The sequence below is a fragment of the Lissotriton helveticus genome, chromosome 2_1, assembly GCF_964261635.1.
Source record: "Lissotriton helveticus chromosome 2_1, aLisHel1.1, whole genome shotgun sequence".
NCBI classification, from domain to species: Eukaryota; Metazoa; Chordata; class Amphibia; order Caudata; family Salamandridae; genus Lissotriton; species Lissotriton helveticus.
In genome coordinates, this window is record NC_136059.1 from 2,109,385,784 (window position 1) to 2,109,529,962 (window position 144,179).

Here is a 144,179-nt window from a genome sequence, read left to right on the forward strand (position 1 = left end):
GTGCCTCCTCCTCGCCATGGCCGCTCTCCTTCCTCCTCCTTACTGTCCTTCTTCACTGATAAACCCTACGTTGTACTGTTAAAGATTGCAGGGATCTGTTACTTGGCAGCCATTTTAGTTAGCTATGTGCTCGCCATGTGCTGTTTCCCTCTTCCAGAGCCTTGCACATGCTCATACAGGCCTAGCTATTAGAATGCACCTGCTCTTATGTTATAACTCTCAGGCTATTATTGCTGATGTAAGGAGAAATAACTCCCCTTCCACTTTGTTGAGCAAGCAAAACTTGTATGCCCATATTAGTCATTTTGCATGCTGGTACATGCCAGGACCTCCCTTTAGTTTTATGCTGACTATGTAAACCTATACATACATAAGGCCCCTGTTTTCTGTACTCCTTAGAATGCCTCCTACATTTCCTGAGGGTACTGTGTGACGTAGTCTCCCTCATCCGAGGTTAATAAATAAGATGTCTTTTATATGACAGCTTCTGTGCCATTCTCTTCTTTGTTGTTTAAAGAACCAGGAGTATCAGTGAGACCCCTGAGAATGTTTCTCTTTTTTACAGTACGTTTTGCCCATGCGCACGCGCAAGACGTTCAACGTAGGGGTTATCTAAGAAGAAGGACGGCGAGGACAAGGAACGAGAGTGGCCATGGCGAGGAGGAGGCAGCCACGGCAGGTAAGTGCCTTTTTAATCACTTTATAATTACTTTGGAAGGGGGAGGGCGCGAAGTGGAGCGAAGTTACAAGGGGTTGTTTTCCAACTCCGTGGAATTTTGCGTAGAGGCACTCCGCCTGCTCTGCCCAGGGTTAGTCATAAGTCAGTATTTGTTTATGTGTCCACTCAGCTATGGCTATTTTCTAGCCATTTGCCGACAATATTTGACCAGACCTGGGTGTAGTTTGCAGAGTTTTGCTAGGGGGAACACCGGGAAGCTACCAAAAACTCTGCAAAGTTACGCATGTGGCGGAATGCAGTGCTAACTGCAGTTTGTGATGGTATTTCTGCAGCTCGGGTAGAAATTCTACTATAGCTGAAGCTTGCAATCGCGAACTTACTGTTTGCGATCGAGAACTTACCGTTCGCGATCACGAGCGGGAAAAATACTCTGTTGCACATTGCGAAGTGGAGTTTGCTGCACTCCGCGAGCTCTGTGGAGTGCAGAGTGCAGAAAACTCCACAAACTCCGCGAACGGAGAGAAGTTCACTGCCCAGGCCTATATTTGGCATGAATCTATGTGCTTCTCTACAGCAGGAACCTACCTCCCACACTGGCGAGACGCTAAGCTTGAGTTTTTATGTTTTATAGAGGAACCAGTGATGCGCTACAGCTTCTTTGTTGTGTAAAGAACCAGGTGTTTCAGTGAGACCCCAGAGAATGTTTCTGTTTTCTACAGTTCGTCTCTGTTGCACATTGTGAAGTGGAGTTTGCTGCACTCCGCGAGCTCTGTGGAGTGCAGAGTGCAGAAAACTCCTCATACTCCGCGAACGGAGAGAAGTTCACTCCCCAGGCCGATATTTGGCATGAATCTATGTGCTTATCTACAGCAGGAACCTACCTCCCACACTGGCGAGACGCTAAGCTTGAGTTATTATGTTTTACAGAGGAACCAGTGATGCGCTACGGCTTTTGATTGTCAAACACTTTTTTTGCACGACTACAATGGATATTATCACATGCATAGAGCTAATGAACTGACCTGAGTGTATTTATGTGTCTACAAATAGATATGATTTATTTTCCTAACAGGAATCACATTTGATTATCGCTCCATTTAATTGGACTCACGGAGAAGGTTGGTGCACTGCAAAGCCCAGAAAGCTTTGTAAAGGGACACGCCCACTGTGGCAGGTGTTGGAAATCTTAAATCAAAGTGCGCAATAAAAACTGCTCCCAAATCCTTTCTGAACATTGCCTCTGAAGAAACGATGAGATTCCTGAAACGCGTCAGGCAGATTATAAACTATTTGAAGACTGCATTTGTGAGTTGTCTGCTGGCAATGAAATGGATTAAAATACGAGTGCCTATTGACTTTATGTGGCTTCACTACTTTTTGGGGCTAACCTGCTTTGTTGGAATTTATAACGGATGTGACCCAGCCGTGAAGAGTTGCCCACCGCTTGGAAGCGGGTCCTTGCAGGCTCCACCTATTTGCTTGCAACTATGGAATAAAGGAGTACAGCGCCAGTGCAGGATGGTGCTGTCTCGTGGCTCGTTTTCATTGCTGGTAAACAGGGCAGGCAGCACCCTGTGTAGTGCTTTTCCACTTGGAATTTTATTTTGTTCAAACCTGAAGGGATTGGAAGCTGCCCCACGGGGGTAAGAAGGTTGGTGCACTGCAAAGCCCAGAAAGCTTTGCAACGGGACACACCCACTGTGGCAGGTGTTGGAAATCTTAAATCAAAGTGCGCAATAACAACTGCTCCCAAATACTTTCAGAACATTGCCTCTGAAGAAAGGATGAGATTCCTGAAACGCGTCAGGCAGATTATAAACTATTTGAAGACTGCATTTGTAAGTTGTCTGCTGGCAATAAAAAGGATTAAAATACGAGTGCCTATTGACTTTATGTGGCTTCACTTCTTTTTGGGGCTAACCTGCTCTGTTGGAATATATATATATATATATATATATATATATATATACTAACTATATATGCGAATTTCAATGGTTTTGTGTGAGTAAAATAAGGTTTTGTAAATGCTAATTCCTAACTATATATGGTCTATAACCTATGGTTTTTTCAGTGAATATATATATATATATATTGTTGCACTAACTATATATCACGCACCCGCAATCCACTGCTGATCATGTCACATATTACATCATTCATGACATGGTCAGTGACATCACTGATGACATCACTGATGACATCTCAAATGACATCACTGATGACATCACTGATGACATCTCAAATGACATCACTGATGACATCACTGATGACATCTCAAATGACATCACTGATGACATCACTGATGACATCTCATTTGACATTACTGATCACATCACTGATGACATCTCATTTGACATTACTGATCACATCACTGTTGACATCATTCATGTGATAATACGATGAACCTCTTCAGACTCTAATATAACCTTAGATACACTCAGTGTAAACAGACACTCACAGACTGTCACTCATCCATGGAGTTACTCACACACCTAGTCAGTCATGCAAAGAATCAATCACACCTCCATTTCCTCAACTATACAGTTATACACACTTTACTTATTCAAACATATACTAACATATATTTACTCTCTTATACAATCCCTGATACAAGTTCACAATGATCCATACAGCCACTCACACATTCACTGGCTCTTATGCACAGTTATTTATATATGTCAACTCTCACATGTACTGTGTTTTACATATGTACTTACTTTGACATGTAGCACTGAGATATCCCTTCACTCACCAATACACTCATGCACACAGTCAACCGCCCATACAGCTGTTTCCACATGCACTTTTGAACCCATACATCTAGTGAATCAACTGCTCACACATCTATGCACAGAGTCATACACCTCCCAGCCACCCACACACTCACTCAGTCTCCCATAAAAATACTTGGGCAACCAATCAATAACCCATATAGTTACTCATATAGCTACTGATCAACACATGCAGCAGTTTACAGAACAACAGACATAATGATGCACAAATTAAGACAGTTTAGTCACTAACCCATGCACTCAGCGAGACACATTTAATCACTCACTCATACAGTCAGTCATGCACCTACTAAATCCTTCATCCAGACACTTATACATCCACTCATTCTTCAATATGTAAGACATATTTTAACTTTACAGAAACATACAGTCACTGGATGTTGTCATCAGTGATGTCATCAGTGATGTCATTTGAGATGTCATCAGTGATGTCATCAGTGATGTCACTGACCATGTCATGAATGATGTAATATGTGACATGATAAGCAGTGGATTGCGGGTGCGCGATATATAGTTATTGCAACTAACTATATATGCGAATTTCAATGGTTTTGTGTGAGTAAAATAAGGTTTTGTAAATGCTAATTCCTAACTATATATGGTCTATAACCTATGGTTTTTTCAGTGAATTTCAATGGTTTTTTAATAGCAAATATCAAAAACTGTAAAATTTATTCTTCTTTTAAAAGAAAAATATATTTTATATGTATTTAATATAATTTTTTTATGTATATACATTTTTTGAGGGAACGAATTTATCAACTATCATGCTGAATAAGAGTGTGGGGAAAAAAACCAAAGAGGAGGACTAAGAGGAAAGAACAATCAGTTCAAAAATACAATTGCTTTAAAGCATGAAGTACTTTTCCACACATTTACATTTAAATAACCCATATTAGAACATACAAAATATCTACAGAGGAGACGGTGTACATTGAATTTTAGACTCTTCATTGGTACCAGAAAAAACAATGAGAGATGCTAGGTCAGTGATGTTGTCTGTCAGCTGTGTTGGACCAAGAAACGTGAGTCCACCAAACCACTAATGAAATATTGCTGGGTTGAAGAAAATTCCCATCAGCCCACCCTTATGGTGGAATATCGTCATGTGGGATAAATCTCATAGATCCAGATCTCACCCTACGCACCTGGTGATTGTGCGGAGAAGGATTATGATAGTATTTATCGCAACCACAGCAATTTTCAGATAGTGCAGATGGAGTGCAGTGCTAGTGAAAAACAAAGTGAGAAGGTGTAACAATAAAATTGACTCAAAGGACAAAAAATATATTTATTAGGTATTATCCTAGGGTCAAAAATTAAAACAACGCCTGATAGTTTCAAATAATAACTATCTGTTGGCGCGGTGCAGTGGGGTCAACATGTTTCAGCTCTATTGGATAAAGTATCCAAGCATTCTTCAGGACCAGATGGTTCTAGCAACTGCAAAAAGTGTGGAAATGTGAATAACAGAAATACTAATAGTCATACACATAGATAATGGATTACTCCTACCAGAAATATGGAATTCAAATTCTAATCTGGCGGATATCCCATCATTCTATTCTTCCTGAAAAGAGAAGGTTGTGCAAACCAGTAGGTAAAAATAGTGTATGGAGACATCACAATAAAAAGGACACAACACAGCAACACAGACAAGGCAAAGAGAAAATCTCTCTGAGCCGATCAGAAGACCAAAAAGTCCTCCTGATGTTAAACAATACAAACTTTGTAGTTCAATTTAGTAAGATAGAACTTACCCATCATTTTATGGGAAGTATCCTCACGTCACCCGGCACCCGCTCGGGAAAAAGGGAGGCCCCGCTCTGTTAGAATGGAAAATGAAGAAACCCGCCTCAGAGCCAATCTTTAGAGGTGTGATGATATATTAATCCAACATTCCCAATAGATTTCTAAATACCCAGTTTTCAAGAAAGAGAGACTCACCCTAAACATAGAATTGGCTGTAAGAAAAGGTATAGACCAGTCTTAATGACAAGAAACCATTCAATTCTCGCCAGTTTAACCAGAGAGAGAGTGTGGTTACTAATATATACTCTGTATCATGATTTAGTACAAGTTGGAAAATAGCTGAGAGCAGCTAGCTGAAAAACGAAATCTTGTAAGTCTAAACCTGACAAACAGAGTAACAGACACGAAAAATGGAGATGCAGCATAGGGTCATTACAGTCATGAAGAGCCCTACCTGTCCGTCGGTACCTCTAGGCCAGCGTCCGAGAGGGAGTGGAGGTAACTCGTCGCTGTTCGCGTGTCTCTTTTTATACCCAAGGTAATTGTTTAACTGAGAACACCTGTCTTGATTCGTTAACATGGCCGAAATGCGCTGCCTCTGCATATGGGCTGATGGGAATTTTCTTCAACCCAGCAATATTTCATTAGTGGTTTGGTGGACTCACGTTTCTTGGTCCAACACAGCTGACAGACAACATCACTGACCTAGCATCTCTCATTGTTTTTTCTAGTAACTGTAGGGGTTTGAGTTGCTATGGTCGTTAAATATTCCTCCCTGGTTTGACCCTCCTTACTCTATTTTTTCTATTTAGTGCAACTGCTGTTGTGGGTCTCTTTATTTGTATGTTTTATACTTTGCAGGGCTATTTCTCTGTAATTGCTCACCCAGTTCATTTTCTAAATTGAGACTCCCCTGACATACCATGGCTGACTTTGCAGGTTTGGCCTTTGACGATGAAATGCTTAACCTAATTTTAGATGAGAACCCATGCATGCTTGACTCGTTACCTGAGACTATTAACCCAGCGAAGGATGACTGGCTTACCTTACTCAACCTGAAAAAATCACACACTCGCACTTCAACCCATGGAGCGATTATGGCACAATATCTCAGGGGCAAATGTGCCCCTACGGGCCTTATTGTCACAAATGCACCCAGACTGTTTTTGACTGATAAGGATTTTATGCGTGACTGGTCATTGATAGCGTGGCGTTGCACGCGAGACTGGCTGATACTCATCATCAGTTCAGCTAAAAGGATAGCAGATGCTATTCTGATAGAGATCCAGGTTTTAGAAGGCCAGATCAAGGCTACCTGTAATACCCTTTTCAAAAAACGTCTAGATGAGACCAACAAGACCAATAAGGACTATAAAGATAACATTCTAGCAAGTAAGATTGACAAGTTCAAAAAGGATCTTGCACGTTTTTCACTCGATAAAATATATCCATACACCAGTGATAACTATGTTGCTCCTGGATTTAATAGCAAAGGGAAACGCCATGGGTCTAACTACTCAACCTCCGGTTCCGACTCAAACTCCAGAGACTCAGACACATCCAACCCTGCAGGAGCATACTCGCGGGGCGGTGGTCAACATCAGCAACCATTCAAAAGGGGTGGTCGACAACGAGGAGGCATGTATAATAACTACCCAGGCAATTATCAAAATCCTGGACCCTGGTGGCCCCCTGGCCCCTGGGGTTTCCAACCACCAATGCCATTTCCGCAACAAATGAATCCATATACACAACATCCCCAGTTTTTTCCAGATCAGTCTTTTTTAGGACGTGGTCGGGGACAAAACCGGGGCAGAAGAAGAGGACAACAGACAGTCCAATGGGAAACCGATCCATCGTTCCCCAACACACGGAGCAGGAGAGCGGCACAACAGAGCAACAGCACAGAGGCGACCGGCACCTAACAGTCAACTTGAGCTCCCGGACCTTGACATCAATTGAAGAGACTGTCTTGGAAAAAGGTTCAGGTTTTGTACCGACCAACAGAGGAGATCGATTTCAGATCAGAACGGTACTTGAAAAATTCCTTTGCAAGGTGCGTTTACATTTCTTTTTTAAAGAAAAAGTAAAATCTGATCCTACTGGTGAAGCTCAATCTTCAAACACAGGGTTACGCCCCAAGTCCACATTCACTCCATTGAGTCACCAAGTTCCTTCTCAGGAGACCACCTTCGAACAAGCTGTCAGACATGATATCTCACAACTACTAGATGCTGATTCGAAAGAGTTTCAAAATTTCTCGAAATTGGAAAGGAATGCACTGACTGGCCTCACCAAAGATCCGTCTATAATAATCAAACCAGCGGACAAAGGGGGTGCAACAGTCATTTTGGACATGTCTCAATACCGACAAGAATGCCTTAAACAACTGGACAACCAGCTATTTTATCAGCTACTATCTGAAGATCCTACTCCGCGATTGCTCGCTGAGATTAAGGCTTTGGTAGACGAGGGTAATACTGAAGGGTGGATTACACCTCACGAGGCTAAATTTCTGGTGACAGAGAACCCTGTTATACCGGGGTTCTACTGCCTTCCTAAGATCCACAAAGCCACTAGACCACCACCGGGACGTCCCATTATTTCAGGGATCGGTTCTCTTCTTGAACCCCTCTCTACCTTTGTTGACTGTTTCCTCAGACCTCTGGTTAGGAAAATGCCTACCTATTTAGAGGACACAACTGATGTCTTGAGACTACTACCTAGTGTAGAGTACAATGTAGAGACCGATCTACTTGTCAGTTTCGACGTTGAGTCTCTCTACACTTGTATACCTCAACAAGACACCCTTGATACCATAAGACATCTTTTGTTGTTAGAAGATCTTGATAGCATCACCCCTGTCAACTTCATTCTAGCCTGTGCTGAAATAGCCATGAAGGAAAACTTCTTCAAATTTGAGGACCAGTTTTTCCTCCAGATCTCCGGGACATCGATGGGCAGTGTCTTCGCCCCGAGCCTCGCCAACCTCTATGTACACCAATTTGAACAGGATGTCATTCTCAACCATAGCAACCCTTTTTACCATCATGTGGTGCTATGGAAGAGATATATAGATGACATCCTGGTGGTATGGCGAGGCTCCCAATTAGAGATCCAGTCCTTTCATGAATGGCTGAACGTACAAAATCAATATCTTAACTTTACAGTGGAGCACAGCCATGAGAGACTGTCTTTTCTGGACTTGTCAATCTTCCCCGAAGCAGGTGGTTTACAAAGTGAACTGTTCACAAAGCCTATGGCAAGAAATTCTCTACTGCTATTTAATAGCCATCACCCTCGCTCCCTCAGGGAAAACCTTCCTGTGGGACAATTTCTCCGACTCAGGAGGAATTGTTCATCTAAAGAACTGTTCAATAAACATGCCAGTGTTCTCTCCACCCAATTGCAAGAACGCCAATACCCAAAATACCTGGTAAGGAAGGCATGGAAACGTGCATCCAACAATAATCGCGAGGCTTTAGTAGAGAGGCGACCTCCTAAACCACCACTAGAGAGATTGACATTCGTCAGCACTTTCAACACATCGTCCAACAAAATCCAAAAGACTGTTCGGAAACATTGGGGTATTTTAAATATCACTGATGCCAACATTCCTCCACCTCTCTTTTCGTTCAAAAGAGCACCCAGCTTGCGGGATACTCTGGTCCACACTAGACCTAGGACACAGAACATTGACAGATCCATGACCCTGTGGGAACTCCCACCGGTTTCAGGTCACTTTCCGTGTGGCTCTTGTAGTGTCTGCCCTCAGACAAAGAAGACCAACACGATTGACTTGGGAACAGGGAGAACATGGCTTCTTAAACAACACACTAACTGTAACACCGACAGGGTCATTTATATGATCACCTGCCCCTGCTCCCTTAGGTATATCGGGCATACCACCCGTAAGATCAAACTGAGAATAGGGGAACATAAAAGCACCATTAGATGCCGAAAACAATCCACAAGACTAACTAATCACTTTCTGGCTCTTAAACATTCAGCGGACGACATGAACTGGGTGATCTTAGAACATCCATACATTCCCCCCCACATAAGTGATGTATCAAGATTCCTGTTCGTGAAGGAACAGAAATGGATCTACCTTCTTAAAAGTGACATCAATGGCCTTAATGACGATATACCGTGGACATCGTTATGATTAATTTGAGGCCATATCCATACAACTATATTATCACTATATTTAACATCTATACTATACTCCATAGAGGCATTAGTAACTTTGGATCAGTATTGTGTCTCACATAACATTACTGAGTTCACACATCTACAGTTTTCTTACATGCCCCGTATGATTATTTTATGTTTATTATAACTTTATTTTTCCCTATTTGCCATAAACTTTATATGACAATTTTCAATACATACTAGACTATCTTAGTATTCTATGGCATTAGGTTAATATCGATAAAGTGATAAATAACATAGCCTCTCTATGTATCTATCGGTGGACGCCTGCTTACACCGTTATTGAGACATATATGCGCAGTTAGAACAGTCTCTCTTTGCCATGCTCCCCATTACAGCATCCTTTACATAGACATTTGCTCCAACTTCGAGCGTAATGCGCATGCGCGTCAAGAATAGCCGACTTGACATACGCATGCGTCTCATGATAGAGACGCGCGCACCCATTTGCCGCCTCACTTTCAGACGCTCACCTTAATCCCTAGGTTGAGGCGCATGCGCGGTAATAATAGCTGATTTGGTAAGCGCATGCGCCTTTCGATAAACAGCGTGCTCCAACTTACAGCCTTACTTCCATGCACATGCGCTATCCCGATAGTCATTCTGATGGATATACACACTATGGCACTGCTCAATCACGCATGTGCGAGTTTTAGTGTAGCGTCCATAGGCAGAGGCAGCGCATTTCGGCCATGTTAACGAATCAAGACAGGTGCTCTCAGTTAAACAATTACCTTGGGTATAAAAAGAGACACGCGAACAGCGACGAGTTACCTCCACTCTCTCTCGGACGCTGGCCTAGAGGTACCGACGGACAGGTAGGGCTCTTCATGACTGTAATGAACCTATGCTGCATCTCCATTTTTCGTGTCTGTTACTCTGTTTGTCAGGTTTAGACTTACAAGATTTCGTTTTTCAGCTAGCTGCTCTCAGCTATTTTCCAACTTGTACTAAATCATGATACAGAGTATATATTAGTAACCACACTCTCTCTCTGGTTAAACTGGCGAGAATTGAATGGTTTCTTGTCATTAAGACTGGTCTATACCTTTTCTTACAGCCAATTCTATGTTTAGGGTGAGTCTCTCTTTCTTGAAAACTGGGTATTTAGAAATCTATTGGGAATGTTGGATTAATATATCATCACACCTCTAAAGATTGGCTCTGAGGCGGGTTTCTTCATTTTCCATTCTAACAGAGCGGGGCCTCCCTTTTTCCCGAGCCGGTGCCGGGTGAGGTGAGGATACTTCCCATAAAATGATGGGTAAGTTCTATCTTACTAAATTGAACTACAAAGTTTGTATTGTTTAACATCAGGAGGACTTTTTGGTCTTCTGATCGGCTCAGAGAGATTTTCTCTTTGCCTTGTCTGTGTTGCTGTGTTGTGTCCTTTTTATTGTGATGTCTCCATACACTATTTTTACCTACTGGTTTGCACAACCTTCTCTTTTCAGGAAGAAAAGAATGATGGGATATCCGCCAGATTAGAATTTGAATTCCATATTTCTGGTAGGAGTAATCCATTATCTATGTGTATGACTATTAGTATTTCTGTTATTCACAGTTCCACACTTTTTGCAGTTGCTAGAACCATCTGGTCCTGAAGAATGCTTGGATACTTTATCCAATAGAGCTGAAACATGTTGACCCCACTGCACCGCGCCAACAGATAGTTATTATTTGAAACTATCAGGCGTTGTTTTAATTTTTGACCCTAGGATAATACCTAATAAATATATTTTTTGTCCTTTGAGTCAATTTTATTGTTACACCTTCTCACTTTGTTTTTCACTAGCACTGCACTCCATCTGCACGATCTGAAAATTGCTGTGGTTGCGATAAATACTATCATAATCCTTCTCCGCACAATCACCAGGTGCGTAGGGTGAGATCTGGATCTATGAGATTTATCCCACATGACGATATTCCACCATAAGGGTGGGCTGATGGGAATTTTCTTCAACCCTGCAATATTTCATTAGTGGTTTGGTGGACTCACGTTTCTTGGTCCAACACAGCTGACAGACAACATCACTGACCTAGCATCTCTCATTGTTTTTTCTAGTAACTGTAGGGGTTTGAGTTGCTATGGTCGTTAAATATTCCTCCCTGGTTTGACCCTCCTTACTCTATTTTTTCTCTTCATTGGTACCTACATGTTGGTACTTACATCACCCACACAACACAACAGCTCTATTCAGAGCTACCCTACCACAAAGCACTCTAAAATATTATTTTACTATTTCCCTTGGTTTTCCCCTTGTTACGCTTTCCGGAAGGCTACCCGGTGCGCGGACCGGGCGCTAACCATGCGAAAATTTGAAAAAAAAAAGGTATTTTTTTTACATATATGGGCCTCCTCAGCCACCCTGAGAAAACCTAGGGGGTCAGGATATGTCTCCCGTGCCCCCTTATACCCATTCCCAACATTGTTTATCCTCCATCTTGTGACTAAATTCGTCCGAAACACAAGATGGCGGACTCCCGTTACGCTACCCGGTTCGCGTACCGGGTAGCGCTTCCACCGCGAAAAATCGAAAAAAAAAGTATTTTATTTTTTTGCCCCGCGGGGCCCTTTAATAGCCCCCACATCAATCCTAGGGGGTCAGGAGGGGTCTACCTTGCCCCCTTTCATTCATTTCCCCCTTCGTTTATTTCCACCTCTTGTCTCTCGAGCCTACCGAGAGACAAGATGGCGGCCGCTCCGGACTGTTTAGAATGTTGACAGTCACCGGAGAGCCAATCCGCTTCTCCTCGCGAAGTTCCGTTACGCGTCTGGTACGCGAACCGGGGCGCTAACCGGGACGCTGTCACAGATATATATATTTTTTTGAACGTTAATTTCTCAAAATCCACTGGAGCACATATCTTGAGACCTAGCAAAGGCACATCGGGAAAACAGTCTCTACAATTTTGCCAAGTTTCATAGAAATCCATTCAGCCGTTCGAGCTAAAAGTGAGTCCAACCGCCCTATGGAAAACTCAATGTTAAAAACACGTTTTGGTACCCCCCTTTTTTCTCGGCCCCCGCTTGACGAAACCCCCCCAAACTTTCAGGGGACGCTCAGAAACAAAATGTGCCATTTTCCTGAACATTTCAGCCAATTCCGTCCATCAACGCCAAAGTTATTCAACATAGAATTTTCAGAAATCCCTATTCAAAAAAATCCTAACTATATTTACCTACTGGCGTCCGCCAGTAGGTAATATATATATATATATATATATATATATATATATATATATATATATATATATATATATATATTACCTACTGGCGGTCGCCAGTAGGTATATATAGTTAGGATTTTTTCTCTATGGGATTTTTGAAAATTCTATGTCTAATAACTTTGGCGTTTGTGGACGGAATTGGCTGAAATTTTCAGGAAAATGGCACATTTTGTTTCTGAGCAGCCCTTGAAAATTTGGGGGGGGTTCGTCAAGGGGGGGCTGAGAAAAAAGGGGGGTCCCAAAACGTGTTTTTAACATTGAGTTTTCCATAGGGCGGTTGGCCTCACTTTTAGCCCGAACGGCTGAATGGATTTGCACGAAACTTGGCAAAATTGTAGGGACTGGTAGCCCGATGTGCCTTTTGTAGGTCTCAATATATGTGCTACAGTGGATTTTGAGAAATTAACGTTTAAAAAAAGATATATATCTGTAACAGCGGACCGGGCAGCGCTCCAGGACGCGTACTTTTCGCGCAACGGAGCTTTGTGAAGCGAAGCTGATTGGTTCTCCGGCGTCTGTCAACATTCCAAACAGTCCGTAGCGGCCGCCATCTTGTCTCTCGGTAGGATCGAGAGACAAGAGGAGGCCAAAGCGAAGGGGCAAATGACCATAAGGGGGAATAGTAGATCCTCGCTGACCCCCTACGTTTGATGTGGAGGTTTTAAAAGGGCCCCGCGGGGCAAAAAAAAATAATAATAATAATAATCGAACGGCTGAATGGATTTGCACGAAACTTGGCAAAATATTAGGGACTGGTAGCCCGATGTGCCTTTGCTAGGTCTCAACATATGTGCTCCAGTGGATTTTGAGAAATTAACGTTCAAAAAAAGATATATATCTGTAACAGCGCTCCGCTTCGCGTACTTTTCGCGTTACGGAGCTTTGCGAAGCTGATTGGTTCTCCGGCGTCTGTCAACATTCCAAACAGTCCGTAGCGGCCGCCATCTTGTCTCTCGGTAGGATTGAGAGACAAGAGGAGGCCAAAGCGAAGGGGGAAATGACCATAAGGGGGCATAGTAGGTCCTTCCTGACCTCTTAGGTTTGATGTACCATTTTGCCAAGTTTGGTGTAATTCCGTTCAGCCATTCAGGCTGTAGACGTATGTAAATGTCCTATGGAAAATTGCATGGGGAAAACACATTTGAAAGTGTTGAAATTTAGAACCAATTAAAATGTTAGTTTGGTTTTGTATTTGTGTGTGATGAAAGTTAATTGGTTATGTATATATTTCAAATGAGAGGAAACCACAGCCATTTTGTGATACTACTGTCTGAGGTACATTTGTGAGGAATTTTTGGTGGTGAATTTCTGGTGTTTGATTTACACAGTACTAACACTTCTCCTACTTTTAAAAAGGTGAGTTGTTAATTTGTAAGGGGAACTATGTTGTACACTTGAAGATAATTTGAAAAATGTTTTCTGTTATTTATTTGCAGTCCTTCTGTTATACTAAATACTTGATAAAGTTAGTTTTATATTATGTATTACTAAAAACGATAAATGAAAGTGATTATTTTTTTCTGCAATTTGCAGCAAGCAATTTCAAAATAAAATGGCTCACAATGAAGAGACCGTGGCAATTTCTTTTGAATTGTCCACTACATTGATTGAAATTGAGAGCACCAATAATGAAATATTGTCACAAGGAGGAGATGACTTGTATGATTCCATTAGATTGATTGAAATGGACAGCACCAATAATGAAATATTGGCACAAGGAGATGACTTGAATGATTCCACTACATTGATTGAAATTGAGAGCACCAATAATTAAATATTGTCACGAGGAGATGACTTGAATGATTCCACTACATTGATTGAAATTGACAGCACCAATAATGAAATATTGTCACAAGGAGGAGATGACTTGAATGATTTTTTTGATCAATCTCTTGATGGCGAATTTATCGAATGTTTGGAGACCATAGCGTTACAAGAATCATCATTGCAGACTTTTCATGAGGACATTGCTGATGAGGACATGTTACTAGTTCTTTCAAATTTAGAAAATTCTGAAGAATAAATTTATATTTAGAAATCAAAAATTGTTTGAGACATTATTCATTTTTATTTTTAATTTATGAGGTTGTAGCGAAGTGATTGTAGTATAAAATGAGACTTATAGTATAGAGTGCAACATTTTTATGTTACATGGTAAGTTTACTCATATTTACTTCCCTTCTGCCACTATATTATCTCCAATGTGTATTTGACATCTCTTCTTCATCTCCGGCCTCCTTTCTCTCACTGTGGGGCATATTATCAAGGGGGTTTATCTCCGCTTTTTTGGCTTTAAAAGCCAAGAAAGCGGAGATAAAATTATCTCCCTATTACCAAGCTGTCGCTAACACCAGTTAGTGACAGCTAATAGGAGATAGCGACCATCTTGGGCCCCGCTTTGCATGTCAGTGATATTTATCACTAATGACATGCAAAGTGGGCGTGCCAAGATGTTAGCGACTGGAAACAGTCGCTAACATCGCTATCTCCTATTACCAACTTTTGGAGATATTCGCGCTAAGCGCGAATATCTCCAAAAGCTAACACCTGCCCTGAGCAGTTCTTCACCATGTTATCCAATGGGAGGTGGATAACATGGCTAAGAGCATTTGCTCGATAATGCATGAATATCGCTGACTTTTCAGCGATATTCATGCATTGCGGCCGTTTTTTATCGCATTTGCGATAAACCTTGCTGATAGCAAGGTTTATCTGCGATAAAAATCGCCGATGTGCGGCGATAATTTTTGTCTCTAAACAAGTTAGAGACAAAAATGTTCGCTAGTTGTTGGTAATATGCCCCTGTGTGTCTCCGATGCATCTTATCGCTGCTATTTTGTGTAATTACAGAAGAGAGTAAAATAAAATAGTTCGGAACGTGAAAAGGGGGCAAAGTAGAGTACTCCTCACCCCCTAGGCCTTTTTAGGCGGTCCCAAAAGGATCAGTTTCTGCTTTCCTGAGAGATTATGGTATGAGTTCCATATACCACAATAACTTGCATTACAACATGCAAGATATCTATCTCCTTTTGGAGATATTCGCGCTAAGCGCGAATATCTCCAAAAAGTAACACCTGCCCTGAGCAGTTCTTAGCCATGTTATCCAATGGGAGGTGGATAACATGGCTAAGAGCATTAGCTCGGTAATGCATGAATATCGCTGAGTTTTTGGCGATATTCATGCATTGCGGCCGTTTATTATCGCATTTGCGATAAACCTTGATAATAGCAAGGTTTATCTTCGATAATTTCTGACGATGCTTAGCGGTAAAAAATTTGTTGGTAAGCATCGTTAGCGATAAATATCGCTTAACTTTGGTAATATGCCCCAACGTCTGTTAACGTTCGATTCGAAGGAAATGAGGAAGTGTTGAAAAACATTGTTTGCGCCATCTTGCCTTTTTTGAAATGCCACACTTTTGTGGTGCACGGCAGCCATTTTAGATGTCTTGACCAGACCCACTCTCTGCACGCTGTCGATTCGTAGCATGGCTCCTCACCCTCGCAAGCATCTTCCCCAGGCACTGGTCACCCCCGCTCTCTGTCTTATGCATGGGCAATAAACCTCCCCCCATTTGCGCTGCTCTTCACCTGAGAATCACACTCTGTGCCCGCCCGACACCTCCCTTTCGCCCTATTCACTACCGCACCCTCTGACACTCCTCTTCCTCTGTGTCCGATTGTCCAGGCTATCAGCTAGCCCTGCAGATGTAGTTTATGGCCCCAGCTGTAAAGAATCACCCCTCTTCAAAGGAGTTATAGTAGATCAAGGCCCACACCCGATGAGATCCGTCACACCACACGTGTTCCTACTATCTGAAAACCATCCTGTATTGTGATTGGGGAGGGGACCGAGCCTGAAGCGGAAGATTCCAGGAATGACTCTTGGTACATCAAAGTTTTTACAATTATGTGTCACATTAAAAATATGTAGCACTCCAACAAAGTAGTAGGAATATAAAACTTTAATAACATATAAATATATACAACAAAACAAAAACAGTAAAAACATTTAAACAACGAAGAGACCGTGGCAATTTCTTTTGAATTATCCAATAGATTTATTGAAATTGACAGCACCAATAATGAAATATTCTTGTCAGTAGCGGTCTGTTGTGCGAATAGTTCCAAGGCAGCAGAACGCGCTGAAATCTAGATGGCACGAAAGTGATGTCTAGTAAGTTGCCGCCCAGCAAATAACGGCGTGGGGCGCCGCGGGGGTGAGTGAGTCCAGTAGGCACCACAGCTATTCTTACCGGCATCGCAGAATTACTGCTGGGGACAATGCCTGTGCTGTAGCAGGGTCACAGCAGAAACAAAAAGGATTTTGTTGAAGATGTTGTTGGTTTTAAATTTGAAAACAGTTCTGGTGTCAACTGCTATGCTAATGTAGTGGTTAATGTTTTGTTTTCTCTAGAAAATGTAAAAGAGGGGGAGGCAGTCCAAAGTTCCGTTAAAAGGGCAAAGGAAAGGATCGGTGGTTTGAACTATCATTGAAAAAGGGGAGGGGGTGCAACAATTTTTCCTACCGGGTCACACTGTGCTTTCACCGGAACTGAGGTCTGCAGGATTCTAGTAATTCAAAGTGAGGCTGGCGCCAGCATGGGAGCGCCGACGTCCCGCGGATACAGTTTCGTCACTCCACAGGCGATCATGGCAGTCATTCCCCATCGGGGGTCGGAGACTCCCGCGGCTCCTGTAGAATCTTCAAGGTCGTGGAGGACTACGGTGGTGGAGTCAAGCAGTGACCGGGCCATTTCTTTATGCTGGGCCCGCTCTTGCCAGGTCGACCGCCATTTTGAGAGTTCGGTAGCTACTGGCGATCGCGGGGTCAAATGAGCGGACGGGCTCCACCCTGCCGGGCGAGACGTTGCAGCATGGCCACAGTGTAAGAACCCTTTTCCGGGCGCCTGGAGCGCTGAGGGTGCAGCTGGGAAGCCTCCACCTGGGGAGGCGGGAGAGGCCTGTTCGCACCGTCTCTCCCTCCCAGTGCCCCCCACGGCGTCTCGCTTGAGATTTGTTATGGCCGGACCAGGCGATGAGGACGAGGGGGGGGGGGTCGGAGGCATGTGCAAGACATCCCCCCCCAGTGTTGTCGCAGCCATTATTCATGAAAGAAGAAGTGTCCCGTCCGTCTTCGGGCCGGGCTACCGGTAGATGTCGGCCGGACGCCCCTGGCTCTGGCCCCATGAACGGGTTTCTTGGTTTATCGGCTGCAGCCGGATCCCGTCGTCCTCAGCCCCCCGACCGTTGGTGGCCGGACCGGAAGAGCATGTGGCGGGAGTACCTGCAACTCTCAAGGGCCACCGCGGCCGGACTGGGAGAGAGAGGGCAGGGTCGAGGAGACATTCCCCCCCCCTGCAACTGTTCAGCGTTGTAAAGGCAATCCCCTGGCCGGGTCCCCCTGGCCTCGGCCTCTCCTCCGGCTACACCCTACGTTAGGATCTCCTGGCCGAGGCGTGGCAGCAGGACCTGCCTTATATGGGCTGCTCCCGGCTGGGCGTAGCCGCAACCCAGCCCCACCTTGGAAGTTTCCAGAGTGGGGGTGGATGTTCTACTGACTTGCATTTTCCCTAGTCTATCGATTTTTTTGGCGTGGCAGGCGGTGGGACAGCGAGGGGTGATTTGGTTTCTCTTACTGTTTTTCTGGTCTCTCACCACTGGCATATTTTAACGTTTTCTTGTTTCTAGGACATTAATAGGTTTTATCATTACGTTATGTTATCGTTTCTTTGTTCGTTGTTTAATAAAAGTTCATGTTCATCAGTGGCCTACTGATTTTCGTTTTCCTATTCTTTTCTTTCCAGGTTGTTTCATGCTAAAGTTTCTGTTAACAGGATACAGTGATCACTTCGTTATTATTGCATATGTCCTTTTCACTAGGGGTGCTCTCTGGTCTGGCCAGATGACGTATCTCTAGTAAATGGTCCGGGTGAAACAGGTGCATCAATCAGTGGGGAGTAGATAGGCATGACAGATTACAACGGGGGAGAAAGGTCCGCATTACGTACCCTTTCACTACTTGCAAAGATTTTCCTACGTTTATTTGCAAACAGGGAATACCTCCAAAAAGAACTAATTCCCAAACAGTCAATGTTCGGACAATCAATCAATCAATGAGGAATGAAATAGGTACGACGTGTTAAAGGCTTGCGTTACCTACCCTTCACTATCTGCAAAGGGAGAGAGAATATTCCTATTCTTCCTCGTTTGCAGGCAGAGAAGATCCTTAAGAGAACCAACTTCGAACAATTCAATGCTCGATTGAAACAATCAACAAGGGGTACTGTGAACACAAATGAACGCCGCTTATGTACATACGCATTGCTATTTTCAACAGGTTGTTCCTAATGTTTCTATTTTAGCGAGGTCAAAAAGAGATCCCATTAGTGGCCTACTGATTTTGTTCGATTCCTTTTGTTTTTTTACACGATTTTTCGCTATCTGCAAAGACTAAACAGAGTATTGCGACTCTGTGCTTGTTTGTAAATAGAGAATGAACCAAAGAGAACAATCAATCAAATGGAGAGAGAAGCAGGCACGACGGATTACAAAGGGGGCAAAGGGCTGCGTTAACTACCCTTCACTATCTGCAAAGAGAGAGTACTCCTAATAGAAATGAGGGGTGGGGGGCAGCATTCAAAGCAGATCAGTGTGCATAAACACGAAAATGTTTTTACTTACCACGTACTTGACATTCGACAGCTTATGATATTTGCTATTAAAAAACCATTGAAATTCACTGAAAAAACCATAGGTTATAGACCATATATAGTTAGGAATTAGCATTTACAAAACCTTGAAAATTCACTGAAAAAACCATAGGTTATAGACCATATATAGTTAGGAATTAGCATTTACAAAACCTTGAAAATTCACTGCAAAAACCATAGGTTAGAGACCATATATAGTTAGCTGGACATTTTATTGACATAAAACCAATGAAATTCCATATATAGTTAGTTGCACTAACTATATATCGCGCACCCGCAATCCACTGCTGATGATGTCACATATTACATCATTCATGACATGGTCAGTGACATCACTGATGACATCACTGATGACATCTCAAATGACATCACTGATGACATCACTGATGACATCTCATTTGACATCAATGACCACATCACTGATGATATCATTCATGTGACAATACAATGCATCTCCTCACATTTTAATATAACCTCTGTTTCACCCAGTGTTAAAAAGAGTATAATTTTTGAAACCATTGACACACCAATACTAGTTACTACATACGCACTCACTGATTGCTACGTCTACACACACCTTCACTCATTCACCCATACAATCATTCATACATACAATCACTCATCTTTACAACACTATCATATGCACTCATACACCTATACAGACACTCACAGTCTGCCACTCATCCATGGAGTTACTCACACACCTAGTCAGTCCTGTAAAGAATCAATGACACTTCCATTTTCTTGTCTATACAGTTAAACATAGAGCACCTTACATTTTCAAACATATACTAACACATACTTACCTTCTTATACAATCATTGATACAAGTACAGATTGATCTGCACAGAGTCACACACCTCCCAGCTAGCCACACACACACTCAGTCTCCCATACAAATACTTGGGCAATCAATCAATAACCCATATAGTTACTCATATAGCTACTGATCAACACATGCAGCAGTTTACAGAACAACAGACATAATGATGCACAAATTAAGACAGTTTAGTCACTAACCCATGCACTCAGTGAGACACATTTAATCACTCACTCATACAGTCAGTCATGCACCTACTAAATCCTTCGTCCAGACACTTACACATCCACTCATTCTTCAATATGTAAGACATATTTAAACTTTATAGAAACGAAAAATCACTGGATGTTGTTATCAGTGATGTCATCAGTGATGTCATTTGAGATGTCATCAGTGATGTCATCAGTGATGTCACTGACCATGTCATGAATGATGTAATATGTGACATCATCAGCAGTGGATTGCGGGTGCGCGATATATAGTTAGTGCAACTAACTATATATGGAATTTCATTGGTTTTATGTCAATAAAATGTCCAGCTAACTATATATGGTCTCTAACCTATGGTTTTTGCAGTGAATTTTCAAGGTTTTGTAAATGCTAATTCCTAACTATATATGGTCTATAACCTATGGTTTTTTCAGTGAATTTTCAAGGTTTTGTAAATGCTAATTCCTAACTATATATGGTCTATAACCTATGGTTTTTTCAGTGAATATATATATATATAACATTTCCATGGCAAAATTAAATCCCTCATTTTGTTCCTTTTCAAATTAAATGTATTAAGTGTTACCACTTTATTCCAATCAAGATGACTTCAGGTGTGCCATACTTTTGTCATAAGTAAGACTGTTAGCGTTCTAGTTGTTCTTTAGAACACTCTGGGACATTCTGACATTGGGCTATAGTTGGGCTACATCTGGCTGATATTTGGGCTACATTTTGGCTCTTTTGTCTCTGGTGGCCATCTTGGGAGACTGCATATCAGAATTTTTTTAATGAAATAGAAGAGGATTTGAGAAGTCACTCAAAATGTGCCCTAATTTTTCTTTCTTCAGCACTAATCATAATTTCTATGGCAAAATGAACCCCCTCATTTTGTTCCTTTGCAAATTAAATGTTTTAAGTGTTAACACTTTATTCCAATCAAGATGACTTCAGGTGTGCCATACTTTTGTCATAAGTAAGACTGTTAGCGCTCTAGTTGTTCTGTAGAACACTCTGGGACATTCTGTCACTGGGCTATAGTTGGGCTACATCTGGCTGATATTTGGGCTACATTTGTTTTTTTTTGTCTCTGGTGGCCATCTTTGGGCTACATTGGGCTACATTGGGCTACATTGGGCTACATTTGGGCTCTAACATATATATAGCCCAATGTAGCCCAATATATATTTTTCAAAGTTAATTTTCGTAAAAACCACTGAAGCATATATCTTGAGACATAGCAAAGGCACATCGGGCTACCAGTCCCTACAATTTTGCCAAGTTTTGTGGAAATCCATTCAGCCGTTCGAGCTAACAGTGAGTCCAACCGCCCTATGGAAAACTCAATGTTAAAAACACGTTTTGGGACCCCCCTTTTTTCTCGGCCCCTGCTTGATGAAACCCCCCAAACTGTCAGGGGACGCTCAGAAACAAAATGTGCCATTTTCCTGAAAATTTCAGCCAATTCCGTCCATCAACGCCAAAGTTATTCAACATAGAATTTTCAGACATCCCTATTCAAAAAAATCCTAACTATATATACCTACTGGCGACTGCCAGTAGGTAATATATATATATATATATATATATATATATATATATTCACTGAAAAAAACATAGGTTATAGACCATATATAGTTAGGAATTAGCATTTACAAAACCTTGAAAATTCACTGAAAAAACCATAGGTTATAGACCATATATAGTTAGGAATTAGCATTTAAAAAACCTTATTTTACTCACACAAAACCATTGAAATTCCATATATAGTTAGTTGCACTAACTATATATTGCGCACCCGCAATCCACTGCTGATCATGTCACATATTACATCATTCATGACATGGTCAGTGACATCACTGATGACATCACTGATGACATCTCAAATGACATCACTGATGACATCACTGATGACATCATCCAGTGACTGTGTGTTTCTGTAAAGTTTAAATATGTTTTAGATATTGAAGAATGAGTAGATGTATAACTGTCTGGACGAAGGATTTAGTAGGTGCATGACTGAATGTATGAGTGAGTGATTAAATGTGTCTCACTGAGTGCATGGGTTAGTGACTAAACTGTCTTAATTTGTGCATCATTATGTCTGTTGTTCTGTAAACTACTGCATGTGTTGATCAGTAGCTATATGATTAACTATATGGGTTATTGATTGATTGTCCAAGTATTTGTATGGGAGACTGAGTGTGTGTGTGGCTGGCTGGGAGGTGTGTGACTCTGTGCAGATCAATGTGTACTTGTATCAATGATTGTATAAGAAAGTAAGTATGTGTTACTATATGTTTGAAAATGTAAGGTGCTCTATGTTTAACTGTATAGACAAGAAAATGGAAGTGTGATTGATTCTTTACAGGACTGACTAGGTGTGTGAGTAACTCCATGGATGAGTGGCAGAGTGTGAGTGTCTGTATAGGTGTATGAGTGCATATGATAGTGTTGTAAAGATGAGTGATTGTATGTATGAATGATTGTATGGGTGAATGAGTGAATGTGTGTGTAGACGTAGGAATCAGTGAGTACGTATGTAGTAACTAGTATTGGTGTGTCAATGGTTTCAAAAATTATACTCTGTATTTAACACTGGGTGAAACAGAGGTTATATTAAAATGTGAGGAGATGCATTGTATTGTCACATGAATGATATCATCAGTGATGTGGTCATTGATGTCAAATGAGATGTCATCAGTGATGTCATCAGTGATGTCATTTGAGATGTCATCAGTGATGTCATCAGTGATGTCACTGACCATGTCATGAATGATGTAATATGTGACATGATCAGCAGTGGATTGCGGGTGCGCAATATATAGTTAGTGCAACTAACTATATATGGAATTTCAATGGTTTTGTGTGAGTAAAATAAGGTTTTTTAAATGCTAATTCCTAACTATATATGGTCTATAACCTATGGTTTTTTCAGTGAATTTTCAAGGTTTTGTAAATGCTAATTCCTAACTATATATGGTCTATAACCTATGGTTTTTTCAGTGAATTTCAATGGTTTTTTAATAGCAAATATCATAAGCTGTCGAATGTCAAGTACGTGGTAAGTGAAAACATTTTCGTGTTTATGCACACTGATCTGCTTTGAATGGTGCCCCCCCCCCCCTCATTTCTATTAGGAGTACTCTCTCTTTGCAGATAGTGAAAGGTAGTTAACGCAGGCCTTTGCCCCCGTTGTAATCCATCGTGCCTGCTTCTCTCTCCATTTGATTGATTGTTATCCAAGTATTTACTGTTTTAGAATTAGTTCTCTTTGGTTCATTCTCTATTTACAAACAAACACAGAGTCGCAATACTCTGTTTAGTCTTTGCAGATAACGAAAAATCGTGTAAAAAAAAAGAAAAGGAATCGAGCAAAATCAGTAGGCCACTAATGGGATCTCTTTTTGACCTCGCTAAAATAGAAACATTAGGAACAACCCCTCATGACAAATACAAAACTAGTGAGATGAACTGAACTCCACACAATGATGGCTGCAAAACAGCTCGGCTCCGCCACCCACCCCGCCCAAAATAACGATAAAGAGCGGCTGCCATGATTGGTTGCGGAATGGCCACAACGGAGCTACGAAATGGTGCTGCTCTCATGCTAACCCCAGCTTCGGTCTGAAACATCCAGAAACACTGTAGACTACCAATTCGATCAGTTCCGGTAGCGCCCCAATGTAACCCGGTAGAGAAGAACTAGCCCTCCCCTCTTTGACTGATGGTTCTTGTTGCCTGTCCCTTCTGTTGTCATTTAACAGAACTATTTAGCCTGCTGAAAGGGGTTGTGTTTCGACCGCTGGTTGGTGGAGACATTTTGACTATATTCTGGACCTGCGTTGTCGCGTAATGCGTCATATGACGCGCCGCGTTAGCGCATCCGGAAGTCATCCGGGGCGCGCAGCGCGTAACGTAAGCATAACAAGTCATGTGACTTGTTAATAAAACTTTTCATTGGTTCATTTTACTTTTCTTATTCTAATGATGAAAGCCTTGGTCATATCACCTAAAAATTACGCTTTTAATTACTTCCGAACATTATTTTCTCTTAAATATATGTTATAATGTTCCAGGCTAATGTACTTTCCCGGAAATTTTACAACTGTCCTGCAAGTAAAATATATTCTTTTTTCGAGAAAAAGAGCGTTTCTTCGTCCCATGACGGAGCCGTTGAGCAAAAGAGGGTCGACCTGCTGTCTTAGTCGCCGATACGCCTGAATATGAGATTCTTATCGATCACTTTATGTTGCAGGAATAGAAAACACAACAGCCCTTGACCATTTATCTTTACTGCGTTCCTTCGTATTATACCTTTTACCCTTCATGTAATTGGTCTGCTTTATTTCACTTGCCTTTTAATGATTCTAAAACAGTGACTATTATTAAAAACTTTACCAATGTATACACTACTACCATGTTTTCTTTTAAAAACCTTTATTGTGAAAATTTCATTATACAAATACGAGCCTATAACCACGTGGGCCTGCCACGGAGCAAACTGTAATCGTATATGATGAATAGACATTTACACTGTAGAGGAACGTAACGGGCGGGCCATTAGGTTGCAAAAACTAAGGTGTCTAACAGTTACGGAATCGGTGGACGTACATTTTATAATTAAAATACGACAGGGCCAGTTACAATAAAATTATCTAGATATACATTTGCGGGCAAGTACCATGGGTGACGTTAATTCGAATTTTCAACAGTACAGTAATCAATAACACATCAGAACTTAATATCAATAGGGATGTCGAAATATTCAATCAATTCTCGTCCCCGCCCGCCATGTGCTTCAAAACTGCATACGTATCTCGTGATATCAAGGTTGTGCAACCAGTACACAACAAGGAGTTACGAGTCCCATTTATTCCGGCGCCATTTTGGGCGAGGACGGGCAGGTCCAGGATATAGTCAAAATGTCTCTACCAACCATCGACTATGATGATGTTCATATGCTGTATTTATTAGAGTAACACTCATCTGCCCACATGAAATTAATTTACCACAATCTAAACATGTCATTTTAATCTTTCCAAAGTTCTTCTAAATATTTGGGACCGTTTCCCTTGCCTCTGAAGCTCTCAGTGCCACTTCTTTAATGAATGTACTAGCAGGTCAGGGGTTCTCCTCCAAATCTCTCTTTTATGCAGCACTATAATTAATTGGTGCCACCTCTCCATATGACGATGCATGGTATAGTTACCACAACTATATTTTTTTTCGGTTCCTCTGGAGAGTTCATCGTGGCAGATGAAGCGTGTAACATACCGGGCATTTACCTTTTTTTGCATGTACAGGAAAGGAAAAAAAAATCGAGCGTCCGAGTTCTAAGGTGTCCCAGGGCCATTTTAGTGGACCAGGCCCAAATCCAAAGAACAGCCATCTCACAGGCTAATGGGGCGACCCACGCCGAGTTTCAGCATTGTAGGATGACCACACAAGTACAGCAACTTGCTAGACATCACCTCGGTGCCATCCGGATCTCGGCGCCCCACTGCAGATGAAGTGCCTCTCAACTATGAAACCACCACGGTGACATCCGGATCTTGGCGCGTTGTGCTGCCTTCGGCCTATTCGCACATCGGTCCGCTACTGACGCCATCTCACAGGCTAATGGGGTGACCCACGCCGAGTTTCAGCATTGTAGGATGACCACACCAACTTGCTAGACATCACCTCGGTGCCATCCGAATCTTGGCATCTCAACGCCTAGTGGTATCTTCCATACAGAAAATATTGTTACGCTGCCTTTGGCCCCATTCGCACATCAGTCCGCAACTTAGACATCACCTCGATGCCATCCGGATCTTGGCATCTCAGCGCCTTGTGGTGTCAGTCAGAAAATATTGTTGCGCTGCCTTTGGCCCCATTCGCACATCAGTCCGCTACTGACACCCTCTCACAGGCCAATAGGGCGCCCCACGCCGACTTTTACCATTGTACGATGGCCACACCAGTGGCACAACTTGCTAGACATCACCTCGGTGCCATCCGAATCTTGGCATCTCAACGCCTAGTGGTATCTTCCATACAGAAAATCTTGTTACGCTACCTTTGGCCCCATTCGCACATCGGTCCGCAACTTAGACATCACCTCGGTGCCATCCGGATCTTGGCATCTCAGCGCCTTGTGGTGTATTCTCTTCAGAAAATATTGTTGAGCTGCCTTTGGCCCCATTCGCACATCGGTCCGCAACTTACACATCACCTCGGTGCCATCCGGATCTTGGCATCTCAGCGCCTTGTGGTGTCTTCTACTCCGAAAATATAGTAGAAAATATTGTTGCGCTGCCTTTGGCCCCATTCACACATCAGTCCGCTACTGACACCATCTCACAGGCCAACAGGGCGCCCCACGCCGACTTTTACCATTGTACGATGGCCACACCAGTGCCACAACTTGCTAGACACCACCTCGGTGCCATCCGGATCTTGGCATCTCAGCGCCTTGTGGTGTCTTCAAATCAGAAAATATTGTTGCGCTGCCTTTGGCCCCATTCGCACATCGGTCCGCTACTGACGCCATCTCACAGGCCAACGGGGCGCCCCACGCCGACTTTCAGCATTGTAGGATGGCCACACCAGTGCGGCAACTTACTAGACACCACCTCGGTGCCATCCGGATCTTGGCGCGTTGTGCTGCCTTCGGCCTATTCGCACATCGGTCCGCTACTGACGCAAACTCACAGGCCAACGGGGCGCCCCACGCCGACTTTCAGCATTGTTGGATGGCCACACCAGTGCGGCAACTTACTAGACACCACCTCGGTGCCATCCGGATCTTGGCGCGTTGTGCTGCCTTCGGCCTATTCGCACATCGGTCCGCTACTGACGCAAACTCACAGGCCAACGGGGCGCCCCACGCCGACTTTCTGCATTGTTGGATAGCCACACCAGTGCGGCAACTTACTAGACACCACCTCGGTGCCATCCGGATCTTGGCGCGTTGTGCTGCCTTCGGCCTATTCGCACATCGGTCCGCTACTGACGCAAACTCACAGGCCAACGGGGCGCCCCACGCCGACTTTCAGCATTGTAGGATGGCCACACCAGTGCTGCAACTTGCTGGACACCACCTCGGTGCCATCCGGATCTTGGCGCGTTGTGTTGCCTTCGGCCTATTCGCACATCGGTCCGCTACTGACGCCGCCTCACGTGCCAACGTATTTTCTCCGCATTTTACACCCTATGCCGCATAACAGGTCATGTGACTTGTTTATAAAACTTTTCATTGGTTCATTTTACTTTTGGTTTCCTAATGATGGAAGGCATGATCATGTGACCTAAAAACAACACTTTTCATAGGATGAAAACTTTTTTTTTTTCCCAAACGATGAAAGCCCCACCTTGTTTCTGGATGTTTCAGACTGAAGCTGGCGTCAGCATGAAAGCACCACCATCTCGTGCCTCCGTCGTGGTCATTCCGCGAGCAATCATGGCAGCCGCTCCCCACCAGAAGCCTGCAGGAGTCGGAGCCCCCAAAACTTTTGATGAATTCTCAAGGCGGAGGGGACGCTTTCGAGAATGGGGTCCAAGACCTAGCAGACAAGCGTCCGATTTCCAAGGTGTCCCAGGGCCATTTCAGTGGACCAGGCCCAAAAAGGAAACAGCCTGCCGCCATTTTGAGAGTCCTGTGACAGCCGCCTATCGCTGCACCGCAAGAGTGGGCGCAACTCAGCTGAATTGCGGCTTTTGACACAGTGGACCAAAAACGGACGGAATGGCAACTGAAACGGTAAAGGGGCGCCCCACTACAACAGATGACACTCCACCTGGAGAGGCCCGTTCACGCCGCCTCCCCCGGGGCGCTCCACGCCGTTATTCGGAGCAGCATTGTAGGATACCAAAACCAGTGCGGCAACTTACTGGACATCACCTTGGTGCCATCGTTCTGCTGCCTTGGAACTATTCGCGCAACAGTTTGCTACTGATGACCCACCCCCCGCGACGCCCCATGCCGTTATTTGCTGGGTGGCAACTTACTAGACATCACTTTCGTGTCATCTAGATTTCGGCGCGTTCTGCTGCCTTGGAACTATTCGCACAACAGTTTGCTACTGATGACCCACCCCCCGCGACGCCCCACGCCGGAAATCTGGACGTTGTGCCGCTACTTCGTTGTTTTTCCCTAAAAATGTTTATATGTTATTACTATTTTTGTTTTCTTGTATATATTTATAAATTATTAAAGTTTTATAATCTTACTACTTTGTCGGAGTGCTATATATTTTTAATGTGACACATAATTGTAAAAACTTTGATGTACAAACAGTCATCCCTGGAATCTTCCGCTTCAGGCTCGGTCCCCTCCCCAATCACAATACAGGATGGTTTTCAGATAATAGCAATGCTTCTGCTGTGACGGATCTCATCGAGTGTGGGCCTTGATCTACTATAACTCCTTTGAAGAGGGGTGATTCTTTACAGCTGTGGCCATAAACTACATCTGCAGGGCTAGCTGATACCCTAGGACCAGCCTGGACAATCGGACACAGAGGAAAAGGAGTGTCAGAGGGTGCGGTAGTGAATAGGGCGAAAGGGAGGTGTCGGGCGGGCACAGGGTGTGATTCTCAGGGAACAGCAGCGCAGATGGGGGAGGTTTATTACCCATGCATAAGACAGAGAGCGGGGGTGACCACTGCCTGGGGGAGATGCTTGCGAGGGTGGGGAGCCATGCTAAGGATCGACAGCGTGCACAGAGTGGGTCTGGTCAAGGCATCTAAAATGGCTGCCGTGCACGACAAAAGTGTGGCATTTGAAAAAAGACAAGATGGCGCAGACAATGTTTTTCAACACTTCCTGATTTCCTTCGAATCGAACGTTAACAGACGTTGGGGCATATTACCAAAGTTAAGCGATATTTATCCCTAACGATGCTTAGCAACGATTTTTTTACCGTCAGAAATTATCGCAGATAAACCTTGCTATTATCAAGGTTTATCGGAAATACGATAAAAAACGACCGCAATGCATTAATATCGCTGAAAACTCAGCGATATTCATGCATTACCGAGCTAATGCTCTTAGCCATGTTATCCACCTCCCATTGGATAACATGGCTAAGAACTGCTCAGGGCAGGTGGTAGCTTTTGGAGATATTCGCCCTTATCTCGAATATTTCCAAAAGTTGATAATAGGAGATAGCGATGTTAGCGACTGTTTCCAGTCGCTAACATCTTGGCATGCCCACTTTGCATGTCATTAGTGATAAATATCACTCACATGCAAAGTGGGGCCCAAGATGGTCGCTATCTTCTACTAGCCGTCGCTAACTGGTGTTAGCAACAGCTAGGTAATACACATATAATTTTATCTCCGCGAAGCGGAGCGCTGTTACAGATATATATCTTGTTTCTGAACGTTAATTTCTCAAAATGCACTGAAGCGCATATATTGAGACCTAGCAAAGGCACATCGGGCTACCAGTCCCTACAATTTTGCCAAGTTTCGTGCAAATCCATTCAGCTGTTCGATCCTACCGAGAGACAAGATGGCGGCCGCTACGGACTGTTTGGAATGTTTACAGACACCGGAGAGCCAATCAGCTTCGCTTCGCAAAGCTCAGTAACGCGAAAAGTACGCGAAGCGGTGCGCTGTTACAGATATATACCTTTTTTTGAACGTTAATTTCTCAAAATCCACTGGAGCACATATATTGAGATCTAGCAAAGGCACATCGGGCTACCAGTCCCTACAATTTTGCCAAGTTTCGTGCAAATCCATTCAGCTGTTCGATTATTATTATTTTTTTTTTTTTTTGCCCCGCGGGGCCCTTTTAAAACCTCCACATCAAACCTAGGGGGTGAGCGACAATGTACTATGCCCCCTTATGGTCATTTGCCCCTTCGCTTTGGCCTCCTCTTGTCTCTCGATCCTACCGAGAGACAAGATGGCGGCCGCTACGGACTGTTTGGAATGTTGACAGACGCCGGAGAACCAATCAGCTTCGCTTCACAAAGCTCCGTTGCGCGAAAAGTACGCGTAGCGGAGCGCTGCCCAGTCCGCTGTTACAGATATATACCTTTTTTTGAACATTAATTTCTCAAAATCCACTGAAGCACATATATTGAGATCTAGCAAAGGCACATCGGGCTACCAGTCCCTACAATTTTGCCAAGTTTCGTGCAAATCCATTCAGCTGTTCGATTATTATTATGTTTATTTTTTTTTGCCCCGCGGGGCCCTTTTAAAACCTCCACATCAAACCTAGGGGGTGAGCGACAATGTACTATGCCCCCTTATGGTCATTTGCCCCTTCGCTTTGGCCTCCTCTTGTCTCTCGATCCTACCGAGAGACAAGATGGCTGCCGCTACGGACTGTTTGGAATGTTGACAGACGCCGGAGAACCAATCAGCTTCGCTTCACAAAGCTCCGTTGCGCGAAAAGTACGCGTAGCGGAGCGCTGCCCAGTCCGCTGTTACAGATATATACCTTTTTTTGAACATTAATTTCTCAAAATCCACTGAAGCACATATATTGAGATCTAGCAAAGGCACATCGGGCTACCAGTCCCTACAATTTTGCCAAGTTTCGTGCAAATCCATTCAGCTGTTCGATTATTATTATGTTTATTTTTTTTTGCCCCGCGGGGCCCTTTTAAAACCTCCACATCAAACCTAGGGGGTGAGCGACAATGTACTATGCCCCCTTATGGTCATTTGCCCCTTCGCTTTGGCCTCCTCTTGTCTCTCGATCCTACCGAGAGACAAGATGGCGGCCGCTACGGACTGTTTGGAATGTTGACAGACGCCGGAGAACCAATCAGCTTCGCTTCACAAAGCTCCGTTGCGCGAAAAGTACGCGTAGCGGAGCGCTGCCCAGTCCGCTGCTACAGATATATATCTTTTTTTGAACATTAATTTCTCAAAATCCACTGAAGCACATATATTGAGACCTACAAAAGGCACATCGGGCTACCAGTCCCTACAATTTTGCCAAGTTTCGTGCAAATCCATTCAGCCGTTCGGGCTAAAAGTGAGGCCAACCGCCCTATGAAAATTAACATGGGAAAAACGCGTTTTGGGACCCCCCTTTTTTCTCGGCCCCCCCTTGACGAACCCCCCCAAAATTTTCAGGGGCTGCTCAGAAACAAAATGTGCCATTTTCCTGAAAATTTCAGCCAATTCCGTCCACAAACGCCAAAGTTATTAGACATAGAATTTTCAAAAAACCCATAGAGAAAAAATCCTAACTATATATACCTACTGGCGACCGCCAGTAGGTAATATATATATATATATATATATATATATATATATACATATATATATATTGATACCCCTCGGTTCCTTTTCGCCAGAATTTGCAGCGCTCTCTCGCTGGTTCGTAAATCCCCGCGGCAGAACCACGCCGCATTTAAATCCACACCAAATTCCCCCAGCTGGGAGAAAAACGGGACGAACTCACGTTTGTCTTCACTTATGTGCTTTGTTATTTAATCCTCAGCATGGAGTTTGTCAAGCAGGCAGGCACAAATCTACGCGTTTCGGGATAGCATATACCTTGTTCACGATCAATTTGGCCTCAGGCTCTCAGTCTCAATATAGTGAGTCACATTATTACATCATTTCCTGTTGTTGAAATAAGGGTGGCACTACCAACCAGAATATACGATCCTTAAGTATTGCCCGACGGTGTCGCCTCTTGAACCCATAAAGAAGTTAAACTATTGAAGAGGCAGGCGCTGGAGACTGGAAGGCAGGAAACAAGATTTTTATTCTCTCCGGAGGAGAACACAACGAAACGGACAGAAGGTATCGTTCTGAGGTGCTCTACCTGCATCCCTGAGGCCTGGCCTCTTATACACAAGTTTTATCTCTTTATTGCACGTAACACATTCTCGTCGGTACTTTGATGTACGGAAAGACATCCTCAGACTCCCCCCTTCCCAACTCGTTCCCACGCAAGGTTACAGTGGAAGTCCCTGCCCCGTTCACAACAGGTGGTGATCATCGCGCAGCTGGATATTCCGCCGATTCATGGAGTGTGTGGGGTTCGATCGGATCTCGTAGGGCGGGGGGCTTTGATCAACCCGGGGATCCCTTGCTGGGGGGGAAACTTTCTATTGTACGGGGAGGGGCAAGGAACAGTATCGGCAGAGCTGGGTGTCGGCTTGGGAACGAGGAGGACGAACGGGCACACGGGAAAAAAGGGGGTTTGCATCAAAGGGCCGGGGATCATAAATGGGAAGAGGGGAGGTGTTGCGCTGAGAACAGGACGAGGGCCCGGGGCAGAGCAGCGCTGAAGAGGGGTTTTATGATTCGCGGCAGGTGCAGGCAGGGGGGTTGTCAGTATGCGGGGGATGCCGGCGAAGCTAGGAGGGGGAGAGAGGCGCGCTGGCTCTCGGCGAGAGCAGGGAAACCATGGTGTTCAAAATGGCGGCTGTTTTACGCGCACAAAAAGGTTAAGGAGAGCAAGAGGGCGCCGATAATGTTGACGGTCTCAGCCCAACTTTCAACAGTCCCCCCTTTTCAACATATCTAGCCAACTTGCTTTACTCAATGTCAATTTTCATCAAATTCCTAACTTCGGTATCATACAATGCTCTCATGTGTTCGCTTCCAAAGTCCACAGTTTTGGGAAAAATACAACTCGCTCATAAAGAACACATAGGTGGCAGACATTGAATTCCCAAGCACAGGCCACATATTACAACTACGGGAATCATGATAATGGTGAGCAGTCTCCAGCCCCAGCTTTTGACGGTGTCCCAGAACCAACCACCAAGCGACCATTCTTCTTGCTCTTGGTGAACTTCCGAAGAGAGTCTGTGAAGATGTTCGATGGCTTTGTACACTGAGGGTGAGTTGTCCGGTATGTATGTGCAACAACTGGACCCAATAATGCGGCATGCTCCTCCACGGTCCGCCAGAACCACATCTAGAACGAGGCGGTTCTGAAGAGCCACCAAACGGACCGCTTGGAGCTCGGCAGTGTTGTTGGCAAAGATGCCCGCTGTGATGTTCATGGTCGTCTCGACTGCCTGAGTCAAATGTCGGATGGCACGGCTGTTTGCCATCGGGCCCCAGAGGGGGACGAGTCCTTTCATAGCATCGAGGAACTGCGCCCCTGTTGAGTCGGCTTGTTCAATGTCTTTGGCTCGTTTTTGCCTGTGGTGATTCGCTGGGGCTACATAAGTCGGAGGAAGGACGAAGGAGATGTAGCAAGTGCCCCCCCCAGCCTTTGGGGAGCCAGGTGTAGGCCTTCGTGCCGCAGATGAAATACATGTTTGGGGATGACACAAAGGAAGGTGGATCCGTGGAATCCAAAGTTCTGGTAAAGCGGCAAGCGCTGCGACCCACCAGCTGTGTCCCAAGTCCTTCTACACACATGTGGCCTGTGACGTTGATGACCGACAGGGCCACAGTCAGAGTGGCAGCCGTTCGTTTCCGCAGATAGGAGAAGGTGGGTCTGGTTGGATTGTTGAACACCTGCATTTCGATTCGTTCTTTAGCCGGGATGTCCATTTGGATCGAGTCGCTGGGGGTCAGCGGGCAGAAGTGTGTCTTTGTCTTGTTTCGCCCGGCCCCGTGAGAAGAATGTGCTGCAGTTCTGCTGGAGGTGGCATTGCCCGTATAGCTTTCTTGCAGGAGGATCAGCCAAGCAAGGCAGGAGCCGTGGACAGAGAAGGGTGAAGGGATGAATGGTATTGAATGTCCAGTGGCATGGGGTAGCAACCCACAGATCCAGCAGTTGGTGGTATTGGTGGCAAGATTGTGCTGGTGAAGTAGCTGCACGAAAGAGTTGTTCCAAAACTCCTTTCGCCTCTCTCTTAGTTGAGGAGAGAGCGAAATTAGATAATGGTCCTTCATGGTGGTAGGCTGAGCAGTGGTTAGGAATGTTTCGTGAGCAGGTGCATGTTCTTCCAAAATCCAGAGCGTGGTCATGAGGAGAAAACAGAAGAGGATTGTGATGAAGAGTGCAATTGTCTTTGAGCTATGGAGTCTGTCTGTTCTCGGATTTCTGTAGTGGGTATTTCCTGCTGTCCCCGTCGGCTTCTTGTTTGGCGCTTCCATCATCTTCTTATCTGGCGCTTCCATCATCTTCGTTTTCAAGGTGCTCGGTAGTGGGCAGGACCACAGACTTAGTTTTAGCTTCTCTCCAGGTAACCCTTGGTAGTTTGGGTCACCGTTCTGAGATCCTTTAACCTAGTCCGTGGCCTACTTAGCCGAAGCTCCCTCCTTTCGACGCAGGAAATACCCTTCTCGAGATGGCACAGTGGGGTCAGGATGTTTTGAAAGTTCAAGTGTCTCAGTATCAGGATAGCAGTTCAACGATGGTCGGTCCTGGTTCAGGAGCTCTTCTTGGGTGTTGACGGTGTCTGTCGTGGCCAGGGCTGGAGAGACCTTTTTGCAGTGATGAGCGTGCAGCCAGTGTTTCTTCCCCTCCACTCGAAGTGCGGTCCGAGTGGTGATCAGCACTTGCCAGGGGCCCGTCCACCGGGGTTCCAAACTCTTTGATCGCTGAAAATTTCGGATCAGCACGAAGTCCCCCGGCTGGATGGCGTGACCCGGACCCCTGGAAGCATCGGGGATGGCCTGCTGCACCTGCTGATGAAGGACAGACAAAGTTTCAGTCAATTTGTACAGATAATCAGACATTAGGACGTCCGGAACGTCATGAATGGAAGTTGGTTTCGGGGCAGACCAGACGCTCATGGGTCGACCGAAGACAACTTCATAAGGGGTTAAGTGATGTCGGGTGGGGGTAGAGCGCATCGATAGCAATGCCAATGGGAGGGCGTCTGGCCATTTCAGGCCCGTGGTAGCCACTATTTTGGCCAGTTTAAGCTTTAGTGTGGCATTGTGTCGTTCGACAAGCCCAGCAGATTGAGGGTGGAAGACTGCGTGGAATTTCTGTTTAATACCCAGCCCATTTAGGATGAGCTGGATAACTTTGGCTACGAAGTGGGGGCCATTATCACTCCATAAAACACGACAGAGGCCATAACGGGGGAAAAACTCCTTTAACAGAACCTTTGCAGTGGCCATAGCGGTGTTGTCACGGGTTGGATATGCTTCCACCCACTTGCTAAATGCGCACACCACGACGAGCACATATTTCAAGCCTTGGCATCTGTCTAGCTGGATGTAGTCCATCTGCAGGACTTCAAATGGGTGGTTTGGGACCCCAAATCCCCCCCGGGGTACTACAGTTCCTTTCCCGGGGTTGTGTTGCAGGCATATTAAGCATTGTTGGACCAGGCGTTTGGCGGAATCTGGGATCTTGTCATTGTGCCAAACCCTGGAGACAAGTTCGATCATGGGGGCTGATCCTATGTGGGCAGGGGAGTGTGCCATGGTTAATATGGGAATCAAGTATAAATCAGGTAGCAACCATCTGTTCGTGTCTTTTGTCCGCCAGCAGCCTTCATCGTCTTTCAATCCCACCCGTGTCCATTCAGTCAATTCGTGTTGTGTGCTAGCCGTTTGTATGTCTCTAATTGTGTCCTTGGCGTCAGTCCAGTTTTCTGCATGTGACCTGGTCACGTACATACGTGTTGTCGTTCTATTTTCAGCTGTCGTTCGGGCGGTGATGTCGGCTAGTGCATTTCCCTGTCCAATAATGTCTGTCACTTTCTTGTGTGCCTGGCATTTGATAACGGCAAGTTTGTTGGGGAGGAGGACAGCTTCGATTAAGGCGGAGACTAAATCCCCGTGCAAAATGGGTGTGCCGTGTGAGGTCAAGAATCCTCTCTCCCTCCAGAGGAGCCCAAAATGGTGAACCACCCCGAAGGCATACTGGCTGTCGGTGTAAATGTTCGCTGTGGTTCCTGTTGCCAGGATGCAGGCTCACGTCAAAGCAATCAGTTCCGCTGCCTGGGCAGATAGCTGGGTGATGCGGGCTGTTTCTACTACAGTTCGAGCCGTGGTGACTGCATAGGCAGCGGAAGTGGTACCATCGGAGAGTTTGATGCAAGAACCGTCCACCCACAGCTCCCCGTCGGGGTCAGGGAAAGCCGTGTCTCTGAGATCGACCCTACTCCTGGTCTGTTCGTCCGTAAGAGTCACGCAGTCATGTACGGGGTGCACATTGGGATCGTTCTCTGGCAAGGGTAACAGGGTTGCTGGGTTCAGTGTGGTGCATCTTTTCAGGGTGATATGGGGGGCAAGCAAGGTCAGTTCGTATCCAGTCAGTCGTGCACTCGTCAGATGTTGCGTCTTGGTTTGGTTCAGGAGGGTGTCGACTGCATGGGGTACCAGTACCGTGAGGGAATTCGAGAGTACAATCCCCTCACTCTGTCGGATAGAGATTGCAGCAGCAGCTACAGCTCGAAGGCAGGCAGGCAAGGCTCTGGCGACAGGGTCAAGAGTGGCAGAGAAGTAAGCGCACGGTCGTTGCTTAGGGCCGATGGCCTGGGTCAGTACAGATAAAGCGCACCCCTCCCTTTCGTGAGTGTAAAGGGAGAAGGGCTTTTTGTAATCAGGGGTACCTAGGACAGGGGCTGAGCAAAGGGCATCTCGCAGTTCTGTGAAGGAAGTTTGACACTCAGGGGTCCAAGGGAGTGGGAAAGGGACGTCTTTGTTTAGCAGAGAAAGCAGTGGTTTTACAACGAGGCTGAAGTTTGGTAACCATTGTCGGCAGAAGGAGGTGAGGCCTAATAGGGAGCGAACCTGCTTCTGGGTCTTAGGGACAGGGGTATCTAGAATGGTTTGGATTCGATCAGGGGTGAGTTTTCTTCCATCTTTGGACAAAAGGTGGCCAGGGTAAGTGACCTGGGGTAGGCAGAATTGCAACTTCTTCTTGGAGACCTTGTGGCCATTTTCCGCAAGGAAGTGCAAGAGTTGAATGGTGGCGGTAACCGCTAGAGGGGTGGTGTCGGCTGCCAAAAGGATGTCATCGACATATTGTACCAACACCACTCCGTCGGGTAACTGGATTTGGTCTAGTTGTCTTTTGAGGGCCTGGCTGTAAATGCTAGGGCTTTCCGTGTAGCCTTGAGGCGCTCGGCAAAACCTATATGAGCGGGCTTTTAGGGTAAAGCCGAAGAGATATCGGCTGTCTGGGTGGATGGGGATGGAGAAGAATGCGTTCTTGAGGTCGATGACGGAAAAGGTGGTGGCAGTGGATGGAATCAAAGTCAGGATGGTGGTGATGTCTGAGACCACAGGGTACTGGGGTACCACCACTTTGTTGATCTCTCGGAGGTCGATGATAAAACGGTATGCTTTCTCATCTCCCTCTCCCTGCTTCTTGATAATGGGCAAGATAGGGCTGTTGCAAACGTTGCTAACCACTTCCTCTACCACTCCTGCGTCTATCAGTGACTGGATAATCATTACCAATGCCTTCTCGCCCTCTGGCGATATCCGATATTGTGGGAGTTTTGGGAGTGTTGCGTCTGGTCGGACAGTAATGTGCACTGGGTCAATTAACATACGCCCTACGTCCGAATCCGCTTTGGCCCACAGATACGGAGGTAGAGTGTCAAGCAGGGACGCGTCAACGTCGGTGATGGAAAACATGTGTCGGGGAGAGCAATGTCTAAGCAGAACGGGGTTGTCGTAAAGAAACACTCGAACTCCATCTTGAGAACACCTGATCGTCGCTCGGAAGTGTTTCAGTAAGTCAAGTCCCATAATGGCGTCAGGGCTATTGGAGGAAAGCAAGAACGTGGTGTCGGTGGTGTTGTTTTCTATGTCAAAGAGAATCGGGGCAGACAAAGGGTTGGTGGAGGGCGTTCCATCGAAACCTGTCGATGTTATGAGTGAGCCAGACAAGGGTGCCCTTGGAATCAGTCGTTTAGATAACGCACTACGTGTTGCTCCAGTGTCTACCAGAAATGGAGACTTGGTACCCAGGACCTTAGCAGTGACATAAGGGCCCTGCTGGTCAACATAGAGCTCGACTGGATCCCTCCCTCGCCCTTGGCTGTCCTATGCGAAGGTGTGAGTGTCGTCGTAGTCAGATTGTTGATATTGGTTCTGCCTGGGTCGATCGAACGTATTTGGTCTGCTTGATCTGTCGTTAGTCGCGTCATTTGGGGGCCCTCGTTGTTGTCCCTTAGGTCTCGGTCCGTTTGCTACATCCCTGGGGTCTTTGTTTCTGATCATTTCCAGAAGAACTGGGCACTGGGATTTCCAATGGCCAGTCCCTTTGCAGAAAGCGCACTGGTTTTCTCTAAGGTCTGTGCGTCCACTGTAGGAAGTCAGAGTGCGGTCCTGGGGAAATGTAGTCTTAGGGACGTTTGTCTGGTAGTTTCCCCGGTATTGGTCTCGTCCTATAGTCACCCCTTGCAGTTTGGCAATCATCACCCTCTCTTTTAAGTCCTTCTTCTTTTTCTCTGTCGCCCTATCGTTTTCATTTTTCTGATGCTCATAATATTGGGCCATTTGGAGAATCGCTGTAGGTTTGGAGGCTGCCCAACTACTCTCGCTGGCCTGTAGTTTCTGGGAGATTTCCGATGATAGGCCCTTAACATAATTCTGGACAAACAGATGGTGTCCGGTTGCAGTGGTCATGTCCTGGCCGCTGTAATCGGAGAACACCGTTTCAAACCGGGAGAAGTATTCCGATACATCCTCCTGGGGTTTTTGGCGACAGGCTGTTACTATCGACCAGTCCACTTTCTTTTCTGGGATTAGGGTTTTTAATTTCTCTACGATTTTATCTGGAAGGTCTAGAATGGATTTCAAAGGCTTTTGTCCTGGTCCCCGTTGTTTATCCAGGTCATTGAGTTGTGACCAGGTATGTCCAAACAGCTCAGGGTGGTCGACTTTCCGGATTTGCTTCCACACATCAGCTGGTAGACATAACCCGAAGAACAAGTCGATGTCAGCCAGGGTCATAATCGTTGAGCCCAGGGCTGTACCCAATTCAGTATAGAAGGCAGTGGGGTTTTTACGTAGGTCGGGTAGAGATTTCCGGAATGTCAGTATCTCTTGCCGGTCCCATGGCTGGTAGACCCAGTTGTACACTACCCTTCCCTTCGCATCTTGGTTGTTTGCATCATCGTGAGTCCCTGTACCCCGAGGAGGAACCCAGTAAGGGGCAGCCTCTCGTATCGGCATCATGGTGTTAGATTGCTCGGTTGGTGGTTCGGTCACTACGGAGGTTGCGGATTTAGCTCCCGGCTTTCGTTCAGTGAGGTGGCGGAAAACCTCAAGCGTACGCGTAAGGAGGTCCGACACATCACACTCGCCCTCATCCCCGATATCGACCTTCCGGTACAGAGTCCTTAGGCTCTCGGGACCTTTGTCTCGATATCGGTCCTCGTATGCATTCAAGACATGATAACACAGTCGTACGGTAAAATGTCGTCTGTGACTCCCTGTATACGAGCTGAACATATCTGTGATGTACTCTTCATCATCCTTCCTTTCTACCAGTGTCCTTGCTATTTTGTCGATCCCCGCTCGCTCATCTTTGTCTAGTCTGTTTGTTCTTGCAGGGCCAGCCCCTCGAGTCTCATGGTCGTCTAACGTTGTTGTTGATGCGGGTTTTAATACAAGGGGTTCGGCTGGCACAGAGGCCATTGGGGCCGACGCTGTGGCGGTACCTTCGTTTGTACCTGGGGCTGGCGCCTGCTGCGCCAGGGGTTGAGAAGGGGCATATGTAGGGGGCATGTAGATGATAGGAGGACCTAACAGCAGGTCCTCATTGGCTCGTTGTTTCGAGGGTAAATCAGGGTAGAGCATGGAGGGAGTTCTAACCGGACACTGGCTTGGCGTTTCCATTTCTAGTTTCTGTTTAGCTTTCTCTCTTTCCTTTATCTCTTTTTCTAAGTTCTGGGCAGCTAGGTGGGCTGCTTTTCGCAGCTCTTTTTCCAGCCTACTCTCAGTTTTCTTTTTACGTTGTTCAGTTTCTTTTCGCCACATGCCGAAACTGTCAAGCATAGTGGGTGTTGTCTTGTTTTTACCCAGGGCAGTTTCTAGCATTTTTATTTTATCATCATCGAAGGATCCTATCAGGGGCCACTGACTTTCTTGACCCTTTTTCGTATATTTATGCCATAGTTTACTATAGGCTATGGCGGTCAATCCATGCTTCATGAACATGTCCTTATTAGGGGTGCCTTCCAGTGGGGCTGGATGGTCCATCTCTAATAAGCGGTCCGGGCTAAACAGGCTACTAATCAGTGGGGAGAAGACAGACATGACGGCTCGTAACGAGGGACTAAAAAGTCAGCACTGCCTATCTTATCACTAGGTGCAAAGACTGGACAGAATATTTCTATTCTACGTTGTTTGCAGGCAGTGAATACCTCATGGATCAAAATAACAAAAGACCAATAAATAACAATGGGGAGAATGAGTAGGTCCGCAAAGATCTGCGTTACCTACCCTTTTCACTGTCTGCAAAAAGGGTGGTCTCTTCCCTGTTTGCAGACAGGGAATCTCCAGGAAACAATAGTTTTGCGAACAACAGTTCAGTTTCAAGTAATTATTGAGTGGGGGAGAAAAAAATAAGCACGGCTGCTGCCCTACCTATCCTCCACTGCTTGCAAAGAGAGAGCCCGTTGTTTCTCCGTTTGCAGACAGTGAATCTCCAAATAAATAAAAAGAGCAATACTAGTATTTTTAAACAATCAAGCAATCAAGCAATCATTTCGCAACTTGGCGTGATTACACGACCTTACCCGGACCGCATGGACAGTTTCTTGTCTTCCGAATCCAGCGCCCGATCGTCCTCTCTTCTCCGTTATCCTCGCGGCACTCCTTATGGTTCCCAGTCAGGACTGTAGATCACCCGAGAGAGGTCTGTTCGGAACCAGTGAAGTTCGGATGATCGGCTGTCAGACGAGGGTCTATCGGACAGACGCGTTCCCGATCGTTGCAGTCGTTCACTTTGTCGTCAGGACCTCTCCCACTGGATCCATGGGTCGCTGATGGGCCCCACGCTTGGGACGCCAATTGTTGAAATAAGGGTGGCACTACCAACCAGAATATACGATCCTTAAGTATTGCCCGGCGGTGTCGCCTCTTGAACCCATAAAGAAGTTAAACTATTGAAGAGGCAGGCGCTGGAGACTGGAAGGCAGGAAACAAGATTTTTATTCTCTCCGGAGGAGAACACAACGAAACAGACAGAAGGTATCGTTCTGAGGTGCTCTACCTGCATCCCTGAGGCCTGGCCTCTTATACACAAGTTTTATCTCTTTATTGCACGTAACACATTCTCGTCGGTACTTTGATGTACGGAAAGACATCCTCAGACTCCCCCCTTCCCAACCCGTTCCCACGCAAGGTTACAGTGGAAGTCCCTGCCCGTTCACAACAGGTGGTGATCATCGCGCAGCTGGATATTCCGCCGATTCATGGAGTGTGTGGGGTTCGATCGGATCTCGTAGGGCGGGGGGCTTTGATCAACCCGGGGATCCCTTGCTGGGGGGGAAACTTTCTATTGTACGGGGAGGGGCAAGGAACAGTATCGGCAGAGCTGGGTGTCGGCTTGGGAACGAGGAGGACGAACGGGCACACGGGAAAAAAGGGGGTTTGCATCAAAGGGCCGGGGATCATAAATGGGAAGAGGGGAGGTGTTGCGCTGAGAACAGGACGAGGGCCCGGGGCAGAGCAGCGCTGAAGAGGGGTTTTATGATTCGCGGCAGGTGCAGGCAGGGGGGTTGTCAGTATGCGGGGGATGCCGGCGAAGCTAGGAGGGGGAGAGAGGCGCGCTGGCTCTCGGCGAGAGCAGGGAAACCATGGTGTTCAAAATGGCGGCTGTTTTACGCGCACAAAAAGGTTAAGGAGAGCAAGAGGGCGCCGATAATGTTGACGGTCTCAGCCCAACTTTCAACACTGTTTGATGTTATTTTGGCCCTCAGCCTTCTGGATGATGTAGTTTTTTGCTTTTTTTTAAATAATTTTTTTTATCCGTCTGCATAGCCTATGTCCTTCTGCTGCAACTGCCCTTTCCAATGCTGTATTGGGTGTTGTGATTGGTACTGTGGTTACTGAGATTACCCGCCTCAAAGTTTTGGGCTCTCTCTTGATAATAGTAGTATGGATATATATCCATACTAATATTATAAAGAGAGAGCCCAAACCTTTGAGGCGGGTAATCTCAGTAACCACAGCACCAATCACAACACCCAATACAGTGTTGGAAAGGGCAGTTGCAGCAGAAGGACATAGGCTATGCAGACGGCCACCATATACATTTAAAAGGTAAAAGAACCGTGCCAGCAAAGTAGTCCCTTGTGGGCGTGTCTGCGTTCTGCTGTGGACATGTGCTGGGGGCGTGACAAACGCTGGGGGCGTGGGTACGTTCCGCCCTTCATGCCATGTCAGTCATAATTGCGCCGCATCAAGGGGCACACTGGGGGCATGACACACGCTGGGGCCGTGACAAAGGCTGTGGGCGTGTGTCCGCACTGTGGGCGTGTGTCCGCCCTTCATGCCATGTGAAGCGCCAATTAGGCAATTACACAATTGCACCACATCAAGGGGCACGCTAGGGGCACTTCATGCCATCTGGGTCGTTCATTAATCAGATCGTCTGCTGTGGCCGTGTGCTGGGGGCGTCACAAAGGCATTCACCTCGAAGCGTGGTAAGTAACCATTCGCAAGACTCCCTTGGGGGACTGCCCGTTGTCTCACACATACTGGGGGTGCCAATTGCAGTGTGTGCCTTGGCCTGGGTGCGTCTGAAAGGGCCGAACACAGTGTGTGGCTTGGGTGCATCTAAAAAGCACCCGGGGCCGAAGAGCATCGGTGTGGGTCATAAAAAAATAAGAACAGCGGGAAACAATCATTCAAGACTCACACAATTCTAATTGTTAGACGGTCGCCGCTGGCCCTCAAGTGGGGGCACACGTGACTGAGCGTGTCTGCGGGGACAAATACTGCAGCCTCTCAAGCGCGCTGTTACTGAACTATCACATTAATCCAAATTACACGCGCCTGCTAACATCAGCCAGGGCTGTAGCCGCGCTCAGGCGGCGGATCACTACACTAATTACATGCGCCTGCTAACATGAACCAGGGCTGCAGCTGGGCCTCAAGCGTGGAGACGCGCCTGCTAACATTAACCAGGGCTGCAGCTGGGCCTCAAGTGGGGGAACACGCGAATGGCCGTATCTGAATACACACATTACACACATTCTATTTCATACCCGGACAACGTCGGGACGGGCTGCTGGTGTACTATAAATCCTCAGCCAGCAGGCCTCCCTTTGAATCAGTAGCGGAGCCTCCCATTTTATTGGTGGCACTGCAGAGCCAACTATTTCAGTTTATCATTGGTACAGCCGGCGGGCACCTCTTGACTATATATCCATAGGAATTTGTGATGAGGGGAACGCCCTTCCAAGCGGGTGGGGGCTTTTTGATGACATCACCGCCTTCAATATTCCATATGAAAATCATGGCAAACTCGCAGCAAAATAAAAGCCCTCCATTCGAAAATTCCTAGTTACACTTTGCTCATGCCTTTTTTAGAGTACCCTCTCAAACTATTATTATCCCACTGACAGTGCTAGATAGCACCCATATGTAGGCCCCATTGCCAAAGTGTTTGTGCGCTTGAAGAATGTTTGCATGCACTTCCATTTCTACCCATGTCATACGTGCCAACACACCTGTCTCAGCAGGGTGACTCACAATTTTTTAAACCACATACAGCTTTATTTTTGCTGTCTCCTCCCTAAAATTGCCTCCAAATAATTGCAAGTGAAATAATTTCCACTATGTTGTTTTTTAAACGTCCATCTTTCTTGCTTCCAAATGTTGGCATTGTGCCATATATGGTGTTTTACTTCCCTGTGCTCAAGGAGAGAGCAGTGCAAAAACAACAATTGATGGACAGAATGCAGAACAATGTCATACATTCACCTCAGTACAGAGATCTGGGGCTAAATCAATCTTTTTTTGCTCACCATGCCATTCCAGTTTGAACCCAGCCATATGCAAATCAGTCTTGACTCTGTGCCCAATGGGAACAGTCTAGCCGGAACTTCCAGACCAGGTCCTCCCTGGACTGGAAACATGCATCCTAGGACCTGTTTCGGGGTTTCAACCCTCATCAGCCAGGATAGCTTGACTCCAGTGGCGTGGAGAGCACAGGACTCACATCTAGGCATACCCGTCCCACTCGGGTGACAAATGCAACAAGCATTTGCAATGCAATAGGTCTCGCTTTCACGCAAGTTTGACCTATTGACATTGCAAATAACAATGCCTTTTATTTTTGTTTTCGTTTTAAAAACATAAATAAAAGGCATTGCCATTTTCAATGCCAATAGATTAAACTCGCGTAAATGCGAGACCTATTGCATTGCAAATGCTTGTGCTTATTTGTAGGAATATGTTGTACCATAATGCTGTGGTGGTAGTTTGTATAGCGCTTAAAGCACTGCGTGGAACAGGAGCAGAAAGGGATTATGAGGAGTAATAAGCGGACTGTAGGGGGAAGGGATGAGGTGGGTAGGGTTAAAGAAACGAAGGAACAGAACACCATGCTGTTCTAGTGTTTTTCTAGTGTTTATTCCTAAGGGTCAAAGCTCACGGCGGCAGCAGAAAGTGAATACACTCTGAGGGTACTCCTTTCATCCGCGCATTGGCGGGGTTCACGCATTCTGTGTCTGAGGGGGCAGGCGTGCCTAAGGGTCCAAGCTCAGGACGGCTGCAGAAAGTGGCAAACACTGAGGGTACTCCTTTCATCTGCGCATTGGAGGGGTTCACCCATTCTGTGCTTCTGGGTCAGGCGTTCCTAAGGGTCAAAGCTCAGGACGGCAGCAGAAAGTGAGCAAACACTGAGGGTACTCCTTTCATCCGCGCATTGGCATGGTTCACCCATTGTGTGCCTCGGGGTCAGGCGTTCCTAAGGATCAAAGCTCAGGACGGCAGCAGAAAGTGAGCAAACGCTGAGGGTACTCCTTTCACCCGCGCACTGGAGGGGTTCACCCATTCTGTGTCTAACGGGGCAGGCGTTCCTAAGGGTCCAAGCTCAGGACGGCTGCAGAGAGTGAGCAAACGCTGAGGGTACTCCTTTCATCCACGCATTGGCGGGGTTTACCCATTCTGTGCCTCGGAGGCAGGCTCAGGGCGCAGCAGAAAGTGAGCAGAGAGCACCAGGCCCTCTGGTTGGCTTCGATGGTACTCCTTTCATCAGTTTATTGGAGAGCTTCAGCATTAACATATTCACATTTAAATTATACATATTTTTATATAACCCGAATACTCTGTACCCCAGTGCCTGAGAGGTAATGACATGAAAATTTTGATCTGAGGTCATTCAAAATGTTGGAAACTGTTGCACATTGTAAACATGAACGAGAGTGGAAATCCACACATTTTTTACAGAACGGTTTCAGCTAAAATCTATTTGTTTTATTTTTTACACTTGTTTTTTTCCCCCAAAGTAGTGTTTTCCTTCTGCCATGAAGGTTGTTGAAGAGGCTTCATTTAAAACGGCAAAATTCACACCTCACTCACTGTGTCTGGACAAGGTTCAAGCAGGGAGGGTTCGGTTTAGCCACCCAGGACTGTGTCGATCAGATGAAGTTCCAAAAAGAGGTCCATACTCAGTGCTTCTATGTTCTCAGGCAGCCCCACAACATATATTATTCTACCTGGAGCAGCATTTTGCAACATTCATCCTCCATTTTAGAATGCCGTTCTTCTCCCATAGTGCTGTGATTTGTGCTTGCGCCTCTGTCACAGAGGGATGCAGCGAAGCCAGTGCTGTTTCATTGGTGGCCACCTGCTCCTCAACTTTTTGGTGGTCTTCTCTGAGGAGCTCCATGTCAGTCACCAAAGTGTCCAGCTTGGGTTCTAAAGCAGCCTTTTTTAAGTTATTCACCACTGTCAGTGTTTTGGCAAGCAGTTCAGTCTGGTTGAGGAGCATCCTCGCCACTGATGTTTTCGTTGGGTCCTGGAATATCGCTAGCATCGGTTGTGCAGGGGATGTCACGCCATTGCAGCTTTAGTCTCCTTTGGCTTCACCATGCTGTGGATTGATTCTCCATAGAGTTGAGGAAAGCTACTTCTCGACCCAGCAGCAGCCGCACTGGCATAGGGGAAAAAGCCATCCAGGCTAACACCTGCTTCCCCCATTCACTCCCGCAGTCGTGCTGTGCCTGTGATCGATCCACACCACCTGATGGCGTCCACTGGGCCTCAGGCCGATGACCACTGCTACAGTATGGTGGGAGAATGGGGGAGGTTTGGAGGAGGGGAGTGCTGTATATCCTGTGGAGCGGCACTGGTAGTCACTACCATATGGTTGCCTGAGGCAAATCCAGGCCACATCTGCAGCCTTGCCCACACACCATCTGCAGCACCGTCCAAGCACCCGTTTCACCTCTCACATTGCGTTGCTGGCCCAAACAAGCCAACTCAACCAAGCAGGCCATTAGGTCCTGACCTCGCAGTCAACAGTCCAAGTGCCTTGATGTCACTGGTGCCCCCACCTGAAAAAATACTCTGGGATAACCAGAAGCACCACTGTATATCAGGCAGCGTTGAGCCAAATTCTCACCTACACGCCTGCTCCAACTGCCATCTTGCACCAAAGGAATGGTGTTCAACATATTTACTTTTATTAATACACAGTCAGACAGTAACTAGTGCAAAAACAATTCTAAACGTTTCACTTAGAAGGATGCACTCTAGAACTCAGCTGAAAACATTCTTACATCACCTATCAAAAAGAGTATATCTTTGTCACAATGAAGACTCAAATGACTCCATCAATTAAAGCCACACATTAGCTCCCAAGTAGTCTTAAGAATGATTAAACAATTGCACACGTTAAACTTTTTTTAGATGGCTGGCTCTCTAGTCAAAAGACTTGTTTCCTCTTTTTCTGTCTGCCAATCCTCTCGCTTCACAGAACAGGAGACACTCTCCCTTCCCCTCCGGCCCAAGGCAGCTGACGGTCCTCAATACAAATTTTGGAATAATTGGTTTTTAACAAACGGTATATGATCTGTTACTTGTAAAACAAAAATAATTATTGGGAGCATTGTTCCAAATAGGTCCCGCCCACTTGAACCATTGATGTAATCTTTTTTTTTCATTGATTCTAGTGCCTGGTGGTGTCTCACTGTCTCTGGCTAATCATCCCATTTTCAAGGTTCCCAAAAAAGATGTGGGTCCTGATTGGGAACTGTGCAGAGCGGAATTTCTGTACGTATTTCCGTTCTGCACAATTATAAGAACAATTACTGTTGGAAAAGGCTGCAATTGTTGAAGGCAACATGGGGGGAGGCTGGCACACCTCTTCTTTCTCGTATGGTGCCTTCAACAATTTCCAAATAGGGTAATATTTTTTTAATTTGTGTTGATATGTATGTTATAAGTAAACTTGGGCGGGTAACTACACTCCGCCAGCGTAGTTTACATAGTCTTGCCTACTCCGGGTTCCATTGTGAATGCAGGGTTTAGGCAGAACTACAACTCCATGGCAGAGCATAGTTAGCCGGCCCCTCCACTCTCCCAAAGTAATTATAAAGTGATTAAAAAGGCACTTACCTGCTGTGGCTGCCTCCTCCTCGCCATGGCAGCTCTCCTTCCTCCTCCTTACTGTCCTTCACTGATAAACCCTACGTTGTACTGTTAAAGATTGCAGGGATCTGTTATTTGGCAGCCATTTTAGTTAGCCATGTGCTCGCCATGTGCTGTTTCCCTCTTCCAGAGCCTTGCACATGCTCAGAGGGGCCTAGCTAGTAGAATGCACCTGCTCTTATGTTATAACTGTCAGGCTATCCTTGCTGATGTAAGGAGAAATAACTCTCCTCCCACTTTGTTGAGCAAGCAAATCTTGTATGCCCATATTAGTCATTTTGCATGCTGGTCGATTCCAGGACCTCCCTTTGGTTTTATGATGACTATGTAAACCTATGCATATATAAGGCCCCTGTTTTCTGTACTCCTTAGAATGCCTCCTACAGTTCCCGAGGGTACTGTGTGACGTAGTCTCCATCATCTGAGGTTAATAAATAAGATGTCTTTTATATTACAGCTTCTGTGCAAATCTCTTCTTTGTGGTTTAAAGAACCAGGTGTATCAGTGAGACCCCTGAGAAGGTTTCAATTTTCTACAAATGGCACCTCAACGTGGACCTCATCTGAAGAGGCTTTCTAAGGGAGTGGTCTTGACAGGAAACAGAACTCTACTGAGGAGGACAGGACAGGAATCTACTAAGGAAGTACCCTGCGCACTGAGATTCTCTGCCTCTGCAGCTCAGTATATTTCTGGTCTTCCTGATTTTGATCCTCCAAATGTTTACCGCTCCTGACTGAGAACCTTTTTGGTGTGAGTATTCTCAAAACGACCGTTAGGTCATTCAGAACTTGACAGTGAGAGAAGTGCGCCGGCTGCAAAGAGAGAGTTTAAAGTGAGATTTAAAGTGATATAAAGTGAGATAAGTGATATAAAGTGATATAAGTGATATAAAGTGAGATTTAAAGTGATATAAAGTGAGATTGAAAGTGATATAAAGTGAGATAAGTGATATAAAGTGAGATATAAAAAGTGATATAGAGCAATATAAAGTGATACAAAGTGATAAAGTGATACAAAGTGATATGGAAATGGAAATTGGCCAATATGTGATGGGAATGGGAGAAATATATGAATAGCAATTTGTGTAGGCAGGTAATGAGCAGACTTTTCTCTACTTTTTATAACATTTGAACGGCACATTACTTAAGTGCTACTTTGCGTATAGTATTGTATATTCTGCAATATTTTTGGCATGCCTGTTTCAAGGGCACATCAAAGAATGTGTTGCTTTTTAAAGGTACAATAATGTGATGTGAATAGAATTGGCCGGCTCCCCTAGAGGGGATACCTAAATAGGTTTATTTATAAAAACGTATTTCTTCCTTGGTGACTCTGTACCCCATGGAATTAAAATATGTGCATGAAAAGGATCCTATTTTGCGCACTTTTATAAATGGGATATGCAGAGCGTTTTCTTTTTGGTTTTCTGCCAGCCAAAACTAGTGAATTTCGTGTATTTTAGCTTCTTCAAAATGGAACTGTCTTTGGGCTGTTTTTAGCAGTTTTTCTACTTTTGAGAAGCTTTTCTTGTAAATACGACTTACAACTATTATTTACAAATGGTTTGGTTTAAGTACAGTCTGTGGGCTGTCCTTTGTTTCTGTCCTAAGTGTTGATCTGTGGGTTAAATGTGTGTTCAAATGTCTATGTGGTTTGTGGTTTGACATTGATGGTACTTGTGTGAGTAAATAGCGATTGCGCTTTTTGTGTAAGAAGGGGTAGCTTAAGCGCGCTGTATTATGTGTTCTGAATGTGTGACCCCCTTCTGTAAATATCTGGAATGAGCTCAATGTGTTTTTTTTTCCATCATTCTGTTATGCAAAATGTCATTTAATTAATATTAAATAAAAATCCAGAAATGAATTATATAACATATGTTACATAGCTGCATGTTACTATTAAATTGACAGAGTAAGACTCTATACATGTGTGAAAATTGCCACAATGCTAAAGATAAAATTATAATTCATATTCAATAGGAATAAAATAGGCATCAAAAACGAAATTGTGTGTGTTTTTGCAATAAATAAACTAAAATACAAAATGTTACAGCATTTTCCTTAAGATACATTGTATTAGATATTTAAAGGCATTCATATCACATGAGTGAATTTGGTTGTTGCTGAACTAAACACACATTATAGAACGATGGATTTGACTGCATTGAAATGCCTCAGTTTTAAATAGATTGTCACCGTGCTTACATTTCAACACTAGAAAAAAAGAAGCTTTCCAACAGCTGTGTTTTACCAATGTTACTGACAAGCAGCTGTCTAACACAACCAAAGGAGATTACACTTTACATTAGAAATGCTGAAAAAGTATATTCTCTCCTGAGAAAATGCATGAGAATTCAACATCTGCTGCTCAAACAACAGCTGCACGAATAGCACGTGGCTATTTCTGTTTGCATGGCCACAAAAAAAATGCTGAAGTTAACTAAATCTTAAGTCAGTGCAAACACAATATAAAACCCTGCTTTTCACATTGCTGTTTTAAAAGTTAGAAATACAGTTTCATTATTTTGGATAACAGAGAACAGATTGACAGTAGGGATTTCCTCGCTTAATGCCATTTTACATAAACACATAATAACTGTCCTTAAAAAGTGGCACAGATTTTTCATGTTTCAAGTAAGGCTTCTGTGCATAGGGTTATAAATGGATACATGTTGAAGGCAAAAAGGAATGAAGCTTGCTTTTTCATATATGGAAAGGGTTGGAGTTATTATAAAAGTTTTGATTATATGAAAAAAAATTATTAAAAATAAGTGCTTTAAATTCGTTTTTTAATCTATATAAAGCCTAATCATCACACTGTGAACTCCTAGCATTAAAATTGAATTTAAGTGACGCGTTATCACAATGGGGGGAAACTTACATGTGAACTGTCACTTTACCCGGGCGTACAAAACTCATTTGTATAAGGGAATACATTATATATTTCTGATGCCCCATCTCTGGAATGCGTAGGAAACATTCTGGGGATGACTAATATGCCAAAACATTGTAGGATATTCATTTTTAACTGCACCAAACATTAAAGTCGAAATTGGGTAAAATTCACTATTTAAAAGCAATTCTGCCACTCAGAGCAGCTTTTAAACTGCTCTCAGGCTTCAGTAAATGCACACATTTAAGTATAACACAAATAACTGACCTCTATACTGCTAGAAAAGCACACAGTTTACAATTGAAAATATGTATAAAAACCAGCAGAAGTTATTCTCTTACCTCTAAACTGGAAAAACAGAAATGGAATAGGTTTGCTTTTCAGCTATCAGTCTCCAGGATCAGTTTGAAGAACCGCAAGGAAAGCCTCACACACAAAATAGGACAGCTGGTAAAGGATTAAAGGTTGAGTTCTACATTTAGAAGCCTAGCAGGGTCCAGAGCAAGGTTTGCTTCGACATTTTGACTTCTGCCAATTTTTGAAAGACAAGATGGCAGCGCAGGGAAAGAAGAAGAAGATTTGCTTACTTTTTTTGGGCGAAAGCAAGTTCTTATGCAAACATATGAATAAACTGCAATACAATTGTATATGTGAGCTCTGTTTAACTGATATCGTTGCCATACATACAGCACTAATGCTTTTAGTTTGAAGATTACTGAGTAAAGGGTTCAGATAAGACTGCAATGGGATTTAGTTTGACTTCATGTCCCCTCATGTTACAACTAGAATACTTGCTAAAGGGATTGGTTTTTGGTTATTTATGTTCTTTAGCTAGCTCAATGTGCTATTTACCTCCTCAGAGTTTGTTTATGCCCAGTTGCTACAAATAGGGGTTGATAGTGTTGACAGAAGTGAAACCTGTTTCAGGTTTCCTACTGTCAAAATGGGGGAAGGAGGCTAGCTCCTCTACAAATTAAGGGCAGGCAACTTTATGTTTTCTATCTCTTTTTCTTACTTTTTTTTAGCTTGTCTAAGCTGTCTGTGAAATAGCCATGAGACATTTAATTGGCTATTCAGCAATACTGTTTTAAACATTGTTAGCATTAATAAAATGCATAAAATATATATGTTATGTTACTGCCATCCTGTTTGATGAAATTATGAAAGGATGAGTAGTCTAGATTGCTGTTCCCTTATTTGATCTTTAAGAGGAACTAGATGTGGGTTGTTTTGTTCTACAATTCTCATGTGATAACATCATTATTATTAGCTGGTTTGTGTAAATTAACTGACAGTCCTTATTAGAGCTGATGTTGCATAGTTTGGATTGTGAAAAGTAGAATGCAGTGATCCTTAGCAAACATTTTTGAAGGAAATATTGTTTTATAGGAGTTTGTTTGTCACAACATGTTCTGCTGGAGAAAATGTACCCACTATGTTGAAGTTTTTAGTTCTTTTTGTACTAAGAATGCCTGTTAAATTAGCCGTTTTCGATTTTCCTGTTGCACCTATAACATGAGAGCATGGTCCTAAGCGTACAATGTAGGTGCTTTTATTTAGAGAAATCATTTTAGAAGTGTCTGCAGTCCTGTACAAGTAATATAAAATCTATGAGTAAAAGTGTAAAACATTTCCTTTTTTCTTGAGGGTCTTCAGATTAGGAATATACAGATGTAAGGATTTGGAGTATGTCTGTATTATTTTTCTCTTTTCCTCAGAATTTAGTAAATGAACACAGACTTCTTTGGCTGCTTGGTATTGGGTGACATATTACTTTTGTCAGTTCACCAAAACGTTCCTTTTATACTTCCCAATGGGTCCAGACTGTTGTTTTTTTTACTCTCAAATTGAAAAATGATGTGGTTCTTGGATGCCTTGCTAATACATGGGGCGTCCCAAGACTAGGAGGTATTCTGAGACTATTCTCTCTTTTGGTAGATTATTTGTGTGCCTTGTCTAAAGACCTTTTATTCTGTCCACCAATAGATATTTACTGCCTTACAACCATTACCGGAGAGAGGGGCCCGGACATCAGATCAGCACCAGTCCAGCTTGAAGTCAAGGTGAATGTAACCTGCACAGGCATTGATGGCAACTAGGACTTCCGTGAAGGTGGAAGCCCTGGGATGAATTGTGTACCCCTGCAACTGTCTTGGGCAAGAGACGGGGTCATAAATCAGAAAGGAGAAATCATGGATCAAGTTTTTGATGCCCAGCTGAGAGAGTCACAGACCGACCAGAACGGCAAGGAGGCTTTGCTTGATGTGACCCCTTTTGAAACAAGGTTTGCTTCAGAAATCCTAGCATCAGACTTCTGAATCCTGGTCCCAAAGTGAATGCAAGTTTGCGCCTTTGTTTGTTGGTCAAGAGATAACTGGGCACACTCGTTGCAATGTGTGGCCCCAACAAAGAGCAGTGCGCCACTAGAGTAATATAGGAGTTAGGGAAGGACTTGAATTTAGGGTACAGGTGCTGTGTCTCTGCTGCCTGTTAGATTGAAGTTAAGAAAACTGGTGCACTGCCTAAGACACTGGACAGGATCGCTGAGGGCATTTGCCCTGGTGGGTGATTGCCCTATCCTGAAACAAGAAACTTTTCCCTTGAAACTGGGCCGTGATTCCTGAGTTGCGAGTTGTACAGCTCCACCGTGGAAACAACAAGAGACTGCCTGTGAGGCTCAAACGGACACAGGGAGAAGACTCCCCTCTTGCTGGTTGTAAAGCAGCTTCAATTTCCCAAGGACTTCTTTTTGTTAGCAATGTTACTTTGCCCTCCTGCTGAAAATATGATTGATGTTCTAGCCCTCATGAAGGAAACTGGAAAAGTCTACTGAAAATGTTTGTATTAGATATGTGCTGTTGGCCATTCTGAAATTGAAATGGATGGTCACTGAAATACATAGGAGCCCTGAAAATGTTTTTACTAGATTGTTTTAGGGTTTGCTTTTCGCTTAGGATTGTGAAAAATTATAATTCTGTTTGGGATAATAGTCATTACTCTCTCCTGCTACCTGTATGTTAATTATGACCCAATGCTCTGTTTTCTTTGTACTCCTGCTTATACCTTATATGTACCCACTTAATGAAATGTTTAGAATGGAAAATACCCACCTATCAATGAATTAGGATATTGATAAATATATGAAGATAAATGTGCAAATATTGTCTATGTTCCTACTGGATCATAGGAATGTCTTTAGCTCATACTAAAAGCGCCATCTGTTAAAGATTGCAGGGATCTGTTAGCATGAGCTGAAAGCCATTTTGTACTTGGCAGCCAGTTTAGTTAGCCATGTGCTCGCCATGTGCTGATTCCCTCTTCCAGAGCCTTGCACATGCTCAGATGGGCCTAGCTAGTAGAATGCGCCTGCTCTTATGTTATAACTGTCAGGCTATTATTGCTGATGTAAGGAGAAATAACTCCCCTCCCACTTTGTTGAGCAAGCAAAACGTGTATGCCCATATTAGTCATTTTGCATGCTGGTACATGCCAGGACCTCCCTTTGGTTTTATGCTGACTATGTAAACCTATACATATATAAGGCCCCTGTTTTCTGTACTCCTTAGAATGCCTCCTACATTTCCTGAGGGTACTGTGTGACGTAGTCTCCCGCATCTGAGGTTAATAAATAAGATGTCTTTTATATTACAGCTTCTGTGCCATTCTTTTCATTGTTGTTTAAAGAACCAGGAGTATCAGTGAGACCCCTGAGAATGTTTCTCTTTTCTACAGTACGTCTTGCCCAAGCGCACGCGCAACACGTTCAACGTAGGGGTTATCTAAGAAGAAGGACAGCAAGGACAAGGAACGAGAGTGGCCTTGGCGAGGAGGAGGCAGCCACGGCAGGTAAGTGCCTTTTTAATCACTTTATAATTACTTTGGGAGGGGGAGGGCGCAAAGTGGAGCGAAGTTACAAGGGGTTGTTTTCCAACTCCGTGGAATTTTGCGTAGAGGCACTCCGCCTGCTCTGCCCAGGGTTAGTCATAAGTCAGTATTTGTTTATGTGTCCACTCAGCAATTTTCTAGCCATTTGCCGACAATATTTGGCCAGACCTGGGTGTAGTTTGCAGAGTTTTGCTAGGGGGAACTCCGGGAAGCTACCAAAAAATCTGCAAAGTTACGCGTGTGGCGGAATGCAGTGCGAACTGCAGTTTGTGATGGTATTCCTGCAGCTCGGGTAGAAATTCTACTATAGCGGAAGCAGGCACTCGCGAACTTACTGTTCGCGATCGAGAACTTACCGTTCGCGATCACGAGCGGGAAAAATACTCTGTTGCACATTGCGAAGTGGAGTTTGCTGCACTCCGCGAGCTCTGTGGAGTGCAGATTGCAGAAAACTCCACAAACTCCGTGAACGGAGAGAAGTTCACTGCCCAGGCCTATATTTGGCATGAATCTATGTGCTTCTCTACAGCAGGAACCTACCTCCCACACTGGCGGGACGCTAAGCTTGAGTTATTATGTTTTACAGAGGAACCAGTGATGCGCTACAGCTTCTTTGTTGTTTAAAGAACCAGGTGTATCAGCGAGACCCCTGAGAATGTTTCTGTTTTCTACAGTACGTCTCTGTTGCACATTGCGAAGTGGAGTTTGCTGCACTCCACGAGCTCTGTGGAGTGCAGAGTGCAGAAAACTCCACAAACTCCGCGAACGGAGAGAAGTTCACTGCCCAGGACTATATTTGGCATGAATCTATGTGCTTATCTACAGCAGGAACCTACCTCCCACACTGGCGAGACGCTAAGCTTGAGTTATTATGTTTTACAGAGGAACCAGTGAAGCGCTACAGCTTTTGATTGTCAAACATTTTTTTCACGACTACAATGGATATTATCACATTCATAGAGCTAATGAACTGACCTGAGTGTATTTATGTGTCTACAAATAGATATGATTTATTTTCCTAACAGGAATCAGAATTGATTATCGCTCCATTTAATTGGGGTGATAAACCTGTTTGCGCATGTAATCAATGTTAGTGTTTGTCTGTCCCCCGTAACTAAAGAGATAGACAGGAGATAAGATGCTGGGGCACTTTTTTGCCCTGATTGAAGCCCTGGAGCCTAAGTGGCCCTATTTTTATGGGCTGAAATATGTCAACAGAATTTTAGTGTTGCAGGATCATCATTTCTCCTTTTTCACCCATACCTGAACAACTGCTAATAAAGGGATACCTATGTTGTTTAAGGTATTTTTATTCTAAAAAAAGACTAGAGCTGATATTTATATTCAAAGTGCACCCTTAAATATTTGTGAGCCCATCCTGGATGAGACCCAATGATGAAGCATGACACTAATAGAGTGGGTGAGGTTCTAACAAAATAAACTATTTTGTTCCCGGTGCAGGGGGCCACACACCTAAATAACTGGCTCTATCAGAAATATTTCTTGGGTGGGATACCCAGCAGTGTGTGTTGATGCACAAATTACCACATTCTGCTACTTTCTCCTGACAGATTTCATCAGAAAAAGTCTGATGTTCAAACCTGCCTTTGCGCTTTTATCATGATATCAATACAATACAAAGTTTAAAATGCATTAGTCTCAGTGTAGGCTTATGAAGCCCATCTAGTTGTTCCATTTTCCTATGAAAAGTAACCTCATAGCCTCTAACAAATCTCCACCTCTGTTTTCGCCTTGGCGGTATAATGATATATTATCAACAGAGAAGGGGGTGTGGGGTGTGGATGTGTGTATTTATGTATGTTATAGAGTGATGGGACCCATCTATTCTGTCCATTTTCTTGTAGTTGCCAGCTCTGTCTTTGCTCTCACATCATAATTTATGGGATAAAGCATCTCCCTCACGTAAATGACGATCATATTGCAAGTCACTGAGGAGTTCTATGACAATATTGTAGAGCAAAGCTGAAGGCTAAGTTCCTTTTTAAGGAGCTCAGAAATATTGTAAGTCACAGAGGAAATATCTCACCATAGTGAGGATGAGGTCAAAGACTGAGTTGCTCTATAAGGTCATGGAACTTCAAGGTAATTTGCAATTCCTTAAAATACATGGTCACATCATAACTCTTCAAACAAAACATTTAATTCCTTTGTGTAATGCTCTTTCATGTGAAAAAGATGACATGCTTGTAACTATGAAAAATAAAATTAGAATCTCTATTGCAAAATTAAACACACCAAAAGTCAGTTAGACATTTTTCCTGCAAAAATATATCAGAATCAGTATAATCGAAGTCAAATTTAAAAATAAGACTGTAGGTTAGAAAGTGTAGAACAATTCTGAGAGATTCTACCTTTCCTGTTCAAACATGGAAAAATGAAACAGATTGCCATATATATCTTCTGTTCACAACATTTCGTCTAGAAAAGCAGAGGAGAAGAAAGAAGAGCCACATATTCTTTTTTAAACACTTACTTTAATTATGCTCTGTGACCTTCCTTTTCCCTTGGCTGTTGGATCTAGCAGCGGGCACTGTGACATCAGAATTCAGCTATAACTAGTTGTTACAGTTTAGAGGCTATGTCATTTGTTCATTACGTGGAACTAGCAGTAGCGTAACACAAGCCCCCGCAGCTCTTGCTGTACGGGGGTCCCCGAAGCTTCAGAAGGCCCCCTCAGCACAGTACTCTGGCCAGGGATCTCTTGATTGTGTCAGCAGCGGTGTCCCTCTAGGTACCTTGTAGGGGGACCCCTCAAGTTTTGTTACACCAGTGGTAACTAAGAACATCACAAGACTGCAATAATGAAGTTAAAGACTGAGTTTTATACAAGGATTCCAGGATGCTATGTTTTATGAAGTTATAAAGGAATGCTAAATCCATACTAATATTATAAAGAGAGAGCCCAAACCTTTGAGGTGGGTGATCTCAGTAAATGTGTTGGACTTGTAAAGCGCACAGCTGCCCGTGAGCGTCCCGGCGCTGAAGACCGCTGGGGAACCCGTCCTGGCTTTCCCTGTGAGATGGTCCCTTCTGGGTATCTCCAAGGTGAAACCAGGCATCCCCGGCGTCTGTGGGGGGGCCGTTGTAGAGATGAGGCAAGCTTAATGCCCAGAGTTGCCGAGTGTGATCCCTGGTTAGAGTAGGCACCGAGGCGAGAATTGTCGAGTCCGCTGACCCTGGTCCACGACCCTGCCGCGTCGGGAATTGAACCCTGGTCCCGGGCCATTCTCTGCTCCCGGGTCTGCCGCCTCTAACCAGTGAGCCACACCTCTCCACCACAGCACCAATCACAATGAAAGGGCAGTTGCAGCAGAAGGACATAGGCTATGCAGACTGATAAAAAAAATTATAAAACAAAATTGCAAAAAACTACATCATCCAAAAGGCTGAGGGCCAAAATAACATCAAACAGGAAATGATGTAATAATGTGACTCACTATATTGAGACTGAGAGCCTGGAGCCAAATTGATCATGAACAAGGGATATGCTATCCCGAAATGCGTAGATTTGTGCCTGCCTGCTTGAGAAACTCCATGCTGTGAGGATTAAATAACAAAGCACATAAGTGAAGACAAACGCGAGTTCATCCCGTTTTTCTCCGAGCTGGGGGAATTTGTTGTGGATTTAAATGAGGCGTGGTTCTGCCGCGGGGATTTACGAACCGGCGAGAGAGCGCTGCAAATTCTGGCGAAAAGGAACCGAGGGGTATCAATATATATATATATATATATATATTACCTACTGGCGGTCGCCAGTAGGTAGTTATAGTTAGGATTGTTTTCAATAGGAAATCCGCAACATTCTATTGGGAATAACTTTGGCACAGATTGAGGGATCTACCTGTAATTTCCCTCAAATGTGCCTCGCTGCGCTCCGCTCCTTTCCTGAAAGTTTGGGGGGGATTCGTCAAGTGGGGGCCGAGATAAAAGGGGGGTCCCAAAACGTGTTTTCCCCATGTTAATTTCCATAGGGCGGTTGGACTCACTTTTAGCCCGAACGGCTGAATGGATTTCCACGAAACTTGACAAAATTGTAGGGAAAGGTAGCCCGATGTGCCTTTGCTATGTCTCAAGATATGTGCTCCAGAGGATTTTGAGTAATTTAGGTTCAAAAAAAAATATATATCTATAAGCGCGCCCCGGTACGCGCACCAGGGAGCGCACCCGGCGCGTAACGCGAGTTCGCGCGCGGAAAGCTGATTGGCTCTCGGGCGTCTGTCAACATTCCAAACAGTCTCTACAGCAGGAACCTACCTCCCACACTGGCGGGACGCTAAGCTTGAGTTATTATGTTTTACAGAGGAACCAGTGATGCGCTACAGCTTCTTTGTTGTTTAAAGAACCAGGTGTATCAGTGAGACCCCTGAGAATGTTTCTGTTTTCTACAGTACGTCTCTGTTGCACATTGCGAAGTGGAGTTTGCTGCACTCCACGAGCTCTGTGGAGTGCAGAGTGCAGAAAACTCCACAAACTCCGCGAACGGAGAGAAGTTCACTGCCCAGGACTATATTTGGCATGAATCTATGTGCTTATCTACAGCAGGAACCTACCTCCCACACTGGCGAGACGCTAAGCTTGAGTTATTATGTTTTACAGAGGAACCAGTGAAGCGCTACAGCTTTTGATTGTCAAACATTTTTTGCACGACTACAATGGATATTATCACATGCATAGAGCTAATGAACTGACCTGAGTGTATTTATGTGTCTACAAATAGATATGATTTATTTTCGTAACAGGAATCAGAATTGATTATCGCTCCATTTAATTGGGGTGATAAACCTGTTTGCGCATGTAATCAATGTTAGTGTTTGTCTGTCCCCCGTAACTAAAGAGATAGACAGGAGATAAGATGCTGGGGCACTTTTTTGCCCTGATTGAAGCCCTGGAGCCTAAGTGGCCCTATTTTTATGGGCTGAAATATGTCAACAGAATTTTAGTGTTGCAGGATCATCATTTCTCCTTTTTCACCCATACCTGAACAACTGCTAATAAAGGGATACCTATGTTGTTTAAGGTATTTTTATTCTAAAAAATGACTAGAGCTGATATTTATATTCAAAGTGCACCCTTAAATATTTGTGAGCCCATCCTGGATGAGACCCAATGATGAAGCATGACACTAATAGAGTGGGTGAGGTTCTAACAAAATAAACTATTTTGTTCCCGGTGCAGGGGGCCACACACCTAAATAACTGGCTCTATCAGAAATATGTCTTGGGTGGGATACCCAGCAGTGTGTGTTGATGCACAAATTACCACATTCTGCTACTTTCTCCTGACAGATTTCATCAGAAAAAGTCTGATGTTCAAACCTGCCTTTGCGCTTTTATCATGATATCAATACAATACAAAGTTTAAAATGCATTAGTCTCAGTGTAGGCTTATGAAGCCCATCTAGTTGTTCCATTTTCCTATGAAAAGTAACCTCATAGCCTCTAACAAATCTCCACCTCTGTCTTCGCCTTGGCGGTATAATGATATATTATCAACAGAGAAGGGGGTGTGGGGTGTGGATGTGTGTATTTATGTATGTTATAGAGTGATGGGACCCATCTATTCTGTCCATTTTCTTGTAGTTGCCAGCTCTGTCTTTGCTCTCACATCATAATTTATGGGATAAAGCACCTCCCTCACGTAAATGACGATCATATTGCAAGTCACTGAGGAGTTCTATGACAATATTGTAGAGCAAAGCTGAAGGCTAAGTTCCTTTTTAAGGAGCTCAGAAATATTGTAAGTCACAGAGGAAATATCTCACCATAGTGAGGATGAGGTCAAGGACTGAGTTGCTCTATAAGGTCATGGAACTTCAAGGTAATTTGCAATTCCTTAAAATACATGGTCACATCATAACTCTTCAAACAAAACATTTAATTCCTTTGTGTAATGCTCTTTCATGTGAAAAAGATGACATGCTTGTAACTATGAAAAATACAATTAGAATCTCTATTGCAAAATTAAACACACCAAAAGTCAGTTAGACATTTTTCCTGCAAAAATATATCAGAATCAGTATAATCGAAGTCAAATTTAAAAATAAGACTGTAGGTTAGAAAGTGTAGAACAATTCTGAGAGATTCTACCTTTCCTGTTCAAACATGGAAAAATTAAACAGATTGCCATATATATCTTCTGTTCACAACATTTCGTCTAGAAAAGCAGAGGAGAAGAAAGAAGAGCCACATATTCTTTTTTAAACACTTACTTTAATTATGCTCTGTGACCTTCCTTTTCCCTTGGCTGTTGGATCTAGCAGCGGGCACTGTGACATCAGAATTCAGCTATAACTAGTTGTTACAGTTTAGAGGCTATGTCATTTGTTCATTACGTGGAACTAGCAGTAGCGTAACACAAGCCCCCGCAGCTCTTGCTGTACGGGGGTCCCCGAAGCTTCAGAAGGCCCCCTCTGGCCAGGGATCTCTTGATTGTGTCAGCAGCGGTGTCCCTCTAGGTACCTTGTAGGGGGACCCCTCAAGTTTTGTTACACCAGTGGTAACTAAGAACATCACAAGACTGCAATAATGAAGTTAAAGACTGAGTTTTATACAAGGATTCCAGGATGCTATGTTTTATGAAGTTATAAAGGAATGCTAAATCCATACTAATATTATAAAGAGAGAGCCCAAACCTTTGAGGTGGGTGATCTCAGTAAATGTGTTGGACTTGTAAAGCGCACAGCTGCCCGTGAGCGTCCCGGCGCTGAAGACCGCTGGGGAACCCGTCCTGGCTTTCCCTGTGAGATGGTCCCTTCTGGGTATCTCCAAGGTGAAACCAGGCATCCCCGGCGTCTGTGGGGGGGCCGTTGTAGAGATGAGGCAAGCTTAATGCCCAGAGTTGCCGAGTGTGATCCCTGGTTAGAGTAGGCACCGAGGCGAGAATTGTCGAGTCCGCTGACCCTGGTCCACGACCCTGCCGCGTCGGGAATTGAACCCTGGTCCCGGGCCATTCTCTGCTCCCGGGTCTGCCGCCTCTAACCAGTGAGCCACACCTCTCCACCACAGCACCAATCACAATGAAAGGGCAGTTGCAGCAGAAGGACATAGGCTATGCAGACTGATAAAAAAAATTATAAAACAAAATTGCAAAAAACTACATCATCCAAAAGGCTGAGGGCCAAAATAACATCAAACAGGAAATGATGTAATAATGTGACTCACTATATTGAGACTGAGAGCCTGGAGCCAAATTGATCATGAACAAGGGATATGCTATCCCGAAATGCGTAGATTTGTGCCTGCCTGCTTGAGAAACTCCATGCTGTGAGGATTAAATAACAAAGCACATAAGTGAAGACAAACGCAAGTTCATCCCGTTTTTCTCCCAGCTGGGGGAATTTGTTGTGGATTTAAATGCGGCATGGTTCTGCCGCGGGGATTTACGAACCGGCGAGAGAGCGCTGCAAATTCTGGCGAAAATGAACCGAGGGGTATCAATATATATATATATATATATATATATTACCTACTGGCGGTCGCCAGTAGGTAGTTATAGTTAGGATTGTTTTCAATAGGAAATCCGCAACATTCTATTGGGAATAACTTTGGCACAGATTGAGGGATCTACCTGTAATTTCCCTCAAATGTGCCTCGCTGCGCTCCGCTCCGTTCCTGAAAGTTTGGGGGGGATTCGTCAAGCGGGGGCCGAGATAAAAGGGGGGTCCCAAAACGTGTTTTCCCCATGTTAATTTCCATAGGGCGGTTGGACTCACTTTTAGCCCGAACGGCTGAATGGATTCCCACGAAACTTGACAAAATTGTAGGGAAAGGTAGCCCAATGTGCCTTTGCTATGTCTCAAGATATGTGCTCCAGAGGATTTTGAGTAATTTAGGTAAAAAAAAAAATATATATCTATAAGCGCGCCCCGGTACGCGCACCAGAGAGCGCACCCGGCGCGTAACGCGAGTTCGCGCGCGGAAAGCTGATTGGCTCTCGGGTGTCTGTCAACATTCCAAACAGTCCGGAGCGGCCGCCATCTTGTGTCTCGGTAGGATCGAGACACAAGAGGTGGCAAAAACAAAGGGGGAAATGACCATAAGGGGGCAGGGTAGACCCCCCCTGACCCCCTAGGTTTGATGTGGGGGCCATAAAAGGTCCCCGCGGGGCAAAAAAAAACAAAAAACGATTTTCGCGGGGGAAGTGCCCGGTACGCGCACCGGTGTGCGTACCAGGGAGCATACCAAAGGGAAAACCCAGTGAAACAGTAAAATAATAATTTAAAGTGCTTAGAGGTAGGGTAGCTTTGAATAGAGTTGTTGTGTTGTGTGGGTGATTTAAGTACCAACATGTAGGTACCAATGCAGAGTCTTAAATTCAATGTACACCTTTTTTTCTGTAGATGTCTTGCATGTTGTTACAGAAGTTAAAGTCGTATATGGAATCCATACCATAGTCTGTCAGGAAAGCAGAAACAGATCCTTTAAGCACTCCATGAGAAGACCTAGGGGATCATGGGTTGTCTACCCTGCTCCCTTATGATGTTTTAAAATTGCACAGTATACTGTAAGTTTCACTTTATACTATAATATAAACATAATCATTTTGGTAGTACTTCATGAATTAAATATAAAAATGAATAATGTCTCAAACAATTTTTAATTATTAAATAAAAATGTATTGGTTAGAATGTTCATAGTTTAATAAAACTTCCAGCATTAGATCATCTGGAATCTCCTCAAAAATGCATGTTTCAATATCTTGTAAACATTCAATAAATTGTTGATCCAAAGACTGATCCATAAAATCCTCTTCAACAAAATCTTCATTAAGAATCTCCTCATTTGTAATCTCGAAAGAAACATTGATGTTTTCTTGTTCCCCTTCCATTTTCTTGCTGTAAATTGCATAAAAAATAACTATATCAGTAGAGTTAGGGCACTGTTGGGTTTAAGTTCAGACAGGTAGTTCTGATTTTTTAACAGTGAAGTTAACTTTGGGCAGTGTATGGTATCAGGCAGGAAGTAGAAATATAAAAAAGTGCCTGTGAAGAAGCGTAAGTAAATTCATAATTATAGCAGAGAAGCCTAAGTCAATCCATAAATATAACAGAGGAGCCTATCTCTATCTATGACTATAGCAGAGGGACAGTAAATAACTATCAGAAAACGTTTTTACAAATTAACTTAAAGTGCCCCTTACAAATTAACAACTTACTTTACAGAGAGGTGAAGAAGAAAAAATGCGAAAATCCTTTCAAGATGTACCTCAGGTAGTTGTAGTCAAAATGGCCGTGTTTCTCTCTCATTTTTCATTTTTATTCATGTACATAACCAATCAAATGTCAGGAAAAAAAAGTAGAAAATGAAAGTAACATTTTAATTGGTTGTAAATTCTAACACTTCATATGTGTTTTTGTCATGTAATTTACCTCAGGATATTTAGACAGTGCACAGCTCAAATGGCTCAATGGAATTCCACCAAATTTGGGAAAATGGTAGGGACTGGTATGTAGTAGGGCCTATTCTATATTTGGTGAAAGTGTCTCCAGTGGTTTTTATGTAAATTAACTTTTAAAAATGTTTGGGAGCGCTTCCCGGTGCGCGCCCCGGTACGTGTACCGGCAGCGCAACGGGAGTCCTCCATCTTGTGTTTTGGTAGATTTGAGACACAAGATGGAGGACAAACAACGTTGGGAATGGGTAAAAGGGGGCACGGTAGACACCCCCTGACCCCCTAGGTTTTCTGAGGGGGGCTTAGGAGGCCCATATAGGCGAAAAAAAATATATATATTTTTCGCGGGGGGAGCGCCCGGTACGCGTACCGGGGAGCGTACCTGGGAGCGTACTTTGGTGAAAAACAGTGAAAAAAGTTAGAGTAAAATAATCATTTGGAGTGATCAGAGGTAGGGTAGCCCTGAAAAGAGCTTTTGGGTTCTGTGGCTGATTTAGGTACCTACAAGTAGGTTCCAATGCACAGTCTTATATTCAGGAGGAATATTCTATTCCCCTCATCTGAGAAGTGCACACCATCTCCTCTGTAGATATCTTGCATGTTGTAACGCAAGTTATTGTTGTATATTGAACCCATTCCATAGTCTCTCATGTAAGCAGAAACAGATTTATTCACATGTTTCCGTGCTTTCTCAAATTGTGGACAAAATTGGTTGGACCACTTCCATTTCTGTCTTTGGCATATATTGGAAAATACCAAGGCAGTTTGAGGAAAAAGTGCCATCAATTGCTCAAAGGTGTCCTTTAAAAGCATTTCCAGACCTACCCCAGTCAAAGTGCCTAAGTCATTTCCACCCCAGTGCAGAATTATGAGGTGAGGGTGTGGCAGATGCAAAAAGGTTTTCACCAATGGTATCAATTGATGACATCTCAATCCTCTCTGGCCAATCCATTTGATGTTCAGATTTGGTAAATCAAGGTTGTGAAAATTTATGGTAGCTGCATACCTTTGAGCCCAGTGGATGTAGCTATGTCCAATAATCCAGACAGAATACATGGTAAGAGGAGGTTCTGGTGCAGTCAGATGAAGTGTGGGAATGAAATGGCAGTTGGAACAGTAGGAGTTTGCTAAAAGAAACTGTGGAGTTTCAGTGCTCTTGAATCACAAGCAATGATTGGTGGATTCAGATAGTTGAAAACTGAAAGTTAGGGTGCATGGTTCTGTTTTGTGAAAGAAGCAATTTGAATGGTTAAGAAAAAGTCATTTAAAGAAACATTGCACTGGATAAGCTGGTGTATTAAGAGGTCAGACATCCTTGCTAAGTTCAATTGCAACATTGTAGAATAAACTTTTAAACCTGAGAGCTCAGTGAGGAGGGAGTTGCTATGGTAACAGGTAGAAAGGGCTGAGGGGGGAAGGGTGTTGGTTTGAAAATAGAGAGGGAAGAGTTTTGATTGGTTACCATGAGGAATATGTGTGTAGAATTAGAGGTTCTCTGTGCCATTCATGGTTGCAGTGCCTGGAGTACATAACTTTTGCTCTGCTAAAGAAATATTGGTGTGTGTGTCTGACACGGTTCTCAATCTCCTAAAGCCTTTGTAAAGGTGAGTAATGATTCATTTAATATAGATAGAGACTTGTATACTCTATGGTGAAGATTTGGAAGCAAATTGTGGTTTTTTAATGTTGCTTTGTGTCATGTTTTTTGATAATGCTTGGTAAAAAGTTTTTACTGCATAGAGGAATTGTATTTTGTAAAATTGTGAAGTTTCATTAGTGACATGGAATGCTTGTTTCTTAAATGTGATGTGAAAAACGAGCTCTTTCAGCTCTTTTTACTCACTTATAATGTTTTTTTTCTCACTCTGTTTCACCCCTGTTCCTTTACTCCAATTCTTTCACAACCCCTCATTCCCATTTCAACTGTCTGCATCCCCTCTCTCCCTTGCACCACTTTTCAGTTTTCAGTCTCTCTGTTTTACTTCCCTTTTCCGTCTTTTCCTCATTTGCTCTTTTAGTAATTCCTCTTTACTCACTCACCAGTATTGTTGCACTTTATCACTATAACTCACCCACTCTCCCTCGCTTGTTTGCTCCTTTTTTTACCTCTTCTCTCTATTTTCCGTTCACTACCTCTATGTCCTCAGTCCCTCACTCTCCTTGTGTTATGTTCACTTGTGTTTATCTACCTTCTATCATTTCTCTTACAACAACTTCACTGCTCCTCTCTCATCGTTCTTCATCCCATTTCTTTTTCTCTGGTTCCATTACTACCCCTCATTTCCTATCTTTCAGTGTCCTTCTCTTTACTTTCATCACCAAATCACTTTCTCTCAGTACCACTGTTTTAGTCCTCTTCTCCTCTCTTTCCTTTTTTTGCTCCCTTACTCATTTCCTTTCCTCACTCATTGTACTCCACTTCACTCAGTCCTTCTCTTAGTCTCTCTGTCTACTAACTTCCTCACTCCTTTTCCCTCAATCCTTCTATATTATCCTCTCTCCCTTCATCCCTTCACTCTATGATTCTCCTTCACTTACTCTCAGTTATCTTCCATTCCTCATTCTTCTAAATGCATCATTAATTAGACTCCTTTCCCTCTCAGTCATTATCTTTTTACTTACTCCTGTTTCCTGATTTAGTTTTGCTAACTCACATTCTTTTAGTATCTTTCTTACCTTCTGTTCATTTCTCTCTTCTTCTCTTCCTCTCTGTTAGTGAATCTATATGCCTTACTCTTAGTAATTTTCTCTCCTTCTATTTCTTTTTCCCTCTTTTTGTCCTTCTACCTTACTTTATTTCCCTTTCTGTGTCCTTCACTCTTACTTTATTTCTAAATACACTGTTATGATTTTTAACCTCTTCATTTGTATCTTTTATTTTAAAATACATATTTTACTAATTATAACTTATTTTTTCTTCTCTCTTTCACAGATACAAAGTGTAGTAAAAAAATGTAATTAAAGTTACATTAATTATATGGTAAGTGTGACTAAAAAAATGTAGTTTGTCATCACCCGTTGCTTTAACCTCACTACTATTTTCTCACCCTACCTCACTCCTGTTTCTTTACTCTGCTTCCCTCACTTATTCTTATCCTCCATGTTTACTCCCCTTTCCCTAACTCCCCTCCCACATTCAACTTCTTTCAGTCCCCCTTCTTTACTTCCCTTACCATCTTTTCCCTTCCTTTGCTCCCTCACTCATTCTCTTAATCATTTACTTCACTCCTACACACACACCTCACCCCGCCACACACACACCTCTGACACACACCCCACACACACACCACACACACACCTCACACACACACACACACACACGCACACACTCCTCACACACACACACCCACACATCACATACACACACACACACCCCATACACATACCCCCCACACCCACACCCCCCCACACACACCTCACACACCTCCACCCACACCCAAACACCCCACACACCCACACCCACACACACACATTACACACCCACACCCCCACCTACACCCACACACCCCACACACCCCCACCCACACACACCTCACTCCCCCCCACACACACACACCTCACAGACACACCCCACACATCCCCCACACACACCTCACCCCCCACACACACACACACCACTGACACCCCCCCCCACACACACACACACACCACACACACACCTCACACACACACACTCCTCACACACACCCACCCACACACACACCCCTCCCACACACACACACACACACACACCCCACACACACCCACACATCCTACACACACACACACACCCCACACACATACCCCCCCACACACACACCCCACACCCACCCACCCAACACACAGACACCACACACACTCATTTTTTTTTCTTTTTTTGAGGGGGTGCGCGCCCCGGTACACGTACCGGTACACGTACCTGTACGCGTACCCTGGAGAAAAAAAGAAAGACAGAGTTTTTTAAAAATATAGCATTTTTATATAATTTGGAGGTAGTTCTGAAAAGAACAGTTTTTTTATTCTTTTTGTTGTTTTATATTTTTTTATTGTTTTTTTGAACATTTTTTACTTTTTTTGGCTTTTCTGAACAATTTTATATTTTTTTGTAGTTTTTCTGGGGTCAAACAAAACACAGGGAATTGCAAACAGCTCAACTGGAGAAAAAAAAAATAGAAAAAAATTAAAGTTGCTTACTGCAGTGATGGTTGTCTGCAGCTCGATTGAGTAAAGTGATGCTTTGCTCACCATATGAAATTGTTTTGTTGCAATATATGCAAACAAATTTAAATTTTGCAAACCTGGTTTGTACACTAGGGACCATCTCCCTAGCCTCTGCACCCGATGGAGTGGGTTGATTGGAGGCGCTTGAAGAAGAAGGATGGGGAGGGTTCCTGGTCAGTTCCCTGACCTCTGCTGCCGAATAATTGTTCGGGTGCTTCCTCTGCATATGTCGAATCACAGTGTGGTTCCCAAAAGAGTACTTCTTCTTTGGGTTCCCTCTTGACAGTTGTTCGCCACAGATGAGGCAAGTCACCTTAGCTGCATTCACTTTTTTTGCACCCCTTGGCATCTTGTAAAAGTCTCAAATAAAATGTTCCTTGGGTCTGTATGGGGGATTGTCCTCAGGCAGAAAGTGCCTCTCCTCCTCCTCCTCTTTGTCCTCCTCTTCTTCTTGACCACCAATGTGGTCTTGTGGTGGTCCTTGTGGTGGTGGTGGAGGTGGTGGTGGTGCAGATGCACCTGCAGCTGCTACTAGTGAAGCCATTTCTCACAGAATGAATGCAGGTCTTCTTCACTCAAACAACAAAGTGAGAATGAGGGAAAAAGGTGGGGTCTTTCATCATTTGGAAAACAAAACTGTTGTGAACCAATCAAAAGTGTTATTTTCAGGTCTCATGACCTGGGCTTTCTCATCATTTGGAAACCAAAAGTGTTCTGAACCAATCAAAAGTGTTATTTTCTGGTCACATGACCCGACGCGCTTACGCTACGCGCCCCGGTGCGTGCCCGGGGGCGCGCCGTAGTTGCGCCCCGGGGTGCGCCCGGCGGCCCTTGCGTTGCGCGATCGTATGCGCTCGGGTGCTTCCGGGTGCGCTTACGCAGTGCGTCATATGACGCATCACGCGGCTACGCGATACGTCACGATGTTGTTTTCGTTCGCTGGAATAGCGCTAACGGGACGCTCACCGGTACGCGCCCCGGGGCGAGCCGTAGCACTAAGCTTACCGGTGAGCGCATCGGTACGCGCCCCGGGAGCGCTCCAGGGCAAAAAAAAAATACTATTACATAATTATACAATATAAAATTTGTTATAAAAAATATTACTTTTCATACCTATAGAGAATTGCTATTAAAAAACCTTTGAAATTCACTGAAAAAACCATAGGTTTAACACCAGTTATAGTTAGGAATTAGCATTTAAAAAACCTATTAAATTCACTGCTGATGACGTCACATATTACATCACTCATGACATGGTCAGTGACATCACTCATGACATCACTGATGACACCATCCAGTGAATGTGTGTCTTTCTGAAAAATAAATATGTATATGTAAAAGTTGATGGAAGAATACATGTTTAAATAAGTGTTTACATGGATGTTTTTTTTTAAACAAAATTGATTGGTTAACTGGCTTATTAAGTGTATCTTAGGCAATACATATATTAGTGAGTGATGTTTAAATATTTAAATATAAGGATTAGTGTTTCACTTTGTGTGTAAGTGGCTGCATGGGTTGGTGAGTAGCTACATGTGTATGTATATGGGTTATTAGATGTTTGTTTTAATATCAGTATGAGTGTCTATATGGTTTGGTGGGGGTATTACTTAGCACATAGATGCATGAATGACTGACTCTCTGTTTGTATGTGTTTTGAAGACAGCATATGTGCAGGACTGTATGGGTGGATGAGTGTGTATATGTGTATGTTAGTGAGTGAATGACTGTCTCACTAGTGTCTTTATCAGTAACTACATATGTTTTAATCTAGTATATGTGAATATTGATGTATATAAGTGAGTATATGTGAGAGTGTGAGAGATTGTAAGAGTTCCTGTTTAAATAAGTATGTGTTTCTATAAGTGATTGTTTAAGAGAGTAAGTATGTGTAAGTTTCCTTAGAAGTAAGGTGGTTGTGTGTGTATAGCTGTATATGCAAATAAATGGATGTTCAATAGTTTATTTGCATGTGTGAGTATGTGTGTGAGTAACTTTTGGATGACTGTCGGTGTGTAACAGGATGTATAGGTGTATCACTACATATGATGAGTGAGTATATGTATGAGTGACTATATAGAACTGTTGGTGAATGAGTGGATATGTATATAGATGGTGGAATTACTGAATTGGTTGTTGTAACTGGTATGGGTATCTCCATTTTTTTGAAAATTTTAGTTTCTATTTTTGAATATGTGTTTCAAGGGTTACATTACAGTGAAAGGAGGTCTGTCACTCTGTCACAAGGATGGTGTCATCAGTGATGTCATGAGTGATGTCACTGACCATGTCATGAGTGATGTAATATGTGACGTCATCAGCAGTGCATTGCACGCGCAAGTTATAGTGAGTCCAACTAACTATAACGTGGGAATTTCAACGGTTTTATGCCAGTAAAATTTCCAGCTAACTATAACTGGTGTGAAACCTATGATTTTTTCAGTGAATATATATATACTTGAAGATGAAGGATCACAAGAAAACAACAGCCAGCCAGGGCAAAAATCTGGATCCCAAAAGATACAATGAGTCACAAAGAAATAAAATATCCAAGAAAGAAGTGACTCAAACAGATAGATTCACCAAAGAACAAAAATATATTTCCACTACAACGTTTCCGCTTCCACCTTCCTCAGGTAGTTTCAAGATGGTAAGCTCAGGGGCTGCACAGATGACACAGTTGAATTTTCAAAAAGCATCATGAGTGAATATTCCATTTGGAATGTTGAATCAATGCAGTCCTGAGAGTTCTTGAGATAGGCAGTAATCAGGTTGTATTGTCAGTAAAAACATGGTTGTAAGGTACAGGTGCTTAAACCTCATTGATGAAACAACAGTAGATATACTTGTTCATCCCCAACCAAGACCTGAGAGATTTTATATGCTTCCCAAAATTCACAAAATGAACAATCCTGGCCGTCCCATCATCTCTTGCAATGACACCGCCACTGAGAGACTATCTTTATTTGTTGACCTGCACCTCCAGCCCATTGTACAGGTACTTCCATCATTTGTTAAAGATACCAGTCACTTCCTTCAGATTATTGAAAAATTAAACCAAACCTACACATTTGATGATGATACTCTTCTGGCTACATTTGATGTTACATCATTATACACCAATATACCACATGAGGATGGGCTTATGGCGTTATCTGAAGCTCTTAGTAAAAGAATTGTGAAAAAACCATCAACAAATGTGCTTACCAACTTATCCTTAAATCCATCAATTTTACATTCAATGGTAAACACTATCTGCAGATATAAGGTACTTCCATGGGTACTCGGATGGCTCCATCCTATGCAACTATCTTCATGGGCAAACTAGAGAACAGTATACTTGCTACTTCTAGCATCAAACCACTGGTATGGCTACGATACATTGATGACATATTTATAATATGGAATGCAGGAAGTAGAACATTGGAACAATTTACAGCTAATATCAACAATATCCATACTACCATCAAATTTACCAGCAGCAATACCAAGCAGAAGCATCATCTCCCTTTTCTGGATGTGCTAGTCACCATTCATGAACTCAAAATTACAACTGATATGTACCACAAGCCTACAGAGGGAAACAGCCATTACAACGCAACTATTACAACGCAGTGCTATTACAACGCAACTATTACAACGCAAGTTCTATTACAACGCATGTTTTTACAACGCATGCTTTTACAACGCGAGTGCTGTTACAACGCATGCTTTTACATCGTAAATATATTTTAAAAATGTATTTTTATTAATTGATTTAATTTGTATGTAAAATTATAGAGGCCTTTTTGAAATTACAATTTAATATTAATTAACATTAATAAATGTTGGAAAAATACTCAGGTATCTTTTTTGAAAATATTAAAATAATAAATTAATAAATATTAATAAATGTTGGAAAATGAATTTATTTAGAAGAATTAATACTCAGGTATCTTTTAAGAAAATATAAATGTTTTAACTATATTTAATTACTAATTATTATTTAATTTTTAATTTTCAAAATATTAAAATGTAATGTTTAATATTAGAAATGTAATTTATTTAAGAGATTTTATTTGAATGTTAATTTAATAACAATTATTATAATTTTCTGAAGGAAAATAAGGTTAATAAAAATTAAGTATAAATATTTATTATTTATTTAAAATATTTTGGAATTTAAAAAAATGATAGAAATATTATAAAAAGCATTGTTAGAAAATTTCCCACGGTTTTACATTGATTCCAATGGACGGTTTAGTCCTTCGTTTATTCAATGACTACTCTATAGTATCCCGCGGAACTGAATAGCAAGGTCGAAAAACAACAGAAGAAGGAGGGAGAAGATGGAAACAAGACTAGCATACTGGTAAGTGATAATAAACATAATTTATAGTAGTCAAAACATTATTTTTAAAGTAACGATAATAAAATCTAAAAGTAGAAAGACCATGACGTTATTGTTTTAGTTTGCTTTATTTTATTAAAAAAATGTCAAAAATAAATATAAATTTTTATTAACATTCTCCATATTTTTGTAACATTTTATGTTTAGAAATAATATGTATAAAAAATAATAACTTAAGAAAAATAAATGTTTAGCAAATAGTCCTTTTTTTTATCTTGGTAGATTTTGATCACGTCGTTACGTTAACGTCGACGTAAGCGGCCATCTTGGATTGCATTGATTGCTGGAAGCAGCTGGAAGCTGATCTGCGCTCAGGTAGAAAACTTAAATAACTTTATTTAAAGTAAAAAAAAGAAAAAAATGTATATATATATTGTAATGAAAGGATAAGGAGAGGTTGCGGATGTTGTTTAGAGTTTGTTTTCAGCATGTCGCCGAACTTTTTACTTGTATATGCCTACGTCCGGTCATGTTACGATTAAAGTAATGGGTAAAGATGGAAAAATAACTACGTGTTTAATTATTAGAAAACATTCTGAACGTTTAATGTTTTGTGTAGAGATAGAAATGTATTGTGATTGAAGTTTTGTAGAAGAGAAATAGGATAGTTTTGTTATTTTGGCAAAATGATTGCTTTTGGCTTGGTTGGTAATAAATTAAACTGGTTTTTTGAATTGCAAGAGGAAAAAAAGAAGGGAGATGCATTTTGATTACATTGTTGTACTTTTCGTTTTTGAGGTTTGATTGTTTGCATTGGTTTAATATTTAATAGGCCAGGAATTTAAAGGAATTATTTTGCGTGTTGTTTTTTGGAAAAATTGGAATGAGATACAATATGATTTAGTTAGCGAGAAAAAATCCATTTAGGATGTGATGTTACATAACCGAAAAAGTTATTTTACAGGTTGGGAACGTTACATTTTGCTGCAAGGGATTTTTGGAAAAAAGAAGAATGCAAAAGGATTCGGGCAACAAAGACGGATTTGTTTTCAAGAACGTAATTTTTCTGTTTGAAAAAGTACAGAAAAAAGAAAAAAAATTGAAACAATTAAGTTATGAATATTGATGTATTTTATGGCACTTACATTATTTTTTTACTTGTAAAGAAGAATGCATTACTCAGGAAATGCATTAAATTATCGATTTAAAAATAAAAAATTGAAAAAGTATCGATTTGATAAACAGTAATTGAAAAATATTCTGATAAGTTTTACAGATTTTTTGAGGTATAAGTTTAAGAGATTACAACATTGTTCTTTTTTTCACAATTTTAAAAAATATGCCAAATACTTAAAAAAAAACCTTTAGCAAAAAAACTGTTTTTTTAAAAATAAATTTCAAGCAAGCAACACTTTGGAAAAAATAAGTGGTGAGGAAGGAAAGGATATTTTTAAAGGAACGTTCAAAATGTTTTCAAAAATAAATATATTCCATTTTAAATGCAATGGATAAAAAAATGTTATTTTAAAATAAAAGAAGGAGAAGAGTGACTTATCTTTGGATTGTAAGGGGTTTTTTTTAGGAAAAAATTACTAATGGATTTGTCTACATTGGAAAATGGTGGAACAGAAAAAAAGAAGACTTATTAAGGTAAGGGAACCCGACGAAAATTAATTTAAAAAATGTTTTTAAAAAATTTGCCAATTGAATTAAATGTGAAAAAAATAATTTAAGGCAAAAGCAGGAAAGTAAGTTTGTGAGAATTGATTAGAAATGTAATATGTTAGCAACATTTTCAAGGTAGTCTAATGCCACACTCAACGAAAATTGTTGAAGTACTGCCAATAGTCTCTCGGACATCTCCTTAGCTTGTTTAGAAGGTCGTGGATTTAGGCTACCTGTTAATGCTTGTGCAAGTCTCATTTCTTGAAAACTTTGCTCCTTCTTCAAAGTTTTAAAAAAAGAGTAGAAATTTGGATGATGTTTCCCCATTGTATGACTGAAGGAGTTGTGCCATCCCTCTATGGCATTGTTTGTTCTAGCACCTCCTTCCAAGCAGGATAAGTAGCAGTTCCACCACTCCACATGGAAACGTGGCTTCCTCCTGCGACCCGATCTGCTTAGATGCCCAATCCATGTGTCCTCAAAGTAATTTAACAAGGGTGCCAATTTTTCTTCATTTTCGACATAATATTCTGATTCAGAAATTGCAGTGTAGTACTCGTCTACACTTTCAGGAGGTACAAAACAAAGTGCTGTTAATTTCTTTAATTCAACTTGTAGTTTGCTATCTGAGCAGTAATCTGAAACCAGGGATGTTTTTTGTAATTTACGCCAATATGCCTCGGAAAAATGAAAAAAACATCCCTGAATTTGGGTATCCACGTACATTTTGTTGATCACATTGATCATAGTCAATTCGAAATCTATAATGATTTTCCTAGGACTTTTCCCGGATGTTTTCTCTTTAATCACTGACAAAAATTCAGTGTAGGTTGCAGATTGCTTATCTGGTAGCAAACTATACACTAAGGGAACTACATTTTTGTTAATCTGTGCATGAATGCTGTAAATTTGGGTGAAAGGATAGGGTGTACATTTAAACGTCCCATCCATCATCCAAATTTCAGTATTCTCTAACTTAAAAAGGTTGCGGGGAGTGCTAAATATTAGAATACGTTTAAGAGGGTTTTGGTTGTCATAGAGTAAGAAAGGTTCATTAGAGAAAGATAGAGTAAGTTCATGAGGAATATTTATGTCTGCAAAAGTTTGAGGGGTAACTGTGTGAGTGTTACTTGCCTGCTTTTTACGTTGAATAATTCTACGCAAATTGGGTATATTAGGCATATTACAAGCAATATGACCAGGGACATGCTGTGCAACCTGTCTTAAAATTCTACCAGGAGTTTCATTGGAGGTGGATGCAATATCTTTCATTTCGTTTATTGTTTCACGTATTTCTATCTCCATTGCAGAGGCAGAGTGGTTATGTTCAGTTGTTTATATTATGTTGTCACCAACAGTAACCTCTCTGCCGCTGCAACTGGAAGAATAATATTGCACACACCTCCAATGTCTCCTTGGTTCACTTATCCTTTCATTACAATATATATATCCACAATTTTTGAGAAGTCTGTTTCCTTTCCTGGATTTAATGTAAGATGCTGTGGCCTGGCTTGACATTATCTGTTGAAAAAATGAAAAGGGAAAAAAAATTACTATGTTTTTCTATGTCTTTGTTTTATCTTTTAGAAATGTATAATTATTTTCTTATTTATACAAGTTTATGGAGTTAGAATAGTAAGTGGCACCCATACACTATCCAGCACTTACCCTACTGATGCACTTTCATGGAGTTACAATAGTAAGTGGCACCCCTACACTATCCAGCACTTACACTAGTGATGCACTTTCCTGGAGTTAGAATAGTAAGTGGCACCTCTACACTATCCAGCACTTACCTTACTGATGCACCTTCCTGGAGTTAGGATAGTAAGTGGCACCCCTACACTATCCAGCACTTACCCTACTGATGCACTTTCCTGGAGTTAGAATAGTAAGTGGCACCCCTACACTATACAGCACTTACCTTACTGATGCACCTTCCTGGAGTTAGGATAGTAAGTGGCACTGCTACACTATCCTGCACTTACCCTAATGATGCACTTTACTGGAGTTAGAATAGTAAGTTGCTCCCCTACACTATCCAGCACTTACCCTACTGATGCACTTTCTTGGAGTTAGAATAGTAAGTTGCACCCCTACACTATCCAGCACTTACACTACTGATGCACTTTTCTAGAAATAGAATAGCAAGTGGCGCCCCTACACTATCCAGCACTTACCCTACTGATGCACTTTTCTAGAGTTAGAATAGTAAGTGGCACCGCTACACTATCCAACACTTACCTTACTGATGCACCTTCCTGGAGTTAGAATAGCAAGTGATACCTCTAAAATTTTCATCACTTACTCTACTGAGACTCTTTCTTTGCTTTTTACAAACTTTTCAAATCAACTTTTGCTATTTATTTTGCGGATTAGATGTGTTTATTTTTATAAATTACTTTTGGTTTTTGGAGTTTGCTTCTTTGTCTTCTTCCTGGTCTTCTGACTTCTTTTTGTTTGGGCTTCTTTGTTGATTGCTCTTTCGAGTTTTGCTTTTCAGGCTTGGCGCTAGAAAAACAATTGGAGAATGTTTTAAATGTATTCTAAATGTTTCATTTTTGAAGTTTTTGAAGGTGTGCAACATTACAACATTATTGTGTTTTAATTTCATTTTAAACACTGTATTATCACTGTTTCAATTTTTTCCAACTGCCTCATCTTCCTGGAATTAGAATACTCAGTGGCACCCCTACACTAGCCAGCAATTAACCTACTGATGCACTTTCTTGGAGTTAGAATAGTAAGTGGCACCCCTACACTATTCAGCACTTACCCTACTAATGCACTTTCCTGGAGTTAGAATAGTAAGTGGCACCCCTACCCTATTCAGCACTTACCATACTGATGCACTTTCCTGGAGTTAGAATATGAAGTGGCTCTCCTACACTATCCAACACTTACCCTACTGATGCACTTTCCTGGAGTTAGAATAGTAAGTGGCACCCCTACACTATCCAGCACTTACCCTACTGATGCACTTTCCCGGAGTTAGAATAGTAAGTGGCACCTCTACACTATCCAGCACTTACCTTACTGATAATCCTAGTTTTTTGATATGTTTTTGTTTGGCTTTCTTTGTCGACTGGTATTCCCAGTTTTTGTTCTTGATTGGAGGGCTTCAGAAGATAAATTTGAGTATCTAAAATGTATTCAAAACATTTCATGAAAATCTCATTTCTATTGTGTGTGATCTAGTGATAACTGACAAGTTTTAAATGATAAATAATTGTTATCTTCAAAACATCACATACTTTCTTAGTGGTGCATTTTTATTGTGTAGGAATTCTAATTAATTTTCCAAATTAAATTCTTGCTTTCTCTAGAATTGCCTTGTTTTGAAATTGCTTTAGTTATTGTTTATTCTAAACTGTCCCACATTTTTTTAAGAGCTGCACTTTGTAGATGTTGGATTTGAATTTGAAAATTCTACATCATGTCACACTTTCTGTACTGTTGCATTTTCAAGTAGTAAGATCAATATTTAATTCAGTTTTTTTTGGTGATAATTTCCTTTATTATTTATACTTTTATTTAATATAAAAAATATTTACCTTCTTAAAATCTAGACGATTGTATTTCGAAAATGAATGGATTTTTTCTTAAACCAAGTTGGTTTTTCTGTGAGAAAAGAATAATTTAAAGGTATGGATTATTACATCGGAAGGCGTGTAAACTATTTACTCATGTGTTTTGGTAAATAGAAAAAAAGTACCTTATTTTAAATCGTGGTGAGTAGTGTTGCTCTTTAGAAAAAAAGCTTTATTTTGAAAAGCTGGTTTATTCGTCTCACTTGGTTGGAGAACTGTTTCTAAAAGAAATACATATTTTTTGTTGTTTAAAAAAATGTATAGTATTTTTCTGAATAGAATACTTTCTTTTTAAAAAATTATAACGTTTTAATATTAGTAACGTTTATATATTTTTTGGATTATTTAGAGTTATTTGTAAATATATTCAGGTATTTCCTTAGTTAAAGGTTAATGTTGTGTTATTTATTGTATTTAAAAAAGAAATATTTCTAACTTATTGCTGCTCAAATGCTATAATCAAACATTTCTTTACTTCGTTTTCTTAACTTACTTGAATGTCATGGAAAAAATGCTTCAAAGTTGGCTATGGCTGATATCACGTTGAAGAGGTCAGAGAGTCAGCTTTTGATGTCTGGTCACTCTGGGAGTTGATAATCAACTGACTTAAAAATGGTGTCTTGCTCGTATTTATAACTTTTAGTCAGTAGCATCATTATTTCTTTAATTTACACCGTTAGTTTTCTAATTTTATTTTCATTTATACAATGTGAAAACGTATAATTTAAAATGTTGTGTTTTGAAGTGATGTTTTGACAGTTTCGTTCCGTTTTGGCATCCATTTTGAAAGTATTGTTGATATTTAATGTCATGGAAATGGTAGATGGACTTCATTTTAAACGACAGTGCTTAAAACGGCCGTTCTCTGTATGTAAAATGTTTCTGTTTTTGAAAAATGTTTGTTTTTCATTCATTTAATAATCGTTTCCACGTTGTTTTGAAAAGTAAATCGGTCTCTCGGTGAAAATATGTGAATTTTCATAAATACGAGTACTAATTTTGTTACTCGAGTATTAATTTTGTTACTCGAGTATTAATTTTAAAATCTCTGTGATTTCGGGGCATTTCCGTGCAGTTTATCACCACATTTTAATACACTTCCCCACCCAAAAACCCCTAATTTCCCTGCATCCCGTGGCAGGATTTATTTTACTTAAAAAAAAAAAATTATTACTTTTTTAAATGTATTAAATAATGCGTTGTAAAGGTATGCATATTTAAGAAATTCGGGGCTTTTCCGAGCAGTTTATCACCACATTTTAATACACTTCCCCACCCAAAAACCCCTAATTTCCGTGCATCCCGTGCCAGATTTTATATTACAAAAAAAAAATATCATTTAAATGCGTTGTAAAGGTATGCGTGTTAAAGGATTTCGTTGTAATGGTACTTTTTCATTAGTAACTCTATATTGCGTTGTAATAGTATTCGTTGTAAAATATTGCGTTGTAATATCTTCTGCGTTGTAAAAATGCATTGTAAAAGCATGCGTTGTAATAGCATGCGTTGTAACGTCATACATCCGATAGGAGAGGTAGCTCAGTGGTGGAAGGTTAAAGCATTGTAAAATAGTGTTCTTTAAAGGTGTGCCTTCAACTTTTCCCTAAATTGGAGCAGCATTGTGGCAGTCCTGATGGATGCAGCAATGTTGTTCCTGATCCTAGGTGCATAGATGTAAAAGGCCTACTGCTTTGTTTTTACTTTTAACACTTTTTAATCTCCAGTAAGATGGTGTGAGCAAGATAAGTGGGGATGTTGGATTTGATATATTTGTAAAGGATGCAGCTGGTGTTGACAGATGGTGCAGGCTCGCAAAGGATGGGTTAATGTTGTCATGTTTCTTCAGGCCATTGAAGAAACATGCTTTGTCCTGTAGGATGGATTTGAAGGGTGCCAGTGTGGAGTCTGGGAGGTCGTGGAGCAGGACATTATCAGCATCAAGATGCAAGAGTGTGAGGGCTTGAACAGCGGTTCCTAATCTGCTTTCAGCAAGAAATGGTTTAGCTTTCTTTAGAATAGAGAGATGGTACCAGGCCACCGTTGTTTTCTTGGAAATGTGTTCCTTGAGGGTAAGTTTGGTGTCAAGTTTCATGCCAATGAGACAGGTTTGTTCTGTTTCTTGTTAGTTATTCTTGCCAAATAACTGTTCTCAGCAACTGATTCTGCAGATCCCCTCAAAACACCGCTCTGCGTTTCTCCGCTGATGTCTCAACATGGCATGCAATAATCCCCCAAAGGTAAGTGTAGACGATTTTAGGGTAGTAGGACATTTACCCCAGGCTGTGCTGTGCCCACCCAGTGAGGACAAGCACTTGTGTAAAGTAGGGCCATGACACCTTACTGTAGTAAAATCACAAGGAATCTAAAACGTCTATAAATAATTACCTCCATGTGATTCAGCCTGCTCTTTTTTCCCAGCTGAAAGAGATATCACAAGAAATTAAACGAGACCTGGATAAGGGATGGAGAAAGCCAAGGCAAGGCAACACTTTCATTTCAGAAAATGTTAAAAGTAAACCAAAGGAGCAAATTTACAGTAGAAGTGGCAGAGCGGTGCGTAAGCCTCCTTGGCTTAACATCCTGCTCTACCAATTCTAAAACACAGGGCTGCACCATATTTACAACAATATGGTGCAGCCCTGCATGTCTCCCTGCGTTGGCATTAAATTTAGCTGCCTAGCGCCATGCACCATAAGTCAAAGGTGTCTGCGTTTCAGGGAAAGATTGTTTAGGTGCAGGAAGGCATCCTTCCGTGCAAATGAACAATCTTTAAACGGCGTTTTGTAACTGCTATGTATAATGTAGCATAAATTATAATAAAAACGAACTTAAAGGTAATCAGGTTAAACAGAGTGGGTTTATTAAAAAACCTCATCCATGAACAGCCACAAGCAACTGACAAAAGCTAGAATCTCTAAAGCAAGTACATTCTGAGAATTAAGAATGAAGGGAAAGTATGACATGTCTTAAAGGGAAAGGAAGGAAGAGAACGCAGGGAAATGAGAGAACATCACACTATGTTTGCTGCTTAATGCAGCACACATAGAAGTTGCAAAACGTAATTTTTTTAAAATAATTATTTATGTGCAGGAAGGGGCACCTTCCTGCATATAAACAATCAATGTGTTTTTGCTGTTTCCATGTGTGCTGCATTATGCATCACACATGGAAACAGCAAAAATGAGGAGAAATGAAACATTTTCCTCATTGCGCGAAGGTAGGACCAGGTTTTCCCTGGCCTTAATTTTGGCACTGCCTCATATTTACGACACCCTAGTAAATATGGTGCAGCGTAAAAATCAATGAGTGTTGCGGTGGAATGCCCACACAACACCTAATCTCCCCTTTCACTCTAGGTATAGCGTGAAACAGGGGACCTATTTACAAGAACGCGTTAAGCTACATTAAGTGGCTTAACACTGCCTTGTAAATATGGCGATGCACCTATCACCACCACAACGTCGTGAAAAGTTACGTTGTGCTGGTGATTGGGGCTGGTAAATATGCCCCAAAATATGTTATCAATAAGTAATTGTGTATCTAAAACAATATATAAAAAGAATATATCCTAATGTAGTCAGACTACATGAGTAATGGTCTAGAATTGCTCGGACTTTAACCACGTGTTCTTCAGTTGTATATTTTTACAAATCCATGCCTTAATTCTGGCTGGATTTACTTCAATCATTTTTTGTTATGTGCCTATGAATTATGAATTATCTGGCAGATTCGCATCCGATTTAGAAACCACTGACTCGTGCTCGATACACAAATAATTACATTCGAAAAGCTGGAGTTATCCTTAAAGTTTCTCCATTATCGTTTATTTATCTTACAAAACTGCTTAATGCATTATCCCATATGATGTATAAACAGAGCGTTTAATGGGGAGTAATAACGTTTAACATAAATGGCTGCTTTTCTAAGTCACGTTCCTTTGCTGTAACACCAGAAAGTATTAATGTAGAAGAACGATTTTATAAAACATAAAAAAATACTGCTAGGCAGATTTGGCAATTATGCCCTGTTTTAGATAGGCCATTTCCTGTTCCATGTAGTCCAGGAAAGGACTAGTACAAATGATGTATCAGATTGATTCTGTCTGACAGAAGGGCCATGTTTTCCCCAAACCACCGTCCTACGACTGACTTTGGATGAAGGTATTATTGGCAACAACATCATTCATTCTGGCTAGCCTCTGGAAGGTACTAGACCGTAATCGCTTACAGAAGTGAGCTCAGTGAGTGAGCGATCCTGTCGACATTTGGTAATGACCATGGGGAGTCTGCTGCCTGCTGACGTAAAATGAAGCTATAAATATATCACTTAATTTTCTTGCCGATTTTTATGTGCAAAATAAGTAATGTCCTCTATTTTACAATTTTTTTCTCGACTATTTATTATAGACTGAAACATGATGTATACAATTTAGGTGAATTAGAAAAAAATACTAACAATTCAATACGCTTATTTTCAACATCTGTTGTTTCAAGAATTCGGTCAGATATATCACGAAACACAAAATAAATCAGAACGCTTCCATTACCACAACATATAGATATTACGCTTCAATGTGAAACAGAAGAAAGCGAAATTTCCTTATTGTTTTGTGTTCATATGGCATATTACCTTCGTCCAACTTACTTTTCCTAGCAGTATTAACACAAGATGTGCTATAACTGTGTTTTGACAGCAGTTTGTAAGAATATAGCACTAGTCGTTTTTTAAAGTGAGAGCACAATGTCTGGAGATGAAATAGTTTATTAGATGGTTAGAAAATCTGACACACATAAGCTTTCTGATTGTATTTTGTGAGAATAGTGGTTGCCTTGATAATGTTACAATATAACAATGAAACATATGTAGAGCAAAATCTCCAGAGCATATGGAGAAAGGGAACATATATTGAAGCATACCTTACAATGTAGAATGCTATTGTGTACAAGCTGAACAAAACTATTGTAGGCTCAAAAACAAAACAATCTTTGTCAAAGCCAATAGGACTTGGCTGTGAAACCTATCACTTTGCTGCTTGTTGCTATCCTAAATAGCTGCTGTGGATGCGGGCACATCTGTGGTGGCCAAACATCCTGAAATGCATGAAAAGATGGCTACCACAAATTAGTGCACATCCATGGTGCTCACCTTTAAATGTATTTCATTCATTTTAACAAATTCCATTTCAAGGTGGTGACCGTGGATGCCCATCCACTACCACTGGCTATTTTGGAACAGAATTATGTAAGTTACAAAATGCATGAAACAATGGCCACCACGATACTTAGTAGTTGCTCATGAGATAAATATGGAAAAGCTTCCCAATGGACACTGAAAGTAAGTTGACATTTAGGGGCACATTAGGATGGCGGGCAGACCATCGTACAGAGGGATCACCTGTCATAAGGGTGGGGGTCCCGTACCTGCTATTAGGATGCGCCCGCCACAGTGGCGGGCGCACCAAGCATTCCTGACATTGTGGCAGGCGGTGCACACAGAACCATCCGCCACAATGCCAGGAAGTCATGTTGTGCACTTCCAAGCACAACATGGCAGGCACCGCGCTGTGCCTGCCATGTGTGCATGGAACTGCTGGGGGGTACCATAGGTACCCCACATGTGCACCCCCCACTCCCCCCAGAGTCCCTGGGGGCCCGCAATGGGCCCCCCAAGCAGACTCTGCATGCCTTTCCACCACGGAAAGGCATTCCCAAAAGCACATTGTAATATGGCTGGCGGTGTCAAACAGACACCGCCACCATATTGCAGCCTTTTCCGCCCGGTCGCAAGTCGACCGGGGCGTTAACGCGGTGGACGGTTTTCCCATCCGCTGCGGACCCCCCAGCCATTATAATATGGCGGGGGTCATTTCTGCAGGGTTGGCGGGCGGATCGCCCCCGCCGGGCCGGCGGTGGCTACCGCCGGCCCGGCGGGGCGATCCGCCCATCATCCTAATGGGGCCCTAAGTCTTGTTGTGAAGACTTCAAAGTTGACCTCGAAATGTGTTATTCTTTCTATTATGAATAATGTTAATATGCTGTGAGTGGCAGGGTTTTCGGGTGGTAATATTTGATGTTACAAATAAGATATGTCTGATTGCATGTCAATATGACTGCATTAAATATTAGAGGATATTTGTAATAGGAATTGGGTCTAGCAAAGCAGACTAACTGGTTGAATGGTAATGCTGAGAAATATGTGCTCAATCACCAAGTTTTTAGTTTAGAATTGTTTTCCATGTTCTCTGACACCGTTTAAACGAGCTGGACCGACTTCTCACTTCTCTAGTGCCCACGTTATAAACAGGGCAAGGGAAGATGGCCTTATAGGAATTCATCTTGGAATGAAGAAGGAAAAAGTAGCATTAGCTTATGTAGCTCATGTATGATTCTGTAAAGGGAATTGTTTACACACTTTTTTAGCAAAGCAGAAGCTGAGTTCGAGTGACTCCTCCTCACTCCATAAGACGTCACTGATGTTAAAGGTATATCACATACTGATGCAAAACCTGGATTAGACACATGGACCAGTTGTTGAGGTAAGATGATGCTGTATGACTGAGTTCAAACTGCTAATCCGATCACAGGATAAGGTATATGAGGAAACTATGTATGTCTTGGCATAATAAAGCTTAGTGATATAATATAACCAATATAAGTTGGATTGCTGAAGAAAATGTAGACACTTAGGGGTCTATTAGGATGGCTCGCCAAAACACCCCGCCGGACCGCCTTTTACCCCCCAACACATTAACATGGCGGGGGTACCGCGACGGATGGAAAGACCGTCCGCCGCTTTTCTGCCGGTAGGCAATCGGGCAGAAAAGGGCTATAATATGTTGGCGGTGCCTTGCAGGCACTGCCATCCATATTATGATGTTGCATTTTCAATGCCTTTCCATGGCAGAGACTCTGCCATGGAAAGGCATGCAGAGTTTTCTTTGGGGGCCCATTGCGGGCCCCCAGGAGTTTGGGGGCCTGAGGAGCTGTGGGGCTGCACTTGGAGGGTATCCATGGTACCCTCCAACATTGGCATGCACAAGGTGGCAAGGCCTATTGAACATGGAGGTGACTAATGAATTTGTTCAAGTAGAAACACATCATGGGCATTTTAATGAACTTTGTTTAGTTTAAAAGTTTCTTATTCAAATGGACTAGGACCTTATGCAGAGTATGTCAATGATATTCTGGACTCATTTGACTGATTCCTATAAAATAGTACTTGCAGAAGCGGAGTGACCCCTACAAACTATCAGCAATACTCCTCTCAGGAAGGAAATTGCAAAGGGAGATTTTTCTTTTTTTTTGCCACAGCCACTTAAAGACTCATATGCACAAAGTGGGCATTAAAAATGGTTCCATCATGTACAAGAATGAAGTGGACTGTGGGTGTTAGACCTGGCATCTTTGGCGTGGTTTCCCCCTATCTTTTTGCCTCTACCTCCTGTATTTTTGATGCTGTGCTGGATTTCGTTTTTGCTGGTTTAGATGCTTTGGACACTCTGCCACTGCTGATCAGTGCCAGAGTGTAAGTGCTCCCTATGTAAATTGTTATTCTGATTGGATATACATGTTTGGCATATTTGTATCACCAGGAAGTCCCTAGTAAAGTGCACTGGGTGTGCCAGGGCTAGTAATGACAAATGCTACTAGTGGGCCTGCAGCACTGATTGTGCCACCCACAGGAGTAGCCCTAAAATGGTGTCTCAGGCCTGCCACTGCAGTGCCTGTGTGCAGTTTAGAAACTGCCATGTCCTCCTGGTCAGTGTCCCCACTGACCAGGCCTAACCCTTCCCTTTTTGTGCACATCAGTCACCCCTATGGAAGGCCCAAGGTACCCCCCTGGGCAGGGTGCAGTGTATGTAAAAGGTAGAGCATGTACTAGTGCAGGTAACATGCTCTGATAGTGAATGGCAGCCATTTTCGTTTTTCACTATTGTAAGGCTATCTTGCTCCATAGATTAACATGGGGGATGCTGGCTACAGTGGTAAACAGCATTTCTTCCCATAGGAACAAGATAGGACATAAGTATCTAGTATCCCTGAACTCCGAATTTAATAACACATCTTTTAGGAAAGGTTGTTTTTAAATCCTGTGTTTGAGAACAGCACTTTTAGAAAGTTGCTGTTCTCTTGTCTGACCCTTCTGTGTGCCTGGGCCTGTTTGTGTATTGACTGTCTGGTTTGAGAGTGACAGGGGCTGGGGAATTCCCCTGGAGGCTGGCTGAGTCAGCCCTAGGCTGAATGACTGCATTTGCAACTAGAGTGGTGGGAGGAGTTAGCACCTGGGCCTGAATAGGGCTGTGCCTGCTTTCCACAATGCTGTCTCCACCTCCTGCTGGGCGGCTGAGGACCCTGCCCCTCACTCTGAAAGGAAAGCAGAAGCCAGCAAAACAAAGTACTCAGGAAACACCCAGAACTGGTTCAGACCGGGCTCAGGGCCCACATGCACAGGGAGAACAAAGACTTTAGGGGTATAAGTACAGGACCCCTGACAACAGAAAATTAGATCATCCTGGAATCAAGAAGGAACCTCTGCCAAGGGGAAAGCTGAAACTGAAGAAGGAAGACTGTCCTGCTGTTGCTCTGGTGGACTGACCTGCTGTTGCTTTGCTGCCAAGGAGAGGGGAAGGACTTTGCTTTGTGCTGTGTCCCCTTGCTTGAAGGAATCTCCAAGGCCTGAGAAGAGCTGGCTCCCTGTTCTGAAGTCCCAGGAACAAAAGAACTTCACCCCCAGCTTCCCTGAACTCTGCTGAGAGAGTTCTGTCCTTCCTAAAGTGCTTGATCTAGTTGTGGGGCCTCTGGAGGTTGTACCTGTGCTGGGAAGCTGGAAACTAAGCTTGAGAGACTTTTGAAATTGAAAAGTGTCACATCGCTCGCTTGCGGAGCGCATCCCCGACAGTGCGAGAAGTTTCCCGCCGCTACGAAGGTCGAGATCGTCGCAGCGCCTGACGCCACTGCCAGAGCCGTCGCATACTTCGTTTGTGGGACGCACCAGACTGGTGTGGGAGAACCGAGCATCGCTGCGAGTGTCGTCGCAGAGCCTGTCGTCGCTGGGTGAGATCTGCCGCCCCGCTTGCTCGCGGACCGCATCACGTCGCTGCGAGCATCGTCGCAGAATCATCGCATCGAGGAGCTGCGAGAGAGAGGATCACCGCTGGACCACGCATCGTCGCCCCGGAGATCGTCGCAGCCCTACGAGATCGTCGCATCGTGCCTTTTGCGAGAACAGACTTCCTACGGAACCTACGCACCAGAATCCATACAAGTGGCCTTCCTCCCCATACAGACCAGATTCGTCGCAACACGCCCGCTGCAGCAGCGGGGCTGTCGCAAACGCCTCCCCAGGGTCTCAGGAGCAACGCATCGCTTGTTTTCCACCGCACCAGCTTCTGCTTTCGGAACTTTGTTGCAACTTAAAGGTACTGTGAGTAAACGTGACGCAACTGTGAACTTTTCACGCATCTGTAGAGAATTCTATCGCAACGTAGAGAATTCTATCGCAACCTAAAGAATTTTAATACATCCTTAAGAACTCTTTTGAAACCATATTCTTGAACTGTGTATGTTGGATTTTTGTCGTTTTGGTCTTGTGTAGTTTAGATTAAATACCTTTATTTTCTAAAACTGTTGTGGAGTCAGTTTGTGGTGTTTTCACTGTGTTACTGTGAGTGTTGGTACAAATACTTTACGCATTGCCTCTGGTTAGCCTAGACTGCTCGTGCCAAGCTACCTAGAGGGTGAGCAGGGGTTATCTCAGAGGGTTATCTCCTTGCCCTGACTAGAAGCAAGGGTCCCTATTTGGACAGTGGTACCTACCTCTGCCAACTAGAGACCCCCAGTTCTAACAGTGGGAAAAAGCAGTTCTAATTGAAATTGATTGCAGAATGAACTGCAAGTCCAAAGGCAAGAAACAAAGAGACCAGAGGCCAAATGGGATCTCAAACAAAGTTTGGATGAATTACAATATCATCCCACGTATTAATCAGAAATTTGTCTTAAGGGTCCCCAAACATTATTAAAAAAACTAAAACATTAAAGGCATTTGTGCACTTTGGGTAAACATATCTTTCACTTTATGCAGAGAAGGTAAAATGAGGTATCAGTTGATTACCCCTAGATTTACAGGGAAGTCTGGAAGGAAGAACATATACTCCTTAAAGGTCGGTAAAAATAAATGATTGCAACCAAGCACTGCAAACACAAGTTAGCAAGTACAATCCAGTTACATGAATATTTTCAAAAATCCAAGAGGATCTCCAATATAAAATAAAGCATCCAATAGTGTGAAGTCTTTTTTTGTGGATATTTATAAAGCGCAAACTCTACCCGAAGGTATTGGAGCACTTTACATTAGCACCAGTTGTTACACAAGGACGCATTAATTTACAGGCACAGGGGAGATTAAGTGATTTGCCCACAATCACAGGATGCGGGGGCCACACTGAGGCACAGAAAGCATCTTACATGGAGGAGATTGAGTTTGGCAATGGTGACAACAGTCATGCGGGACCGAGACTTCCAGGTCAATTGGACATGTACACAGTTCCAGCCATGTTAGGGATGGTATATTTAAAGCCTTCTAAAGACTCTGAACTGAGAGTGGGTGTCTGGCAACAGTGACCTTTACAACACTTTCACCTAAGTTAACACTCGTTTTTCATGCCATCCATTTTTTCCCTTCTCTGTTCCCTTGGTTCTTTCTCATTGGTGTTTTCTCCTTGATTGTTCACTTGTGTTTCCCTCGTTTTTATCTGAATATATATGCTGTAAAAGTGTATTTACTCATGTATCCTGTCTCGTGGAGTTTGTCCATGTTAGGTTCTCATGCAAGTTTCCTGATTTGCCTGGGGGTTGTTTACAGGGGGATGCAACAGGTCAACAAGTAAGCCTTTAAGTCTTGTATACGTATTGTTGTATCTGTTACTTTAATTTCTCATGCAATATTTATCATCTTTCACTTTCAATACATAATGTGGCTATGCACATGTATCAGAGTGCATCCTGTAATTTCAAGGGGTCTATTATAATGGAGGGCGGATCGCCACCGCCCGTATGGCGGTGGCGATCCGCCCACCATTATACTCCACCCCCATGCAATTTACTCCCTGCCTGATTATGTTGGCGGGGGTACCGCGGCGGACAGGAAGACAGTCTGCCGCTTTTCCGCCCAGTCGATGAGTTGACTGGGTGGAAAAGGTTTGAATATGGTGTATGTTAGACACCTGCATCCATATTACAATGCATGCGGGGAAATGCCTTTCCCTGGCGGCAACGCTGCCACGGAAAGACATGTGGATTACGCAAATGGGGGCACGTTGCAGGCCCCCAGGATGTTGGGTGGGGGGTGCACATGAGGGGTACCTATGGTACCGCCCAACATTGTGATGGTCATGGGAGCAGGCACCTCATGGTGCCTGTTACCTTGTAAATAACAATGCACAACTTGCATTCCCAGCATTGTGGCGGGCGGTGCTGTGAGCACCACCCGCCACAATGCTGGGAATAGAGGATGCCACCGCCACGGTGAAATGAAATGAAATTAAATGAAATGAAAGCAGGATTTATAAAGCGCATGGCTGCCCGTGAGCGTCCCAGCGCTGGTGAAAGAGGTAGGAGAGGGGAAGTGAGGAGTTATGGGAAGAGCCAAGTTTTCAGGAGCTTACGGAAAGCGAGAAGGTTGGGTTCGGCGCGCATAGTCAGGGGCAGCGAGTTCCACAGCTTGGGGGCATTATAGGAAAAGAGGTGACCCCCTGTGCGGGCCTTTTTGATCCTAGGTTCGTGAGCCAGATGTAGGTGTGCTGAGCGTGGATTTCCGGGGACTTCATGGGGTCTGATCAGGTTTTTTAGGATATGGGGCCCCTTGCCATGAAGAATTTTGTGAGTCGTGCAGAGGGATTTGAAGTGTACTCGCTCCTGAATGGGCAGCCAGTGAAGCAGTCTGAGGGCCGGTTTTGCAGAGCTCCTGCTGTTGGTACCTGTTAGAAGCTTGGCTGCGGAATTTTGTACTACTTGTAGTTTGGCAATGACTTTCTTAGGGGCACCTAGATACAGAGCATTGCCATAATCCAGTCTGGATAATAGGAGGCTCTGGATGAGGAGCTTCCTGGAGTCTTGGGGGAGCAGGGGAAGAATTTTACGAGTAGTCCGAAGGATGCCATAGCAGGCCCCTGCTGACTTCCTGGCTTGGGTAGTGAACGTAAGATCCTGGTCGAGCCACATGCCCAGGCTCTTGATGAATTGTTTTGGGGCAGGGGCAGGCCCCATGCAAGAAGGCCACAGGGTCTTTGGAATGAAATAAGATTGGTTGCCCAATACCAGTATCTCAGTTTTGTCGCTGTTGAGTTTAAGATGTGAACAGTCCATCCAGTGTGAGATATCTTGGAGGCAAGAGTGAAGGTTATCAGGGGGACGGTTGAGCTGGCTGAGAGAAACAACAAGCTGGGTATCGTCAGCGTACGTCACAAGTTTGACACCGTGGGGAGTGACTATTTTCTCCAGGGGGGACATATAAGCGTTGAAAAGAGTGGGGCTCAGGGAAGAGCCCTGGGGGACTCCACAATATGCAGGGGTGGCATGGGATTTAGAGGTTCCCTCAAGGACTTGAAAGGAACGATTGTGGAGGAAAGATTTCAGCCAAGACAGCACAGACCCCGAAATTCCCAGTTTCCTGAGCCGGTGAATCAAAGTGATGTGATTCACTGTGCTCAGATCCAGGAGGATCACTGCCACTGATCCTCCTGAGTCGAGGATCTTTCTAGCCTCCTCCACCACCGCGAACATATCGGTTTTCGTGCCGTAGGCTGAAAGCTGCTGGTTGACAAGTTTTTCAGCAGTTTTGCTGACTATGGGCAGTAAAGAGATGGGTTGGTAATTGCACAGTTCAGCAGGGTCGAGGTGAGGTTTTTTTTAGGAGGGGTTTTACTATGGCCCTTTTCCAACCAGGGGGCACGATACCTTGTAGTAAGGAGGTGTTAATGAGTTTGGCCAGCGGGGGCAGAATGGTAGGGGAAACTAGTTTTAGAATATTGGGTGGGGCTGGGTCAACTGGAGAGCCACTTTTGATGGAGAGAAAGATGGGGAGGAGGGTCTCCTCTGTGGTAGGAGAAAAAGAATTTAGGCAGGGACTATTTTGTTGCTGTGTGCTGCAAGGGGGTTCTGGCGGGATATCTCATGTGGGGGGGAGGGATTTTAGTATGTTTTGGATTTTCGCATTAAAAAATTCAGCAAACTCATTGCAGCGATCGCCGAGGGGGTCTACGGGGGGGGATCTGGAATTTTTAAAAGCTTGTTTACTATACGGAAGATTTCCTTAGACGAGCTGGAGGATGCTCTGATTTTTTCCTCAAAGAAAGCGGCTTGAGTTATTTTAAGGGCCTTTTTATAGGTTAGGATTGATTGTTTGTATTCTCTCTTTTTTTGGGGGGCAAATTCTTTCCTCCAGGCGCTTTCATTTCTTTTGCAGAGTTTTTTTAGCAGACGGAGGTCATTATTGAACCAGGAGGACTTGGGCTTCCCACCAAGGGTATGAACGGGTATCTTGGGAAGGATTATATCAAGAGAGTCGTCGATCCAAGCGGAAAACTTAGTGTCTGCAGCATGGGTAAGGGGGTTGTGGGGTGGGAGGGAGCGTTCCAGGAGTTGCCTCCAGTCTTCTGTGGCCAATTTCGACCAACAGCGTTCAAGGGTATTGGGGGCGGGTTTGGGCCAGTAAGAGACCGGAATATGCCAGCTAAACGAGATTAGGGAGTGGTCTGACCAAGGAAGGGGGACGGGGTTTTGCACTTTGAGACCGGAGATGTTCGAAAATAGGGGGTCGAGGAGGTGGCCCTTGATATGGGTAGGTTGGTCGTTGAGCAGATGAAGTTGGTATGCTGCGAGGTCAAGTTCCAACTCAGACGCCCTGTTGTCGCCAGAGATGCCAAAGTGAAGGTTTAGATCTCCTAGAATGGTAAAGTTAGGAGAAGTGCTTGCCCGGGCGAGGAAGGCTTCTAAGAGGGAGCTGCAGAATTGCCCTAAGGGGCCCAGCGGGGGTAGACAAGGATCCCTGACAGAGATCTCAGGAGGGAGATTTGAATGAGGAACAGGGCGTTTTCACAGTCTGAAATCGGACTATCGGTAAAGCGACAGGACAGGTGATCTTTATATATTATTGCTATTCCTCCTCCCTTCCCCGATAGTTTGTCCAGACGCTGAATCAGGTAGCCAGGGTGCAGGGCTCGCATGATGTCAGGGTTGGAATCAAGTGGGAGCCATGTTTCCGTAAGGAACAGGACCTCAAGGTGGTAGTCTTGGAGAAGCATGTATATTTCGAGGGCGTGTTTGGGCAGGGATCGACAGTTAAGCAGGGCCATGTTGAGTGGGACCCGTGGAGGGCGTCCGGGGTCATGTCCCATGAGTTGAAAGGGACAGTTGGAGCAATGAGTGGAGGGGTCCATCATAGTGATGGTATGAGTGCAGAGCGTGTGAGGGGTCTGCCTGAGTTGCAAAAGAGTGTCCCTAGAGTAAAACAGTGGTTGGAGTGTCTTGGTGGGGATGGTGCAGGGCCCTGGGCCCGGTCTGGCGTGGACGGGCGCAGACGGTCTTTCCTCTGGCACGCCTCCGGGTGCCATCGGTGTGCCCGCTGCGCTCATTCGCTGCACGTACGGGTAGCATGGTTCATTTTGTAGTGTGAGGCAGGTGTCAGGCGCAACACTAGCCTGCTGACCTCCACTCACCCAAGATGGCGCCCGTGGAAGTGCGCCCGCGAGAGAGATCACATGTCCAAGTGAGCCCCAAATCAGCCACCTGGAGGTGCTTGACCCTCGGGGAGAGCGAGTGCGGTAAGTATGGCTAGAAGGGATTATTTAAGAAAGTTACATAAAAAAACTTTTCTACACAGTTTTAAAAACACAGTATTAAATCACTGTCCTCTAGTTCCCGGCTTCCGCCTCAGGAACTTCTAACTCAATCAGGGAGTCCTTGAGATGCAGGGTCTATATATAGAGTGAGGCAAGTGTCAGGCGCAACACTAGCCTGCCGACCTCCACTCACCCAAGATGGCGCCCGTGGAAATGCGCCCGCGAGAGAGATCACGCGGCGGGACCGCCACACAACTGTCGGCCGGTCCCAGCTCCGCTAGGGTTGCGGGCGGAAGAAAGTCCGCACGCCATCCTAATAGGCCCCTAAGTGTCCAACCCCAATCTTCTACCATCCAATCTACTGTCAAGCAGACTCAATCTCTTTCTCTATCTCTCTCTCTCTCTCTCTCTCTCTCTCTCTCTCTCTCTCTCTCTCTCTCTATCTCTTTCACTGTCTCTTTCTCTCTCTCTATCCCTGTATCTCTCTCAGGCTATCCCTCTCTCCCTCCATCATCCCCACCCCTTTTCCCCTGGTCCTAGGTTTTATTCACTGTCCTGGCGTAGCTATACAGAAGGTGCATTAACATTTAAAACCTCCGTACCAAGTATCTGAGTCTACCAAGGTGGTGACAGTACTCTCATTTTTCACAACAGTGTCCAAATGGCTGCTTACATCTCTAAGCAGACTGGCTTTCCTGGGTCTGCATTTATGTATCCCAACCTGGATCATCATTCCACTTGACCTAGTACTTAATTTTTCAAAATAAATATAAGTGCCAAGGCCCTCGTCAGGAGGCTACTGCAGCTTTTACCACCCTTAACCTCTGCCAGGGCTCCCAATGACAGTTTTAACACAACTACTGCCATCACACACCTACAACTGTGACAATGCAGAATATTTTAGGCCCCCAAAGCTATAGGAATGGCTTGGGCAGCAGCTATCAGCCATTTGTAATGCATAGTGAATTAATAAACCGTATTTGTGCTAATCTCTTAATCAAACAGCACCACAATGTGGCAGACTGTCATAAGTGCCGGGGTTGACAACTAAGTGCCCGTGCTGAGCACTGGTAACCACCAGCACAAATTAAATGCCGAGTTAACCAGTGTCACAGTGAGCTCCTACTTTATTGCCACCCTTGGAATCAGGCAAATTGAAATGAGAGTGCTGTGTAATGTGATCCACAGCAGCAGTGCCAGAGGAGTCCAAGTCGGAGTCCTCCACATCAAATGGATTGAAATAGTGAATTCTGTCCACCTGTATCAGCAGATCATTGGCCTGTGAGGTACTCAAGACCTGGACATATGCCAAGGTCTGGTATATATTTGCCAAACTTTCCAAAGTTGGCAAAACACTTGTTCTGTATATGCCCCCAACTCATCAAAAATGCAATGTTTTCTTCCCCTACTGGAATTTGGTAGAACCAGATCTCTAGTAGAAATGAATTTGGAACCTGGCCACCAAGCCCTTCCTTGAGTGTGCAGGCCTACACAACAAATGCCATGCAAACTACAACTTTCTCTTGGAAAACATCATAAAAGACTATGGGTTGGTGAATGTTTGTTAGTTTTAAATTTTAGAGACAGTTTACTTTTACAGCCTGTGGAAATGGTTTAAGCTTTGAAATTGATGATAATCAAGCCAAATTACCCCTCATACCACATGACAATTGTGTTTGTGGGTGCACAACCAAAACATTCTTCTGTCCTTCTGTAACCTCACCTAGGATATGTGATCCATCTTAAATCCCACATTGGCAAATGCTTGAAAGATTACCACTGCAACCCAAGTGGGAGTCATGCAAATCCTCCTAGAGGGGAACAATGATGAGGGATATGCCAATGGTGAAGAAAAAACAAATAGCTGAACAATGCAGGTTAGTTGTTTCATTCAAATGCTTGATGGGAGACTGCACACGATGACCCTTGATTCACCTACAGCAAACAATTTAAAGAAAATATTCACCCTCAATACTTTCTTTACTTGATAGACTGACCAATGCCCTGTCCATACTTTAAAGGTAGAATTGAAAGTAAGTAGAAAAATAGGCAGACTACATGTGGTTCATCTCTGACACAGTGAGAAAGATGTAGTCTCGACCAGGACTCTTAGAACACCTTGTTATGATTTTTGCTATCACTGATTCATGATCCTCTTTTCAGTGTGCTCGCTAGCGACCCATCTCATTTACATACTGGCCAAGATCATTGCCAATAGTGTAAGTTGAAATCTGAGACTTGTTCACAAGACTCGGATTGTCTTTGTTCCAGGAGGTGCAGAGACAGAATATCGATGCCGAAATATCGAATTGCATGAATATCGAGGCAAGAATATCGATGGTGTAAAATATCGGAGGTAAGGTTTATCGTTAAAAATATTGATTTTGTGTAATGTAGAAATATCGATTTTGTAAATATCGATGGAAAATATATATATATATAGTTTTAAATTAATGTATTTAAAAAAATGGTATTAGGTATTTTTTCTTACATTTTTTATGGTAAAATGTTTGTTTTTAGTGTTTTTAAATAATTTTTAGGAGAGGAATGTTGGGTTTATAGGGGATAAATGTGGGACGTAATTTGAAAATATTTATTTAAAATTGTTATAATATTTTTATTTTATGTAAAAATTTAGTAGCGGGATGTTGGGTTTATAGGGGATAAGGGTGGGGAGTAATGTTGGTTAAAAATACATTTTTATTAAATTGTTTTTGGAAATATATAAAGAATTTCCAAAAACAAATGTAATTTTTTATTTTTTTAATTCTTTTTGGTTGTTAATATTTTTATGTAAATTGTGTGAAATATTTTAGAAATATTTTTATTAAGAAAATAACAAAAAGATATGAGTAAAGATACCACTGAACGGTTTCTGAAAAGAGGGTACAAATACAGGGATGTTAGACGAGGTGAACCGAAGGTGAGAAAAATAACACGGGCTGAGACATTGATAAATAGAAAAGATCGAAATGTGCAGGAACAATCGAAAGAACCCATAAGAATGGTTTTAACTTACAGTAAAGAGAGCTACATAGTACGAAAAGTCCAGAATAAGTATTGGAACATTTTAATTAAAGATCCAGACATCGGTAAAGAACTAGGTGAACATCCACAGCTAACATACAGAAAGACGCCGTCTCTGTCTGACAAATTGGCCAGAAGTCTCTTTCAAACAAAAAAACAAAGCACTTGACTACAAGCTATGCAGAAGGGATTAAAAAAATTTAGCCAGTGTAAGGCATGTAAAATTGAAAAATCAATAAAATCGATCGAGGACCCTCAAGGAAAAATCTTCAATATAGAGGATGTTATCACTTGTAAAACCACTTATGTGGTTTATTTATTGGAATGCTTTTGTGGAAAACGATACATTGGGAGCACTATCTGTCCGCTGAGCGAACAGATCCTTGAACATATAAGGGCCATAAAAAAACAGATACCAGACCTATGCTATAGCAAAACACATGCTGATGCATGGAAACAAAACATGGCAGGATGTAACCTACAGTGGGCTGGCAACCGCACCCATTAATGAAAGAGGTGGGAACAGAACCCTCATGCTGAGACGCTTATAGTCAAGGCTAATTATTGGATTTAAGACCACAACCCTGATGGGTCTGAACGGGGATGAGGAACTGTATATTCACTTATAAAACATCAGCTCTTTGGGAAATAATGATAACAAAAGCGAAAATCATTGAAAACAAAATGTATGCTTGTATGAGAAGATCAATAATATTAGGGAATATAAGAACTACCATGAACAAACAAGATAAAAGAGGACTAACTCGAACATATATATCTTCAGATGAGAACAAGGACACTTAGTCCCAGTACTTTATGACTACAGCGGATAAAATCTTGGTATGTTCATAAACGGACACTGTTCCACAAAATGAAATTTTTTTGTTGCAATTAGGCAATACACTGGTGTATGTTGTATAGGACTATCCTGTCAGCAACAAATAACCGGGACTTCCATACTGAGCAAATAATAATGTTCTCTAAAAATGAACAGATAAATATGAGGGTTATATACTTGATTGTAATGGTATTTCCCAAGATGACATTATACTGCGTTTTCACATACCATAATACAGATATAGAAAAAGAAACTATGTTAATGTAATGTATTTAAACTGCCAGACCCATAATGCATCATAATGTGCTAATAGGTATCTCTGGTATCAAATGGAGAAATGAAAGTAGGACAATTGTTTTACACTGTGATCAAGACTTCCCGGTCAAAATGCGTAGGTGTGGAGAGAGCTGTCGATGGCAATGGCCTTGAAAATAAACCTTTGATGAACTACTGACCTGGGAGAGTGCAAGCGTATTGTATTTGGTGGTGGATTTAACTCGGGGAGAGTCTGACCCCGCCGCATGCACCAGCTGTGTAAAGTGCGCCCTCCATGCTCGGACTAAATTGGTGACTAAATATATATATAAAATATATTTAAACTTATGTCATCAGTGATGTCACTGACCATGTCATGAATGACGTAATATGTGACATCATCAGCCGTGCACTGCAGGGGCGCGAGTTATAGTTAGCTGAACTAACTATAACGGCCGAATTTCTCTGATTTTGCACGACTGAAATGTCCAACTAACTATAACGTCCCTGAAATCAGTGAATTTCTAAGATTTTTTCAACTATGCCTACAAAGGTAGTACCTGTGCAGAAAGAGGAAGAAAGACACAGAAAGAAGTAAGAGAAATGAAGAAAGAGGCAACAGAAGTCCAGAAAGTCGAAGAAAGGTGCAGAAAGAAGCAAGAGATGTGCACAAATAACCAACAAAGGAGCAGAAAGAGTCTGTTGCAAAGTCATCCTGTGGCCCCAACTTTTTGCCGACGGGTACTGGTGGTAACTGACTGACTAACCAGGCCCGGTGCCAGTGCTATGGTGAAAGGCACTTAGAATACAGTGAAAACACCTACATACACTAGGGCACACTATGGGTTGGGGTACCGCTGTGATTGGCATGACCTCCCCTGTTTGGCCCTAGTACATAATAGGGCTGGGGGATTAAAACTACCTCTAACTGAGAGGTGCAGATGGAGGCAAGAGAAGTACAGAAAGAAGCAACACAGGTGCAGTAAGAGGCAAGTGATGTGCAGAAAGAAGCAAGGGCAGTGCAGAAAGAAACAACTGAGTTGTAAAAAGAAGCAAAAGGGGTGCAGAAAGGGGTCGGAGAGGTGCACAAAGAGGCAAGAGAGGTACAGAAACAGGCAGGAGGGGTGCAGAAAAAAGGAGGAAAAGTGGAGAAAGAAGCAAGAGAATTGGTGAAAGAAGCAACAGAGGTGTCGAAAGAAGCAAGAGAAGTAAAGAAAGAGGCAGGTAATGTGCAGATAGAAGCAGAAGCAGTGCAGAAAGAACCAACAGAGGTGCAGAAAGAGGGAAGAGGGGTGGAGAGAGAGGCAAGAGGGGTGCTAAAAAAGGTAGGATGGGACACAAAGAGGCAACAGAGGTACAGAAAAAGGCAGGAGGGGTGCAGAAAGAAGGAAGAGAAGTCCAGAAAAAGCCAAGTAAAAGTGCAGAAAGAGGCAAAAGAGGTACATAAAGAGACAACAGGGGTGCAGAAAAAAGCAGGACAGGTACAGAAAGGAGCAAGTGAGCTGCAGAATGAAGCAACAGGGATGCAGAAAGAGGTAAGAGAAGTGCAGAAACAGGCACGAGAATTGCACATAGAGGCAATAGAATTGCTGAAAGAAGCAACAGAGATGTAGAAAGATGCAAGAAAAGTGCAGAAAGAGGCAAGTGAGGAGCAAAATCAGGCAGGAAAGGTACAGAAAGAGGGAAGACGAGTGCATAAAGAAACAACAGGGGTGCAGAAAGAAACAAATGAGGTGCAGAAAGAGGGAAGAGGAGTGCGTAAAAGGGCAAGAAAAGTGCAGAAAGAGGTGAAACAGGTACATAAAGAGACAACAGGGGTGCAGAAAGAAGCAAGACAGGTGCAGAAAGAAGCATGGAAAGTGCAGACTGAAGCAACAGGGGTGCAGAAACAAGCAAGAGAAATGTAGAAAGGAGGACATGAAGAACAGAGAGAGCCAACACAGGTGCAAAAAGAGGCAAGTGAGGTGCTGAAACTGGCAAGAGAAGAGCACAAAGAGGCAAGAGAATTGCTGAAAGAAGCAACAGAGTTCTAGAAAGTAGCAAGAAAAGTGCAGAAAGAGGCAAGTGAGATGCAAAAACACACCTGACTTTGCTATCGCGACATACACCTGACTTGAACGACTCTAGGAACAGTCAACAGTTTGTTTTTCTGAGTGCCAGTCACCACCAATTAAAGCTGAAGATACTGTGTGAACCAATCACGGAGCAGCATCTTCCATGCTCTTCCTGTGTGTTATGTAGTACAATTTTACATTAATGGTGAAAAATCTATTCAGCACCTCATGCAGAACTTTTTGTTGGAAGCCCGAGTGTTACATACTGATGGTTAGACATCTCAGTGGGTTGAGCACCTGCTGTAGAAATCTGTAAGCAAAGCTGCGGGTCACAGGATCCTGACAGCTCCCCACTCCTGCTATTATTTCCCCCTTTGCATTCTGGTACTTGTAGTCATGCCTTTAAACTGGGTAAATTGAAGCTGCATGCTACAAAGAGAACTCAGAGGTGATTACATTCTCAGTCTGGAGACTTGTGAGCTCTGTCTCCTCATCCTATGAAGGAACCACTGAAGACGAATACTGTTCAGTCGGGTGAGCTACCAAGTTTCCCACGTCCAGGCATGATTAGTTAGACCACGTCTGATTATTTTACTCACAGAATTCTGGGACTTGTAGTCTTGGTTTTATGCTGAGATAACCACGACTATGAATCCCATATTCTAAGACAAAAGCCCGGACAGGTCTAAATAGACATGGGAAACTGGGCAGCTATGACTAAAGATTGGTACCTTCAGAGCAGGTCAGTCTGTGGTCTTCAGAACAGTTAATCCTGTTAACTTAGAGTTTTATGGTATAATCCTGCTGTCCCCTCCCCTCCCCCTAGTGGAAATGTTCACCGTCGAGGCACAGAAACAAACAGACAGAATTAATCCGAAACCAACTCCAGAGAATGAGAAAGAATAACAAACTGAGGCTGCAGAGAGGGGGCCCTGGAGGAGCAGGAACTCAACACCAGTAATGAGCTGGAAGAACAAGAAACCCACCTGAAAGAAAACCCAGTGTAAACACCACAGAAATAGGAAGCAGCAGCGCGGCTTGGAAATGACATTTGAACACACATGGAACTCATACATTGAATTATATCACTATCAGGGACAATGACGCGTTATGTTTGTGGAGCATACCTCGAAGCGTCTGGGTCGTGCTGGGGACGTGACGGCATGGTCTGCATTCTAACATGGCACTTGGAGCACAGTTTTGTTTACCATTTCGTAACCCTCTAAATAACAAACAGGGTTGCCAGATCGCTACATAAATGACCTGATTACTTTCATTTAATAAATCAGTGCAGGCTAGGAGTTGTAATCCGATTCTGTCTAATTGACACCCCTCACTGTACTCTTAACCTGAAAGGTGCACGTGTATCCCCTCATATCAATGACTGACACCACATCAAAAAGCCAGAACGTCTACAAAACTTTCCTCGACCCTACAAACCTGGACCTCCCACGATGATGACATGACTCTGATGCCCAAGCTGGAAGGGCTAGGGAAGATTGGGAAGTCTGCCAGGTCGAAGGCATTGAAATATTATTAACAAAAAAAAAGGGTAATTCCCCAGGGGATGGGGTCCCGGGGCCGATTATGGCCTCGGGAGGAGGGGCCACATTTCCCCCTTTCTGAATTCTGGGTATTTTAAAAAGAATTAGGGGCAGGCCCTGGAGGATGAGGTGCCCAGTGCCAAAAAAATAGAAAAAGAAAAAGAATGGGGGCTACACTTTTTTTTAAAAGACCGGCTTCGCGCCTGTGGCCACACCCCGTCCTTTCACCACTCTGCAAATGCACCTCCTGGCGCGTTTGCAGATGGGAAATTAATTCCCATTAAATACTGGGGTCCCTGGGGGCCAACTAGCCCACGAGGAACCACCAGTATGCGCCAGGGGGCTACGTTGCAGAGAGGTGTTCTGAGACCACTCCCCTTTTTACACCTCTCTGCAAGGAAGATCTGTTGCGCTTAGTGGAGGTAGCTGTAGGGCTAGTTGCACCCCAGGGACCCTCAGTATTCAAGGGGTGTTAATCCCCCAACTTAAAACACACCGCGGGGCACGTTTGCACAGTGGTGAAGGGAGGGGGCGGGCCTGTGTTGACATGTGTACAAATACACCCTGTGGCGCGGTTTACATTGGGGAATTAATTCCTCTTCAATCCTGAGGGTCCCTGGTGGCAAACTAGCCCACCAGGTACCTCCAGTAAGTGCCATGGAGCTGCGTTGCAGAGTGTTGCAAAAAGGGGCATGGCCTCTGAACACCTCTCTGCCACGCAGCTCCCTGGCACATACTGGAGGTACCTGGTGGGCTAGTTGGCCCCCAGGGACTCTCAGGATTGAGGAGGAATTAATTCTCCAACTTAAGGCGTGTTTGCAGACATGTTACCTCAGGACATGCCTTCTTCCTTCACCATTGTGCAAACGCGCCCGTTGTAAGTTGGGGAATTAACTCTCTTTCAATACTGAGGGTCCCTGAGGTCCAACTAGCCCAAGAGGTATCTCCAGTATGTATGCGCCAGGGAGCTGCGTTGCAGACAGGTGTTCAGAGGCCACGCCCCTTTAAACACCTTGCTGCAACGCAGCTCCGTGGTGCTTACTGGAGGTACCTAGTGGGCTAGTTTGACTGGAGGGACCCTTAGGATTCAAGGGGACTTAATCTCTCAACTTAGAACAGCCAAAGGGCACGTTTACCCAGTGGTGAAGGGAGGGGACGGGGCCTGAGGTGGTGTGTGCAAACACGCCCTGTGGCGCGTTTTAAGTTGGGGAAATAATTTCCCTTCAATCCTGAGGGACCCTGGGGGCTAACTAGCCCACCAGGTGCTTAAAGTAAGTGCCACTGCGCTGCATTTCAGAGAGGTGGTGCAGGCTGTGCCCCTTTTTACACCTCTCTACAATGGTGCTTACTGGACGTACTTAGTGTCCTAATCTGCCCCTAGGGACCCTGAGGATTCAAGGGGACTTAATCTCCCAACTTAAAACCGCTACAGGGCGTGTTTACACAGTGGCAAAGGGAAGGGATGGGGCCTGAGGTGATGTGTCCAAACACGCGCTATGGTGCGTTTTAAGTTGGGGAAATAATTCCCCTTCAATCCTGAGGGACCCTGGGGGCTAACTAGCCCACCAGGTGCTTCCAGTAAGTGCCGCTGTGTTGCAGAGAGGTTGTCCAGGACGTTCCACTTTTTACACCTCTCTGCAACGCAGCTCTGTGGCACTTACTCGAGGTACCTAGTGGGCTAGTTGGACCCTAGGGACCCTCAGGATTCAAATGAACTTAATCTCCCAAGTTAAAATGGCCACTGGACATGTTTACACAGTGGTGAAGAGAGGGGATGGGGCCTGAGGTGATTTGTGCAAACAGGCCCTGTGGTGCGTTTTAAGTTGGGAAAATAATTCCCCTTGAATCCTGAGGGCTCCGGGGGGGGGGGGCAACTAGCCCATCAGGTGCTTCCAGTAAGCACCACTGCACTGCGTTGCAGAGAGGTGGTCTAGGCCGTGCCCCTTTTTACAACATTTTGCAACGCAGCTATGTGGCGCTTACTGGAGGTACCTAGTAGGCTAGTTGGACCCTAGGTACCCTCAGGATTCAAGGGGACTTAATCTCCCAACTTAAAATGGCCACAGGGCGTGTTTACACGGTCGGGAAGGGAGGGGATGGGGCCTGAGGTGATGTGTGCTAACACGCCCTGAGGAGCGTTTTAAGTTGGGGAAATAATTCCCCTTCAATCCTGAGGGACCCTGGGGGCCAACTAGTCCACCAGGTGCCTCCAATAAGCGCCACTGCGCTGGGTTGCAGAGAGGTGGTTTAGGTTATTGCCCCTTTTTACATCTCTCTGCAACGCAGCTCTGTGGAGCTTACTGGAGGTACCTAGTGGGCTAGTTGGACCCTAGGGACCCTCAGGATTTAAGGGGACTTAATCTTCCAACTAAAAACGGCCACAGGGTGCGTTTACACAGTGGGGAAGGGAGGTGACGTGTGCAACCAGGCCCTGCGGCACATTTTAAGAGGTAGTTTTAATTCCCCTGCCCTATTATATACTAGGGGCTTACAGAGGAGGTCATGCTAATTACAGGGAGACCCCAACGCATAGTGTTCCCTAGTGAATGTAGGTGTTTTCACTGTATTCTAAGTGTCTTTTAATATAGCACTGGCCCTAGGACTGGTTAGTCAGAGTCAGTTACCACCAGTACCTGTCTGAAAAAGTTAAGGGTACAGGATGATTTTGCAACAAGGCTTCTTTTTGCTCTTCTGTTTGTTCTTTCTGCACGTTTTCCTTCTTTCTGCACTTTTCTTCGTCTTTGTTGATTTCTGTTGCTTCTTTCTGCATTTCTTTTTTTTCTTTCTGTGCGTTTTTCTTTTTTCTTCACATGTTCTATCTCTGTAGGCATAGTTAGAAATTAGCATTTAAAAAACCTTTTCAATTCACTGAAAAAAACATAGGTTTCAGGCACATTATAGTTAGGAATTAGCATTTAAAAAACCTTAGAAATTCACTGAAAAAAATATAGGTTTCAGGGGTGTTATAGTTAGCTGGACATTTCACTAGTACGAAACTATAGAAATTCCCCAGTTATAGTTAGTGATGTAATTTGAGATGTCATCAGTGATGTCATGAGTGATGTCATTGACCATGTCATGAGTAGTGTAATATGTGACATCATCAGCAGTGCATTGCAGGCACGCGAGTTATACTTAGCTGAACTAACTGTAACGGGGGAATTGCTATGGTTTTATACAAGTGAAATGTCCAGCTACCTGTATATATATATATATATATCCACTGAAAAAACCATAGGTTTCACACCCGTTATAGTTAGCTGGACATTTTACTCATACAAAACATTGAAATTCCCACATTATAGTTAGTTGTACTCACTATAACTCGCGCGCCCGCAATCCATTCCTGATGATGTCACATATTACATTATTCATGACATGGTCAGTGACATAACTGATGACATCACTGATGACATCACTGATGACATCTCAAATGACATCACTGATGACATCACTGATGACATCATCCATGTGACAATCAAATACACCTCATCACACACTAGTATAATCTTTCATCACTCACTGTAAAATAGAAAGTGCCATATTTAAAACCATTGACACACCAATAGAAATTTCTAAACACCCACTCAGTTATTCATAGAACTATACACACATCTAATCACTTACCTATAGATTCAGTGTTATATGTAGTGAATAATCAACAGAACACTATCAAATATACTTATACGCCTATTTCAACATTACACACCAGCACACATTGCATTAACTTATAAAGACATCCTTCTGACTTATGCAAACAATTGATTATACTTACATTTACTCACCTAAACACTTATACAAACACCACTTCATCTATTTATATAGATAGTAACTCACACTTAGTGTGTTATAAAATCACTATTACAAGTATACAGTTATCCATATAGTGACTCATACAATCACTAAGTCTTAGGCACACTTAATTAGATATAACTGTCACATACACTGCCTTTTTTCAAGTTTAATGGAGATGTACCATTGAGAGAAATATTTCATCACCACCACACCCATAAACATATACACTCACTGAAACAACAGTTATAACATGTAGTCTTAACCTCATATACCTACTGAATGAACTATTCACACATTTTTTGGCAATCACACCCCCCCCACCAAACCACATAGACATTCATTTACCCATACAAATACTCAGGTAAGAAACCAATAACAAATATAGGGCCAGATGTAGGTCGCCAAATACCGGTCGGTAACGGCCGATTTCGGCCGTTACCGACCGGTATTTGGCTTTTGAGATGTAGGTGGGTCTGAATTTACAGAATCGGTATATTTACCTATTCGGTAAATTTACCACTTCGGTATTTTACCGAATCGGTAAATATACCGATTCTGTAAATCCATATGTAGGTGACACTCCTAAGAGTGCCACAGGCCCTTAAGAGTCGGTATTTTACCACCCAATCCTATTGGGTGGTAAAATACCGAATTCAGGTGTGCATGCACATCTGTGCATGCACACCTGTGCCATGTGACACACAGACATGCCCTGAGGGCATGTCTGTGTGCCACATGGCACACATGCCTGTACTTGGGGTGCTAGAGGGTGTCAAAGTGACACCCCCGCACCTGTGCAGGATTCGGTATTTACCGAATCTGTAAATACCGAATCGGTATTTCACATTGAATCCTATGGGCTTCACGGCCCATAGGAATCAATGTGAAATACCGAATCGGTATTTACAGATTCGGTAAATACCGACTCTTACAGAAGCGGTAATTTTTTACCTACATCTGCCTCCTTCCTATTTACCGACTCTTAAATACCGATTCGGTATGAGTCGGTATTTAAGAGTCGGTAAATAGGAATTACCTACATCTGGCCCATAGTCTTTAACATAGCAATTAAGACAAAGCAATAAAGACTTTCACACAGTTTAGTAACTACACATTATATATAGTGAGACTCTGCAAATTAGTCAAGGGAACAATCAATGACACTGTTACTAAATCCACTATCCACACATTTATATTTATATATCCACTCATTCTTCAATGCAAAGTAGTGTATTTATAATACATATTTAAATATCAAAGCAAACCACATTCACTGGATGATGTCATCAGTGATGTCATCAGTGATGTCATTTGAGATGTCATCAGTGATGTCACCGACCATGTCATGAATGATGTAATATATGACATCATCAGCAGTGGAATGCGGGCGCGCGAGTTATAGTGAGTACAACTAACTATAACGGGGGAATTTCAATGGTTTTGTATGAGTAAAATGTCCAGCTAACTATAACTGGTGTGAAACCTATGGTTTTTTCAGTGAATTCCAAAGGTTTTTTAAATGCTAATTCCTAACTATAACGAGTGTGAAACCTATGGGGCCTTATTTACGAGCCCCTTGCGCCTCCGGAACGTCACTTTTTGTGACGTTCCGGTGGCACAGAAGACTGAGTGATATTTATCAGGCAGGACTAAGCCACTTTTTGTGGCGTAATCCTGCCTGATAAATATCAGTCCCTTTAACGCATTGTCCTGCGTTAAAGGGGCGTGCAATGTGTGTTGCTGGGGGTGTTCCCAGCAGCATCCATGGACTTGAGTAATTGATAGCATCCTCAAAGTCAGTCTTTCAAAAATTCCAAAGTATAGGACATGATAATCCAAATCCAAATGTTTCTCAAGAAAAGTCATAAACCGTGTCCGTGGGTCATATCTGCCCAAACGCTGATATTCCGAACGATTGAAAATGACTTTTCTTGAGAAACATTTGGATTTGGATTATCATGTCCTATACTTTGGAATTTTTGAAAGACTGACTTTGAGGATGCTATAAATTACTCAAGTCTGCCCGAATTGTGTGGGTAAAATTGACACCTAGTCACTTTGAATAAGAATGTACTTACGACTCGTCTAACATTTGGAAGAAATATCTAGTTATATGACAACAGGATATCGACATAACTTGAAGGAAATAAGAACGCCCTGAAGAAGTTCTGTTGTACAGAACGAAACGCGTCGGCTGGCTGTGGTACATAAACTTAAGGAAAATAAAAGCATTTGAATATACACCAAGATTCAGCGCTTCAATAAGGACTCTAAGTGATATGAATTGATTGGACTTGTTGTGCAAGTGGTGCTGTGCCAAACTTTGGAATATTCTCCACTACTCTCTACTACTCACTCTCTACTACTCCACTACTCTCTAATACTCACTCTCTACTACTCATTCTCTACTACTCTACTACTCTCTACTACTCTCTCTACTACTCACTCCCTACTACTCACTATCTACTACTCTCTACTACTCACTCTCTACTACTCTCAACTCTCCACTACTCACTCTCTACTACTCTCTATCTACTACTCACTCTTTACTACTCACTCTCTACTACTCTCTACTACTCACTCTCTACTTCTCACTCTCTACTACTCTCTACTACTCACTCTCTACTACTCTCTCTCTACTACTCTCTACTACTCCCTCTCTACTACTCACTCTACTACTCACTCTACTACTCACTCTCTACTACTCACTCTCTACTACTCTCTACTACTCACTCTCTACTACTCTCTCTCTACTAATCATGCTACTACTCACTCTCTACTACTCTCTACTATTCTCTCTCTCTGCTACTCACTCTCTACTACTCACTCTCTACTACTCTCTACTACTCACTCTCTACTACTCACTCTCTACTACTCTCTACTACTAACTCTACTATTCACTCTACTACTCTCTACTACTCACTCTCTGCTACTCTTTCTACTGCTCTATACTACTCTCTACTACTCACTCTCTACTCTCTATTACTCACTCTCTACCTCTCTACTTCTCTCTCTACTAGTCTCTACCTCTCTACCTCTACCTCTCTACCTCTACACCTCTACCTCTACACCTCTAAATCTCTCTACACACACATATATACACATATATATAGATGCATATGCATTTATATATATGTATGTGGATATATATATATACATACATATATAAACATATATAATCTGCATATCTATATAAATACAAATATAAATGCATGCATATATATGCATACATATGCATGTTATTTACATGAAAGTTTGAAAAGCACTAATAAAAGCAAAGCTAAAAAGCCACCTCATTACAAACAGAATGGCTTTAACTTAAACGAGGGCGAGACCTATTGCATTTTCAATGCTTGTTTACTTTGGTTCCATCAAGAAGGCATTCAGATGTGTCACACATTTGCCATAAATTCTGAATGTTAGCACTCTAGTTGCTCATTAGATCACTGTAGTAAAGCTACTGCTCACCAGGGAAGTCTGCTGCAGGTATTGAAAGTGCATGTTTCAGTCTGCATGTCAGAATTTTTTAATGAAATAGAAGAGGATTTGAGAAGTCAAAATGTGCCCTAATTTTTCTTTCTTCAGCACTAATCATAATTTCTATGGCAAAATGAACCCCCTCATTTTGTTCCTTTGCAAATTAAATGTTTTACTTGTTACCACTTTATTCCAATCAAGGTGACTTCAGGTGTGCCATACTTTTGTCATAAGTAAGACTGTTAGCGCTCTAGTTGTTCTTTAGAACACTCTGGGACATTCTGTCATTGGGCTATACTTGGGCTACATCTGGCGGATATTTGTGCTACATTTGGGCTCTTTTGTCTCTGGTGGCCATCTTGGGAGACTTATTTGTTATGAAGTTTCCTAATTTCCTCATTTACTAAGTCTCCTCAGTAGGAAATACTTTCAGTTTTCTACTTTGATTCCATCAAGAAGGCATTCAGATGTGACACACATTTGCCATTAATTCAGAATGTTAGCACGCTAGTTACTTATTAGATCCCTGTAGTAAAGCTACTGCTCACCAGGGAAGTCTGCTGCTGGCATTGAAAGTGCATGTTTCAGTCTGTATGTCAGAATTTTTTAATGAAATAGAAGAGGATTTGAGAAGTTACTCGACATGTGCCCTAATATTTCTTTCTGAAGCACTAATCATACTTTCTATGGCAAAATGAACCCCCTCATTTTGTTCCTTTTTAAATTAAATGTTTTCAGACTTACCACTTCATTCCAATCAAGATGGCTTCTGGTGTGCCATACTTTTGTCATAAGTAAGACTGTTAGCGCTCTAGTTGTTCTTTAGAACACTCTGGGCCATTCTGTCATTGGGCGATACTTGGGCTACATCTGGGTGATATTTGGGCTACATTTGGGCTCTTTTGTCTCTGGTGGCCTTCTTGGGAGACTGCATGTCAGAATTTTTTAATGAAATAGAAGAGGATTTGAGAAGTCACTCAAAATGTGCCCTAATTTTTCTTTCTGCAGCACTAATCATACTTTCTATGGCAAAATATATCCGCTCATTTTGTTCCTTTTAAATTAAAGGTTTTAAGAGTTACCACTTTATTCCAATCAAGATGGCTTCAGGTGTGACATTTCTTTGTAATAAGTAGGACTGTTAGCGCTCTAGTTGTTCTTTAGAACACCCTGGGAAGCTGCAGTAGAACACAAAGGAATCAACTGACAGTCTCTGTCCTTGTTGGATATACATGTTTTACTGAGAATGTCAGACTTCATTCTCACATGACTGAGAAAGATAATGTGAATTTACAGAAAATATGCTTTCAGTTTAACTTATAGATCCCCTTCCAAACCACTGTGGGAATAGCATGAGATAATAGTTTTCTTTCAAACATGATTCATGATATCCCAGCAGAAGTCTTTTTCACATGGTAAAATCACCTTAGAACACACCACAATTCCTAAAATGAGTATGGTACCATCAACAAATGATTTATAATGTAACTAAAGTCCTAAAACCTTCTATTAACTGCAATGCATTTTAATGAGATGCTATCATGTATATTGGTCCCAAGATAGCTGCCAACACTTCTTGGATGAAGTGCTGACAGCCAATCAGATCTCACAATAAGATGTGTGGTTAGGCTCCGCCCAGATACATATATTGTTTTCTTTTGATTTTCTCAGGAACTACTGGAGGGATTTACATCATCTAACCAAAAGGGAGATCTGCGTACCAGACCCTACCATTTTCCCAAATTTGGTGTAATTCCGTTCAGCGGTTCGGGCTGTAGCCGTGTCTAATCGTCCTATGGAAATTAACATGGGAAAAACACGTTTTGGGACCCCCCTTTTTTCTCGGCCCCGCTTGATGAATCTTCCCAAGACTTTCAGGGAAGGAGCGGAGCGGGCCATCTTCTTTGAGAAATTTCTGAAGATTCAACAACCGGCACCAAAATTATTCTCAATAGAATGTTGCGGATTTCCTATGGAAACTACGTCCTAACTATAATTACCTACTGGCGACCGCCAGTAGGTAATATATATATATATATATATATATATATGTGCGCCAGTCTGTAGTTATAGTTAGGACCTATTATCCATAGGAAAACCGCAACATTCTATTGGCAATAACTTTGGCGTCAATTGATGAATCTTCTTGAAATTTTCCAAACTGTTGGCCAGCTCAGTTCCGGGGGTGATTGGTGAAGCGGGGGCCGAGAAAAAAGGGGTCCCAAAACGTGTTTTCCCCATGCAATTTCCCATAGGATCTTTAGCCACGGCTACAGTCCGAACGGCTGACGGAATTACACCAAATTTGGCAGAGAGGTAGTCCTCAGTTCCGACTTGTGCCTTTCGAATATCTGGTGTCAATCTGTTCGGTAGTTTCTTTGAAAATTACAGTTAAAGTAATTTATATATCTATGGGCGTGGAGGATACGCGGATTGTGAGAGGATTGGCCTCTTAGGATAAGCGCATCGTCCCGATGACGCGTTGAATTCCAATTGGCTGTAAAGCGGATGTAAACATTCGAAATCAGGAACTGTTGGCAGCCATTTTGTGCCTCGGTAGAAGCGAGGCTGAGGATGTCAGTGAAATATGTTTGCAAAATGTGAAAAGGGGGCTGGGTAGATACACCCTGATCCCCTAGGCCTGCTCAGGGGGTCACATATGGACCCGTAGGGCCAAAAAAGTAAGATATTATTTTTCTTTTAAAAAAAAAGTTGCAGGATGCGCGTAGGATTCGCGCATTTCGCCGCCGAAAAAAAGAAGCATATATTTTTGAGATATAGATCAAGCTTATTTATGTATTTATTTTTTACATTTTTAAAGCGCACTGTTACCCGGAGGTGTCCTGGCGCTGGCTGATCGCTAGTGGGCGTGGGCACGGAAGTTAGCGTGTAAAGAGCCACGTTTTAAGGGCCTTCCTGAACTTGAGCAAGTCGGGGGTCAGTCTGAGACTTGACAGCAGCGCGTTCCATGCCTTGGCGGCACCTAGGGATAGACTTTTGCCTCCCAAGCAAACTTTTCTTATTCTGGGGACGACGGCCAGCCCCTGCTCGGCTGATCGTAGAGCTCGCACTGGCTTATACCACTGGAAGAAAGGGGTCAGGCATTGGGGGCCCAGCCCATGCAGTGCCTTGAAAATCACGCAAAGTGCCTTAAACAAGATTCTTTTCCGCACTGGCAGCCAATGTAGCTTTACAAGGTCCTGGGAGACTGAGGCGAACTTAGGAGTGCCTGTGATTAGGCGTGCTGCTGCATTCTGCAGGATTTGAAGTTTATCTAGAAGTCCCTGCTGGGCATTCAGAAACAGGGCGTTGCAGTAGTCTAATCGAGACATCACCAGTCCGGTCACTACTGTCTTCTTATGTTCCACCGGAAGGAATGGCAAAACTTTCCGGATAGTTTTAAGCACGTAATGGGTAGCCGAGGACAGTGCATTAATTTGTGGCCTGAAGGACAGAGCATCGTCCATCAGGACACCCAGATTTTTTACCTTTGCCACTGGAGAGGAGGGGGACCCCATTTCCTCTGGCCACCAGCGAGGTGACCAAAAATTGTCTTTTGCCCCAAACAGTAGCACTTCTGTTTTTGCAGAGTTGAGCTTAAGGCAGTTTCCTGCCATCCAGTTGCTCACCTCCCGCATGCAGCATCTAAACCGATCTGCTCTGCTGTCCAGTTCTCCCTGACGCAGCGACACCACAATCTGCGTGTCGTCAGCGTAGGATGTAAGATTAAATCCGAAGGATCTGATTACTGGCGCTAGGGTGGAGACATAAACATTAAAAAGAGTCGGACTCAGGGAAGACCCCTGTGGGACTCCGCAGGGGAGCACAAATGGCTCAGATTCGAAGTCCCCCAAGGCCACCGACTGAGTCCTCCCAGATAGGAAGGCTTTCAAGATGTCGAGTGCCTTTCCCTGAATCCCACTGGCCCTCAGACGGTCCACCAATAATGTATGGTGGACCGTATCGAAGGCCGCTGATAGGTCCAGCAGGATCAGGGCGTCTCTACCCCCCGCGTCCAGCACCATTCGTATGTCTTCGGCTGATTTTATCAGCGCCGATTCTGTGCTGTGTCCAGCCCTAAATCCATGTTGGGATGAGTCCAGCCTCTCTCTTGACCCTAGGAAGGTGCTAAGCTGTGTGTTCAATATACCCTCCATGATTTTGGCGGGGAGGGGGAGTCTGGCGATGGGACGAAAGTTGTTCAAATCGGTTACGTCTAGGTTGGTTTTTTTTAGAAGGGGCAGGATGGAGGCTTGTTTCCAGCGCAGGGGAAATTCCCCCTTGTCCAGCATGACATTGAATAGGGGGGTGAGTCCAGAAGCAATGGCTGCGGGAGCCAGTTTAGCAATCATGGCTGGACAAGGGTCAAACGGCGGCTATGGTACTTTTAGATCTCAGTGCTGCTTTTGACACTGTTTCCCATGCAATTCTTCTGCAGCGGCTGGGAGAGGCGGGTATTAAGGGTCTGGCGCTGAAATGGTTTCGATCGTTTCTTTCTGATCGTACCTTTCGGGTCTCTACACCTCCCTTCGAGTCTAAACCCCACATCATCGAACAGGGAGTCCCGCAGGGATCAGCATTGAGCCCCACGCTTTTCAATCTTTATGTGCAGCCGCTGGCTGCTGTCGCCAAGCGTTGGGACCTTACGATGGTGTCCTACGCTGATGACAGGCAGCTTGCGGTTGCACTTAGTGGAGATTCTGATCCTGAGGCCTCCAACTTTTGTGAGGGTCTCAGTGCGGTGGCTGGATGGATGACGGCTAATTGCTTGCAGCTCAATGCGAGAAAAAAAACGAGGTATTGATTGTGGGCAAACAGAGTAATCTTTGGGGTGACAAGTGGTGGCCAGCTGACCTCGGTCCTACCCCTACTCTGGTTGTTGAGGTGAAAAATCTGGGCGTTTGGTTGGACTCTACGCTTAGTTTTTCCTGCCACACAAAAAAAGTAGCTGCGACCTGTTTTGGCATCTTACGAGGGCTTAGGCCGGTGTTGAAATTTTTTGATGCTCCGACTCGCCAATTGATAATTCAGGCAGTTATACTGTCCAGGCTCGACTATGCCAGCTCGCTGTTGCTTGGAGCTAATCAGGCCTAAATTACGAGATTGCAGCGCTTCCAGAACGCTGCAGCTAGGGCTTTAGTCGGTCTCCCCAGATTCTGCTCTGCTAGAAGTACTATTGTCAAGCTCCACTGGCTGCCTGTGCTTCAGAGGATAGAATTTAAGACTTTATGCCTTTCTTTTAAGATATTAAAACTTGCTTCTCCTCAGATATTAGAGCATCTCATTCTCCCTTACATTCCTTCCCGTCAGTTGAGATCTTGTGGACAAAACTTAGCTGTAGTCCCTCGCTTTTTGAGAAGTAGGTCCGGCGGTCGCTCTTTCAGAGTGCTTGCCCCCAAACTTTGGAACTCTCTTCCTGCCCATGTTCGTGCCCTTGATGACCTTCTGACATTTAGGAAAGCTGTAAAAACTTTTATTTTCCCAAACAGTTGTTAACTTTCTTCTATCTTGTTTCCTTCTGCTGTTCTGTTTGTGTTGTGTTCCTTTCCAGGCGCAGCGCCGGGACGCCCCTTAGCTGGGGCAGCTGTGCGCTTAAAACTGGAGTTAACATAACATAACATAACATGAGGGGAGCCTGATTTTATTTTCATTAGCCGACTTGATACCTCCTCCTCACTGATGGGGGAGAATTTGTCTAGTGTCTAGCTTATGTGTATAGATGTTGGGTGGCTCTAAAAAGAGCCCTAGTGTTTAATGAGAGATTTTAGTACTTACAAGTAAGTACCGATGTAGAATCTAAAGTTCATGAGAAAGACTCTGTTCCCTACATCTGTAAAATGTACAGCATCTCTCCTATAGATGCCATGCATCTTGAAACACAGATTGTTGTGGTATTTGGACTCCATTCTATAGTCTCGGAGAAAAGTAGAAACAGATGTATTCACATTTTTTCCTAGCTTTCTCAATCTTTGGACAAAATAGATTGGAGTAGTTCCATTTCTGCCTTTGGCATATGTTAGATTAGACAAAGGGAGTTTGGGGGAAAAGTGAAATTAAAACAGAAAATAAATGATTGGTTGTTTGACAACATTCTGCACAGAAAACTAGGGTGCATGTTTCTGTTTTTTAAAAGCATGATTCTTATTGGTTATCAGAACGTGATTGAAAATAACATTGCGTAGGATAAGGCAGTATATTGAGAAGTCAAGCACACTTGCTGTTTTTTTTAGGAACATTGTGTGATGAACTTCTGCGTTCTTCGGAAGCCAGTATTGCTATTTTGCATGGGTAGATGCTAATTTGTATATGGAAATGCAATCTGCTTTGGATTTTGAAAGTGAGAATAGATTTCACTGCTCTGTCTTTTAAAACGCAAACTATGCTTGCTATGGGAGGGCGGGAGTTGTGAGAGTCCCGTTCTGTCAAAGTAAACAGCAGTAAACCGGGGGTAGGCACCCCGTGACACTGCAGGAGCCGGTCGTAGTAGTTTCCAGGGCCCTCAAGGGCACCAGGCTGAGGGCCACGCAGTCTGCCTCCCGTAATACACAAATTCCCGGGGTGGTGATTCCCGGAGCTTGAGGGGGTCATTGAGGCCCACATTCTTGTAATTTTGTAGGGGCGGCTGGATGCGAAAGTGGTGCAAGGGGGTTGTAAATCTGGTACACAGTGTTTTGTTTTACTTTGCTTTCCCAATTGTCGTGTAGAGGATCCAGGGTAAATATAATGGTTTTTGTACAGCCAGTAACTTTTAACCCTGCCCCCAAACGGCTTTCTGCCTGTTACTATAGTAACAGTTCATGGAACACTTACGTGGGCACAGAGGTTAGAAGTTCACCACACTATGGCCCTCATTAGGATGACGGGTGGACTTTGTCCGCCCGCCATCCTATCGGAAAAAGGGACTGCCCGCCATAAGGGCGGTGGTCCCGATGGTGGCATTAGGATGCACCTGCCACAGTGGCAAGCGCATCCTGTATTTTTACCATTGCCACCCGCCGCAATGGTAAAATGCACGTCGTGCATTTCAAAGCACAATATGACAGGCACCACGCAGTGTCTGCCATGTTGCACTTTGAAGTGCGGGGGGGTACCATAGGTACCCCCCATGTGCCCCCCCACACCCCCCGGAGTCCCTGGGGGCCCGCAACAGGCCCCCGCAGGGATTCTCCGCATGCCTTTCTGTGGCGGCATTACCGCCACGGAAAGGCATTCACATTGGCCCATCATAATATGGCTGGCGGTGTCTCATAGACACCGCCACCATATTATACCTTTTCCGCCTCGGTCGCCTTGCGAATGGGGAGGAAAAGCGGCGGACGGTCTTACCGTCCGACGCGGTCCCCCCGCCCTCCTAATATGGCGGAGGGTTTTCAGAGCAAGGATGGCGGGCGGATCGCCCCCGCCAGGCCGACGGTGGCTACCGCCAGCCTGGCGGGGGCGATCCGCCCGCCATCCTAATGGGACCCTATGTTGCTAATGGTGTTGTACTTTTTATTCTTTTGAATTGGAACTGTAAGTTGTAGCTTTACACTCTGGTAAAGATCAGGTGAAGAGCTAGCCTCAGAATTATACTTCAAATTATAAATACCATTTCCATTGTGGACTGCTACCCCCACAAAAAAAGACGTATGTTTATTAACTTTTATTAACACAATAAATAACTGGAAATATAACTAAATGATAACAATACAATAAATAACTAGTACCATAACTTTAACAAAACAATATAACAAACAACATATAATATGGAGTCCAATAGAAGTACTGTAGTTAATCTGCAAAATGAAAAAGAAAATTAGTGTTTAAAATTAGATCGATGTGACTAAATGAGATCACACATTACAAGTCAAAGTAACACGACAATATTTTCAATTTTTTTAATGTGTGCAGTGTACTTGATAGATTTCACTTATCTTATAGAATTGCATTCAAACGGTGTCTGTATAGAAGTGCCTACTGAGTCATATTTATATTACAGATGAACAGATCTTTAAAATGATTCACAGATGAGACAGAATTAGGTGAGAGATGAAGTCATTATGCAGGACAATATTTTTTAGGGCTTATTTACAAAACCCTTTTGCCACTTTTGTGTTACTTGTCTCATGTTGAAAGTGATGTAAAAGTGGCGCAAGGGGTTTGTGAATAAGCTCTTTTATTTCTAATGCATTTCATTGGAGGTATTGTATATCTAGGCTGCTCTGCTTACCTTGTGAAAAAACTGTGGACAACAGAGTTCACAACTTGAACTCCGCTTTGGTTGGTTACTTGCCGGATATGCAAGACTGCTTTCAAGAGGAGACCCCAATAAAGAGTACTGGTGTGGAACTGCAAGTATACGGAAGGACTTGCAGACTAAGAATCCGGTCAACTTTGGAATGGAAGAGTTACGGATATTGAGAGAGGCTCCTTCTGTTTCATGAGAAGGCCCAAGTACCAGTGGAGCAACACCGTCAACCTCTACTGCACAGCCTAATATTCGTCTCCAATTGTGAACCCTTTAAGAGAAAAAGTAAGAAGGTTGGGAGCTTTGTATACCATCCTAATACCTAATCATCCATTAGTTATACAGAGATCCACCCTGTATCAGACTCATCCATACAAGTGTGAACTGGACATTATCTGACACCAAAAACCCCTCAAGTACTTATATCTGTTACTTTTTAACTTTGTCAACTACTCATATTGAGAGTATTTACCTTAACATTATCAGTTAAAAATGTAACATTCTGCAAACTGAAAAAAGAGTTCAAAATGTATATGTTGTACATATGTCCAAGATTAATTTAAATGTACATAAAAACATTTGTTCTCAATAGTATTGGGGTTGAAAAGAAATCATTAGAGGTTATATTTGGCAAGCAAAATAGGAAATAGCATTGCATTATACAAATGTTAGGCCGAGATTGGTCATTCACTTCATTTACAAACTCCTGTCCTTGATCTGATAGAACCCTTTTTGGTCTTCCATGATCTAGAAATTTGAGAAATAAACATCAAGAAAAAATGAAAGACACGTTTTCAAATAAAAAAATTCAAAACAACATTTTCACTTTGTATCTCAAGTGCAGGCTGAAAACGTGTAACGAGCATTTAAATGAGAAACATATGGGTTTCAGAAACAAACGTCTATAAGACTATCACAATGGAGATTTACATTTTATAAAAAATATTTATAGAAGCAAGAAAAATTAGAACACACATTGTTACATTTCAAATGACATATTTGGCCAATAAAATCGAGAGGACATGTTTGTATTCGTTTTATTGATACCAGAATGCCCACTAATTCTATCAAAGCATGAGAACAGCACAGTTATCTGTCTGCAAACACATGAAATACACAAATGCTTATCTCAGAATGCTTTTCAATCATGAAATGTTAAAGTCTAACCTGATAGCTCCATTAGGTCCATTGCGATTTTCAGCTGATAGCATATGGAGAGCAGTCAGTGGATCTGGTATGTCGAGTGGTTGACCACCATCTGGTATAGTGCACGGGCAGGAATAAACAGCTTATGGCGACCAGTACGTCCCATGGTTGAGATATATGTATAATGAGATAGAACAGGGGGAAAATCAAGTTTAAGGTTATTAAAAAACTTGGAGAGCATGCTAAAATACAACATTGGCCAATTGATTACATGTGCAGTGCATGGGGAGGAAGTAGCACGTGGCGCACTACTTAAAAAAATTAAAGGCAGGAGGATTAAGTGATTTGTCCAGAAACATCGCCTACCAAGGCAAGATATTGGAAGTATAAGAGCTGGAAACCGTGCAAAAACACAGCATTGCCGAAAACATTACTTTTGCAATGCATGGGGCATGTGAAGCACTACTTACATGAGAAAAACTACATCGCATTAAGTTGAACAGCACGTAGCACACTGCTGCGGAAAGGGCCACGTGGTGCTTGACAAATTAAAGAAACGTGGCAGGATTAAGTGATTTGAACAGAACAAAGGATAGCAAATCAAGTTTAACATTATTGAAAAACATGGAGGGCATGCTAAAATACAACACTGACCAATCATTACATGAGCAGTGCATGGGGAGGAAGCAGCACTTGGCGCACTACTTTAAAAATTTAAAGGCGGCAGGATTAAGTAATTTGCCCAGAAACATCACCTACCAAGGCAAGATATTGGAGGTATGGGAGCTGCAAATCGTGCTAAAACACCCTATTGCCGAAAATATTACTTTTGCAATGCATGGGGCATGTGACGCAATACTTACACGAGAAAAACTACATCACATTAACTTGAACAGCACGTTGCATACTGGTGCAGGAACAGACACGTGGCGCTTGCCAAATTAAAGAAACGAGGCAGGATTAAGTGATTTGCCCAGAAACAAAAGTTACGAAGTCAACTTTAAGGATATAAAACAGCAGGAAAGCATGCTTAAAAACAACATTGTCAAATTGAACAAAAATTTGCATTTACGCGGTATTTAAAGATCGTTCAGATGAATGAATTTAATTAGTCTTAAAAAAATGCTCACCTACGAAGACGTGGATACAAACACTATCAATGGCTGTGACTGCAGAATAGGAAAAGTTCAAGAAGGTTGGCATGTTATAAATGCTTTGCAGAAGGATGATTGGTTGAGCATGATGTCACTGGGTGTGAGAGCTGTGATTGGGCATGTTGTAATTGAGCATGCGCAAATAAAGTGAAATACGTTAGGGGTACATAGCCAGATGATGAGACGTATTGTGTGCATGCATAACATTAACACGCATGCGCTACCACAAAAATACAGTGAAGGCAACTCCTAGGGGGTACATACACAGATGGAGTTCGGACAGGGTTGGATTGGGATTAAAAATTGGCACGGGCACGATAAAAAAAGTGGCCCACATTTGATTTGATTTGATTTGATTTGATTTGATTTGGGATTTCTAAAGCGCATAGCTACCCTCGGGCGTCCCAGCGCTAAGTAAAGATGGACAGTGCTCCTAGGGGTGGATTTATTGGGGAAACAGCCAGGTCTTCAGCATTCTGCGGAATGAGAGGAGATTATTTTCTTTGCGGATGTTGAGGGGGAGGCTGTTCCAAAGCTTGGGAGCGTTATAAGAGAAGCGTCGGCCGCCCGTGCGAGCTTTCCTTATTCTGGGTATGCTAGCCAGGAACAGGTCGTCTGACTTGAGGTGTCGGGTTGATTTGTGTGGCTTAATGAGAGGTCTCAGGATTGGAGGGCCCTTTCCTTGTAAGATTTTATGGACGATGCACAAGGCCTTAAAAGAGATGCGTTCTTGGATGGGGAGCCAGTGAAGCGTCTTGAGGGAGGGCTTGGCTGAGTATCTGGATCTCGTTCCCGTTAGTAACCTTGCTGCGGCGTTCTGGGCATGCTGGAGTTTTTTTGTCACAGCTGCGGGAGCGCCTAAGTATAGGGCGTTTCCGTAGTCCAGTCTTGATAAAATGAGGCCCTGAATCAAGATTTTCCTAGACTGAGGGGGGATTAGTGGAAGGATCTTCCGGGCTACTCGCATGAGTCTAAAGCAGGTTACTGCTGTCTTTCTTGCTTGGGCTCTGAAGCTGAGGTCTTGGTCAAGCCAGACGCCCAGGCTTTTAATTTCTTGTTTGGGTGTGGGGGGGGGTGCCCATACTGGTTGGCCAGGTAATAGTTTTTGGAAGTTTATTGGGGTTACCTAGGAGCATGACTTCCGATTTATCTCCATTGAGTTTGAGCCTAGAATTGCCCATCCAAATAGATATATTGTGTAGGCAAGAAACTAGGTTCTCCATGGATTGATTGGTCTGGTTGATTGAGACGACTAATTGCGTGTCGTCGGCGTACATGACCACCTTTATGCCGAATGGGGAGGCGATGTCGTCCAAAGGGGCCATGTAGACATTAAAAAGCGTGGGGCTCAGGGAGGAGCCCTGAGGAACGCCACAGTTCAGGGGGAGAGATTTAGAGTGGCCGTAGCTGTCGGCCACTCGGAAGGTCCTGTGTTTCAGAAATGATTTTAGCCATGCTAGGGCGGTGCCCGAGATGCCCGATTGTTGGAGGCGGTGGATCAAGATGGTGTGATCCACCGTACCAAAGGCAGCGCTCAGGTCTAGGAGGATCACTGCCACTGTTCCCCCTGCGTCCAGAATGGATCTTGTCTCCTCTGTTACGGCCAGGAGGGCGGTGTCGGTCCCCTGTCCGGGTCTAAACCCTGTCTGCGAATGGCGGAGGAGGTTATTGATTTCTAAGAATGCTGAGAGCTGCTCATTAACTATCCTCTCTGTCACCTTGCTAATGCCTGGGAGGAGAGAGATAGGTCGGAAATTTGAAAGGTCATGAGGGTCTAGGTGGGGTTTCTTTAGAAGAGCCCGCACTGTCACATTTTTCCAGTTGGGAGGAACTATTCCGCTGGAGAGGGAGGCATTTATCAACCTCGTAAGAAGTGGGGATATAGTGGGGGCTACTAATTTGAGTTTGTTCATAGGGGCGGGGTCATATGGGGAGCCACTCTTCACTCGGTTGAGCGTGTCTAGTAGTTTTTCTGTGGAGATGCAGAGGAAGGCATTCAGAGTTGGTGCATCTGGGGGGCCCTGGTCGGGGGGTTGAGTAAAGGGTGGTTGGTGGGGAGGGTCATGATGATTTTTTGTATTTTGGAGGAGAAAAACTCGGCAAGTTGAGTACATCTTGTGCCTGTGGAATCAGTGACCGGCTGTGGATCGGGGATTTTCATGAGACTTTTTACAATGCGGTAGGTTTCCTTGGTGGAGTTGGAGGCAGCCATGATTTTTTTCTTCATAGTAAGAGGCTTGTGTGGTTTTGATCAGTGTTTTATATTGTTTAATGGCCGATTTATAGAGTTCTTTGTTGTTGGGATTCCAGTCTTTCCTCCAGATCCGTTCTAATCTTTTGCATTTTCGGAGGTCTCGCAGTTCCGACGAGAACCAGGGGGATTTGTATGAGTTCCTCTTACTGGGTAGCTGTTTAATGGGGAGAACCGCGTCCAGGGACGTTTCAATCCAATCGCGAAATTGGATTTCGGCAAGTGAGGGGTCCGGATTCAGGGTGGGGGCGGAAGCTATGAGCTGATGGGTCCATGCGTCGGTGTTAAGTTTGCTCCATGGGCGCAAGGGTGCTTGGGGTGGAGGACAGGGGGTGCTGGGGCTGGTTATGGGGATTTTGAGTAAGATTAGGTGATGATCTGTCCAAGGAATAGGAAGGGGGGGGCTGTGGAGAGTTCCTGAATGTTAGAGAAGACCGGGTCCAGGAGATGGCCCTTTTTGTGGGTGGGCCAAGGGTTCTTCAGGGAGAGGTTGAGGGCGAAGAGATCTTCTTTGATGTCTCCCGCTATGACGCTCTCTGGATCATCAAAGTGGATGTTGAGGTCTCCTAATATTGTGAAGTTAGGTGATAAACAGGCCAGGGAGGTGGCGGCCTCTACAAGGGAGTTAGGAAACTGTCCAGGTTGTCCCGGGGGTCTGTATATAAGTAGGCCCGACAGGGTTCTCTCCGGGGAGAGGTGTAGAGAGAAATGGACATTTTCACAGTTAAGGACTGGGCTGTCCTTAAAATGGCAGGTGATGTGGGCTTTCGTGATGATTGCTAAACCGCCTCCTACTCCTTGCAATCTGTCCAGATGTTTGATTGTATAGCCCGAAGGGAGGGCCTGGACTATGTCTGGATCAGATGCCGGGTTAAACTACGTTTCTGTGAGCAACAGCACTTCGATTTTGAAGTTCTGAATGAGAAAGTTGATTTCGGTGCTGTGTTTGGGGAGTGATCTGCAGATAAGCAGAGCTGTTTTGATTGTCTTAGCTTTGGAGGGCGGTTGCACAGAGGGATTAAATGCACAGTTGTTGCATTTGAGATGGTATTGATCAGGAGGGATGGAGTGAAGACAGGGTGCGGGAGTGTTTATTGCCAGATTGCGAAGAGTGTCTGGCGAATAAATAATGGGGGAAAGAGAGGAAGATACAGGGGAACCGGGCCCTGGGCACGTACTGGCGTGGACGGGCGCGGACGGGCGCAGACGGGCTTACCTTTGGCGCCCCTTCGGCGCGCTGGCGGCGCGCCCGCTGCGCGCGTCCGGCCTGGCACATTTTATGGGGGGAAGAGAGGGGGCGTGGCCTCTGGCCGGTAGGCGTGTCCTCGCGGCCCTGCTGATGGCGGCAAGAAGTTCATGTGAATGCACCCCGCGACAGCGTTTAGCTCGGCTGCGCGGAGGTATCGTCGATTCAAAGGAGGGGTAGTGCACAGGATGAGTGGTGCCACAGGTAAATACACAAAGTTATCCAAATACAATTTGCATATTGCCTTTGCAAAACACTACTTCAGTGAAGTTCTATTAAAAAAAAAGGGGGTTCATGAAAAATGCACGGATTAGCTTGCACTGGTGAAAGACGCCTGTATACAAATGAAGCCGCTATTGGTCATGCTCCCTGCCCCCGCTCAATAAGCATATGTTAATGGGCCGGACCAAGCGAGAGAAAGGGAATGACACCTCTGCTCATTGATAAAAGAGAAGTAATTGAGGCTGATCTGCCTCCAGAAAGACCACTCAGGCACCCACTGGCGGTATCCGAATAACGCAGAAACCGCCAAATTGTCCCAAGGCTGCTCAAAAAAGCAGCCCACAGCTTGAACTGGACATCGGCCCCTCGGGCATTACCCGAGTGCCCACGTTACCAATCTGACGCTGAGTTCGGATGTCGATAGAACACCGGCTCCCACTTGAGGTGGGGAACGGGCAGGACAGTGGGGGAGTTGAATACCCTCCTACGGTCCCCAACGGTGACGTGCAAAATAAATAAAAGAAAAAGGCCGTCCCCGGGGAATGGGGTCCCCGGAGCCTTGAAGTGGCTTCAGGAGGGGGGCTATGCAGCCCTCCTCCATAAAACAATAATATATAATTAGCCATGCCCCGGGGGCTGGGGATCACGGTGCCCGGAATTGGCCACGGGAGGAAATTGAAAGAAATTGAATACGGATACCCCGCTTATTGTAATCGTACCATAAGCGCACCATTCCGATCACGCGCTGAAGGCTAATTGGTTGTCAAGTGGTTGTCAACATTCGAAACTAGAACTATTGGCAGCCATTTTATGCCTCGGTACAAGGGAGGCTGAGGAAGCGTGTGAAATGTGTGTTTCAAACATGAAAAGGGGGAGGGTAGACACACCCTGATCCTCTAGGTCTGCTCATGGGGACCTACAAGGAGCTCCAGGGCCCCTAAATTATTTTTTGGGGTAAAATCGCGTGGTGTGCGTATGATCCGCGCATTCTAGCGATATAAAAAAAAAAAAGACGTAAGCTTCCGCACGTGGTAATTTGTATTCTTTCAACTGTTTAGAGGAGATGCAGCAGTGCTGGATGCAGGATGCACCGTTGAGTAAGAAAAGGTAATGATAACACTATTTATCTGCTAAGTAAATTTCCTTTCATAGGGTAGCATTGCCTGGTTTTACTTGCAAATTCTTCTAAGTGTGGAGTTTTGGAACTTTAAAATATTCACCTAAAATCATCCGAAGAACGAATTCCCATTTACTCACCTGTCATCTGTTATATTTATTGTTTTGTTTTTTGTTGTTATTTAAATGTATATATAGATAAATGTGATATGTTTGTTATATATGATATATATATAGTTTTGTTTATTTTCAGTAGCTGTGATATCTTTTTTATTTTGTATTGTTCATTTATGTATTTATTTTTGGATTTTTTGTGTATTTGTTTTATTTAATGTTATTAATCCTGTAACTATTGTTATTGTTTGTTTAATATATGTGGTATATGGTATTTAATTATGTTATTGAAAAAATTATATTTTTATGTTTAAATCTTATTTTGGATACAGTTTATATGTACTTTATTTATGTTTGTGATATAGTTTATATCGATGTTTTCGATATGTTTCATTTTATTTTAATGTCATCGATATTTTTGTGTTCTTTATTTTTGTTGTCGATATTTTTGTCATCGAGATTTTTTTTAAACTTTATATTTAATCGATGTTTGTGTTATTTCTGTTTTGTGTATTATGTGTTGATATTTTGGTATACGATATTGTTGACTCAATCCTTTTGTAGTTCGATGTTATAGTAGTCGATGTTTAGTGATCTGTCCCAGGAATGTCCTCCAGGAATCATATATGAACACTCTCTCCTCACTCCTCTGTCTCAATAAAGATTTGAAGGAAGACATGAGCTCCCTGTCACTTGACACAGAGAAAGACTTTGCTCAAGTTGACTGTGGGTATCTATTTAGGGCTTTGGAGAGGACGGGCTTAGGGCAACATTTTATAACAAGGATATGTTTGCTAAATGCATAAAGAAAGGCTTGGTTAACCTGTGCAGAGTTCCTATCAGATCTATATCCGATAATGACAGGGACCAGTCTGGGCTGCCCCCTCTCCCCCTTATATTCCTATTGTCACTAGAGCTGCTCTTCGGAGCAATACAATAGCATGAGGACATCAAGGGAATCTTCACCCCAGTGGGGGAAACTAAACCTTTTCTATACACTGATTACATCCTCCTCACATTGCCCCGCTTCCAACTAGTTACTACTGTCATATGATTGCAGATTTAACAATAGACTCATTGTAAAGAATCAATTGGTAAAAGTATGAAGTCATTCCCCTGTCTGGAACTATTACAAGAGTGGTGATAGTGAGTGAAATGGGTCCCTGAAAAGTCAAATATTTAGGCATGCTTATTATCAAAGGACTTGTGAACATGGACAAGTATAACTGTCTATCCCTTATCACCAAAACCACCCTAGAATTTGGAAGTTGATCACACTTTTAGCCTTATCTATGGAGTCACAGTATCAAATTGCAGCCCTCAGATTATACTACTTATTTGGCTGTTTACCCTTCCTGAGCTTGGAAAAACATTTTCTCATATTGACAGAATGATTTCTGCTACTGTCTAGGGCAGTCACAGCCACTCCCTAAGGAAGTACGAACTGCATGCAAATGCTGGAACTAGCTCTGGGTGATTACCACACATGGAATGTTATTGGGTAAATCATAATCTTTTGCCATTCATCTACTTTACTTGGAAAAAGCAGTTGGTCCCCTTTTGGACATGACTAGAACACAATTTGCTCCTACAACTAACAACCCTAGATTTAGGGCCTTATTATGACCTTGGGGGCCAGACCACCGGGCTGCAGCGTAGGCGATCAGGAGAACGTCGCCAAGCCGGCGGCTTCCCAACTACCACATTGGGAGTTTACCACCAGGCTGTCGGTATGCCAGCAGCAGTCTTGTGGCAGCAGCATGCATTGGCTCATAAACAGAACCTGTAGGGAATGCCACCACACTGCAGTGCCTGCACTGTTGTGTGCACACTGTTGCCATGCACCATGTCATGCAGGGCACATAATGTGCCCCCACCAGTGGAAGCATCGGGGGCACAACACAGGCCCCCAGCCTTCTAATTTTTAGTTCTGTTTGTGTGGGTCGCAGGTTGTGCTCCACTTGTTAAAACATTTTTGTCACTAACTGTATAAATAAGCATATTGTCTAAATACATTCTGTCCAGCTGGAAAAAGAACATACTCGTAATCAGGCCACTAGTGTATAACATCTGTACCAGTAAATGCTTGAAAAATAATCCAATTGGTGAACCATGGTTACAGCATTTAAAATAATGCATTGAAAATGAACCCCATCTTACATGCCTTGGGCCCCGTATGGAACAAATCATGCTCTCGATAGGTGACCAAGTGATCTCCAGTCCACCATTGCTTTAAGCAGGTGTTCAAACTATTGATTACATATTAACAGGCAAACCTATCAACAGGTTCCTTGAGATTAGATCAGATTTTGATTTGGATCTTAGACACTCGGTAAGCCCCTTTTTTCTGATCTGTGTCATCCATCCTCTCCGGTATACAGATGCAGGCCCATTCAGAGGTTTAGCTATCTCCATCTAAACTAAAATATAACTGAAACTCTATCAGTTGTAGAATGTTTACTGCAATGTGCCAAATGCAAAAACACGAAAGGAAGATTTATTAATTGAATGACCGGGTAGACAAAGTTGAGGTGGCATGTTCCCAATATCCTGCCTTACCAGATCATGGCTGAACACTCAACATATGGTAGAATTAGCCCCTTAGTTATGTAGATCCATACATTGATGAGCCACAGTCATATTTACGTCACAGTGAAGTTTTGCTCTCCTATTTGTTGTGCACACCTGAAAATAAAAGTGGCAATTTTCCTATATTAGCATTAGAGAACTAAGAAGACTGACTGTAGGATGCAATATTCCTCTTTACCGCTCTTATCCTCCCCTTTCTTCAAATTACGTTTTGATTAATCACAGTAATTTTCTGTCATTATGCAACCTTATAAACTGGTTTCTTATCAGACCAGGACATGTAGATCCTGTCATAGACCCAACTGATTATTACCAGGTCCAAAGTATTTTTGCAATGTGGATGTATCATTTATTACTATAAGATGGGTGTCCTGGACATCTTAACTCCTGGTGCCCATGGATTGCTTCTGCTTGCTGTACTTGCTTTAGCATTTTCAAAACTGGAATACAGGGCTGAATAAAAAATGTTTACAATATTTACTGTGTAATCCTTGTATTGAATCTATCGTAAAATGTTAAAGTATAACATTATATATTTAGTAATAATGTAACATCTATAAAACATTTTTTAAATTCACTACCTCTCTGACATATGAATATTAACAAAATATTATTATGTTTCTATTTTACAAATAGATTAACAACTCGAAATGTTCAGTACAGTTATATCCTAAAACAAATTAAATAGATATAATAATTACAAATTGTTTTAATTAAAATGCTTCCAGCTTTTCAACAAATTGACCAACATATAAATAATCAATTAAAATTAATGATTTAAATAATTATTTTATCAGAACATTCAATAAATTGATTCATTACTAGGCAATGAATAAAATAAATGTACCAGTATGTCAATGTTTAAAACCTTCCATACGTTATCCATTTTGTTTCTTAATATACCAATAACTAGTTAAATATTTATTAAAACAATATACATGTAACTCATATTTACTTTCACACTCTCCACACTATTCTGTTACAAACCTAATAACCTGTAAAAATATATGAACAAATATAAAACAAAGTAATCGAATGTTACTCATGTAACAAAAAATATAACATCTGAATAAAATATCAACAACAAGCTTAATAAAAACATATTTAAAATATATAACTACTTAAGTTAACAAAAACTATATATGATGCTAAACATTATAGAAATAGAAATTAGCAAAATGCAACATTATTAAACAACAATATTTATTTCAAAGTTACTAAACACTATGGGGCTGCTTCATGCGGATGCCCTCGGTGAATTGACCCAATATTTTTACCTTTGATATTGTGTCCCATGATGTTTTAGCCACAACAATACTTTAGGCATTATAATATTGTTCTACAATATTAATGAATTGATATTAATGGTGATCATCTTTTTACCTCTGGAGTATTAGAGGAACGGCTCACTGAAGTCTCACACCCATTTAGGCTCAGTTCAAACTGTGTTGTGGGACTATCAGCTATGGAGCGTCTCCTGCTGTGACAGATATCTTTTCAAGAGGAACAGAGAGAAGAGTGGACTCAAAAGACTTCAAAAGAAGCAGAACCCCGACATAAAACGTCAAAGGCCCAGATGCTAAATCACATTTGTTGTCTGGAGATGGACTATAAGAAGCGGAGGTTGAGACCCCAAAAATGTGTCATCTGCCAAGCAGCCAGATGGGCCTGCATGCTTGTCAAGACCAGTGTGCCATGTCAGGAAGAGGAGAGCAATGGCGGGAGCAAGTCCAGTTGGGAGCCCAGCCGAGTGACCTCCCGGTGCGTGGTATGAGGAGATGACTGCTGCACTGATTGGGTTGTTGCCTTTGTGCAGATTCAAATCAGCAACCCCATAAGCCAGGAGAGGCCTGCTGTTAAGATAGCCATGAATAGGGTTCCATCTGGGCAAGTGAAGCCTATGTATCGCCGTTTGCGGAGACTAAGTATGCCAAGTGAGGCCGTTGGGGAAGTTAGTGTTGCATGTGAGGGCCTAGTGGCAACACTGTATGCCAAAAGGGACTGCTGTGGTACTAACTACCATGCCGTGAGGGCCGGTGCCTTAGCCAATAGTGTTGCGGCAACCCAATATGTTAAGAGGGTCTGTCAGTATTAAGATTGCTAAGGGATCAGGCTGTCACCCAAAGACTGTGAAGTCGCGTGACCCCTAGGTTGCAAAGATGCAAAGACCTAAGATCATTTAAATATTCAACTCAGTGGGGTAGACTGACTAACAGCACCTTTTGTACCTGGTGTGATTTTGTGAAATGTTTATTTGCTCTCATTGCATATGGCGGTAGGTGTTGGCTGATGGATTCAAAGAAGAAGTCATTACTGTCTCTAAGCGACAGCTGTTAAAGTATGGTAGGTAGCTGATGGGGTCTGGGTTGGATGAGCCAAGGCGACATCCTGGTCTGGAGATTGGATGGCATAGTCATGGAGTGATTTGAACTTCAAAAAATATTGTCTATGCTGCAGAGAGTAAATGGAGTAAGTGGGGTGACATGTTCCAACGGCTGCCTTTGATGGGGTATTATTAGTATCCACAATGCACCTTCCTCAAGTCCTCGTTCTTGCTCCCATCCTCACTCTCCAGTCCTGCGTTTCCACCTCAACTGTTCTCCTCATTTTTTAGATGACTGCTCCACCTTATTCTGAAATCCAAGAGACAGTAAAAACCTATAGTGTATTCAGTAGTATATTAGATGTTTTACTATCCCTATGATTATGCGATAAAACAAGGTGCATGGCCTTGTGAATAATGTCTTATCGCATAACAGAGATAGTAAAACATCTATTGTATCTGCAATACTGTAGATATTTGTACTATCACTATGATTACGTAAGAGAACGATGTGTATGACCATATGTATTTTGTTGCGATTCTTAAAATTGTAAATAACTTTGTACGATGTATTAGCTTATCAAGTAGGAAAACTATTCAAAAGATTATCCAGCCATTGGTATTTAATAGGAAAGTTGTACCATTGCATGTACATTTTAAAATATATATTTTCTGATTTTGTTGTATCTTTTTCTGCTTAGAGATATGTGCTTACTGGTACACAGACAAAATATCGATTTTTAAATATCGATATGCAAAAATATCGAAGTTTAAATATCGATATACAAAAATATCGAAGGTAAGTAATATCGACAGTCTAAATATCGATATTGGCATGATATCAGTAATATCGAAGTTGTAAATATCGATGTTAATAATATCGAAATTAATAACTTTGATGTTACTAATATCAATTTTTAAATAAATTTAGTGTATATTATATTGTATTTATTATGTTTTATTATTTATTTTTAATGTTATTTTATTAAATATTGTCTTTTACTACTGTAGCGGGTTGTGGGTTTATAGGGGAATAGGGTGGGAAGTAATTTAATTATGTTAAATTAATTATTAATTAGTAGGAATTATTAATTAATTAATTGAGAATTAATTTTTAATTATTTTTAATTAATTTATTAATAGATAAATATGTTCTGTAGCGGGTTATGGGTTTATAGGGGAATAGGGTGGGAAGTAATTTAATAATAATTAATTAATTGATATATGTTTGTACATATTTTAATTAATAATTAATTGGTAATTAATTTGTATTCATTAGTTAATTAATTATTATAATTTTTACATATTTATAATTATTAATTAGTTGGTAATTAATTATTATTAATTATTTAATTACATTAATTATAGTAATTTTTTTATATATAATTTATTGTTATTCTTAATTAATTAATTGTGCAAAATAATATTAATTATTAAATTAAATTAATTACAGCAAATGTGCTAATATATTTACTTTATTGTTATTGTTAATTAATAATTAATTGGTAATTAAATAATATTAATTAATTTTGGGTACAGGGGTATTTTTAGGGTTCAGGGTCAGTTTTCAGTTCATGGGTACAGGGGTATTTTTAGGGTTCAGGGTCAGTTTTCAGTTTTTGGGTAAAGGGGTATTTTTAGGGTTCAGGGTCAGTTTTCAGTTTTTGGGTAAAGGGGTATTTTTAGGGTTCTGGGTCAGTTTTCAGTTCATGGGTAAAGGGGTATTTTTAGGGGTCAGGGTCAGTTTTCAGTTTTTGGGTAAAGGGGTATTTTTAGGGTTCAGGGTCAGTTTTCAGTTTTTGGGTAAAGGGGTATTTTTAGGGTTTAGGGTCAGTTTTCAGTTTTTGGGTAAAGGGGTATTTTTAGGGTTCAGGGTCAGTTTTCAGTTTTTGGGTAAAGGGGTATTTTTAGGGTTATGGGTCAGTTTTCAGTTCATGGGTAAAGGGGTATTTTTAGGGTTCAGGGTCAGTTTTCAGTTTTTGGGTAAAGGGGTATTTTTAGAGTTCAGGGTCAGTTTTCAGTTCATGGGTGAAGGGGTATTTTTAGGGTTCAGGGTCAGTTTTGGGTTTTTGGGTAAAGGGGTATTTTTAGGGTTCAGGGTCAGTTTTGGGGTTTTGGGGTACAGTCGTACAGGGTAAAAATAAAATAAATTTAAATTAAATCAATTAAATGAAATTAAAAAATATAAAATTACATTAAATTATTAAGTTTTTAATTTATTTTAAATGTATATGTATTAGTTTTCATTTTTTAATTATGTTTTAATATTTTTATTTAATATTTGTAACATTATATGTATTTTATAATTATTTTTACATTATTATTAATACATTTAAAAAAACGATATTTTTAATTTCGATATTTTTGTACTACGATATTATTTTTTCGATATTTTTGTACTTACCTTGTTAGGGATAGGATTCCTATATTTTTGACTTCGATATTTTAGTTCCGATATTTTTGTATTTCGATATTTTTGATTTCGATATTTTGTCAGACATTCGTGCTTACTTGTTAGGAAGGTGCCTCCTCCAATTAGGGGTTGGTGCTTTATCACTGGCATGTTCCTTCTGATAGCAACATCTCAGGACCCATTGAGTGTTTTTGGGCTTTATTTTAGTTTCTCAAGGGATGACAGATACACTATATACGCACTTTTTGTGTGATCCTGTATAGAAACCTATATTGGGAACACGTGGACAGATGACCCCCATAGTCTAGAATGTTTCTTCTGGTTATTTATTTTCATGAATGGGCGCTCTTGCTTAACTACACGTGCTTAATTTTTAATGTCAATATGGGGACTGTCTTTATAATTACATTTTCTTCGAACCACTTGTTTTCATTAAGCGAACTTTCGAACATTGCTCTTTTGTTTAATCAAATGTACATAACGTGTAACATTAAAATACCGATATTTATATGTTTCGCTCTTTGTTTCTTCGTCGTTTTCTGTAGAATAGCGGTAGCATGGGATTTATATACTCTGACACAATCACACACAGATGTCTATAGGATGATCTAGCCACGATAATCACTGTGCAAGTTAGGAAAAGCACTGTCGGATCAATTATTAATTATAGATACCATGGACATTAGAGTTCACTAATTGGTACTTCAGTATGTGATAGTTGTGACTGTGCTAAGACTTTATTTTTGTTAATCCGACGTGCCAGGGTCCATTCAGTTTCTTGGTGGCCTGATTTTCAGTGTTGGATTAAGTGAGCACGATTTATATGTGGGAGCAAACATGTCATCTGCCTTTATAAACGCCACTTCACAGGTGTGGAGAGGTGGTCTAAAATGTGTGAGTGAATAATTTCAGGTGTGTCCATTAGATGGCTTTACTTCTTGCAACTGCTTGTGGAGGATTGACTTGGGACAAGACAGATGAATTTGAAAATTTCACTTTCATTTAATGGTTAGTGGAAGGCCTTCAATGCAGGCGCGATGTGGTTATATTGTTTAGGCTTGGAAGGTAATGAGCTGGAGAAATCTGGACATTGTGGAATTTGATATTGTTTTACACGGATTATTATGTAGAAGTCATTGGAGTCGTGAAGGTGATAACATTCTTAATAAAGAGCTGGTGATTGTATCTTTTTTACTAAACATTAGAGAGTGTTTAAACGCTTTGACTTAGAAACAAAAATACATGTATATCAAATACTAGTTTGGCTGGCTGGCTTAGCATCCCCTTCACCACTGTGTCATATGCCCCCTTAGAATATTGAATTATTTTGGACTGCCTAACAGAGTTTAATAAAGCATACGGAAAATTATATCATTTGTAACCTTTTGCCCTATGTAACAAATGTTTTTATTAAATGTATTTGGGCCCGATGTAGGTCGGTCGGTAACGGCCGAAAATCGGTAAATGTACCGATTCTGTAAAATACCGATTCGGTATTTCTACCGATTAGGTAAATTTGATATGTAGGTGGGACTCTTCTGAGTCCCACAAGCCTTACCGATTCGGTATTTTAGCATCAAATTCAATTTGATGTTAAAATACCGATTCCGGTGTGCATGCACATGTGTGCATGCACACCTATGCCATATGACAGGCAGACCTGCCCTTAGGGCAGGTATGCCTGCCACATGGCACCCAAGCCTCTTTTGGGGGTGCCAGAGGGTGTCAAAGTGACACCCCCTGCACCCTTGTGTAATTCGGTATTTACCGATTCGGTAAATACCGAATCGGTAATGCCCATTCATTCCTATGGGCTTTAAAGCCCATAGGAATGAATGGGCATTACCGGTCGGTATTTACCGAATCGGTAAATACAGATTTTTACCGATTCGGTAATAGGAACATCTGGATGCTCCTACATGTCCCTCCTTCTTATTTACCGATTCTTAATTACCGAATCGGTAAAATTCGGTAATTAAGAATCGGTAAACAAGTCCTACCTACATCGGGCCCCTAATTATTTGATTCTGCGAACTAACATGAGCAACATTTGGTTCCAGTACATGAAAATTCACCTGAGCATGATCATACGTAGTACAGAAATGCATGCATAGTTTCTAATAGCATTAGAGGCATTGAAACATGGGATCGAATAATCGTCTGAGGACAGTACTCATACACGTATCTGCTCCCATAAATGAGGATGTAGCGGGGACCTTGAAAAGAAAACTCACGAAGAAAAAGAAGCAAACAAACTATACATCTGGTACACATTTTGGGCAATGCTCATTGGAGACCCTCTTGAGACAATGAATTCGAGTCAGTAGCGGGAATGAGTGGGTGTTCTGTGAGGTACATGGTGAGGGGGGCCCACATATCCCGAGGTCTAAACGGTGCTGGGATTAATTCCGCATAAGTATTTAGTTGTTTCTGCCATGGAATCATGTTGCTTAGCCTGTCCTTAAATGTCGGCGTCCTGCCTCTGCCCCATCTACCAGCCACCCTCCGTCTGGCTAGTAGTATACTAAAGGTGGCAAATTTACACTGTGCTGCTGGTATCGCCTCTGTGTACCCCAATAACGCCAGCAGTGGGGACTTCGGTATTTCCAGGATTGTCATGCGTTCCAAAGCTTCAAATACCTGTTGCCAATATGATTGTACTGCCCATCAATCCCATGACAAATGGAAGAAATCAGCATTGTCTGGCTTGCACCTATCACAGTGAGCGTTGTCACGCAGTCCATAGCGGTGTAATCGGGCAGGGGATAATATATACAGTGTAAACATTTGTAGTGCGTGATGCGTAACCGACTGCTCGAGGAGACAAGTTCAGTCTGTTTGCAGTAATAGTCCCACTGCTTGTCTGTGATGTCGTATCCCAGTTCTGCGCTCCATTTGGCGCTTGCCGGGCAAGCAGTGTATTCCATTTCAGTGTATAGGCTGTGGTACAGAGTAGACACGAGATGCAAACCATCAGTGGTGTGCAGCATGTGGTCTAATGGGGCAACAGTGGGGGGCTCCATGGGGTAGGATGGCGTGGGTTCCTTTATACCCTGCCTCAATCGCACGTACAGAAAGATGTCAATAGGGGATGTCTTGTTTTTTTTAAAGCGTTGCGACATGTCTTTGAATTTACCATTTACAAAGAGGTCCCCCCAGCAAGTGAGTTGGAACTTAGATTTGGTCTTTGAAAATATTCCCTCTTGGAGTATCAGCATTTTTGGGTGATATGTAAGTGGAAGCAGCGGAGAGTAAAGCATCGGTGCCTTAAGTATATGAGAGAGGCGTTGCCAGGCTTTAACAGTGCAATCGACTGAAGACGGTCCTCTGGCCGGTTCTCAGGAATTGACAGGATGATCCCGTCCAGCGGGATGGGATGTGCCAGCCAGTGCTCCGTAGCAACTTGACGTGTATATCTGGGGGTTGAAACCAATATTGTGCAAAATGCACCTGGGCGCACAGATAGCACAGTTCAAAATTGGGAACGGGTCTTCCAGGGTATAGCAGAATGTTTAGAAATTAATATATACAATACACAAAAGAACCCAGGAGGTCTAAAGGCCACCAAATGTGGCTTGCTATCCTCAATTCCAATAAAAAATTGTGAAGAGGTGCCCTCGTCCTATAGATAGCTTATCAGACAAAATACCTTATGGTGATGATGGGTGTACATGCATGGAATCTTATACATACAGTGCCAGTAGTCTAGATCCCAAAGACTCGTATATGGATTACCATCAAACGAACTTCGTGATCAGTCCTATCATATGGTTCACCCGTCTCAAACTGGTTGGTCCCTTTATCATCGAGACCGTATTACCACGAGCTCAGTCATAGAGCAGGATCAAGTCCACGGGCACTTATAAACAACCATGTGACAACCAATCATTGATGTTTTTTTTGAGACGAGTGAACACGCAGTGCAACAAAGAATTATATAGTGGTGAGTTAAAATAGAGTGGGATGTCCTAGAAAAGAGAATTTTAATTAAGCTAAGGGCACCCCCTCTCATTAAAACCAGAACATTGCAAGTGACAGTGCAAACAAATATCTGTTGTTAAAGAAGGCCAACATGTTTCTGCCTCACGGGGCACAAGGTCCCCCGGCTTTCGTCAGGGCCTCTGCTCTTGAAGTATTGCTACTGCTTTGAAAGGTGATAAATAAAGTATAACCAGTGTGTAAAGGAATATATTTAACTAAAGTATAACATAATAGTGTTAAAGGTTGGAACAAATACAACCTGTCAAAAGCTAATCCTCCGTATCAGCGAATGCATGAACACATCCAGCTTGACCGGGGACTGGACCTGACCTCACCTGGACCATGCTTAGGTTTCTCGAGGCCCCGCTCTGTCCGTCGGTGCCTCAAAGCTCAAGCCTGAGTCTATGGGGGAGGTCTGATAAGCTATCTATAGTGACTAGGGCACCTCTTCACAATTTATTATTGGAATTGAGGATAGCAAGCCACATTTGGTGGCCTTTAGACCTCCTGGGTTCTTTTGTGTATAGTATGTGTTGTAGCTGGGGACCTGAACCAGGAAAGGTCTCTAAATATCTGTTTGTCCCTGCGATCCTCCTTCCCCCTGTATTTAGAAATTAATATAAAAATTTGGGGAGGATGATCAGTTTTATGAGTGATATACATCCTGCTATGGTGAGGGGAAGGGCTATCCATCTATTCATAGAGCTTGTTATATGGTCAAGCACGCAGCCATAATTGCAATGTAGTAGTTCCTCACGATCATTGGTGACATCCACCCCCAAATACTTCACCCCGTCAGTACACCACTTAATAGGATAGTAAGTAGAGAATGGCACTGCCGCTGAAGTGAGTGGGCCAGTTAATAGTAATTCCCGAGAGCCCGCCAAATCTCATAAATTCCCGCAAAAGTGGATTGAGATTTTGAATCGGATTTTTAACATATAGGGTGACGTCATCCGCATACAGAGAAATCAATAAGGGACGAAGGAGGCACCTAAGGATTTTTTCTTGATGATGTTGCCTAAGTCTCGCCGCGAGGGGTTCTATTGCAAGTGAAAAAAGAAGCGGTGGCAGGGGGAATCCTTGACAGGTGCCTCTTGTAAGTATGATAGAGGAGGAGGTATGCCCATTTATTCTCACCCAAGCTGTAGGAGAGGCATAGAGGAGACGTACCCAAGAAAGGAACCCAACAGGGAATCCCATACATTGAAGTATTGTAAACAGGTAGACCAAGTCTACTGAGTGAAAGGCTTTCGTAGCATCTAAAAAAACTTCCGCGAATGCCAGCTGGGAGTGGAGATTTTGCATAACGTAGAATAGCGTATTCAGGTTGTGGGAAGTCGCCCTCCCTGGTATAAAACCTGCCTGATCGGTTAACACTAGTTTCTCCATTAAGAGGTTTAGCCTGTTCTCTAGGAGTTTTGCGAGGATCTTAGCGTCAGTGTTAATAAGAGATAGAGGCCTGTACGAATCACATTGATCTGCAGACTTGCCTGGCTTTATGAGGGAGATGATGAGTGCTTCCCTCATAGTGTCCATAAGAATCTGAGCCTCCAGAGCCTCCATGTAGACCTCCCATAGTAGGGGTATCAACTTTTCAGTATAGGACTTGTAGAAGTCAACCGGTAGGCCGTCGAATCCCAGGGCCTTTCCGGATTTCATTTTTATGACCGCCTCACGGAACTCATCTACTTCAAAAGGTGCAGCTAAAAATTCCCGCTGGGAATCTCCCAGCCATCCAAAGGCGATTTTGTTAAGGATGGGATTAAAATTCGGGGGGGGGGGGGGGGGGGGCAGTCCGCCGGGTGGTATATAGTTCCTCATAAAAGGAGGTAAAAGTATGGAGAATGTCCCTACTGTCTCTGTGGCGTGTTCCCGGTGCGTCTATGATGTCTAGAATGTAGTTAGAGAACCTAGGCTTTTGTACATGCATGGCGAGTGCTCTGCCCGGCCTCTCCCCTTCCCCATAGTGACGTGCAGTAAAACATTTTCCCCAGAAACGTATCTCCCGCTCAGCAGTATCATTATATTTGGTAAGTTTGTCCCTTAGCACGGCTCTCTGAGTGCCCAAAGTCGCGCCCCACATGCCCGCGTCTAATTGTTTGACTTCACCCTCTAGTCGGTGCAAACTGCACCGGATGTTGCGGAGAATCCTGAAACTCTTTGCCATGCAGAAACCTCGAATTGTAACTTAAAAAGCTTCCCAGAGAGTACTCATATTGGCTACTGAACTCTTGTTACGACGAAAAAAACCTAAAATCTCTTCTTCCAGCTCTGCCTGAAAGACCGTGTCAAAGAGTGCCTCAGGCACCAGCCTCCAGCCGAAAGGGGAGGCAATGGAATTCGGGGGGTGGGGTTATTTGCGGGCTCATGATCTGAGAATGTTCTCGCCATGTGGGTGGTAGCGACAATCCATGGCACTATTCCACGAGTAACAAACCAGTAATCAAGGCGAGACCAAACAGCACGGGCCGTGTGGTATATGCCCTCTCTCTGTCCTGGGTGGCAGTATCTCCACGCATCTATAAGCCTGTGTGCCAGGAGGAGCTGTGAGAGAGTCTCCTGGGTTTTAGTGTAACGGTGAGTCTGAGGATGAGAGCGGTCTAGTGTAGAACTTAATGCTGTATTAAAATCCCCTCCCCAAAGGATATGAGTCGAGCCTACTTTTAGAATTTGCCCCCAAAGAGAAGTGTCATAGTCTGGGTCATCGACATTAGGTCCGTAACAACAAGCCAAGGTGACTGATTGTGTTCCCAGGATGCCCCAAAGTATGCAGTGCCTATCAGACGAGTCTCCCAGCGAGCCGCCTAAGACAAAAGGAGTACCTTTCTTGATCAGAATCAGTGTGCCCCGTGAGTATGACGAACAAGAGGAAAAGACCCTGTCTGATGCCCACCTACTTCCAAAACAGGGCAACCTGTGGGGATCAGTATGCGTTTCCTGGAGCACTGCTATGTGTATATGATGTCTGTCGATGTATGCCAAAATTTGTTGACACTTACGGGGTCACCCAGGTCCCTGACATTCCACGTAAGCAGATTTATGTGTAGAGGGTCAGTGTTCGATGCCATAACCATGATGTAGATGAGCGACAAATGACGCCAAATGAAGAGATCTACATGTACATGCTTCAATGTGTGCCGGTAAATACAACTGGTAGTGCATTATGTTGGAACCTCTGGAATGCAATAAGAAAACCCCCACCCACAACAGCACCCCAATCGTGCCGGGATTGTCCCACCCATTCAAACCCCAATTAGACCATGATATTGCATAACAAAAAGAGACGGATCGGAATGCCATTTAAAAGAAAAATAACCAGAGCTAAGGAGGAATGCCCATGTGGGGGGTCGCCAGGGCAGCACAGAAGCCTCCCTTCCCACAGCCCCGTCCAGTTAGAGTCTCAATGTCCCAACAGGGAGAAAACAGCCGGGGAGGGGAGGGGGAAGGGGAGGGGCACTTGGCTCAACATAGAGTTTTACCATCTTCTATTATGAAGTGCAGTTACAAACAAAAGTAGAAGAAGGAGGTCACATCACATCTGCACCATAGGTAGTCACTTATCTGTGTTCAACTGATAGTCGTCAGCACAATGTTTCCGGGCTGGGGCACCAGTGCCAACCTTGCATAGAAGTCTTCCCACAGTCATATGAGTAGTGAAACAAGTTGAGCATCAACAATCCATCGAGGGGTCGCTTACTTCCCAACCCTGCCTGTTTACTAGAGAGAATCATCAATCCACTTGTGGAGAAGGCGATCCAGAAGCACAGGCATCTGATGCACCACCAGGAGAACAACGGTGATGCGATTTTAGGAATTCCTCCACCTGATGTGGATTCATGAAGATGGTGCTTTTCCTCCGATAATATACTCTCAGACGTGCCGGATACAGAAGGGCATACTCAATCTGGGCTTTTCGAGCTTTTGTTTGACTCCTATGAATTTACGGGGCACCTCCTTCACCGCAACAGTGAAATCAGGGAAGATGGTGAATTCCACTCCGTCATATCGCAGGCTCTTATGCTCTCTTGCCAGCTTCAGGGCAGCATCTTGATCTCGATAATTGAGGAGTCAAGCCACAGTTGGCCTGGGGGCCCACCAGGAGAAGGACGCGGCCCCAGCGAATGGTGCACAAGTTCCACAATGTATTGGGCAGAGAATGGATCTTTGTAGCAGCCGCTCAACGTACTCCTCCATGTGGCCTGTCTTGGTGCTTTCTGGTATGCCCATGATTCTGAAGGTTGTGGGAAGTCACAACTACACCTGATGCTGTAGCAGTGAGGTAGCATCTTCATTGTTTAATATGCGCTGCTCAGCTTCTTTTAGCTGCCCATCATGTTTGTCCACCTTCTGGACTAACAAGTCCACGCGAGTATTCATAGTGTCCATTTTTCCTGACAAATCAGACAGGCTATGTTGCAGGGCCAGAAGTAATGTCTTAACTTCATCCCACTGTGTTGAGGGCTGTGTGTGCGACATCTCTCCAGTTGCCCGCTTTGAGTCTTCCGAGTTAGAGCGCATGGCCACCCTCTTTGCCTCAAACACCAGTTTAGGCTGTCGGCCAACTGGCTTTCCCATGGCAGTAGTGGGGGCCCGTATCTTTCAGACATGGGTGAGAATTTGTGCATTTTCTAGGTCTGAAAAGGGGAAGGTCATAAGGATCGGAAATGTGCTCTGCCAATGCTTACTGTGGCCCCAAACCCCTTAGTTTCTCAATGGCCCTCGCACCTTCAGATGCTTCCAAGTCAGTCCAAGTAAGATGGGGTGGCTTACGAGCAAGGGACGTATTGCCAATGACTGTGCAATCAACATGCGAAGGGCGCTCTGTACGGTCAAGGTCCAAGTCATTCGCACATCGGCCAAGCAGTCACGTAATAGGAAAAATGTATATAGCCAGCGAGCCAGTTGTAAGTCCAGTCTGAACAGAGTGTACAGTGCCACCAGGAAAAGACCAGGGTAGCACAGCCTAGTAGGCAGATGATGTCCATGCAATGGTAAAACAGAGGCTGTCAGTGCTGCACCCAGTGACCACCGTAGCGCCCAATGTGCAAGCGTGCTCTGAGTGTAGCACGGCGGGAAGAAGCAGAAGACTGGTGTATTTCAGGGCCGCCTTCACTCACCGTAGGCCACGACTTATGTGCAGAGTTCAGTCAGGGCTGGTAAGTGGGGCTCAGCGGGGTCATGCAAGGCAATCCGAATAGTGTGTATAAGCATAATACTTTAAGGCCTGAGCAGTCTTGGCTGTGGTTTTACTGTTGTTGCAGCTTTGTGAATATTGTCCCACAGTGGTATATACTGGCAGTGATCATGTGGGATTGGGGGCCCACCATGCGCACGGACACTCTGTCTAGTTACTACTGGATGCAGTGATTCCCCAAAGCGGGGCGGGCAGGGAAGTCTGAGACGTAGCAATCAGCGCCGCCGCCTCATGCCGCGGTGTCCATCAAAGCGGGCCGCGGCAAGGTTTGAGGACACGAACCCGGTGGACTCACTGCCTTTCCAAAGTCTTAGTAGTGTAGAATTCCTGCAGTAGTGGGCACAATGTCAGTTGCGGCCGCGCCTCTCTTCAATTCGCGCTGGTCCAGATGAGGCCCACCATCCACGTGGGAGCTGCGGCACTCAGGTGACCACCGCAGCTCAACGGAGCTCCAGGCAGGAATCCAGCATACCCCACTGCTCACTGCACACAGCTCCGATTTCCTCACAGAGAGGCGCTTTCAGCTGAAAACAGCACCGGAGACGGCTGGCATGTTGGGCGGAAAGAACCTGGTGCGCTCTTTCAGATTATGTAGCAGAGGCGAAGAATAATTGAAGGATTAGGAACCAAGCAGCCGGAGCCTCACAGGCGTGCGGCCATCTTGGTTGTGCGCCACCTAGCACCCCACCTATGTAACAAATGTTAGTCACATTCTCATGTACACTAAACAGAGTCACATTTTTTCTTTTCACTTTGGAGTGCCTTATGTGCAACCACATTTTGAAATGGTACTTTTGCAAAAACCTATGGGGCTTCTTTACAAGCCACTTGTGCCACCGGTGTGGCACCTTGCAACGGTGGCCCAACCAGCAGCGTGATATTTACAAGCACACATAAAGCCAACATGCATAGCTTTACTGTGCTTGTAAATATCACCCCTTTTCACGCAACAGTCTACAGCACTCATTGGAAGAGGAATTCAACTCAATTGATTGTTTTTGTGCAGGAAGGGGCCCCTTCCTGTACAAAAATATTCTCCCCACAATGCAGGCATCCTTGCGCCATGGTGCAAGGGTGCCTGTGCTGGACCATGGCAGCAGATAGTGTGCCAGCGCAGGGGGAAGCACAGAGATGCAACACATTGTTGTAAATATGTCACATCCCTGTGCTTCAAAACTAACACAGTGCGGTACAGCAAAATGACTTGCAGCACCGCGCTGCATTAGTTTCTTGTCAATCTGCCCCTTCATTTGGAGTTATGTAATGAGAAACTGTTCATAAGAGTAATTTTGAGACACTCCTGAGATAGTAATGTATGAGTGAGTCCAAAAGAACCAGTGTTGTTGCACAAGTGTGTTCACCCAGATTCTTACTACTACAGGGTTGCCACGTTAGACAATGTTGTTTGGCACTCCCACACAGCACTGCATGACAGAATCAATCAGACTGTCAGCCCCTCTCTCCTCAAACGTCATCTGAGTTCATGCTGCACAGGTAAGGGACCACAGTGAACTTCCCATTGGCGCCACCTATCCACATCCAACCAATCAGCTGCTGCTGGTGTACCGGTTGAGTTAAGGCAATTGACATTCAATGGCAGATTAGGCAACAAAATAATATGGGACAGGATAGAGTTGGAGAGCGGGAAACATGGGGAAAGGTATCTGTGCAGCAGCCATGGTGGGTCAGTTAGCAGTTTATTTATTTTCCTGATGGAGCTCATCCTATACCATGTAAGGCATCCATTTTGAGCTGCTCTGTGAAGCCTGTGAAACCTACCGTGGACTGCATAGTGGTGTGTGCTACTGCCTCCTAGGCAGTCTATACATATATTTAAAACTCCAGCCCACATAGGCATAAAACTGGCACCCCACATCACAAACAAAGAGAGCACATACAACCTCAAAAGTGGCCCACACACGTGTCAGACTGGCCAATCTGGCACTGTCGGATTGCCCTATCTCCAATCCGACCCTGCAAACAAATACAGTATGTGACATAATTAATTACAAACAGAAAAAACACATCAATGAGCATAATGTTGAAGCAAGATTTTTTGTGTAAAATTATAAAGTTGCAATATTGAACTGAGATGTAATGATTATGTAAACCTTTTAAATTGTTATCCTAGTTCCACTTCACATAGCACGTTTCACTTTAAGAGTCAATTCCGACAAGGCAGATTTGATTTCCAAAGGTAAATAAAGACTTATCTTCCTGCACTGATGGTTCCATAAGCACGGCCTATAGTATTTTCATGTAAGCGTGAAATCAGCAACATTACAAGTTATGAATGGTTTGCTCAACAATCATTAAAGGAAAGACCATCTTCAGATTTTAATATGTACATAAGGGTGTTACTCAAAAAATATGCTTGGAGTAAGAAAAATGATAATACCAGAGAATGAATTCGATGCAATTGAATTACAGACATGATTTTAATAATTGAACTTTGCAAAAAAAAGAAATTTCGTAGAGAAGTACGATTTGGTTTAAAGGAATTAATAAACATATCCGACAAAGGGAGTACTCTAAGCGTTTCAAATTAAGGGGTACATGTGAGTACAAAATGCCATGGGAGACACATTGCTTTCGTAGGTTGTGCTTAGCTTGAACAGCAGGAAATACAACAATAGAAGTGATGGTAAATGCCCGAGGGTCTGGAAACACAGGTCCTACAATGGTAACAGAGATTGTATATGTGAAATAATGCGAGGACGATTTTGTATGGGATTTCCTTTAGGATGAAATAGTGAGATGTGTACAGACTGGCATTCGTGGTTTTGGCACCTCCTACGGGCTTATGAATACTTGACATAACTACAGATCTTTTTACAGGTTGATTAGGATTGCCATTGCTCTTGTACCTGCCTGGTTCAGTGAGTGTGATTGGCTGTGGAGCCAGTCCTGGTTGTACACTTGCCAAACTAAGGGGCTCATTAGGATTGCGGTTTTCCCGCATCCTCCGGGCCGGCGGAAGCCACTGCCGGCCCGGAGGATGCGGGAAAACCGCCAGGGAGGCACAAAAGACCCACCGCCAAATTAGGATGGAGGTGGGTCACAAAATCGGTCCGCAGTTTTTCCGCCGCGGTCGCATTCCGACCGCGGCGGAAAAGCTGTAACATGGCTGGCGGTGTCTATCAGACACCGCCAGCCATATTAGGATGGCGGAAAACTGTTGCCTTTCCGCGGCGGCTTCTCCGCCGTGGAAAGGCATATGGAGATTTCTTTGGGGGCCCGTTGCGGGCCACCAGGGTGACGGGGGCGTGGGGGGTGCACATCCTGCATTTGCGTGCATGGAGCGGCAGGCACCGCGCGGTGCCTGCCGCTTTGTGCATACAAATGCGAAGCATGCATATTTAACCTTGCGGCGGGTGCTGCTTCAAGCAGCATCCGCCGCAATGTTAAATATTGAGGATGTGACCGGCAGGCTGGCGGTCACATCCTAATTGCACTGGAGGGACCGCCGCTGCCCCTGGGGACGGTCCCTCCTCCTCTAGGGTGGCGGACGGACGCAAGTCCGTCCGCCATCCTAATGAGCCCCTTAGTATGGCCTCTACTATTGTCCATTTCGATAATGCAGGAAATGGAATCTGAGGGGATTAAAGTATAACATAATAGTGTTAAAGGTTGGAACAAATACAACCTGTCAAAAGCTAATCCTCCGTATCAGCGAATGCATGAACACATCCAGCTTGACCGGGGACTGGACCTCACCTCACCTGGACCATGCTTAGGTTTCTCGAGGCCCCGCTCTGTCCGTCGGTGCCTCAAAGCTCAAGCCTGAGTCTATGGGGGAGGTCTGATAAGCTATCTATAGTGACTAGGGCACCTCTTCACAATTTATTATTGGAATTGAGGATAGCAAGCCACATTTGGTGGCCTTTAGACCTCCTGGGTTCTTTTGTGTATAGTATGTGTTGTAGCTGGGGACCTGAACCAGGAAAGGTCTCTAAATATCTGTTTGTCCCTGCGATCCTCCTTCCCCCTGTATTTAGAAATTAATATAAAAATTTGGGGAGGATGATCAGTTTTATGAGTGATATACATCCTGCTATGGTGAGGGGAAGGGCTATCCATCTATTCATAGAGCTTGTTATATGGTCAAGCACGCAGCCATAATTGCAATGTAGTAGTTCCTCACGATCATTGGTGACATCCACCCCCAAATACTTCACCCCGTCAGTACACCACTTAATAGGATAGTAAGTAGAGAACGGCACTGCCGCTGAAGTGAGTGGGCCAGTTAATAGTAATTCCCGAGAGCCCGCCAAATCTCATAAATTCCCGCAAAAGTGGATTGAGATTTTGAATCGGATTTTTAACATATAGGGTGACGTCATCCGCATACAGAGAAATCAATAAGGGACGAAGGAGGCACCTAAGGATTTTTTCTTGATGATGTTGCCTAAGTCTCGCCGCGAGGGGTTCTATTGCAAGTGAAAAAAGAAGCGGTGGCAGGGGGAATCCTTGACAGGTGCCTCTTGTAAGTATGATAGAGGAGGAGGTATGCCCATTTATTCTCACCCAAGC